Source organism: Strongylocentrotus purpuratus, unplaced genomic scaffold (genome assembly GCF_000002235.5).
Source record: "Strongylocentrotus purpuratus isolate Spur 01 unplaced genomic scaffold, Spur_5.0 spur5_contig_840, whole genome shotgun sequence".
In the NCBI taxonomy this organism is placed as follows: Eukaryota; Metazoa; Echinodermata; class Echinoidea; order Camarodonta; family Strongylocentrotidae; genus Strongylocentrotus; species Strongylocentrotus purpuratus.
Window position 1 is genome coordinate 73,551 of NW_022145547.1, and position 144,179 is coordinate 217,729.

A 144,179-nucleotide genomic window follows, 5' to 3' on the forward strand; every position below is an offset into this window, starting at 1 on the left:
ATCATCACAACCATCTTATATATATGTATACCATCATTGCTAAGTAAAACAAAATTGTATAAAAAAACACAAACCACCGATACCGGGAGATTTGACTCCTCTGATAACAAATCTAAGGAAAGTAGATTGTAAGTAGACGTGCAGAAATGATATAAACATTTTACTTAGTAATCCAGTAATGGGCCTTATAATATGTTGACATCTACATTGTATTCGCAAGGGCGTCGATCGACCATTTTGAAAAAGTGTACAGATTGTTTACCAAATTTTCAAGGCAAACAAAAATCCACAATCTAATTATCCTTATTCATTCGCAGGCTAAGGTTAAGGAAATCATTCCGCCGATATTCATTTTGAATGTGAGTTGTCAACAAAAAATTGAATGTGAAGTCTACGCGTAGCCCTCCTTCAAAATTGCATTTATTCTATGGTTAAATGATATCAGCTCTGATTTTGGAACCAACACATTAAAATTCAAATCCCTTCCGCAGCACTGATATATATGTTGGCGAGACATTAATCTACATATGCCGCACTCCACCCGGGTGAGGTAAAACGGTATACCTAGCATGAATTAATTCCTTATTAAAATGGAATGGCAAAGAATGCGAATGTTCCAGATATGAGTGCTATACAAGACTCCACTGTTATTACTTTTATCATTATCAATATTGTTATTATTATCATCATTATCATTATTATTATTTTCATCATCATTATTATTAATTTTAGTATCATTATTAAGCTGTTGTATCCCATACGTATTACCTCAGCCCCACCCCCTTTCACAGAAAATCATTTAATTTGATGCTCAAAATAAATTGGTCGTCTTGTCATATCTTTTATTTTACGCAAGCGCATGTAAACCAACTTGATCATTTAATTAGATTTGCCTAAAGTAATTTCATAACCTTTTTTCAAGACTTTTGTTTATTCTACGTTTGTTTTGACTACTTAGCTTCCTTTGGATCTCACTTCGTACGTCATTTAGATACACATTTATTGTATGAGAAATTCGTAACAGCAAAGTCCTGCGAACATTTTGTGTCATGAATCTGAGACATAATTTAGCTGGATGTATATGAAATGGAAAATAAGGTACTGCTTTCAGAATAATCTGTGGTCTCCTACTTTTAAAAGTATGGTAAACATGTTTGCGATATTTATAGGCACCCCTAAAAAAAGGGGTAGTGCTACAGATATGTGCAATTTTTTCTTCACCTTTTTGATGGTCATTATGGTTTTCATGTTGCCAATTCGTCTTCTCTGGTCATAATCTGAAAATTGTATTTGCAACTGTAAATTACAGCTTACCGAAATGTGTCGAATAAATTGTACAATCACATATTTTCAATTGTATCTATATTCATTTATGCACAGTGTGTTATATGTTGATGTATAAACTAGCTGGATCATGGTTTAAATTTACGTGCGTGTATGTTCGTGTAAGGATGAGGGTGTGGGTGACATGTTGGTGCATGTATTTATGTGATGATAAAGGACCTACAATAAATTCGTCCCTATTTTTTCACGAAGTGACCGTAGTGAGGAAACTCGTAATGCAAAGTGAATGCGATTTTCATTCACTACCGTCACTTCGTAAAAATATGGACGAATTGTACATTATTTCAATGAATACGATAAAATCACACAATGAAAAAAGAGAACACCTTTATTGAAATTTTGTGTACATGTAATTTCATATTTATGGGTTTGTTTTTAAATCGCGTAGGTGGGGCTCGGTCTTTGTTATAATCATAAAGTGAAGGCATGTACGTAAACATTTCCTAATTATAATTTATTCGGATAATTCGGGAAAATTCTTCATTCAAACGACATTAGGCTGTTTTCGCAACCGGCCTTGTCCAACGCTAATCTTAGCGAGGGGGGAGGGGGTCGCACTGAGAGCAAAAAAAGTTCGCGAAGCGTCCATCCCTTCGACGGTATTCAGCCGAATTAGCGTCGGGAGTCGAGCTAGTACGGGGTGGCGTGATCAGCCAATCAGAGCGCTTGTTAACTGTGACGGACTGTGACAGATGGGCGGTACGACTTTTCTGACGTCACGCAAGCGCGGAAAGTCGCGCGTATTCAGAGTTGCGAAACTACAAATTAGATCGCGACGGTAGCCATAATACGGAGACGGTTACATCTCATTTAAATAACCCGTAGTCAGCACGAGACGCTGTTGGGGGTGGGGGGACACAAATCTGGAATGTGGACTTGAGAGGTGTAGAGATGTCGCGTGGTCTAGTGGATTCGTCACCTATCTGTGGATTACATGGTTCGCGGTTCAAGTCCCGCAGAGCCCCTTCTGACACCTCTGATAAATGCCTCTATCGAAATCTCGTAGGTTCCCCTTTTTCCTTCGATAAGTGCCAATTTTCCTTTGTAAAAAGGGCCCCATTACATCCTCACAACTGCCCCAATTCATCTCAGGTGATTGCCCATTTCCAGGTACAAGAAGGCTTAGTGCCCTATACCATCTCTGATAAGTGTTCCTTCACCTGTTATGAGGGCCTCTTTTCCTTTTGTATGCCCTCTTTTAATTTGTATAAGTGTTCTTTTTTCATCTCAGATAAGTGCTCTTATTCAAATTGTAAAGGTATGCCATTTAACCCTGTAATAAGTGCCCTTTTTATTTTGACACGTGCCCCTTATCCTGTCTAATTATCGCCATTTACTTTTTGAGAATTGCACCTTTTTCTTTGTAATAGGTGCCCTTGTTCTGTCCTCATAAGTACCTTTCTCGGCATCTCTGCTGACCGCCCCTTATCAGATGCGAGAGTAGTCCACGTCCTGGACGATTTTTATTGATGCGCAACCCCCTCACATAACCAACAGATGGCTCAGTCATATCTTACCGCGCTCATTCACTTACCCCAGTGATGTGGGAGTACGACTATCAAGCGTGTGCGTATGTGTATGCGTATGTGTGTGTGTGTGTGTGTGTGTGTGCTATGGGATGTGCACTCAACCAGATGAAAGCAAAATCGTGCACAACAGTCCAGGGGGTGGACTAGTGCAGGAGGTGCCATATTTCCATCTCAGATAATTCACCCGTTACTTTGACCGCCCTTTTTTCTTTTCTAATAAGTGTCCTTTTTCTTTGGATATGTGCCCCTTTTTACATTCATCATAAAATGTGCACCTAATTAAAAACGGCTAAGAACACCTTTTCTTTAATTTCACTCGAATTTGATATAACTATGTTTTTTTTTTGTATGAAAGATCTTGTTTTTGTTGGCCACCCCTCCCCACCTTTAAAGACGCCCCGCTGCCCCTGACTGAAAAGACGGAAGTTCAGGAATTCTCTCCTTCCGACTGGTATTGAGATTACCAACTGACAGTACTAATATGAAAATGAAAGGGATATATTTTACCTCAACTGAATACAATGGTGTCAGAGCATACAACTAAACAGCTTTGACTTTACTAAACAGGCTCTCTCACACCCTCAATTCAATTTCAACGTAGTATTGACTTTACAATCTTTACAAAAATACCAATTGATTTTTCATTCAAAAGATATCTGCGTTATTTCTAACATTATATTTCGAGTACATATAACTGATATGTAAGATGAAAATATATGAGGAAATAGCTGTAACGGTGATCCAAGTAATTTCCATCGCCATTTTTTATTGGCATTGCAAAAATATTTGGAATTTAATGTTAATATTTGGTGTAAATAGGATCTATAAATATATAATTTAAAAAATGCCAACAAAATGAACAGTTTGACTTTCTTGTATATATATATATATAATTAGCTGAAATGACCTAATTTGCATATTTGATGAATATTCATAATTATTTTTTTTCTTCAAAAAATATATATTTCCATACCTGTCTGATATACATTGGTTTCATTGATGTGTTCGGTTTTGATTTGATTACATATGCGCATATTAATTAGACGGACTTAGTTATTTTCACAACTTTTTCATATCTGCAGATTCGCAAAAATGGCAAAATCACTTTCTTTTTTGTATTTTTTTACCACAAAAATGATATTTTAGTGTATGATAATTTAATTTATTATTTGTGTCCGAGAAAGTGATGAATTAAGTTGTCAACTTTGTCGAATTTGCCATTTTTGCCAATTTGACCATTTCTGGCAGGTTTTTCGGTAATTTTGCGATATTCAAGAAATGGTAAAAAATCACAACCCATTGACAGATTTCATTTTTTTTTTTTTTTTAAGTTTTCATAAAGCTTGATCATTTGCAATCATCAAAAAACATGTGTTTGTCTTACTTATTTTTGGTGTGCTATACCTACTACTACTACTTTATTATTATAATAAATATTCTTATTATTAACATCATTATTATTATTATTATTTTCTTTTGGATAATTGTGATTATCGTTCATCAACATCGTCGTCATCACTATGATTATTTACCTCCACAGTGCATTCAGGAAAACACACGGAAAACAAATAATTAAACTGAGAAGTTATTCTTTCGCTTACAAATAGGCTTTCTGTCTTTGGAAGAGATCAATCAAATTATTTTATTGCCAAACATGGAAGCATGAACATGGAAAGAAACGGTTACTTCTATTCTAAAATAAGACAGGGTGATATAGCAAATTTGTTATTTGAAACTAAAAGTAGAAGAGTCATGTCAATAATCCCAGGAAACAAAACGGGAGATTCCAAGCTTGTTGAAGGTCATTTAAGCGCGAGACACGTCCTCAACGTTTAATTCACATCCAGTCTATGTTCATTTTGAAATACAATGATAAATACGCATGATTATTTAATCCACTTTCTCTTTCTTTTTCTTTCTTTTTTTTTCTTTTTCTTATTTTTAGCCGCCCACACCCCACAGTGCATTTAGGAAAATACAAAGAAAAAAAATTAAACCGAGAATTCGCTTACAAATAGGCTTTCCGTCTTTCATTGCAGATTATGGAAGCATGAACATGGACGGAAACGTTTAATTTTATTTAAAAATAAGATGATGTAGCAAAAAAAAATTGAAACTGAAAGAGGAAAGTTATTGTCAACAAGCCCAGAAAACGAAACAGAAGGTTCCAAGTTTGATTGAGGTCATTTCAGCGCGAGACACGGCAACGTTCATTTCTCTTCCAGTCTATGTTCATGAACATACATTTTGAAATACAATCATAAATGAATAGCATCTGTTACTAACATCAACTCCCATCAATTTTTTGATTTAACATGAAATTCGCCTCCGAGAAGACAGTGTTCGTTACTATCATCATTGCAGCCATCGCGTCTTTAAAAGGGGGTAAGTATACTTAGACATATATTCATGGTCATCATTAAAAATCACCACATTTTTGTTCTGTTTAAATTTGTTTTGTGTACTTTGCTTAATACTTGTAAAATATTATTCAAGAACGATTAAATAGCTTCAGGGTACTTTTAAAAGACAGAACGAATACCATGTTACAAACATTAAAGGTACTATGTCCCATTTGCAGGCCAAAAGAAAAAAAAGGTTAAATTCCAACGGCATTTGAAAGATAATACTAATTTAGAACTTCCCTAAAAAAAAGGGGGGGGCTTGAAAATGTCTTTAAGTGGTAAAATAACGACTAATAGTTGTCGAATCGACTTAAGTGACACCAATACAGTAAGTAATAGTCTGGTTTTTAGACCATTGTACCGAATGGTCGTACGTTTTGTGCTGCGCAAAGATTCAATCAGTTTAATGTTGGCCTTTACAAGAAGTGGGATACTGATGTAGACAAATGCTCATGTACCCTTTACAGCTCATTTTATGTATGTTATTACCAAAGAAGAAAAAAGCCAGTCAGTCACTCAATAGTGTCTGACAGTGTAGTCTAGCAAGTAAACGGGTTTCCTTGCATAATTTGAATATTAAGACACTGCTAACAGATAGGACATACATGACATACAGCCTTTTCACACACAGCTAAAATTCATTGTATTTACAGATGATTAGTATAAACGTGTTTAACTCAACAGTTTTAAACATGTTTATAGAAAATTTTCCCCGTGTGAACATCGTTTATACGATGTTGGGATAGATACGAAGTCGCGATTCATACGCCCATAAAAGCAGGCTGCAGATACGAAGTTCGTATCTAGAGAGCTTGACATTTTGTGTGTGAACGGTTTTTTGTCAGTGTTTAAACGTGTTTAAACTGGATGGAGCGAGCGCTCTGTTTGATATGACCTGACCTTCAATGCGCAATGGCACTACTGCGCATTTTAAGAGCATTAGTTAATCACAAAACGATTAACGATCGCAACGAAATTTCTGTGTGTGAATGATATCGTATATACAGGTGATTAGTTTAAAGCCCTTTAAACTAATCATGTTTATAGAATTTTAGCTGTGTCTGAAAAGGCTGATATTCATAATTCCTGCAAAGTTCTGCATAAATTAATTTGATGTTGGCTGCAAAAGGGACATAGAATCTTTAATGTATCCACTGTTACGCGCATATGTTTTCTAAATTCTCAGTTGAATTATCTTTATTCATCTTGGGAAACGGAGGTGCTGGTGACGCTGCAGCACCCTCCCTCATTTTGATTTGTTTCGGGGGGGGTGCACCTCAACCCATGCATAGGATGGTGCTGGGGCACTTCTGCAGGGGGAGCTGTCTACTAAGTTTGAAGTGAAAGGGCACCCAGAAATGTAAAGACCTTATTTTTCTGAAAAGCCACCCTTCAGCGCCCTGTTTAAAAAGGGGAAAAGATCACTTACAATTTGACCTACCTTGGGGTGTTGTTAACTATATGCGCTATTTCAACGTTCCGCTGTGTCAGGTATTACCATACGAATGCTCGGAGGAAGCAGCCGCCTTATAATTTCGAAACTGTCACTTTCATATCATAATACAGTAACAAGTCAGACATCCTCTCCTGAATGGCACCGACTGGATGACGCAGTCTATCTAGTGGATAACATCACCCTAGAAGGGTACGATCAGGCGCAGGATCTCTGTCAAGGTTACGGAGCGAATCTAGCAAGGGTTGACTCAGACGACATCCAGGTATTAAATCGATTCAAATAATGGTCAGATGTTAATCACACTTACTTTCTCAGCTTGTAACGTGATATATATACAGCTATACGTTATGGCTAAGTTCTGTTTAAATGTGTTATCATCCACCATTGCTCTTGAAGCGTTACTTTCTGACGTAGCAACACGTAAGGGTGATAATTATAGTAAAAAGAATGAATGCAAAGTGAACGATGCGCTGATAATAATCGTCGGTTATGTGGTGCATGCGATGTTTATTACACACGAGGATCGCGCAATATGGATTGCGTCAATACCTACGCTAATACTATTAGTAATACTAATACTATTAGTAGGCTCTATTAGTAATAGAGCCTACGAAGGCAATTAGTGTATGGGCGAGTAATATAATGCAATCTGTGCACGATTTACTTCTTGAACGTCACTCTCACAGCAATGACACATCGTGTCTAAGGGGTAATATTCATTTGATAGGAAAATGTCCGATTCTTTTAAAAAAATATTCTAAATCATTGCACATATAAAGTTGTGTACGATTCTTCATTTGAGTGATGCCAAGTATAAAGAGATGTGGAGAATGTTTCACTTAGATTGAATAGTTTCTCAGTCCATAGAACTTTTCTTTGTGATTCTTCCGCTGGATAATTGGTTTTAGGAATGAGAAGTGTGTCGTATATTTAATATTTTTCAACACCAATGCAGGTTTTCTTGACGACTTTCCTCACTCCGGTCTTAAAAGATACGCGGTGCTTTTGGATTGGTTGCAATGACAGAGAGGTCGAAGATCATTTCAGATGGCTTGACGGCACACCAGTGATGTAAGCACTATAATCACGATATCGACAATAAAATAAGTGCATTTCTTTGATTAATCTCGTAGGACTTATTCATGTTGTTTGACAGTTATTAGTCATTTGAAGTTGGATCTCCATGCATAGCGATGAAGTTTGTCAGAAGTTTGTCAGAATTTATGAGTATGCACGTTTCTATAATCTCATATCCCAATTAAAATACCAGCAAACACAAAATGTTTGAAAGATGTTCTTAACACTTTCCAATGTCGTTAAAACGATTATGATTGTATGGTTATTTATGTCCTGTAAACGATTATTTAACCGGCATTACACAGTAAAAACGCTGCTTAAAAAAGTGATGTTCACTTACAGTTGTACACTATCTTAAACAACAGTTGAACAAATTGTAAACAATGTTGCTCGAAACGAAAGTAATTTTGTTAAACATTCGCTGTTTAAAATTTAATGACTGCTTTATTTACTATACGAGAGCTTTTAGACAGTGTTGTTTACATATGACGTCATGTGTCACGTGCCAGTAAAGTGCGCGTTGGCTAAAAGATTTGTTTCAAATCATGGCCAACCAAGCTGTAGACGTGTCGTGGATGAGTGGAAACGTCGCCGGACTGTCGATCACAAGGTCCACGGTTCGAGTCCCGCCGCGGAACTAATGTCCTATGGCAGCCTAGCATAGCTGGGTAATGTTGGAGCGCCTTGAGGACCTTGCAAGGTCGATACGTGCGCTATATAAGAATCCAATATTATTATTATTATTTAACAACAGCTCCTTTTTAAACAACTTTCTTTAAACAACCCAGTTGGTGTAAACAACCCCCACTGAACAACAGCTCCTTTTTAAACAACTTTCATTAAACAACCCAGTTGGTGTAAACAACCCCCACTGAACAACAGCTCCGTTTTAAACAACCGTCTTTAAACAACACCAGTTGTTTAAATTGTGATTTTAAACAAGTTGTTCAAAATGTTGATCAACTAAGTGTTTAAACTTTAAACAACTCGAGTTGCTTAACATTTTAAACAACTCTTAGATCAGGTCACCCGTTAATCAACAGTTGTTTAAACTTTTAAACAACATGTTCACTAAATTTTTAACTGTGTACATTCAATTAGGATTGGATAGTCTAAAATCCCATTTATAGTATATGCTCACCTTCAAGTCTGGTTATTTTATTGCTATTGCAATTGTCATGCATTTTATTTTCCTTTGTTTTGTATTAGATATGATGGTTGGGCGCCAAATGAACCAAACAATAGAGGTGGAGATCAAAATTGTGCTTGCCTCTGGTCGAACATAAAGACTGACAGACATGGACGTTGGGACGATGCCAACTGTTCACTAAACAGAAACTTCATTTGCCAGAAAGTAATTTGTGAGTGAGATCACATCTATCAATATGCTTATGTGTTTTCAAATGTCACTCTAGTCTTGCACACAAGGCGGCATTAATTTTACTTGATGTAATAACGAATGCATTTTATCATCTTATCATTTTTATCCGCGTTCTTCTATCTTTGTCATGTAAAGAACTGTCTTGTCTCGTTTTCATCCCTGTTGGCACCCCCTTTCCCCCTACTTGGTAGTTCCTTTTGTAGTTACGGACTTAAGTATCATTTGAGGTGTTCACATTTTTACAAGCATTGCTTTATAGAACAATTTGTTTTTAATGTTTATAATTGATTTATAATGTTTTGTTGGAAACATAAATGAATTGAAATTGAAAAATTCGCTGTCATTGTACCCAGATTGGGATGGGGCTCTTGCACTTGATTTATTTGTTTATTTCCCTTGGTTTTTTTTTCATAACATAAAGGTAATTTACACATAAACGAGTTATTAACATGACAGCTTTATCATTTCCAGCATTACCAGAGCTGCAAATAGGCCCAACAGTCGGAGAAATCAGCTCGTCATCAGTCACTGTCTTCTGGAGCTCTTGGATACCTTGCCTGGATCCTGGCGATGGACCTGTTGTTGGATACCTTATCTATCAGCAAACCATGGGAGAGGAATGGATAGAGGTTGATAGAATTGACTCAGGTGTGGGAGAGGGCAATCTTCAACGAATAATGGAGTTTGTATTGACCGAGTTGAAACCAGGAACAAAATACAATATCAGTGTGTCTGCCGTCATACAAGGTCCCGGCGGAGAAGGACCAAGAAGTCCACTTGTGACTATTACGACTCCTACCCTCGGTGAGTGGTGATAGGACCAATTGAGGATGATTTTGTATACGGATGTAAACAGAAACATCCAACCAACAGCTAAAAATGCATTGGTCTTAGCCTCAATAGCCTTTGAGTTGGTTGGTGGATTTGGCGGTCGGTCCTGTGTCCTATTTACATTATCCATTAATCTTATCCAGACTCTTACCCAGTTACCCTTACACTATTTGCCCTACAACAGGTGAACTGTCGGACCAAAATAGATCCTTTTCACTGGATGATTTTTCTGCTGTCTTTGATTTGTACGGTAATATTTCCTTCAAACCAAATCTCATCATATTTAAACTGATTAAGTGATTTAGTACAATTAAAGATAAAGATCAGCATGCGATTGCATTGTGAAAAAACGTTGTGGAAACGATCAGAAAAGGTTGATAATCTAGCATTTAAGTATTGGTGTGTACTGAAAGGTTCTGGAATCATCAAAATGATAAGAAATTTGGCCCAGTCTTGGTAAAGTTACGAGCACTATACACAGAAAGAGGTTTATGGGACTACGCACACATGCGCGCCCGTGCGTAATATCTATCACGTCCAAATAGATAAACTAATTTACCAAATATATCAATAAGTAGGCGGCTTCTCTGCAAAACTTGTATCATCACGTATTAGTAAAAACATATTCTTTCACATGATTGGTAATAAGAGCTACCAATTTCATTTTTTGAGAGGTGGCGTTTCCAAAACTGGTCTTTACCTTTAATGTAAGTAGTAAATAACAACATACATAATGTATATGCATGGATATTATCCGAAATACCTATTTAAGAATGTAACGTATTTGTAACTTTAATAAGTCAATTTAAAATAGGCCGTAAGAGATGTGATTACAGATTTGTTTTTATTTTTAGTAGTTTTTTTTTTGTTGGTTTCTTTGCTAGTGTTTTTTTTTTCTCTCATAACATATAGGTACTTTACGTATATTAACTTGATAGCTTTATCATTTTCCAGCTTTACCAGAGCTGCCATCCGGCCCAACAGTCGGAGAAATCAGCTCGTCATCAGTCACTGTCTTCTGGAGCTCTTGGATACCTTGCCTGGATCCTGGCGATGGACCTGTTGTTGGTTACCTTATCTATCAGCAAACCATGGGAGAGGAATGGATAGAGGTTGATAGAATTGACTCAGGTGTGGGAGAGGGCAATCTTCAACGAATAATGGAGTTTGTATTGACCGAGTTGAAACCAGGAACAAAATACAATATCAGTGTGTCTGCCGTCATACAAGGTCCCGGCGGAGAAGGACCAAGAAGTCCACTTGTGACTATTACGACTCCTACCCTCGGTGAGTGGTGATAGGACCAATTGAGGATGATTTTGTATACGGATGTAAACAGAAACATCCAACCAACAGCTAAAAATGCATTGGTCTTAGCCTCAATAGCCTTTGAGTTGGTTGGTGGATTTGGCGGTCGGTCCTGTGTCCTATTTACATTATCCATTAATCTTATCGAGACTCTTACCCAGTTACCCTTACGCTATTGGCCCTACAACAGGTGAAATATCGGACCAAAATAGATCCTTTTCACCGGATGCTTTTTCTGCTGTCTTTGATTTTTACGGTAATATTTCCTTCAAACTAATTCTCATCATATTTAAACTGATTAAGTGATTTAGTACAATTAAAGATAAAGATCAGCATGCGATTGCATTGTGAAAAAACGTTGTGGAAACGATCAGAAAAGGTTGATCATCTAGCATTTAAGTATTGGTGTGTATTGAAAGGTTCTGGAATCATCAAAATGATAAGAAATTTGGCCCAGTCTTGGTAAAGTTACGAGCACTATACACAGAAAGAGGTTTATGGGACTACGCACACATGCGCGCCCGTGCGTAATATCTATCACGTCCAAATAGATAAACTAATTTACCAAATATATCAATAAGTAGGCGGCTTCTCTGCAAAACTTGTATCATCACGTATTAGTAAAAACATATTCTTTCACATGCATATTGCTCCGATTGTCTCATTTTCGCTCGCGTGAACATTGCCAGCACAAACCACTGACCTCTACCTCCGGAACGGATCATCGCCCATTCCCATTCACTATACGTTACGTACTAAAAGGCTGTATTGTCTGACCGTTCATGAATATTCATGTTTTTGCTAAACTCGGCAAAATGTTTGTTTTTACTAAATGGAAAAATTACGGTGGGGGTTTGGATGAAATGGACATAATGAAATAGGCAGAAGTGATCTATGATAATTCATGCTTTTTATGTTTCGTGTGCTCGACCTTTAATCTTCAAATCGCTTGGTAAACTGAGTCCAAAGTTAGACTTGTTTCACATGTGTATTATAGGCAATGACGAGCTTGCAACCTATTTTGAAAAATTACGGTGGGTGAACTTTCAAAAGTCAATGAGACATCAGGGCTCCAATGAAAGAGCTAGTGATAACGTACGTCGGGGTGGATGTGCTTTTCGTTTGAACAAAAAATGAATTTTTAACGATTTTTTAAAAAAAACGTCCATAGGCTAACATGTTAGGCTGCTGATTCCGATCATGCTCTGACGATAGGGGGCGTCGTGAAATGAGACTAAACGGAGCCATATGATTGGTAATAAGAGCTACCAATTTCATTTTTTGAGAGGTGGCGTTTCCAAAACTGGTCTTTACCTTTAATGTAAGTAGTAAATAACAACAAACATAATGTATATGCATGGATATTATCCGAAATACCTATTTAAGAATGTAACGTATTTGTAACTTTAATAAGTCAATTTAAAATAGGCCGTAAGAGATGTGATTACAGACTTGTTTTTATTTTTAGTAGTTTTTTTTTGTTGGTTTCTTTGCTAGTGTTTTTTTTTTTCTCTCATAACATATAGGTACTTTACGTATATTAACTTGATAGCTTTATCATTTTCCAGCTTTACCAGAGCTGCCATCCGGCCCAACAGTCGGAGAAATCAGCTCGTCATCAGTCACTGTCTTTTGGAGCTCTTGGATACCTTGCCTGGACTCCGGCGACAGGCCAGTTGTTGGCTATCTTATCTATCAGCAAATCATGGAAGAGGAATGGCTAGTGGCTGGTAGTATCGACTCGGGTGTGGGAGAGGGCGATCTTCAACGAATAATGGAGTTTGTATTGACCGAGTTGAAACCAGGAACAGAATACAATATCAGTGTGTCTGCCGTCATACAAGGTCCCGGCGGAGAAGGACCAAGAAGTCCACTTGTGACTGTTACGACTCCTACCCTCGGTGAGTGGTGATTGGACCAATATTGATGATGATTTCGGTTACGGATGTAAACAGAAACATTCAACCAACAGCTAAAAACGCATAAGTCATAGCCTCAATAGTCCTATATAATTATGTCGGTTGGTGGATTTGGCAGTCGGACCCGCGTCCATTTGACATTAACCATTAATATTATCCCGACTCTTACCCTTACGCTATTGCCCCTACACCCCCCCCCCCCCCAACTGCACTGAGCGAGGAGCCGGAGTGGAGAGGCGGGCTGGTGGTACTTTTTAATAATTTCGTCGAGTAAAAATGCCGAATCCTTATTGACTACGATGTCGCAATGCTCCTACAGTTACCCTCGCCCTAATGACAATCATGGAATTTCCCTTAATCATTGTACAGAACTTCTTACTCTGGTCCAAGCACTACCATACATACCAATTATGCGCAGCCTAGGGCCAAGGGGACCAAAGGGACGTAGGGCCAGTGATATCAAAATATCAAATGTCTGGATAAACATTATTTTATAGCATTCTTTGTAGTAGCAATAGGTCTCTTCTGCAATTAGCAATGAACTGACAAATCTTGGTGATCAACGCTTATCTTTTCACTGTTGCAGACAGTCAGTACCTGAGGAAGACTAGTGCTGTTTGGATTGTTTTATTCGTGATATCATTCTTGGGGATCATCATACTTGCTTTTGCCTTGGCGATTGTATGGTAAGAATAAATGTTTTTTTAATTTTTCGCATAAGAGTTGCCCTTTTCGATTACCCCTGGACAATCGTCCCCTGAAAAATACCCCCCCCCCCCTCCCCAGGAAAATAATACCCTGGCAATCTACCCCCTCCCCCTCTCCCCCGAGGACAATTACCCTCCAGAAAATTGCCTTCCGGAAAATTACCTCCTGAAAAATTACCCCCATGGACAATTGTCCCCGTGGACGATACCCCCCCCCCGAGGGCAATTACCCCCCCCCCCCTCCCCTTTAATACTATTCTCTCTATATATAGGACAAATACGTCCCCCAAGGATATCCAACGACAATCAACCCCGAGGAAAAATACATCCTCTGAAAGGGGAAACCCCCCCCCCCCCCGGTTTATTAAAGGGGAATTCCACCCTGATAATAAGTTGTTTTTAATGAAGCCAGAATAAAACAAAATAGAGGGGTAATTCTCCTAAATAGTTTATACAACAAAGCTGCATTCGATCTAATCCTCTTGAACAACCTGCATTGCAAAAATGCATTTTTAGGTGAAGGATACAAACAAATCATCTTAATCTCATCATGCTTATCAGTAACATGAATATCTGCATATTTAATTATGAGGTAAACCATTCTTGTATTCCCTCAAAAACCTTGAAATGCGAATTTTCTTTTACCTCTGTCTTTACACTTATATTATAGTATTTGAAAATTCCGAATATGATATTAATAGTGATGGTAATAATGCTGGTAATGACGAGGATGATGATGATGATAATGATAATGATGATCAACAACTATTTCTGTCTGTCATTTCTAAATCGACCATGCAGCAAGCGGAAGCAGAAAAAGGCAGACCTGTCTCGTTTACGTGTTGTCCAAGAAGGAGCAGGCGATTCACAGAGCCCTCATTACGAGCTGCCTCAACCGAGTGCAGTCAGGCAACATGCCTACCAAGGCCTAAAAGGAACGGGGATCAGCAACATCCAAGAAGGGGTTTACGATGACATCGCTGATCCAGAGAAATTGGAATACGTATATATGTCATCTGGAGTTGGAAAGTAGTTATTCAATTTTCACATGAGGCGTCATGTATTGACCCCGGACTGCGTCAACGACACGCGTGACCTTTGACACGCAATAAGTGACATCGCACAAGGAATGGATGTAGAGCTAGTATCACATTGGGCTGCAACAGCTTGCAACTTGTTTCAGACGCAACATTTAGAGAAAATACTAGAATTAGCAACAATTTCACTTGGAAACGCACTAAATTGGTACGTACGACACATTTGTGTATGTCACACGAACTCCAGACAACATTTGGGTACAAAATTTGGCTGGAGTTCGCAAACTGTATGCTTTAAATATAGTTTAAAGTACATTGTCGCTCATATAGTTTGATTATTTTTGTTTTACCCCCAATTTATGGAATTATTTTAAAAATAATTTAAAAATAATAGATCTAGAGAATAGTATACATTCTCAGATTTTATTGAACAATAATTTGACAATGTGTGTTTTGCGTGACTCCTAAAGCATGTGTTTGCTACTATGCTTATTAACTAGGAGACCTACGCCCTTAAGTCATAAATGACAGTAATGAGGATTAATGCCCCACAAAAAGGGCACTAATATAGCACATCGACACGGTTTTGATCCTGGGGCCTCACACTTACGAGGCCATTGCTTTGTCACTGAACCATGGCTGTACGCATCGGGGGCTAGGGTAGGGGACAGTTTCCATAAATAAAAAAACACAAAGAAAATGCAATACATTTTTAATAATTTATTACATTTTATCCAAGTTTCCAACATAAACAAATCCTCTGTGTGCCCATTTCTTGAGCCATAATGCATGGCCGTCCAGAGGATTTTTTTATGTTGGGGACCGGTGTAAAATGCAATAAATTATTGAAAATTTATTGCATTTTCTGTGTTTTTTTTATATTTATGGAAACTGCCCCCTACCCTAGCCCCCGATGCGTACAGTAATGGTTCAGTGAAAAAGCAATGGCCTCATAACTGTGATGCCCCATGATCAAAACCGTGCTATATTAGTGCCCTTTTGTGGGGCATTAATCCTCATTACTATCATTTATGACTTAAGGGCGTAGGTCTCCTAGTTAATAAGCATAGTAGCAAACACATGCTTTAGGAGTCACGCAAAACACACATTGTCAAATTATTGTTCAATAAAATCTGAGAATGTATACTATTCTCTAGATCTATTATTTTTAAATTATTTTTAAAATAATTCCATAAATTGGGGTAAAACAAATATATTCCAACTTTATGAGCGACAGTGTACATTGTATTGTGTGTGTGTGTGTAAGTAAGTATGGCTGAGTGTGTTTGCAAGATATTTGTAAGTGTTTTGTAATAAGTATGAATATACATATATCTCTTTTTTTGTTTTGCTTGTTATAGTATGTTTTCATTATATCTGTATATAATTGTGTGTTAATGGGCCCCTTTTACAAGCTCTGCTTCTCAGGGGTCCATAGCCTGTCATCATGGTAAAATTGTACAAGTTCCAGTGTCATTGTAAGTTGTTTTTAATGATTGGCTGAATAAATTGAAATTGAAATAAACTGCATTTCCATAATTTTATTAAACGAATTTATTTCACTGGCTGCCTGCCGTAGCAACAAACAACAAACTCCGTTTTGTTGACGATCAGCCATGCATTACGTCTTTCGTCTTCTTTGTTGTTAGGGCAGACAGCCAGTGGAACGGATTCGTTTAATACAATTATGGAAATACAAGCATTACTTTAAAGGAGTCACACCAAGAAGCAAAAGTGTATTGAATTGATGCAAAATTCATATCATTGTGAAGGGGAAGCCTTACTGATCAAATACAACAAATTTCCTCTTCAAAATATATTTGGGGCCCGCAGAAATCAACTTTCAAATATGTTAGTTTTGAGATCCAGATTTACTGCCTTCAGCAGTCCTTCGTATGACGTCACTATTGTGACGTCACACCCTGGACACGGTTGTCTAGCTGCAGACTAATACACGCGCGACTCCGGTATGCGAGCGGTATGCGAGTATGCGAGCTGTTTGTCCAGGGTGTGACGTCACTATTCAGAGCTCGCTACGCTCGTGTGTTTGGCTTACGTTCGGGGGCGCTTGGGGGTCTAAGAAGGGTCTTGAAAAATTGCATTTTACGCCTTTCCATGATATCTATATGATTTCTCAGCAAATAATTCGTGTTTTTCAAGAGAAAATCTTTCCATCCATATGTAATTTGTTCTAATTATCAGTTGTTAGTAATTTTTTTTTTTTTTTTCCTGATTGAGGTGTCATATAAAAGGGCAGAAGTCTTCGAAATTCAGATACCGTTCGCCAAATGACTTTTTGGTACCCTTTCTTTAAATTGTTTTTAATCAGTCATGCGTGAAATATGCATCATATGAGTTGCATCAAATGAAAGAGGATCTAAGCTTTACAAAATATGTGTCATTTATTAATCATAATTGTGATTAAGTTATGATAGAAAATGGATAATTCTCGGTTTCGTTTCTCTGGGACGCACTGTATATTCATTCATGCACAGAGTGTTATAAGTGGATGTATAAACTAGATGCGTCATGTATCTCCCCCCTCCCCCTCCTTGCCCGGCTGCTATCGACTCAAGCATTCATGCTTATGATAGTTGGCCTCTGCATTTATCCTGATTCTTTGACTTGCGTCCATACTTTCAAGTTTTCAATTATATGTAAGCATTTTGGGGGGTATATTTCATTCGTTACTTTTTATGTAATTAAATTATATTACATGTTACTTGAATATTTTGTATTTGACTTTTCGATTAATGCAGAAACATCTGAAGAAAAAAAAATGTATCAAGGTCTAAATTAACGTGTGCGTGTGTGTGTGTGAGTGTGAATGTGATATATTTTTAGGAGTTAGGATGTTAGGTATGCGGTTAGATGTATGGGTGGGTGCTGTTCTGTGAATGGAGTATTTGTATAGTGTTCTATATGATGAGTAGATAAGTGTTGTGTTTGGTGTAATGGGAGTGTCTTGGGTGTGGTCTTGTGAGTGAGGATGATTGGCTGGAGTTCCAGTGTGCGCTTGTGAATCCGTGTATGTTTTGTAAGGTGCGAGTGAACGTGAATGTTTACGGGGGGGGGTTAAGTAGTAGAAGGGGTGGAGGGATGTCGTGCTTATGGTGCATTGTATACAAATATGAATAATTTTTTAAAGTTCGTTTTTCATGAATAATGGTAATTAAGTTCAGTATGTGATTATTAACTATTACACAAATTTAGTGATTTCATTCCATTATTCTCCTACTTTGCTCACTGTTTTGTGAATAATTTATTAATGTTATGAAAACGAAATGGAGATGTGTATTTGTAAGGAATTATTTACATTTATTTTTATGAAATGATTTATTTTAATTGAAATCTCATAATAAAAAAATTGAAGAAAAAAAAAGTGTGTGTAATTTTTGTACATGTAGTTATATCGTTATGTTCTTTTTATCGGTAGGTGGGACGCGGCCTTTGTTAGGCCTAAACAATGTTGTTGTATTGCCCTTTAAGTTCCATAACAAGGGTCGGTCGGTCTGAAATGTTTGTTATCCCTTCTTTTTCTTAACTTTTTTTTCTCCCTGTTTGGGCTGATATTTTCCAGTTTTTTATTGCGGTATACTTCCGAGGGCTCTACCCCCTAGCCCCCACTAATTAAGGGCCCTAAGACGGGCACCTGAATGCTCATCTGTCCATACTTAAATGCCTTAAACCCTTGAGCTTCATGGGGCTCAGCCCCCTGGATCCACGCCAATTATTGAACCGCCATTGTCAAAAATACGGTATCTAATTATGCTTATATGACTGTAATTTAATGCCAAAAACCCCTGAGCTCCCAAAGCCCCTGGACCCGCGCCAATTAATGCTCCACTCGCTTCGCTACCTGATCGTTAATACTCCACTTTGAATAAAACGTTTCGCGGGGCCTGCTTGTAACATGTAAGAGTGATGGTGTTGCAGATTTTTCTTATTGCTCATTACGCCACTGCCCCTGAAAGGTGAGCCGCCTGGAATATCCCCCCCCCCCCCCAAAAAAAAGGCCTTAAACTGCTTCCGGCAAGCCTGGGTGTCGCCGTGGTCTAGTGTATACGTCACCGGACTGAGGATTACATAGTTGGCGGTTCGAGTCTCGATGCGGCACTAATGTCCCTTGACAAAACATTCATCTACATTTGCAACACTCGACGAAGGTGAGGAAAATGGGTACCTGGCAGGAATTCCTTGAAACGCTAGATAAGAGCACAATTATGGCAGCCGTACTAAGCGGGAGCAGTATTGTGGAGCCTCAGGAGTGTCAAGTCTGACATACATGAGCGCTACACAAGAACCCACTAGTAGTAGTTGGTTGCTCCCAGATACCCCCCCCCCCCCAAAAAAAAAAATAATAATAATAATAATAATAATAATAATAATAATAATAATAATAATAATAATAAATAAATAAATAAATAAATAAATAATAATAATAATAATAATAATAATAATAATAATAATAATAATAATAATAAAAAAATTATAAAAAAAATAATTATAACAAAAAATAAATAAAAAAATAATAATAATAATAATAAATAAATAAATATTTCTGGATTTTCCATATATAAGATAGTATCACGTTGGTGAATTTCGAACAATGTAACTGTAGAAATTGCTCTATTATGTAAAACTCTGCATCCACGACGTAACAGATAATCCCAACCTCTATTGTCTTCACTAATAGTTATACATAATTTCCAATGCCAATAAAATAAAGTCATGGCATGGCTACGCCATATTATAGTCTACTTTAAAAACATGAGCTAACTCTTTCCTGTATCTTCAATACTAAAAAGACGGAAGTACAGAAATCCTCTCCTTCCGACTTGTATCAATATTACCTAACTGACAGTACTAATATGAAAATGAAAGGCCGGAATATCTTTCACCTCGACTGAATACAACGGTGTTAGAAGCGTAAACCAACAAACTTTGATATTACTTTGTCAATTCAATTCAATTTCAACATATTGACTTTTCAATTCCTACAAAAATACCAATTTATTTAATATAGCTATGTATTCATGTTTATTTATAAGACCTCTGTTTTATTACTAACATTATATTTCGAGTAAATAAAACTGATATATAAGATGAAATATGACCTCTTTTTTAAATCGAAACTGAACTTTTTAGCTGGTCTTTTGTAAGCATACCCTTTTTTCTTGTCGATTACAGTTCAAATTTAGAATAGGGTAAGAAGAACCATAAAATCCTCACCTTATTTGTCATATATGCGAAGAATATTGCAGGTTTTCAAATACAGATTTCGCTGACAAGTATGAAATCGAACCTGACACTGAGAAAATCTTTCAAATATTTACAAACATTGGTCATTTAAAATGTCATAAGCCATAGACCTTACATAAACATAAACAAACACAAGCAAAACCATACTGAAAGGAACTCAGTAGTAAACAGAAACAAAATTACATCAGCTATTAGAGGATTTGTACATGTATGTACCATGATATCTGCTTGTCATGATGCACTATTTTACATCCCGCGGACTACAATATGAATATGATAATCAAAGGTATCTGAAGTAACTGTAAACATGAGCGTTAGTAGTAGACAACAATTGTTAATATCTTACTCCTAGGATGATGTTGATGTCTTACCCATTTTATTTTAATCCATTCATTTATTAATTAATTATTTATCTGTTTACCAATTTCTTCTTTTCATTATATTTTTGTTAATATTATTAGTAGTAGTAATTTAATATGTTGTAGTATTATTGTTATTATTACATGTATTATTACTACTACTACGATCATTATTTTAGTTAGTATTAATATCATTATTATCATCATTATTACTGTTATTATTATTGTAAGTATTGTTTTTGTTATTGCTTTTGGTATCATTCATCAACATCGCCGTTATCATTATGATTATTTTCTTCCAATGTGCATTCAGGAAAACAAACAGAAAACAAATAATTAAACTCAGAAGTTAGTCTTTTGCTCACAAGTAGGCTCTCCGTCTTCCAAAGACATAAATTAAATTATTATATGGAAACATGAACATGGAAAGACACGGTTACTTTTATTCTAAAATAAAACAGGGTGATGTAGCAAACTGAAGGAGGAAAATCAATGTCAACAAGTCCAGGAAACAAAACGGAAGGTATCAAGTTTGTTTTAGGTCATTGCAGCGCGAGACACGTCAACGATCATTTCGCTTTCTGTCTATGTACACACATTTTGAAATTCAATCATAAATGAATAGCTTCTGACATCAACTCGCATCCATTTTTTGATTTAAAATGAAGTTCAGCTCCGAGGAGACATTGTTCGTTACTATCATCATTGCAGCCATCGTGTCTTTACAAGGGGGTAAGAATATACTTTTTTACTATTATATATTTCTGTTCTGTTTTTTTTTGTGTGTGTGCTTTACTTATTACTTGTGAAATATTATTCAAGAACGATTGAATATTTACAGGTTACTTTTAAAGGACAGACCGAATACCATGTTACAAACTTTAAAGTATTCACTGCTACGCGCATATGTTTTTTTTAATTCTTAGTTTAATTGACCTTTATTCATCTTGGGAACCGGGGGTGCTGGGGACGCTGCAGCACCCCCCCCCCCCCCCCTTATTTTGTTTGTTTCAGGGGTGGACTTATCCCCTGCATTAGATGGTGCTGGGGTGAAAGGGCACCCAGAAATGTAAAGACCTCATTTTTACTAGTGAAAATCCACCCTTCAGCGCCCTGTTAAAAAGGGGAAATCACTTCCAGTTCATCCTACCATGGGGTGCTGTTTAATAACTATATGTGCTGTTTCAATGTCCTGCTGCGTCAGGTATTACATGCAGCCGCCTTATGATTTCGAAACTGTCACTATCATATCATTATACAGTAACAAGTCAGTCAGAATGGCACCGACTGGATGACGCAGTCTATCTAGTGGACAGCATCACCCGATTAGACTACGATCAGGCGCAGGCTCTCTGTCAAGGTTACGGAGCGAATCTAGCAAGGGTTGACTCAGACGAGATCCAGGTATAAACACGATTCAAAACGATTTCTGAAGTAGCAACATAATTATGAGGGTGATACTTTTAGTAAAAAAAAGAGTGAATGCAAAATGAACGGCGCTGTGATAATAATTGCCTTGTTCCAGGCGCATGTGATAAAATCTATTACAGTCATGAGGATTGCGCATTACCTACGCTAAGAGAGCATACGAAGGCAGTTAATGTAAGGGTAGCCTTTTGTCAAGGCCTCTTGACTCTGGCTGTTTTCCACCTCAATCAGCGGCTGAGATGAGTCTAGAGAGCCGGGGTGAACGCGCGATCGAGTAGCGTTAGCCGCGAGGCCTTTTGAATTCTGTTTTTTCTGCTCTGCATGAATTATTCATGACTTGGATTTATTTACCAATTAGAATGGCCATCTCCCAGTTTATTTCGTTCGTGATTCGTTCATTTCAAAACATGAAAGAAATGGTAAAAGACGTAAACTAGATTTGCTTATGAGATGAACATATAAATGATTAATACAAAATATCACATCCAAATCTACTTTACATGCAAAATTACAATAAAATAGAAAACATTTGATGACTTGAGCTAACAATTGTAAGTGAGATAATTGGACTTTCCTTGTATACAAAATGAACCAGTCCAACTCGTTTTGTTCAATTTTATAGGTATTCTATAAGTTTACTGTGAACGTGATGGATAATATATGCCGACGTCACGCGATACGTTCGCTGATTGGACGCTACAATTTCGGTAGAGAACTCCAGTTGGAAGCAAGGGTTAACAAAATAAATCCAAACCAGATTACTATAGGCCTCTTGGGTGAAGCCACTCGCTCTGGCGTTCACTTGGGTTTTCGCGATTAGCCTCTTTTTAGTAGCTCGGCGTCTATCAGACATGAAGCCTTGTGTAAAGGCTAGTGTAAGGGCGAGTAATATAATACTATCTGTGTACGATTTACTTCTTGAACGTCACTCGCACAGGAAACCCAAACCCTGCGCTAGTCACAGATACAGCTTTCAGTCAACAATGACGCCTCATGTCCAAGGGTTAATATTCATTCAATATTTAAAAAAATGTCCGATTCCTAAAAAAAAAAAAAAAAAAAAAAAAAAAATTGCACATGTGTACCATTTTACATTCGAGTGATGCCACGCATAGAAGATCTCGAGAATGTTTCACTTTTGTTAAATAGTTTCTATTCAATATCATGTTACGATCAGGCCATATAACTTTTCTTGGTGATTATTTTGGTTTTAGGAATGGGAAGTGAGTCGTATGTTTTGTATTTTTCAATATCAATGCAGGCTTTCTTGACGAGTTTCATCACTCCGCCTTTAAGAGATACGCGGTGCTTTTGGATTGGTTGCAATGACAGAGAGGTCGAAGGTCAATTCAGATGGCTTGACAGCACACCAGTGATGTAAGTACTATAATCACGACATCGACAGTAAAATGAGTGCATTTCTTTGATTAATCTTGTAGGAAAAATTCATGTCATTTGACTGTTAGCCTATTAGTATTTTGACTTTTGATATCCATGTGGGGCGATGAAGTTTGTCAGAATTTATGAGGAATCCACGTTTCTAGTTAACGGTTATGATTCCCTGGTTATTTATGTCATATAACCGAATATTTAACCAGCATTAGTCTTTTAGGAGTGACTAGTCTGCAATACCATCAGGGGCGTAAATCCGTACCGAGGAGTGGGGGGATGATCGGCGATAGCCATCACATACTAGCACGAGCACACGCCCAATTTACGCAAGCGCGCGCGATCGCGCACGCACAAACACACAACACACACATACACACACACATTAGGGGGTATGAGCGATAGGCCTACCGCGCGAAAAGCTAAGACGTTTGATTTAATTATTATAGAAAGAAGACGATTCGTTGCACCGTTTTCGACTCTTAATAAGCCCTATTTATCTGAATTTAATTTCCCCCTCTCGCACGAAGCGCGGAAGCCTTGACGTTTCCTTAAATTATTAGAGAAAGCAGACGATTCGATGTACTCTTAATAAGCCTTATTTATCTGAATTCAGTTTCCCCCTCTCGCGCGAAGCGCGTAAGCCTTGACGTTTCCTTAAATTATTTGAGAAAGCAGACGATTGGGTGTACTGTTCTCGACTCTTAATCCTTGTTTGAATTCAGTTTCCCCCTTCCCGCGCGAAGCGCGAAAAGCTTAGACGTTTGATTTAATAGTTATAGAAAGAAGACGATTCGTTGCACCGCTTTCGACTCTTATTAAGCCCTATTTATCTGAATTCAATTCAATTTATTCAATATAAACAACAAATTAATTCATTCATAGACCTACACAAACATCATGCATTGCAGCCCTGCAGCGGGAAAAATTGTTCTGCATTGCTAGCGCGAGACGAGCATGCATGCGGTGCAATATGCAGAAGACTGCGTGGCCGGCCTTGAACCCACAACTATATGATTGCATTACGCTGACCTTACCGATTAAGCCAACGATGGGTTGATGAAGTGATTCTGCATGATTTCTATACCCCTATCACTCACCCTAACGGTTACGTCATTGCTAATGACGTAACATATCAGCCAATCAGATGACCGGAAATATTAGCATTGGCAAACCTGTTTGGGAAAACAAAATTAGCAGCCGGGGCGCGGCCCAACGCATTTTGTGTATATAGTGGGATTCTTATTATTCTGAAGTTTACGAAGTGCTTGTTCGCGCACGTCGCGCAACAATTCTTAATGATAGTGACATACTGTATACGTGTAGGCTATACAGTTATACATACATACAAAAAATAACTAATTTCTCATGCATTATGCTGAAATTGAAACAATCACAGTTTTTTTTTTCTTCTTCTTCTTCTTCCTTTTTTTTTCTCTCTTTTTTGTTGTTGAAATATCAGGGGGGGGGGATGATTGTACAGGCCATCCCCCCTACTTCAAGTCAGGGGGGTTGCCGCCCCCCCCCCCCGGGATTTACGCCCCTGAATACCATTAATAGTATCTGCTCACATTGGCAAGCCGGGGTATTTCATTGTTATTGCAATTGTCATGTATTTGATTGTTCTTTGTTTTATATTAGATATGATGGTTGGGCCCAAGGTCAACCAGATAATAGGGGTCGAGATCAAAATTGTGCTTGCCTCTGGTCGAGCAGAAGTAATGACAAACATGGACAATGGGACGATGACCGCTGTACAGTAGACAGAAACATGATTTGCCAGAAAGGAATTTGTGAGTCAAATTACATTTATCAATTTGCTTATGTGTCTTCAAATGTCACTCTAGTCTTATGTCCATTGCACACAAGGCGTCATCAATCAATTCATGCCTGATGCAAGACCGCATCAACGAATGGGGTGCTGTCTCTGAAGCGCAGTGTGGGGATGGCGCATAGGGAATGGCGTCGTACCGCGTCGTACAAAGAAAATCAACGAAATGAACATAGCAGCTGCACGACACATGTGGGGCAAACCTAATTTACTAACTTGGATTAGCGCAGTAACTGATGCAATCAAAATTACGCCTCCTACACAATGAGCATTACATTTGAAATAATTGTTTAATAAACAAATTTATGTAGTTACTGTGAGATATGATGCTAGATTTGGTTTGTTATTGTTTCTTTCTTGTATCTCATTCTAAAGATAATTTCCGACTCATGATCCCTCGAACCAATCCCGGTTTCGCTTATGTCTACTGCGCAGCCGACGCCGAAATCGAAGGAGAAACACTGTCTCCAGATGACGTCAAGGTATCCATCGGTCAAACTCTTTCGTCATCGAGACCGATTTCCTTCTCATCGACGAGTCTTGACGGTGAATTCCGTAATAATAGTTTCCTCCTTTACAACGTGACCGAAGGCGACCAAATCTTCTGCTACGCTGGTGAACTGCCGGACCAAAATAGATCCTTTTCACTGGCTACGCTTTCTGCTATCTTTGATTTTTACGGTAAAATTTAGTTCAAACCAGAACTCACCATATTTAAGCTGATTCTACGCGATATTGTATATTAGCTGCCTTTGCTTCTTTCTTTTTTTTTTTTTTTTTTTGTTCCTTTATTTCTGAATAGAAGTACTAGTAAGTAGTAGTAGTCTAAATAGAAAGGAGGTAACGGCCAAATGAGGCGGGCGGGACGAGATACTCGTAAGTTTTGTAAGGTCTAGTCTACTTGACCTAGTAAGCAAATAATTACCGTGGGTGAAGGTGATGGGACAATCCAGTATCACTTAAAGGGCCAATGACATCGAAAAAGAAGTGTATTCTTGTTGGTGTGCAGTCCTGCATACATCTCATATTTTGATATGTAAACTTCTGAATTTGTTTCATAGATTTTTAAATATGTTTTTAAATATTTGTTTTCAAACTTGCTAAGCTCCACCCCAAAAACCTCCAGATTTCATTCCCCTTGTGACATCATCTGTCAGTCATCAATGAGCTAACTTGAGAAAGTGGCATGTAACTTTGCCAAAGGTGACCACATGTTACAATACCACAACAAAAGCAACATATAAGTTGCTATGTCAGACATGTCAGACTAAACTAATATTCTAGAATAGACAATGGTATGTAATTTCTCCCAGCTTAGCACACGTTCATAATAGAATTGCATGCTTCCATACATAATTATGTACAATACATCATCATTGCCTTTGTCTTCCTGGTGATGATACAGCATGTCTGACATAGCAACTTGTATGTTGCTACTGTATTACGTATTGTAACAGGTGGTCAACGTCGGCAAAAATACCTATCACTTTCTCAAGTTAGCTCATTGATGACTGACAGACAGATGATGGCACAAGGGGAATGAAATCTGGAGGTATTTGGGGTGAAGCTTAGCAAGTTTGAAAAACAAATATTTAAAAAAATATTTAAAAATCTATGAAACAAATTCAGAAGTTTACTTATCAAAATATGAGATGTATGCAGGACTGCACACCAACAGGAATACACTTGTTTTTCGATGTCATGGGCCCTGTAATTCCGAGGCGATCTAGATGTACGTGTAGTTATCATTCCAAGGCGAAGCTGAGGAAAGATAGCGTATGTAATTTACATTTAGATCGCCGAGGAAGTGATCCTGTCTTTTTACTGATAGTTTGCCATCGCCTGAAACCAAAAGGTGATTTATGTTTTAATATATTCCACATCGGAAACATTTCACTGGTAGGGTCTACGAGAAAGACAATCTAAATGTTTTGTTTACCTGGGATAGTGTTCGGCCTAGTTCTAACATTACTACTACTAGTAGTACTTCTACAAAAAGTATAGTATTACTACTAGTAGGCCTAGTTGCAGTGGCGTACGCAGGATTTTTTCAAGGAGGGGGTTTTAAAATCGGGCCCAAAATTTCGCAACGACTCAGCTTTATTATTTTGCTCCCGAAAATTTTAATCCAAAAAAAAATCGCAACGACTCAGCCAGCCGAAAAGTCGCTCAGTAGGGCGGGGGGGGGGGGGGGGGGGGGGGGGGGGGGTAAACGGATACTTTTTTTTTTTTGGTCTCGAAATTTGAAAATTTGACATTTTGTTCCGTTGGGGGGGGGGGTAAGGTCACCTTTTTTAGGTCAGCCATTGGCATAATTCTTTTTTCTTTTCTTTTTTCAATAAAAAATAAAAAAATCAACAAGGGGGGGGGGGTCACAAAAAACATACATAAAACATATACATAACAAAAACTCAAGGGGGGGGGTTACCCCCCCCCCCCCCCCCTGCGTACGCGCATGAGTAGTTGTGCTAGATTCTAACTGTTAGATTCTATTTTCTGTGCGATGGCATGAAGCTCCCTAGGTTTGATCTACTTACCAACAATGCTATTCCAATTGACTTCTTCCTACATTTTAGAGCAACAAGTCATCAATTAACAGCTAGCAGTACTTACGTACGTGTATACACGCAACGAATAAAATTCAATTTGTAATTCGCGCCACATCACCGCGGTGGACGTGGTCGCCTGCATGCGTTGAAGATAGTACACAGTGTTAAACGAACTTTTCTTCTCCCTTCAATGATGGACGAAACTATGTTTCATCACGTGTTTGACTTTTGACCAATCGTAGAGCAAGATTCTTAGTATGCTGAATTAGTAAATAACAACATACATAATGTATATGCATGGATATTATCCGAAATACCTATTTAAGAATGCAACGTATTTGGAACTTCATTAAGTCTATTTCAAATAGGCCCTACAAGGGTTTTGGGACACCTACCACCTGGACATCCACCCGGATAACAAACCCCAGCCAACTACCCCCTAGGGCACCCCTAGGCTCTTAGATGACTACCCCCCCCCCTGACAACCATCCTAGGGGGTAGTTGTCTGGGGGTAGTTGTCCTGGGGGTAGTTGTCCGGATATAGTTGTCCTAGGGGTAGTCGTCCTAGAGGGTGGTTGTCCTAGGGGGTAGTTGACTGGGGGTGGTTATCCGGGGTGGATGTCGGCCAGGGGGAGGTGTCCGGAAACGCCTAAAAGATGTGATAATATCTCTTTTTATTGTTTCATTTGTTAGTTTCTTTGCTGGTGTTATTTTTCTTCATAACAAATAGGTACTTTACACATAGAATCAGCTATTAACTTGATAGCTTTATCATTTCCAGCTTTGCCAGAGCTACCATCCGGCCCAACAGTCGGAGAGATCAGCTCGTCATCAGTCACTGTCTTCTGGAGCTCTTGGATACCTTGCCTGGATCCTGGCGATGGACCTATTGTTGGTTACCTTATCTATCAGCAAACCATGGAAGAGGAACAATGGACAGTGGCTGGTAGAATCGATTCGGGTGTGGGAGAGGGCGATCTTCAACGAATAATGGAGTTTGTATTGACTGAGTTGGAACCAGGAACAGAATACAATATCAGTGTGTCTGCCGTCAGAGAAGGTCCCGGCGGAGAAGGACCAAGAAGTCCACTTGTGGCTGTTACGACTGCTTCCCTCGGTGAGTGGTGATTAGACCAATATTGATGATGATTTCGTATACTGATGTAAACAGAAACATCCAACCATCAGCTAAACACGCATTAGTCATGGCCTCAATAGTCCTATGTCTGTTTGTTGATTTGGCGGTCAATCCTGCGTTCAGTTATTGATCTTATCCCGACTCTTACCCCCCCCCCCCCCCCACTCAGTGTTATTTAGGGTACGCATATGCATGTTCCCTCCTTTTGAAAACACTCCCCTAAGTCCGGTGTGTAAAGTCAATACGGGCCGGATTTTTGTGTACTACGAGCCGGACTTTGGTACGTGAAAAGCACCCCTTTACCGGACATTTTGGGAACACGCATGGTATCCCTCCGTTCAGGGAGTGGGGGCCGGGCTCTTATCGCCCGTACAACCGACCGACCCGCACTCCCTTGCGCCTGGATAGGGAGGCGGGCTGGTGGGATTTTAAAGTAATTTTGTCGAGTTAAAGTGCCGGATCCTTCACTGATTATTGACTACGATGTAACAATGCTCCTACAGTGTTACCCTCGCCCTTATGACAATCATGGATGTGTCCTTATCATTTAACGAACTTCTTAATGTGGCCCAAGCACTATGTGCAGCCTATGATCTTTGACCAAGGGAACCAAAAGAACGAAGGGACAGTGATATCAAAATATGAAATGTCTCTATAACAATATTTGTTGCAGCAATAGGTCTATTCTGCAATTAGCAATAAACTGATGAATCTTGGCGATTTACGCTTATCTTTTCAATTTTGCAGAGAGTCAACGCCTGAGGAAGACTAATGCTGCTTGGATGGTTTTATTCGTGATATCATTCTTGGGGATCATCATACTTGCTATTGCCATAGTGATTTTATGGTAAGAATAAAAAACATTTTAATTTCTCGCATAATAGTAATGCCCTTTTCGAGAAAAAAAATTAAAGGCAGGACGTGGATTTGCAATATCTACATAGTTTTGTAATTGTCTAATTCCTAACTTTAACTGGTTTATACAACAGAGCTGTCTCCAATCCATTCCTCATGTAGCCTACAGTCTGCATTGCAAAAAGACATTTTTAGCTAAAAGAGTTACAAAAACCATGTCAGTCTCATCATGTTTATCATAAACATTATCTGCATATACACCTGTATCTTTACACTAATAGTATTTGATGATTTGCCGACTATATTGATGATAATAATGATGATGATGGAGATGATGTTTGGGAATATGGGGACGATGATGTTTGGGAAGATGGAGATGAAGAAGATAATGATGATGATGATGATGATGTTTGGGAAGATGGAGATGAAGATGATGATGATGGGGAAGTAGAGATGACGACAATAGTGATTATCCACTATTTCTGTCCGTTTTTTCTAAATCGACCACCAGCAAGCGGAAGCAGAAGAAGGAAGACCTGTCTCGTTTACGTGCTGCCCCATCAGCAGGCGACCCAAAGAGCCCTCATTACGAGCTGCCTCAACCGAGTGTAGTCAGGCCACCTGCCTACCAGGACCTCAAAAGAACGGGGATCAGCAACATCAAAGAAGAGGTTTACGCTGACATCATTGATCCAGAGAAACCGGAATACGTCAATAGTCCATCTGGAGTACAAAAGTAATCACTTAAGACTGCGTCGACGACACCGTGGTATTTGACGTGCAATGAAGTGACATCGTACGAGGTGTGGATGAAAGTTGGTTTATTACTGGACTGCAAAAGGTCACGACTTGTTGGAGACACATAATTTCGAGGAAGAAAAAAAAAATCCGCGAATAAGCGACAATTTCAGGTGGAATATACCCTGAATTTTCGCCTGGATTCACATAAATGTCTTGCTGAGTTGTTTATTAAACCCAATTTAGTCACAAAGTGTCGTAGTTCTGTCGCAATTTTGTCGCGCTCACTCGGGTTCGCGCCTATCTCGAACACGGAATTTTCGAGAAGGGTTCTAGACGGGCTCGAGACTCCCGTTTACGACCCTTAGGCTGCTTTGAGAGAATTTTTGTTCGCACGATTTTAATTTTAATGCTCAAAATTCCAGGGACACGAAAGCGAGGCACTGCAACTAACGCGAATATATTGAGAAGCCACGCGATTGTTTCCAGACGGTTAGGAAACTCCCTCGCGAATGCCGTTTCCAATTTGTCGCCAACTATCGCAGCCCAGTGAGATTGACGCTGAAGTTAATAATAGCAATTATATACCTCACTTTAGAAATCCACTATTGACCGGTTTGGGCATTTTACGTATATGCGTGCAATCTCAATGGGAAGGATTTTACATGATCGTGCTATCACCCCTCGGGACGCCTCGGGGCGATAGCACGATCACGTATTCAAGTATTCAAGTATTCAATTTATTTTACATCACTTTAAAAACACATCAAAAGATATACAAACAAATCATAAATTAAAACAATATAAATATATACAAAAAACAACAACATTCATTTACATTGTACTGATGAAAGAAGGATGAAGGGTGGAGGATGTGAGGGATCAACAAAGGCCATTGGCCTGTCAAGGTTGATCCCCTATATTCCCACCCTTCAAAAGAAATACATTATACAAAATATAAAAAATAAAAACAATCAGACAAACAGATAATATAACATAGCATAATCACATAAATCACATGTAACCTCTCCTTGAGCGTATAAAAACATCTATGTCTCTCATAGCAGTCATTATTACTATAATATTTCATTGATCTGCCTGCACATTCGCTAAATGCTTTCACAGGCTTGATCAGCTTAGAATACGAAGCGGATAGCTGGGGGGGGGGGGGGGGACATGCACCCCTACCTTCCCGGGAGTTTATTTATTTTTATTTTTTTTTTTAACTTTATTTAATTATCGACGTGATCTATTTGAGAGTGATTTTTAAAAAAAATCTCATCTAGGCTAAATATTTTGGTAACCAGGTTGATTTTGGTATACAATCAAAAATCAAATTTTTTCTCGCTCGCAAGCTTTAGAAATGAGGTTATAAACGAGGACGTGTCAATTTTTGTGCTAATGTAGGTATGGTCAAGGGAGGAATAGAAACGTAAAGCCTTTTGGTCTGCATGTCCCCACCTACCCCCTGGAATCTGGATATCCCGAATACCCCCATTTATCCAAACCCCCCCCCCCCCTCGCCTACCCCGCCTCTCTCTCTCTCTCTCTCTCTCTTTCCTCATCTCTCTCTCTCTCTCTCTCCGTATCTCTTGTTTTCTTCCTCTTTACTTTTGTCTCTCCCTCCTTCCTTCCTTCCCTCTTCGTATCTCCACTAACCCCCTCTCTTAAAGGTTTTACTCTATTGAAACCATGCAATGCACTATTCTATGTAAACATTTGGTGTATGTATCATGCAATAACATGTGACAATATGTAATACCTTGTATTATTATGACATTCGTACTATAATTCGCATACGTAGGTATAACTTTGTAATGATAGTGTTTTAAAAAGTTAATTAAACTAGTTTGGTAAATAATTGTGTTGCTTTTGCCTTCAAAAGAGGTCGTTTCAGCCCGTTCTGTTGCTCAAACATTATACCAATAGATTAATGAATACAAAAGTAAAATGTGTACATTGCCATCATCATCATCATCATCATCATCATCATCATCATCGTCACCACCATCATTACCAACATCTTACATACATATGTATATTGCTAAGTAAAAACACCGATACCGAGACATTTAAATCCTCTGATAACAACATCTGATTGACATTTTATTTACTAATCCATGTAATATTTTTGCAAATGGGCCTTATAATATGTTGACATCTACATTGTATTCCCAAGGGCACCGATCGACCATGTTTTGAAAAGGTGTACGGATTATAGACAAAAATCTACAATCTTATTCATTTGCAGACTAAGGTTGAGAAAATCATACCGCCGACAATAATTTTGAATACTAGTTGTCAACTCAAAAAAGAATAAGGAGTTTATGCATAGCCTCCTTGAAAATTGCATTTATTCTACGGTTAGATAATATCAGTTCGGATTTTCATACTAACACATTAAAATTAATTGTTGCTCAAGAGTCGAAAGTATAGTTAGGATTAATAAATACAGAGATGATCGTACGTAAACACGAAATTGTTACCACTTATTATATCGACATGAATAATCGATATCTCCACCTCTATTTGAATTCAAATGTAAACGTAAATCTAACTTAAATTAAATCTAATGAAATATTCCACTATTTCAAACAAACTCACTGATTAAGTTTCAAAAACCGTTGATTCACTCTAGAATCCAAACATGGTAAACCATGTATAGTAATGGCAAGAGTAACAATAAGAAAGAAATAGGGGCGATCTCCCTTTTGAAAATAGAGACGCCTAATCAACTGTTTTCTTGAATTTCGCTGTGTACAAGTAGAAAGAGTAGCACTGTACGATAATACAGATCATGACTTAGGAAAATTGAACAAATTGACACCTTCATTAAGTCATTACTCTTTTGATGTAGAAAACCTTTTTTAGGGGAAGGCTAACCAAAACTGAACATGGGCTTTAACCTTAGTGCAATTACAAGTTAGCGTACGAAAAGATCCTCTAAAAAATCGCGTTCGAAACATTCAAAATCAATTTGCATTGGAAAGCCACGCTTTATCGTCTTCACAAAAAAATTAAGCATTTTGGTCAAAGGGATAAAAAGAAACTTTTATATTACTTTCACCCCCCCCCCCAAAAAAAAAAGCACAAAATAAAACAAGGAAGATTAAAACAAGTTAAAACAAAGCAGAATTATGTATGTATTTCAGAAAGTTATTACGATAATCATTCTTAATATTGTCATTTCACGTAAAAACTGAGACGGTAGATCGAAAAATTGTGGACCAATAAATGGCTGTTGGAATTCAAAAGTATGACGCTGAGTAATTATTTGATTTCATCATCTTAAATTCCAACATATCTGTTATTGCTCAGTGCTTCAGCCGCCTTATTATGTAGGCCTACTCTACAATCATTCGTAATTGATATTGAATATTTGAGTTTCAAATATTTCTATATTGCCTTTTACTCATGACAAGTTGGCAACCATTATAACAACCAAACAGTACTGAACCTTTAATTGCACTTATTGAAAAACAACCGTCAAAGATACTGACACCTTCGCTGGAGCATCATTTTTAGAAGTACGCCGCATCGCCCGCAGTAGGGGAATGTCTTGCTGTCTTTGCGTGGGATCAGCCAACAGCATGGACAACGAATCCGGTACTTCTTGTATCTAGAAACAAAAACAACAAGAACGTCAACGACATGTAAGCCCTTCTGCACTACTTATACCTACTTGCTCCCTCTATAGGCAACAATGCCTAAGCGGCGACCGTTGGTCCCCCATGGTCCCTTTTTTCTTATGTAATTGAGAGCTGATTTTATGAGATAACCACCTGTCAGTAACCATGCAGGGAGGTCTAATCCCTCCTAGCCAAACTAGTGCAGATAGGCTTTAAGGCAAACTTCTTTGTGTTACCATGACTTCGTTGAGCGCTGCCTAAACAATTAAAACTCATGTCAAACTGTAATTTACTAGTGGTAAAGTTAAGAGAGGTCAAATCCGCTTAAGTTTTATCATGCTTATCGAATTTCCTCATATTAACATTTCAAGAAAATAATTTGATACCTATTAAAATTGTCAGTACTTGACTTATCAATGCATGTAAACGTAATTTTGTCAGAACAAGTCGCAACCGTTATTACAGGGTGGGGTTGCACGGGGGTACGGGGTGAGGTTGCACGGGGGTACGGGGTGGGGTTGCATGGGGTACGGGGTGGAGTTGCACGGGGTACGGGGTGGAGTTGCACGGGGGTACGGGGTGGAGTTGCACGGGGGTACGGGGTGGGGTTGCACTGGGGTACGGGGTGGAGTTGCACTGGGGTACGGGGTGGAGTTGCGCGGGGGTACGGGGTGGAGTTGCACGGGGGTACGGGGTGGGGTTGCACGGGGGTACGGGGTGGAGTTGGACGGGGGTACGGGGTGGAGTTGCACGGGGGTACGGGGTGGAGTTGCACGGGGGTACGGGGTGGGGTTGCACGGGGGTACGGGGTGGAGTTGCACGGGGGTACGGGGTGGGGTTGCACGGGGGTACGGGGTGGGGTTGCACGGGGGCACCTGACCAAGTATAATAGGGACTTTTAGATTTGCACAACGACAACGTGGATTGCTACGATCGACGTCCTTTTAATGCACTGCCTTGAATGGACGTCACACGTATCAGTCCACGCAAATCTAAAAGTCACTAATCTTGCGGCCAAAGCCATTTTGGACAGATTCAAATGAGGGCATTTTCTTGAAAAGGTCAAAATAACTTACCTAATCCCACATGCATTACAGAGTGGTGTCCCGTCTTCAGCATCTCTCCATAATGGAGTACGTGTTGTTTTACAAGACTCGCAAGTTTTTCCTGAAAGACCAATAATTCAAATTATCGTTTCGACATATTCAATACATCTTGTTGAAACGGGTAAATTATCGTTTCGACATATTCGATACATCTTGTTGAAACGGATTAATTCTAGCCACTAAGCTTATCCCGACATAGCGAGATACATGGAATTAAAAATGAAAGCTAATCTAGGCCTAAATCGCAAAAAAAGGGGTTTTAGTTTATAAATGGAAATGGGGTATCGGCTTGCTACTCATACATCTAACATGTAGGCATACACAAAAATATATTATTGTGTTTTTTGTGTTTGCTTTTGTTTTAAAGGCACACTGTCCTACTTGTAGCTACTTGCTCCCTCTATATAGAAAACTTCCCAAATTGGTGCCTGTTGGTCCCCATGATCCTCTTTTTCTTATGTTAAATGAGAGCTGAGTTAATGAGATAGACACCTGTCACAGTGACCTCGTTGGCTCGCTGTGTGGTCTAATCCCTTATAGCTGCAGTAGTAACGCCTACCTTTAATGATTATCGTTAATAAGTTTGATTTTATTTCTCACATACCATGAGCCTTTAACGGGTCCGGTATCGTATGTGGCGGCAATCTACCAGAATGACGTCCAACTTTAGCGGCAGTGTTGGGTGGCTGACTCAATGACGTAACAAAAAGAAGTGGCAACACTCTCTTCTTGTTCGATACCGATTTGAAGGCTTTCGATCTCATCCTTCCAAGTCCGGTATCACTATCAGTTTCAGATGAGCTCGAGTCGGACAGGGTGCGGCCTCCAGTTTGTGAGTTGCCATGGAAATAGAATCCCCGATGAAGTACCCTTCGCCATCCTGTCATGGAGCGCTTTGTCAACATACGACGATAGCGACGAATGCTGAAGAAACAACAAAAAAGTCCACATAATTGTCTCTTTAATACACGAAAACATATGTACCAGGGGACTAACGAGACCATGTGGTTATCACATTAAAAAAAGATAACATTGACGAGAGGATCATGATGTTTAGGGGAAAAATATTATATTTCCAGCGAGACAGATAACCCCGATTTCAATAGAGCGGTTTACTAACATACATTGTATTCAAATTTATGGATGTTTCCTTCCTGGGGACCTAGTGACGAGGGCTTCCATTAATACATACATTAATTGTTGCTATGTCTGGCAAGCCTGGGGTAAGCTTTCAGGTTATCAACAACAAACTTTGTTATGCTAGTAAACCGGTCTATTAATTGTTCTCTTATGTAGGCCTACTATATGTTTAAAATTTGACGCATGTGATCGTCAATGACTCAATAGTTAATTTTTTTATCAGATGTAAAATCTATTTGGAGTATGCTCGTTTGCCTTAGCAACTTTCAACAAATCAAGGCGAAATTTATTCAGAATACAATATCATTGTGTATCGGTGCTTGTCATTTCCGAAAGCCTTTTGATATCCACCCTCATGAATGTTTCATGACTCTAGTCTGGAATTTCAGCTGGGATGCACAACGGTATTTTTTTGTTCCGAATTATTTTCTAATACACACTATTGTGGCGTTTGTTTGTAAAAAAAAAAAGGTGTACACTCTAAAAATAAAATCAGTATAATTTGATTTTCGTAATTTTTTTCAAACAAATTTGACATCCTCCATTTCTAAAAGGCTCAAACTTCAGTATGATATTAGCATAACATTTTTCAATATTCAGCGTTAAAAGGAGTATTATTTTCTCCCCCTTTTAACACCTTAGTACCTTTAAAAAGCTAACTAAAAATACCTATTGCCGATTATTTTTGCATAAGCCTAAGCCTATTGCGTAAAGAATTAAAAAAAAAATCTGTATATGTGTTTCAATGAACCACTTGGCTGTAATAAAAAGAAATACAAAATAATAACAAAATTGACACCGTCTTCAATCATCATAAATGAGAGAAATAAATAAAAAATAATTTAGTAAGGATACGCATAGAAATTGATTAAGAGCAAACCTAAGTTGTGACTTGATCGTGAGCCTTGCTTCCTGTTTTCCATGTGAAATGGCAGTCTCCATGGAGAATGTAACTCCTTTAAATTTGGGATCATTTCTCTTTGGACTTCTCCTCGGTCGGCTGGTCTTCCTCCGTCTCGCTCTCGAGCTCTCCGACGGCGATGAATCCGATGACGAGGACGATGAGGTAGTCGAGGACGTGGTTGAAACGGCGGACAAAGTCGTCGATGGTATCAGAGGAGTTTGAGTGTCATCATCGTCGTCGTCATAAGAATTTGGCGGGATTGGGAGGGCATTTATGTTGTTACATCTCTGTCCCCAGAATTTATTTCGTCTGTGTAAGAACACATTCGCAAAGGGATTAAGCTTTTATGTCATGTCAAAGGAAATATTCACATAGACTCATGTGCCACTGGGATGTTGAATTATCAATCTTCCTATGGAAATAACATTTTCAAAATGTGTACCTTCTCTACACTATGAGTTATATCAAAAGGACATCAAATAATATGATAATCGCGCCACCGAGTGGCTTATTTAGCGGATTGCTTTCAATTTTGTCTACATGCGCTGTTGACGCCAAAAGCAAACTGTTCGTATAATATAGAGCTATAATAATCATCAACATCGTCGTCATCTTCATCATCATCATCGAAGTACTTTTTGATAAAAATTTAATTTGGCTAAGAGACTATATATAATTAAAATATTCACTTATATATTTAAACTTTCAAAAAACACCAAATGGTCGGTATCTTCTATTATTTGATGTGGAATTTTAACTTTGTCTGTACACACAACAATATATTTTTTTTTAATTTCATGTTGTCAATTTGTTGATTGTCAAGTTTTATAAAGTCGATCAATTCAACTCACGTCGTGAATTTATCACGTGTTTTGTCGTCTGCTGTCTTGCCTTGCATAGCAGCGGCTTCCGATTGGGCTGTGTTTCTCGACCCGGCGAAACCATCCCTCGAAGATTCGTGTTCGAATTTCGGAAAGAATTCCCTGTAGCGCTGAAAATCAGCCGCTGAGAAGCGATGATAGAACTTGTAAGCCATTTTTTCTTGGAAATCGATCTGATCGCATTAATACTTTGTCCCGATTTTGACCATGGCAGATCACTAAAACAATTGTGCTAACACTATTGTAGGTGTGTCAAAGGGAATAGTCGCTGTAATAAGTACACACCCTTTGGAGGGTGATCATCATTTGGTATCCGAATCAACATCTAATCAGGATGTCTCAACGTCTGAGGCTTTTCATAGGGACGGATTCTGGCATGCTTTATTCAAATTACCATTGTGATGGTGATGAATTCATCATTTGGTTCAGTCAAAACCTCTGCAAAGTATTGTGTCTGCCCATTTTACTGAATGTAAGAATGTCAAAGCCTTGAACACCTGTGCTTGAAAAGAAAAAGGAAGTTGATAGGTATTTTTTTTAAGAAGAAGAAGAGAAAGAGGGAGAGAGAGAGAGAAACAGAGAGAGCGAGAGAGAGAAGGAGAAGGAGAGAGAGAGAGAGCCAGGTGGGAGAGAAAAACAATACTTTACACTTTTGATCGTTAAGAACTCAAAATATTACTCGTGTCGGCATGATCTTTGCAGATTGAAAGAAATCAAATGTATTGGAAATAATTTTGATGTCAATTCTTCAAATAATATTATGTTATTAATGCCCTGAATAGAATATATCATTTCAACTTTAAAACATGTATCGCAGCTGAAGTAGGTCTAGGCGCGTTTTACCAAAATATACCAATTTATGGATATTTATTTCCTGGGGACCTAGTGAGGTATTCTATTAACCTGTCATTACTGAATGAACTATAATACTTGGAATCCATTCAGCATATAATATTTGTTGCTATGTCGGGCAAATCTCGAGCAAGCATTCAGGTTTTCAAGAACGACCCTTTGTTTAAAAAGTATGCAATGAATCTAAATATTTTAGTTAACCGGTCTGTTCCCGAGCAACTTTCGTAAACAAGTCACGAATTATTATTGACAGTTCAGTTGATAGCAAAAGGTTCTCGAAAATCACACATGGTATTATGTTGTGATCTAGTTACTAATACTTACGACTTATGGGGCCTTGATTTATCAAATGCATTATTTTGAAATAGCATAAGGTTTACTCCAAATAATTTGACATCCGTCAATTAAACATTTCGTCTAATACGAACTTTTGAGTTGTGAACGATTACACGTATCTATCGTGACGATGGTGGTGATGGTGGTGTTGGCAGTAGCGTTAGTTCTGATGGCTGATGATGGTGATGATGATTATAATGAGGTTGGTGGTGGTGGCGTTGTCTTGGTCCGGGTGCGGACTGGCTCTTGGGATTTTTTAATTATTATTATTATTATTATTTTTTTTTTTATTTATTTTTTTTTTTTGGGGGGGGGGAGGGGGTTCGCAAAGGGCGGCTCAATATTTTGGCTTTAGATCCTATCTATTTGTGGTGTGGGCACGGTCGATTTGTATCGCAACGGTCGATTGGGCTGCTCACATCTACATTTCCCAACTGAATTTCAGTCCCAGTCCACCCTTTATGGTGATGGTGGTAATAATGATGATGATGATGATGATGATGGTGATGTTTGTTATAATTTCGAAAACTGTTGGGGGGCAGAGATGCAGCCCCTGGCTGTCTCACATCATAATCCTATGCTACTTTGTCTGCATAGCAACACTGTTTGTAAACACCCTGCCTTCACTATGAATATGACTGACAAAGAAAGCGGACAAAATATACAGTTCCTCAGGTAGACAAAGGAACATCCCTTCACTGCTATTATGTAAAAATGTGTAGAACAGGTGAATATGCATGTGGCACCTGTTCTACACATTTTTACATAATAGCAGTGAAGGGATGTTCCTTTATCTACCTGAGGAACTGTATATTTTGTCCGCTTTCTTTGTCAGTCATGTTCATAGTGCTTCTGGCTGTTGAAATGCAATAAAAATGAATAGCAGGTGAATGGAATAATTTATCTGCCGACACAATGGGTAGAAACACACTCTCATTTGAATACATTGAATTGAATGAAATAGTGGCGTTGCTTTATTAGCATTTAAGAAAAACATCTTTTCTCGAATGAGAGGTGGGATGTGACGTAAGTGGACATAACAGGTGGACGGAATGGCACGTGGAAGAAACATGCAAGAAGATGAATATATTAGTAAGTGGGGCATCCCAGACTCCTAGTAGACCGACATCTCGTAAGAATGATAAAACAAAGAAATCCATAAGGACAGATAGACCAAGGAGATGTCAACAACAACAAAGTAGGAAAATACATAGGATATATGGAAAACGATATATAAGGAAAGATAAAAAAAAAAAAAAAGAGAATGGAGATACCTATATAGGCAAGTACAAGAAAAAAGAAGAAGATAGACATAGAAATGGATAAAACAGGACAGGAATGTAACCCACTATCATTTTAATTATTGCTTGCATTTTCATAATCACCACAGTTACTAGTCATCATCATCATCACCATCATCGTCATCACCAATTTAAGTTATCACCAGCATTAACAAAATCATCTTCACAATTAGCAATACCATCATCTTAATCATCATCCTCAACACCACCACCACTATCATCATCATCATCTTCATCACCCCCACCACCATCATCATAAGTATCATCATCACCACCAACACTTCCGCCATAATCATCATCACCACCACCACCACCACCACTATCATCATAATCCTCTTCACCCCCGCCACCACCTCCATCATCATCATCATCATCATCATCATCATCACCACCACCACCACCACCATCATAATCCTCATCAACCCGCCACCATCATCATAATCCTCATCACCCCGCCACCACCACCTCCATCATCATCATCACCATCACCATCACCACCACCACCACCACCATCATAATCCTCATCACCCCGCCACCACCTCCATCGTCATCGTCATCTTAATCATCATCACCACCACCACCACCATCATCATAATAATCCTCTTCACCCCCGCCACCACCTCCATCATCATCACCACCACCATCACCACCATGACCACCACCACCATCATCATAATCCTCATCACCCCTGCCACCACCTCCATCAGCATTGTCATCTTAATCATCACCACCACCACCACCACCACCATGACCATAATCCTCATCATCCCCGCCACCACCTCCATCGTCATCATCACCATCACCACCACCACTATCATCATAATCCTCATCTCGCCCGCCACCACCTCCATCATCATTATCATCATCTTAATCATCAACATCATCATAATCATCATCACCACCACCACCACATTATCTGAATTTTCGCCAGTCATATATGGCCATGGTAACACAGTTCTCATACTACACATCCATTCCCACCAAATACAAGAAAGCACAACAATTCAGATTATTTTACATTTGAAAATATTCCTTTGCGTCTTTAATTCCTCTTCTCAATACTGATATGCACACTTCCATACGCATCAAGTTCAGAAAAGAAAGTTACAAGGATAGACTTACAAGCAATACAAGTAAATAGACCCATAAATAAGGGCATGGTTGTATGGGCAGTTACACCAGACAGCTCATAGAGATTCGTCCGATCAAGCCATTTTGTTTTCTCTACACTCTACATGACATTTTGAGCAATTTCTTTCATTTAATGCATATAATTGCCACTATTAATGAATTCTATCCAATGAATATCATGTAATAGCATTCAAGTCCTGATCCAGAGGGTGTCAATGTACTCAGAAAAGCATGCTATGTTTCTATGTAACTAAACAGCACTCCTAAAATCTTATTCCATTCAATTGCTCTGGATGCTAAAAACTGATAATGTGCATAAGAATGACCATAAACACCCTGTTTTCACCAGTTATTTGATTTGTGCATCTTTTACTACAGGTCGGTACTGAAAATCAGGTTTCCTGATAAAAGACTGATTCCTGGGGGGGGGGGGATGTTATGCAATCTCTGATACCCTATCCATAGTAGGAATGATATTTGGTATGAGGTTGTCCAAAAAGTTGAGATGGGAAGCTCACTTGTCTCCACTTTATGACTCAAATTCAACTCGCTTAGGGTGAATAAAATTCTCATAAGAATGATCGACTACGGTAATTGAATTAAAATCAGAGCTCCTCAAAGAATTCGACAATGCGGCAACGATTTAATCAGCAAGAGAATTGTTGAAGAGTCTGTAGTTTCATAGTTTACTTTATATAAATCAGTAGAAGGTAAAGAAAGACTTTTTTTTAATGTCACCTCTTCAAATTTTACGAAATCCTAGAAATCCTAGAATATTTGTGTGTAATCTCAATTTTCACCGGTAACTCATTAGTAGCTACAGCATGCACCTAGGTTAGACACTTTTTTAAATTGCGACAAGAGAAATATGTTGTCTCATTCAATTAGATTCGGCATTATCAATAAAATAAACTCATAATTACTGTCATCATTACGAATGATGTTTCACATAAGTATAACCAGTAACATTGCTAGTCCTTTAGTTAATGTCATGTTAGGCTAGCTAAAAAATTATCTTCCTAAAATATGCATATATAATACATATGCATTAGAAGGAAAATAGTCTACATTAAAAATGAAAGCTCATTTACATGAGGTATAAATGGACATTTGCTTTCAAAATCAAGGGACATTTCAGAATAAAGACGTTTTCCATGCCGTTCATAGAATAATATTTTTCATATTTAGCTCAAGCACTTTGATGACAATATAAAGCAAGTACATAAAATTAGCATTTTTCTACATAATGAAAGTGATTTGTATTTGACATTTAAACATGACACCTTTGAAATAAAATATACAAAACTATATACATGAGTTCATAAATAGTAATAAAAAACATTTACACAGTGTACCAGATTTTGACAAAGATATTTACCTATTCACAGCATACATACATCTGTAGCTAGCATTATATAAAAGGCAACTCATTTACTCAAATATCATGTTATTGTTCATGATAATTCCTAGACACATAATGGATTGCCCATCTCTCCTTCCATGCATGTTAGTGATATCTACAAGCCCCAAAAGATACAGACAGGCATCAATAAATTTCATACCATGTTTGAATATTTTTTTCACAGATATATTTCATTATATTTCATTTCTTGTATAACTCTACTTGCACCATTTCACCTGAATCATGAAGGAGCCAGAAGTGAATTCAAATAGACGTTTATTCAAAATGGTTAGTTCAGGGCTTGTCTGTTGCAAGGTCCATAGCCAAATTTCATTCTTTATTTTAGAAAAAAGGTAACATTGAATACCATGTATTTATACCAAAAATCCAGGTAGTATATAATTGCCATAAATGCATGATTTAATTGAAAATATATTTCTTAATGCAAACATAATAAATACATCCATGTGACACATTTCAGCTCCAGCTTCAAGTGAATAACATCAAACATTCTCTGTTAAAATATGTGTCAATGGATACTAAGTGACCTTTATGTTCCATCATTGTTTTGAGGGAACGAATCATTTAACTCTTTCAATGCAATACATGGTTTAAACAGCCCAGATTTTTATATTGATCTAACATTGGGACTAAGGAAAGCTTGTCTTTCTCCTGGAAATCAAATTTTTAAAAAGTTCCAGAATTGCAAACTTTTACATCATGGAGAACCATTTGTATCAAATTGAATGATGACAGAAATGATGATACAAACCATTAAAAAAAAAGAGATATACAAATTTGGTAAACTTGGTAGCACTGGTTAAAACATATAAAAACAATAATAGTACGTATGTAACCTGCACTAAAGCCATCCATAGTAAAAGAACGAAGCAGTCTAAAAGATGAACCATGTGTAAATAAATACCAATAAATATTAATAACAAGTGGCTCCAGTACCATCACTAGTAGCTGAGGCACTAAAAAAACAAGAAAATAGGACAGATACACAAAAAAATGACAAATAAATGCACAGCCTTGAGGTATAATTTCAGCTTAAATACAGTCAATATTTAAATATCACATACAGTTACAACATAAGATATAAATATATATTTAGTTTTTTCACCAAAGAAATAGTATGACAGCATCTTGCTCAGATTTAATTTGATAATGCCTTGGCAGGAGGGGTGTGATGTGAGATTTTCATCAATCTTATATTTTGATTTAAAACAAAAAGTTTGGAAGTATTGTAATTACATAAATACTATTAATGAATGTTTTTCTTAACTCCACACACTGTCTGAAAGAGAAATATTGGGGTACATAATTAAGGTCTGAGAACAAAGAATAATAATTACTAATCACTAACGATGTACAAATCCCTGATAATGCCAATCAGTGTATCACATTCTGTAACCTTTTACTTTGATATTGCTGAAATTGTAGTCATTTAGTGTGCTGGAACAAATGGGAAAGTTGTCTGCCACTACACCACAGAGAAATTACTGATTCAGCCAATTTGAAGAGTCCATATCTATAGTGGTTGCAACTTTTAAAAAATCATAACTTTCTCATTTGTTGTCCTATTTCATTCAATTTCATCAGTATGCTTCTCTAATGGTTCTACTTTCTACTAGAGTAGCTTGCTTGCATTCCCTTTAAAGCCAGTCTCTACTAGTTTGGCCAGGGGGATTAGACCTCCCTGCAAGGTCACTGATAGATAGTTATTTCATTAAATCAGCTCTCAATTAATATAAGAAAAAGAGGATCATGGGGACCAACAGGCACCGCTTAGGCATTGTTTGCTATATAGAGGGCCCAAGTAGCTATAAGTAGTGCAGTGGAGCTTAAAATGGATGAGCTGTTGTTGGTTATCTGTAAGCTCTTATAACTCTTTGAAACAATAGCATACAGGTGTATAGATGTTGTACATTAAACTTTTTTGAAATAAAAGCTTTCCAAATATCATTATTCTAATAAATGAATAGACTACTAGCTTTGCATGAGGTTTAGATAAATAAAATGAATGTTTTTTTGAGAATGAGGTCAGGTTGGCATCCCTATAATCTGTGTGTGACTATTTTTAGAGTTGACCCTGTAACAACCTAAACAGAGCATTAACCTAAACATTTTCTTCACAGAAAAAGGATGAGTTTATATAAAAAGCATATTTGGCAAATTTTCCAGTCACTTTACTGAGTTCATGATTCTAATAAACCTTGGCATACGGCTAGCTAAAGTAGCAAATCAACAAATATAAAGATATAACATTTTGGCAAAATAAACACATTACGGGGCACCATGAGTCAATCCGTAAAATCAGGAATTTTGCACCTTTTAAAAAAATAGGAAACTTTTCTGGCCGACAAATCAGTTTTAGTCCGTCAAGATTCTTGGTATGAATACGTAATCAAACATTTTAATGAATTTTTTTTTTTAATTCTTGATGATAGTGAAGCCTGAATGATTTCATATAGAGAGAATGGCCTGTACTGTTTAGAAATGTTGCTTTGTAAACCTAATTTTGCGAAAAAGAAAATTAAACCTTCTTATTAATACTCCATGTAGGCGTCATAAAAGTCCATTGACAACTCTGTTTCTACTCTGTTAAAAAATTAAACAATCATAAATGAAATTACAGTCATTTATATTCTGTATTATAATGAAAAATCAAATTGAAAATAAAATGTGAGAATAACTACCACATTAGTTTTAAAAGCTCTATATACAATTTGGCAAATCAAATCAAACAAGATTTATTCATACTTTTCTTGGTTGAAGAAAACTGATGAGAAAAACTGAGTTCATTTTTTGGCAAATGTGAATCACACCTGGAAACCGACAAAGTTAGAAAAGCTTTGAGGGTTTTAAGAAGTTGATTGTTAGTACATCCACACCAATAATCTAGTCTACGTCTATGAATATATTTTCTGGTGTGCTTTTAGAAGGAATTCGGCAGCTTAGATTTCCTGCTCTCTCTATCAGATCACTCCCTTACATGATGACTAACTGGAATTTCTCTGTAGCAATGTTACAGTGGATTATAAACATGATTTTTATAGGATTTTGGTTTAAATATGCATGTACAAATTTTCAATTGCAAAATATTTTTTTTACAAACTGTTAGACCTACAAAATTTATAGGGAAAAGGGACATTCCCTTGTTAGAGCATTTAAGAAATTCAGTTCTAGATAGATGTATAAACCAAGATAATTCAATGATAATTATATGCTTTACTTTTCAAGTTTTTTGAGTGGTCAGAAATACGTGGTGTATATATCAATTGATTTTTCTGAATAGTTATCCACAAAAAAATGATAATCTATGACCAGACATTACATCGCGAATACTTCTTAGGGGGTTTGAATCGTTATCAATGCTCACTTGAAAAGGATCTATGTTGATCACAAGCAAATGATCAAATTCAATAAATAAATTGTAAAATTATGAAGTATAACTGAATCCTTTCAATACAGTGCATAGTTTGAATACCTGACTTGTATCTACATGATATAGCATACTGAGGGGGAATACTCGGTTGAAAACAAGTACAAAATGAAGGACGGAGTTGCAAAGTTTAATATAAGCATAGGATAATATTCTTTGGTTTTGCCTTTGCTTAAGTACATCATGAAGCCACAAGGAAGCAAATATCAGCTCTATTTACCTACAAGTATGCTAGTGCATTCACACAAATATACATTTTTAAATTTCTTTGTCGTTAGAAAAACTACTTGCAGAACTTATTTTCTAGCCTTCACACATTGCAATATAGAGACAATTCTAGACCAAAGCATTACGAGAGAGTTACAATTACTGTGTATTCCAGTACAACTTTATACAAGTGCATATATCATAAAGAGACAACATAAGTGGTTATTATACAGCGGTTTGTTCCACCTTTTCTGATTTACCATGTCCTGTTGATCTTGTATGATGTGATGAGCTAGAGGTCTCCGACATGGCTTTGTCAGCGAGACCCATTTTGGGTTGAGAGTGTCTGCTGCCCCCCGACGACCCGTGACTTTTCTTGCCCTCGGAGCTGCAGTGCGTTTGCGGAGAGTACAGCCCGCTGTACTGGGGGTTAAAGTTCGCGGCGGGGTTGCCGTATATGTTACCGTTTTGCGTGTGCATAGGTACAGTGTCTAATGCTCGGAGGCGTGTGGAGATGACCTTGAAAGGAGGTCTCCTAGCAGGTATTTCACTCCAGCATTCTGTCATGAGTGCATAGATGTACTGAGGGCAACCGCTAGGGCTGGGCAGGATGTGACGGGTTCGGATCATCTCTATCACCTCATTATTGTTATAACCATAGAACGGTTGCAAGCCGTACGAGTAAATCTCCCATAACACCACACCAAAGGACCAGATATCGCTCTCCACCGTGAAGCGACCGAACATGATAGCTTCCGGAGACATCCAGCGGATTGGCAGAACGGCCTGCGAGGGCATCCTATAGTAATCCCCTGAATAAATATCCCTTGCCAGACCAAAATCAGTGATCTTAATCTGATGGTGCTCGCCAACCATGCAGTTCCTAGCAGCAAGGTCCCTATGGACAAAATGCCTGCTAGAGAGATAATCCATGCCAGATACGATCTGGATGGCGATGTTCAAGAAATCTGAGGCATCCAAGGAGGACTGGGTGTCGTCGTCTCCGCTCCCGAAGCCAACGTCTGAATTAGGAGAGTGCCTGACTAGGAATTCATGCAGATCACCATGAGGTAAGAACTCAAACAACATACAGTTGGGCTTCTCCTTGGTGCAGACCCCTAAGAGAGTGATGATGTTGGGATGGTTGAGGGACGCCATCACACTGGTCTCGTTACGATAGTCCTGCTGAAGGGCGGGGCTCGCTTCCTTGTCCAATGTCTTGATGACGATGGATGTACAGCTGTACTGGTTGTTTAGACCCATCAGCTCTCCTCGCCATACCTTGCCAAACGTGCCATCCCCAAGGGCCTCGCTGAACTTGATGGCTGCCAATGGAATCTCCTTTACCTGATGACAGACAGAAATGAGACAAAACAATGTAATATATATAAGAAAAGGAGAGGACAAACAGACATGCAAGAACTTATCTAACTGCACTGTCTCTATCCAAGTTAAAGCCACTCAAATGAATATACATGTATCTAAACATAGAATTTCATCTGATTTGGAAAAATCAATGATTAAACTAAAAACGAGGCCCATACAGATTCATCCAAAAATATATTTGAACTAGTGTCTGAACATCTTTCCGGCATTAGGGTGACATGTATGTATTCATTTGAGTAGCATGGCAAGTGTTAAAAAATTCAAAGATGCATATTCCAGCGTAAAGCCAGTATTTCAATATCTTTTTGAGTTTAATGTATGCTATGTACTGTGCCAGTCTAGTACATGTAATTTCATAATTCATATAGGGATACAGGCAGTTAACATCAACAGTCTCAAACATATTGCCTGAACTGACCTGTAGTTTCTGTTGTAGGGCCACCACCTCACTAGGCCTGGTCCTGCTAGCCACGCCCCCATAGCGCTGAGACTTGGTCTGTCTCCAACAGAAGCACACGCACCCACAGATGAGGAGGATGACAACGATGACCGTTACCGCGGGAACAATGATGTAGAGGATAGTGGGTCTGCTGACCACTCCACTTCCAGTCAGCTCATCTAAGGAGGATAACAAAAATCAAAAGAAGGTGGTGGTTAAAAAAAAATGAACAAACAAAAACATTGATAATGATAATAATAATAACAATATATGAGATTAGTAAGGCGCCGAATGCACTTAAAATCAAATGCTCAAAGTGCACTTGTGAAGAAAGAAAAAAGAGATCACATTAGAGCATCTGTATTATAAAAAAAAGTAAAGTAGAACACACACAAAAAAACAGAATAATTCTTGGAAAAGAAATATAATACAGTTTAATTAAATTACCAGCATAATCCACTAGAACATTGCTCACACATTCAGTATGGTCCTGTTTCCTCATAAAATGATAAGCTCAAAATATCTTTGGAAATCCATTGTGTAAAGATAAACAATTTATGGGGGGAAAGTGTTCTTTTTTTTTGGAAGGGGGGGGGGGGCCTGCTGGTAAGAATTTGTTGTACCTCACAATTGTTTGGCATCTCACAACTGTAAATGAAACTTTTAGAGAAACTGTGGTTTTCTATTTAAAGTGCAACAGGTTTAATATTCTTGGAACAACTTATTATCCCTTTCGTTTAAAATTAGCTTGAATGTTTTCAGAGGACAGCATACATGTATAGGCTTGGATTATCTGTTTATGAGCCTACTTTCAATTTCAAGAAGAAGAAAAAGAAATGTTCTTGACTGTTTTTGATACTTTATTAGAATAGGAGTGTTAAAAACTGCCAATTGCGCTTTCAGGGTTAAATAAAGAAAACTTTTTCATCCATATCATTATGGTCCTAAGTAATAAGATATCAGATCAAAGGAATTCTTGCAGGTAGAAATCAGTTCAGAGGTCAAGGGTCACTGAAGTTGACCTTTGACGTTTCATTTTGCTCAACATCCAAACCAGCTGATGGTTGCCTTATGAATCAGAATTCCTAGAAGCATACACATCTTTCAAATGTTCATCAGCTGAAATCAAAGCCCCTCTGCCCACCGGTCCCCTACCGGTGATCAGATTTAGGCTTGATTAACATTACCTCTGTGGTCTGTGCTCTATATCTTGAAAGATATAGGCCAACAGTCACAAAGGAGATTTCTTTTAGGCAGTTTAGCAAAATGTAATGGCACGAAAACAGAAGCGTCTTTTCATGCAACTCCATTTCTCTAAGCTACCTTAACCCAAGGTCTAAATCGTGATTAAAACCTCCACATGGACTAAATTAAGTGTATTAACACAAAATGCATAGCTGGCCCATTGGACATGAGGACATTTAAGTACTGTGCCTACAGTGTATGTATGTTTCATCCAGGGTTGAAGTTGGGATACATACAGCATCATTAACAAGGATTATACAAAAAAAAGGACTGGTCCTAACTCTGTTCCCTGTGGGATGCCGCATGATACCACCATAAAATTTAAAAAGTAACAAAATAAATAGAAGGAAAAATGAAGGGACTTTGATTTATGTTATGTATTTGACCATGGAGCGATTGTCATTGAAGCATTTGTCATTATTGCACAATTCCCAAGCCATTCTTTGATTGAAAGGAATGGATGGATGGATGTGAGAGTGTGCATTACACATTGACAGTTTGATGGGTAGCAAGGGTATTTACAAACCCTGATGAGCTCAAGAAAAGAACATCTAGTTTGGCCTTGGCCTTATTTCCTACCTCTCCTGAGAGTTCAACCTGAAGCATTTTTAATGGAGGGGCCCAATTATCATGAAACCAAAACATTTTTTGTTTGTAAAGCATTTCAATATGAAGAAATACGACTGTTTTTATAACTATTGAATCTATACCTGACATCCTCAAATAAATCTCATAATTCTTAATAAAAATGTCATAAATCTCAATAAAGATTGCACTGTAAAGTTACAAGATTTTCATGAATTGTAAAATAATGGAAAGAAAGACACCTGGTGCTATTCAGATTTATGAACCAATTGATGTTTTTGAACTAACTCGCTTTTTGGATACATGTTCATCATGTACATACTGTATGTCTAGAACAATTCTGTTTTTAATGATTACTTTATAAAGTAATTTTAATATCTGAGGTACAATTTTTCTTCATAATGACAGACCGAAACTCACTAGATTCACCAGCGAGTAGAGTGATAAGGGCAAAACATTATTTCAAAATTGTTGTCATTAGACGTAAATGGTGTCTAGGGTGGATAACTATCAGGTCAATCAAATACCTTGGCCCCGTCTTACAAACAGTTGCGAATTGATATCAATCAATCAATAACCACTTACAAAAGACATAGGAAACTGCAAACATGCGATTGATTGGAGGACTGATTGATTTGGATGAATCACAACTCTTTATCAGACGGGGCCCTGATCAATTTTCATGATAATGGTGTAGCTTTTTTCAAAACACACTAGATTTAACAATGAGAAAAGCGACCAGTGAAGAAGAAAAAAAAAGATTAACTAAAATGTCTTTGTCATTTGAGGCAAATTGTGGAAGCTGAGAGATCAGAGTTCAAACATGTCATCTCTACCAAACGAGCTGAATCTAATTGACCATAAATTCATATTCCCCTCGAGGGCCTGGACCCAATTCCTTCACAGGAATCTTCACATAGAAGAACAGTATTGCGTACATCCTAGCACATAGTAGTCTTGCGCATATGTACGACAGTGTGTTTTCAGATACGCAAGAGGTTGCGCACCGCAATACACGGCAGGATGTCAAAAGGGTGAATAGCAATGGGAACGTTCTTTTATCAAGCAATGTCAGAACAACATCAGAATAGTTTCCAGAGAGTTTGGTATGTTACTGTCCCTGAATAAACATCAATATTTCAAACTTGATCTCATATTTCCCAGGCCTTTTACAAACATCTGTAAATGCTTTATACAAATTATGGTTTTAGGGTGTGTGGGTGGCTTTAATTTTTCTTCTTACAATGGACAAAAAGAGATGAAACCCTTTGAAATCAGAGAAACGTCTTGATCATAATATACGACTTTGTCATATCACGCCACAGCAGACGTTTTGTGTCTTCCCACATGAGTTCACCAAAGCATCATCAAGTTCTATGCAAGCAATCACTCTTACAGCTGAGATATTTGATTTCTTTGGCAATTACAGAAGAGACTTTTAAATAGTTATTGCATGTCAACCTTTTTGAGACAATATTTTATATTTCATTTGGTATGCATTGAAAACAGTTTGTTAGAATTGCAGTTCCCCTCCACATTTTCAATTCACCTTTATCATTCTTTCAAGTATGCTGTACTGCAATGTTACTATTATTCTAATATATACTGTATGTTACACAGGCCTTCTATGCCTGCGCCGGTTCAATTAATTAAGATTAGTAAACACGGAGATCCATTAAAATACATAAGTCTGAAACATATATTTTGTGCCAATGATTCCAAAGAGGTATTTATTAATATTCAGTGTCAAAGGTACACCGATAATAAATTCCCAGTGTGACAACTGGCATTTTCTATTTCAAACAAACAATTCTTACAAAATAGCTTACATGCAAAGCTTTACAATGTGTTGTACAAGTACACAATAAATGATAGAGAAGGAGAAAAATATCAAGGAATAGAAGAAAAGAATATATGTTCATATAAAGTACAAATAATAAACATGAGTCGTCATTCAATATAGTACTCAATACATCTACCAGGCGGAGAGCGTTGCCTGAACAACTGACAGCAGTCCCAACTCTTGTCCCGAGGGAAATGGAAGTGGAATCATGGTGGAACAATGGTGGAACCATGGTTGAACTCTTATGGGACTCTTCTTCTTTGGCCACCTGTTCGGCCAGAAACTTCACTAGCTCTGCCTTGAATCTTGAATCTTGAATTTGTTGCACCCAAAAAGCTACGTTGACAGCTGTCCAGGGTGGAGTAATAGTGGTAGTGTGTGAGTGTGTTATGCGTGCAAGTAAAAGAAGCCAGACATTGTGCAGAAGAAGACATGTAAACTGGAGAGTACGAAGAAGTAGGGTGCATCTGGTGAGAACATTAATGTCGGCTTCATGGCTTCCCTCCCTACAGGGCCCTGGTGGGCATGCCCATCATGGCTATGATGGACGGGACTGCGGAGGTCTGAAAACCAGCAATCGAGCTAGATGTTACAGCTACTGCTGGGAGTCTGTTCCATATGGGAATAACTCGGGGGAAAAAACTGTACTTATAGCAGTCCACTCTGCAGGGAAGCTGGTGAAAAATAAATGGGTGTGTGGTGTGTCCACGTAGCTCTCTCTGGTGCAAGACTGGGTGAATACCAGTTCTTGTGGATTTTGAAGAACATTCCACACTGGGCAAAGATTCTTCGTTGTTCAAGAGTATTCCAGGCCAGTAGAGAAATCATGTCTGAGACGCTCGATGTCCTTCTAAAGTCTTGGGTGACAAAACGTGCAGCTTGCCTCTGGATTCCTTCCAGCAAGTTGGTATTACGCCGTTTATGTGGATTCCATGCACATGAGGAGTATTCAAGTTGAGGCCGAACTAGGGTCTTGTAGGCGGTTTCCCTCACTTTCTTGCTGCAGGAGCCGAGATTTCTCCTCAAGATGCCCATGGTTCTGGATGCCTTAGAGTCAGACATCTTTAAAAAGATTATAAAGCTAAACTATACAAAAACAGGGTAAACAAAATAGTTTAAGATATTGAGGTGATTAAATGTACCATTTAAAACACCAATCAGGATTTATAGAAGACAAAAATAATTAAATGATGAGAATATTGAAATAACAAAATATGAGAAATCACGCATGATGAAAATTGAAACCCCCATTTGCCTTTCACTACTCCTAGAGCTAACAATGTAATCCCCCTGCCGAGACCTTGACGGGGTGATAGAGAGGGATAGAGAGATAAGCATGATAGAGGGAGAGAGGAAGAGAGAAAGAGTGCTAATTTTCACAATTAAAATTGTTGTTTATCGCCAATTCTGGGTCATTTTGCTGCGTTCGAACTTTCATTTTGGTTTTCATCTAAATTATTAGTGACTTTTGGACATGAAAATATCTTAAAACAAGTAAAATATTTTTTCCTACTTCTCATTTCCTTTCAGGCCGAGCCCCAGTAAGAGTTTGTTTACACTAGTATTACGTAAGATGATGAAGAGTCCAGCTGCAATCCCATATCATAATCTCTCACGCAGAGCCTCAAGGCTCTGTCCACGTTTTTAACGAGAGAAACAAAATTGGGGTTGTGAGACCCTACCAGATTTACATTGGTGCCTGTGTTATAGTAGTAGCTCTCTCAAAGTTTTAACGAGAGAAACAAAATTGGGGTTCTGATACCCCACCAGATTTACATTGATTCCTGTGTTATAGTGGTGGGGTATAGTTTTAACGATAGCCTTTCGTAATGGATAACAACTGAGCTGGACAAGCTACCCCTTTATTTACTGTTAGCGCCTGTCAGTAGTAGGGCTGCTACTGATTTGACCTGAACAACAGCAACGAAATTGATTAGGTCACACTTCAATTATTAAGACCACTTTCAATTACACGCTATGTCCAACTTAGTGTTTTACAAGTTGTGGCAATAAAAAACAAATATCATACATAGAATATTGTTAATCTCTTCCAAGCAAAGAGAGAGTAAGAGAACCTAGTACTCAATTAAAAGCAATTTTAAAAATGTATTATCTAATCAGAATTTTCCTTTCGGAAAAACAACAATAATTTTCTAAGAAAATTTAACATCCGGGCAGTGCCTCTATTTGTTACACAGGCGTTTTATGCCTGCGCCGGTTCAATTAATCAAGATTATTAAACACAGAGATCCATTAAAATACATAAGTCTGAAACATATATTTTATGCAAATGCTTCCAAAGGTACACCAATAATAAATTCCCAGTGTGACAACTGGCATTTTCGATTTCAAACAAACAATTCTTACAAAACAGCTTGCATGCAAAGCTTTACAATGTGTTGTACAGGTATACAATAAATGATAGAGAAGGAGAAAAATAAACTACACTGTACCGTAGAAAAAATATCAATGAATAGAAGAAAAGAATATATGTTCACGTAAAGTACAAATGATAAACATGAGTCGTCATTCAATATAGTCCTAAGTACATCGACCAGGCGGAGAGCGTTGCCTGGACAACGGACAGCAGTCCCAAGGAAAATGGAACCATGGTGGAACCATGGTGGAACTCTGTTAAGATATAAAATGAAGGCAGGTCTTAAAAAGCTGCAACATAGTTAACTTCTGGGGGAAGTTAAATTACACGTCTATCTGCCTTGATGCCTAAACTTGCTCTCAACAAGAAAGCCAATCTTCCTGCAAACCAGGCAAACAAACCCACCATTCCCTATCCCCAAAACAAAGGAGTACCAGCAAATGTATCCACTGGTCATTCATGATTTATGTACTCTCCGAATTTAGGAGGGGTCTGGGTTTAAAGAGATGCTTTATTGATTTCAAACTTGACTGAATTTGGTATCATTGCAATCGAAAAATTACACTGAGTAAAATCATTACATTTGTGTAACTTGTACATTCGAGCGAAATTCATAAAAACTTGATTGAACTTGACGAAAAATCAATCCACTCAACGCCCCGAAAACATCGTAAGTCAGCAGATTTTTGAAGTGACGACACAATATGAACAGCGGGCCGCTCAGCTGAAATGATTGACGACGGTGCGAGATGCAGTTTGCGTGCTATTCACATGGGTACCGTACCCATTTATACCTAACGCTGTTTACCTTCATCAAAATCCCCTGGAAATATATATGGATATGGACGAAAACATACTTGATTTTAGTTTTGAGGAGATAGAAGAAGGCTCCTCCATGGCATGGTTTTGGTTCTTAATCTGACTTTAGTCTAGATAAATGGTATATAACTTCCAAAAAGGGAGTGAATATCGTCAATGTATATGTAGCGTTCAAGTTTCCCGTAGCTAGTAGCTGTCCGTGCGTACTCTGTGTGTCGAACGTACGTAGTATGCGTGCATCTAGCGCAGCTTGCTAGCCAGCCTAGCCCGTAGCCCGGCGCTCGAGCTAGCCGTGAATCGCAAACCGGACTGATCTGTTTCTCTCGGTTTATCAGGTCCTACGACTTAATTTATCAAAAATGTAAATTAATCAGTCTAATCACACATTTTTGTAATGAATATCTGGACAATTCTATGTAAATTTGTCGCCTACTTTACTCCAAAAGAGTCGTTAGGTCAGCATGCAAAATGTCCTTTGCCTTCCCAGACCATATCTGAAAATTGCAATGGGTATCCAACATTGTCCCGAATGTGTGATGTAGGTTGTTCATATTGTGACATCATCGTTTCGCATGTAAAATAACGCCGTCAATTCACTTTGTGAGTTGGTTCAGGAAAGGGTAACAAAATTGCATTTAATTTATTCCTCATAACAGTGAGGGCTTCAAATGTACTTTGCTCATTTTGTAAATGTTTTCAGCAATCTGTAGAGGTGTAATTTGCCCATTTTCCACATTTCAATGAACCATCTCTTTAAGACATAAGCAAGGCCTGTACAATAGGGGTCTCTTTAGGCCTGTCTTCACTATCTCGAGATTGCCAAATATCCAGCTATTTGAACTATCCCAATCGCAAACTATCCAGCTAATTTGCGTCTTCCTCAGACCGAAGTAGCAATTAGCGGGATATTTGGTCGGGATTGTCGTCCCAAGATATATTGGGACAGTTTGCAAAATATCCCACTATTTGGCAAAAAATCCAGCTATTTGTCCGGTGCGTCTTCACCAGACCGAAGATTCGCAATATGCGCTAACGCTGAGCAAAATATCTCGAGCTAATTTCTCAAGGTTGAGTTTCAAGTTTCGAGGTCGAATCTCGAGCTGATGAGGACGCGATTTGTAACTTCATAATTATTTCCCAAATCAGAAAAAGCGGGCTATTTGGCAATCTCGAGATGATGAAGACGCGCCTATTGTTCCCATCTTTGTTTCACCAGTGGCATATACCAGAGAGGTGGTCTGTACATAAACAAAGTGACAATTCAAAGAGGGGTTCAACAATTCAAAGAGGGGCTCAACAATTTAAATAGGAGTTCAACAATTTAAGTTGATATTCATAGGAGATCTCTAAATAGGAAGATATTCATATCTACAGAAAGCTTATAAGCCATAAAATGACCTTGAATTACGTTCAAACAATATAACACTTCCGTAAAAGCGAAATTTGGGTGAAAACGTCACCCTATTCTCTGGGACAAATTCGCCCTATTTTCATCAGAATCGGCCTTAAGCTGTGACGCCGGAAAAGGGAGGCGTGGCTTGTGGGCCACTTCCGGGTCGCTGTGTCGTGCAGTAAGCCTGCATATATGGGGATTTGGGAGTCGGTGATTTTTACCACAATTGCACAATGAAGTTTCACTTTGACATATGCAGACAAAGAATTTACCTCTTCCACTATGGAAAAAACAGTTAATGGTGATTAAATTATTATTATGAATAAAATAAAATTCAAACTAATCGAAGAATATTTCATGGATATAGATTTGCTGAAAAAATAGAGCGATTCTGCTGTTGTTACGATTCATCCGCGAGAAGTGCGGGTCTTGGCAGCCGCAATAGCTATACCCCTGATTGAACGTCCCGGTAGTCGTAGTATCGCTGGCTGATTTACATTACCTGCGCCCACATCAAAACAAACGTAAACGTACATTCGCTTGGCGTTCGCGTACGATCTACTATTTACTATCGAGATCAATTATTTTGCTAGGATTTGTGGCTAAATTTATTCATTACAATTAATTGTATACTTCGAAGTCCATTAAAATGCTGTTTTGTACAAATTCTTCATTCATGTCGAAATTTCAGCCATAATTCTAGTGCAACATCGTGTATGTAGAAAACTTCGAATTTAGCGCGAATGACGGAACTACTTTCACAATAACACTGCACTGCACACACAGTAATCATTTGCATTTCGCGATAGACGAAACCCTTACAAAACTAAACCAAACCAAAACAAAACAGAGAGAAATACACTACCGTATTTGCCGGCGTAAAGCCCGCAGTATTTTTGGAAGAGAAAATATCAAATAGTTGGGGTGCGGCCTTTACGGCGAAAGAGTAAAAAAAAATTTAAAAAAGAAAGTCAAAACCAGCACGAATGTGCACATATGGGACTACGAACGGTAAAATAACTATACCACTATGGTACAGGACATTTCCACACATCTTACCGACAATTTTATCTTTCATTGTTGACATGAAGACAAAAATAAACGTCCTAATACAACATTTGCCGATAGATCTTGATCTAAGTTCGTGCCAATGCATTGCAAAAGTAAAGGAAGGGACCGTTTAACAGAGCTGCTGCGAACATCCATCCGAAGTCGCCATTTTGTTATCCATTTCATGCAGTTTCGCATTACACTGTACATTGTGGTAGGGGTATATATCGGACACCAAATCTGCCTGCGATCACTTTTTTAGCTAAACTTCCGGTAAATTATAAGAATATTGATGAATTTGGTATCAGTTTGTAAAAAAAAAAGAGTGTTTTCAAGAAAATTATGATTATTTTGTTTTGTCCGTTTGTCGTTTCCCCCCCCCCCTTTTTTTTTTTTTTTTCCTCTTTGAAATGTCAAAGTTGGGGTGCGGCCTATGCGGCGGTGCGACCTTATCGCCGGCAAATACGGTATTCTATGTAACTATAGTTTTCTTCTGAAAATGGAGAAGAAACATTATTCACTGTTATGTCTCAGGAAATTCCACCTCAGAACATGATTCTACTAAAGGTAATTTTGTTTTGAAACACAGCTAGGTTGGTTTTTCATACTACTATATCGTACTAACAGCACAGCTGGCAAGCTAAAGCCGGTGAAAAAATTAAGTTGTAAACAGTTATTTTACGGATATTGTCACTTTTTCAATGCCAATAATTACATGAATATTGACATAAGAATATGTTTCAGGACGGGAGAGGACAACTGTATGTCAGATATTGATCATTCAGGCAATATTAAATCGTTTTGAGAGAGTGGAACTGACATCCACTCTAATCTATGAACATTTGCATGTAGATCGCAGTTAATGTAGTCTCTGTAGCAGCGTGAAGCATATCCCGGTTCTGACGTCACGCACAAAGCCACTTCCCTTAGCCGATTTCATAGGTCCGGAGAGAGTCAATTTAGTGAAATTTGATTTTTATAAAACACTAAATTGCCCACTTTCATGGCATGTTAGCTGCATAAATTGCTTTAAAGAGAAGGTTGAGTTCTGGGAAGAGGTGAAAAATAATTTGTGAGCGTTACCATTCTTATTATGCAAGTGTGGAAGAACATCAGATAAGACATGTTCCCTGAAAAGCATGGCTCTTCAAATGCCTTCATATTCTAAATATGTCATGAAACATCGTAAAAATCCAGGGTAGGATTTTTACGCCACGTGTTCGTGTAGTCCCATATACATCTTTCTGTGTACAGTGTTTGTAACTTTACCAAGACTTGGCCAAATTTCTTGTCATTTTGATGATTCCAGAACCTTGCAATACACACAAATTATTATATGCTAGATGATCAACCTTTTCTGGTCGATTCCACACCGTTTCTTTCACAATGCAATCGCATGACCAGGACTCAACTTCATCTTTAATAACTCATTCAATAATAAAATAAACTATATTTAATTGATTTTATTTCCTATAAGTATCAACTTTAAAGTAATATAAGCTTACTCAAAAATAGAATATAGATTTACTCAAAAATAGAATATACGTTGTTAATAAACAGGGTCTGAAATATATAATTGGACTTGTTCATTTATGTCATTTTATGTTTTTGCTAATATTTGTGATACTTTTTTAATGGAATGTGGAAAACAAAACTTGAAATAGAATTCATATTAGTTGAAAGATGGCAAGACAATAAGAAATCTGTGCTGCTGTAATTGCTTTAATTTCTCCTAAAGTAGAATATTAAACATGTTTTTGAGTCATTTTTATTATTCCATAGTGTGATCCATCATCCCAATGTATTAGCGTACAAAAGAGTACCCGGTACACTTACATGTATCTGTTGATATATTTGCGTTATTCTTAGTTTATCATAAGGAAACCTTGTACATTTGCATCATGAATATATTCGTTGAAATTTTAAGAAGGGAGAAATCTTATTATTCATATTAAATACATCAATGTCCTTTTGTAACACTGAATCATTGTCTCCAGAAACCCATTCTCCAAGTTATCATGGTGGAAGATCATTAGCAGGGAAGAAAGTAACTACCCTACTTAGACGAGTCGCCATGGTTTCAGTCACGTTTAGGAGGATGAGATAGAAAAGAAATCTTGAGGCATATCGATCATGATATCTCTAGGATTTCAGCCAAGGACATTGCCGCAATTATCATGGCTTTAGTGATGCAGTTTCCATGGTAACACCGTATGATGATGCCCCACTTATGTAGATTTCCACAAAAGGGAGGATACTGATTATGTAACAAACAATCTCCCATATCTCTTCCTATCCATAGTCCATCTTGAGTTTAATACTGACTAACATAGCTCTGGTACAATGCAAGTACATTTCATATTTTTGTCTTTTAAACAGTTGATACCGCAAATACAAATAGACACTTTCTTTGCATTCGGATAAAACTGATAAATCAATTAAGCAGTAAGCCTTACTCACTGAATGTATTGAAATCATGTCAAGTCAGGTGAAATGTCCACCATGACAAAACACATGTACCGGTAATGATGAAAAAAATGCAAGATAGATACAACAAAGATACAACAAAGTAAAAAGGGTGTGATATCTGCTTTTACAATGTTTGCTCTGGGTTCAATTTCATCTAAGAGGTTGCCATATTGCTAACTGTTATGAATGGGTTAATAGTAGTCCTAGGATTAGGTGTAGTGTATAGTATGATGGTCCAGAGTTGCAGTTAGGAAAGTGTGACCGGTTAAGGACGTTCCCTGTAATGTGTGTGCGTCACTTAGCTGCACAGTATGTATTTACTATATATGCACAATACCAGGAACTTCAAGCATTGTAGATGGTGAATACCTAACCAGCTGGCCCTGAGCAGCTAAGGTGAGCACGAAAATAACACTGACAGCCAAGCAATTACCAATAGAGCATATCGTATGCTGAGTCACAGAAGGCTGTTAACTGATACAATTATTATTATTTTATTATTGTTTTATTTGGCAAATCAAGTCACATAAATACAACAACATAACAAACACGAATTGAGACAAAATCAATAGAAAACATATATAAATATTGCAATAGCAGGTGCATCCGGTCAAACTGCCCGAATATGGAAAAAGTTAACCGCAGACTTTCCTCCCCACACCTGACCAGATGCACCAGATAGTGATTGAAATAAAGCTTTAAAAAGAAAAGAAAGATGAGGAGAAGGGGGGAAAATAGGAGAAAAGGGAGAAGAAAAAAAGAAGCTACACCGTGGTTTCTCTGAGTAGATGATGTATTTTACAATCATTTCCTTACCACATCTGGGAATGTCACACTTCTCTGCCCTGACGTCCGGGTTGGTCGTGAAGCACCAGGGTTTGTCCAGACCGTTGCCAGGGTTACGGCAGAAGTTATGACCTCCAGCGAGTTCTCGGTAGTGAGAAGGCCACAGGGCATGCTCATGAGGCTGATAGAAGGAGAAGTAGAAAGTGGTAAGGTGTAATGACCTAAAAGATAAAAAACCACTAACAACTACCTTTTAAAACGGTTAACATGTAGTTTGGACTGTTAGTAAAATGTTGTAGGTTGTGTTAATTTCCTTCTTTCTTGTTTCCCTTTGAGTGGAATGTTGTTTGGATCAAGGGAACAATTTTCTTGGTGAGTCAATTCCAATCAATTGATTTACAGTTTGCTAAGAATGCCTTTTTGCTTTAACCTTTACATTTTTAACATATATTATCAAAAGATGAAACAGCACCTTCAAATCTATAAACAATATGTACAAGAAGTAACAGGAAAAGTTGGTTTAATTTCTTTCTTTCACTACTAAACTGAGCACTTCGACAAGATTTGTGACTCATGGCGTACAGAGAATTTAAGCTTTAAATCTGATCGTGTACCTCTTGCTTATCCCACGACTGACAGGCAAATCCTGATTTGGTTGTGTTGATTCTGCCTCGGTAATCTTCTCCTGTATCGTTGTAACACTTGTGATCTAATAAACAAGAGAGGGATGGAGAAAAATGTTTAATTAAACTAGAGAGAGGAGGGATGAAAAGGGAGAGGAAAAGAGAGAGGGAGGGGGACATGGAGGGTGTGAGTATTCGTGAGTGGGAGTGAGAGAGAGTGAGAGACAGAGACAGAGACAGAGAGAGGAGAGAGTGAGAGACAGAGAGAGGGGAGAGAGAGGAAAGAGAGAAAGAGAAAGAGAGGTGAAAGAGGGGAAGAAGGTGAGAGAGATAAAGAGAAAAAGAAAGAAAGAAAGTGAGAAAAATAGAGACAGAAAGAGAGAGCAAAAGAGAGAGAGAGAGAGAGAAATGAAGAAAGAGAGATATAGGCACAATATAACACAGAAAGCAACAGAATGAGGCTTAAACATGAAAACTGAGACAGGTAAAGCCAGACTGAGTGAGATCGTCTTAGTGAGTTATACAGAGAGGCAGGAAGCGGAGGGTAATTGGACACATAGAAAGTGAAAGATGAAACAGATACAGTCTAAGGAATATGCCAGATGAATAATGAGATACTACACGCAGAACACCCAAGGATTTTGAAGAATAGACATGTGTAGATAGAGTGTAGATTAAATAGGTAAAATTAATCATTTATGAATACACTGTTTCCCACAAAGTTGGAATATATTTTCTTACCTCTTTTAATAATAATGTGATTGTGAGAAAAATGGTTTATTCTTGATAGATAAAGTTAATATCTTCACATATTGAACAATCTCTTTGACTCTTTAGATTGATCAATTCAGTTACGAGGAGACATGTAACCTTTATCTAACAAGAATAAACTATACTGTCACAATGATGTCATGAAAAGAGGTAGGAAAAAATCATTCCAACTTTATTGGCAACAGTCATGTATGTGTACATGAATGAGAGGAGTATAGAAACAGACAAGGATGAAGAGATAGACAAAGAGAAAACATGAAGTGTGGAGAGACATCAAAAGTATAGGTTCATGCATGGTACAAAACACAATTAGAATTACACTAAAGGTATCACACTTTACAATGCATAAATCTATTATCTAATTCAAGAAGAAGAAAAAAAAAAGCTTTTCTCCATCAAGAAAATGTGGTTAAATTGGCCTACAACATTTAACAAGTCAATATAAGGAGCCATATTGGAATACGGGACTATTCTTTTGGACTTTGACGCATATCAACTTACAGAGTTCTTGGTGCAGTGTTGAACTTATTGAACTTATGGTGGTTTTAATTTAAACGCAAGATAAACAAATCAACCAGGTTCCTAATGGGAAATTAATTGTGGTATTAGCCAAACAATAGTCACCCTTTGGTCATCAGTGGGAGGTTGTTTGCTTTAGTTTCTAAGATGGCAAACATCATCAGTCCCACTATATGTAAATCTATGTCAGTGAGGCAGGTGAAGTTTGCACAGTGTCTCTGTACTGACCTAGTGTCAATACTGAGAACAAGTATTGCTCTACATGGACTTGACAAGGTCAATTAGGACTGGTACTTGAAAGAGAGATCTGATGCTAGTGATGAATCATAATAATAACTGAATAAACGCAATGACAGCTTCTAACATCAAAGTGGTTAAACATGTAAAATGAATCTATGCTCCCATTTCAATTGATCTATATGCCATTGAACCGAAAAGGAGACTGTTAGTTAAAGAATAAAAATAATAATAAAAAAAAGTGCTTATAAAGAGCTTCCCACCAAAGTCTCTAAACAACTTGAGGGAGAGATCTACTGAAATTTCTTGGTACCAATTTTTTTTTTTAAATTAGACTTGACAGAATTTTTGTTCTCACCATGCTCACTTATAACAACATTTCCTTCAGCGAAGACACTGAATCTAAACATGGCATACATGCAGAGTAACAGAATTAAAATAAATTACGATACCTGTGACTGCGGCGACATCTGGTAGGCCCACACGTATGCAGTTAGCGTTTGCATTGGTACCGATAGCTGGTAACCTCGAGCAATCCGGTAAGATCACATTGGGCATCTCCTTGGCGATCTGGTACTCCGTCTTGCAGATATCCTGCTCCAGGATCTCACACTCGTCCCTGCAAAGCTCCCTCCCGCGAGGCTCCTGCCTCGTCTCGTCGCAGAACGGGAACGCGAAGAAGCAGAGGGACGGGATGGCGTACTGCTGACACTGCGGGCTGAGGTCACGGGCCATCAGCAGGAAGGCTTGGGTCAGACGCTCATCGATGAGCTTCTGAGCTTGGAAGTCGGTCACGTAGATGGAGTGGTTGCTGATGAAGTTGGAGCATGTCATCCCTCGATATGGCTGACAGTAACCTTGGGATGGACTAGAGAGGGGGTGATAATAAAAGATGTAACAATAAAGGATAGTTTCGTAGTATCACTAAACTAGAAAAAAATTCTTTTTAACAACACTTATTGTACAACAATCAGTGGTTTTAGAGTCATGTTGCTACATGTATACGATAATCAAAGCTTTCATTACATTTTTGTTGTCCTTTTAATTTAACAGCCCTGGGTTGTGATAGGCATCAGCAAAAAAAATGCCTTGTCTAAATAAGGATTCAAATTCTCAATGTTTTGATTTGAAAATCAAGTTAATGAACCATGATGATGATGGGTGAGATTCAAAGCATTATTAAAAACAGTTCACCAAACCTTCATTTCTGTAATAATCATAAATTATCTCTACTGAAAATTTAAATGTTATAACTGCATTTAATGAATTGGCAGTATATCAATGGATAAATGAGCATGGTTTGAACATAGAAATTAAAAACTGTTCTATTCTAGACCAGACTTCAGTCATTACTACAATGTTAACTAAATAAAACAATCAAATCACTTACATAGCAGCTACAGGCCGAGTAGTTTCGCTTGCTGTAGATTTAGGAAAAAAGAAAAGAAAAGAATCATTTTAGATTACAGGTAGAAAGAAAAGTATTATTTCTCTAAAACATTTCCATTACATTTCTTCAATAATTTATACCTTCCACAAATCTGGACATTGATTTTAGTTGAGTGTGCATACAAACCGAGGTAAAGTGTAAGCATGGACATACATGTACATATGAACTACAAGTATGTACTTTCCCTTGAAAAAATTTATACTGTATTTGCAGTTATACAATGAAACTTAATTAACACTCAAATTCAATTTTCAAATAAGCAGTATTGAAAGTGATTGGAAAAAAGTAGTATTCAGCCTTTCTTCATCATTTCTATTTATTCCTTCTGCATTACCATTGTGCATTCAAAGCATATCACAGTGCAAGTTCATTTGCGCCTGATAAGGCTTCTGGAGTTCTTTAAATGCACTGTTAAACAGTTTCCCCAATCTTAATTCAATCTCTTCACCACACATTTCAGGCAGTGGGAAAAATAAACATTCCAGGTAATCTACCCTCAAAATCAGATTACAATATTTTTCACAGTTTTTCTGATCAATCTGCGGTTATTCTATTACTTCCTTTTATGGAGCAAACTTATTTCTTCGTTGGTAAACGGCTCACAAGGATTATTGGTGTGCAAACACGAAGGGACGGATCCAGTTACATCCAACTCAAATACATTAAGGTCTCAAAAAGGTGTTATTTGCATGGTTAAAATGTTTGTATTCTGAACATGGTACAAAAAGCCATGGAAATTTGGACAAACAGAGGCTGCCCCCGTGTACGAGGGGTAGAGGAGCTGAATGCTGAAGTGACTACAAAGTGGACGGTACTAAAGATCCTTTACCTCTGTGTTCACATTGATGCATACATGGTGTACCTTTGGGAAGCTATTGTGATAGAATTACAAAATAATAAGAGAATTTACAATTGTACAGCACATGAACGCTACTCAAAGCATAGTCACAGGGCCAAGTACCGTAAAATCAAAAACTACTGTGTGCAAGAAGCTTTCGTGAATTAATTGCATTCTCCAGATCCATGAAAGTTTCATACCATGAAATTAATCAATTTCAACTTTCAAGACTAGATGTTTTTTAAAGCTATCTAATCTATGTAAGTTTCTTGCAGCAAAGACTAGCTACTTAAAATTCATAGGTACTTGCATGTGAAGGTGCTATCAGAGCCTAGCATTTGATTGTATGTAAAGCCACTGCTATCTATTATTAAAAAATGTAAATCACAGGTATTAGAGACGAGACAACTAGGAAAGGGAAACTCCCTTGGATAAGCTGACAATGTCTCTATTAACAGTGTGCTATCTCAGTAATACACAGCAGTCTCACCATGCAGTATTATTATACTGTCATTTCCTTTTAATATTCATTAAATGCACCAATAGGAAGGAGATAACATGCAGTTATTAGGAGTAGCACATCAGTGTACATTGTATTCTCAATTTAAAACTATGTATATCACATTTCAATGGTCATAACAAAGAGAAAGATTGTAATTCATTTATGAGATGGCAAATGAAGACCGATGTGAACAGTAAGGGAAAAGAGTATGCAATGAAACAGCCATATGTATGCACACAGTGGAAACAATGAAAGGCAATTGAAAGTAAGGAACATGGAACACTTATATACATGTATGAATGCAGTTGAAACACTGATTTGAGGGCAAAGACTGTATAGTTGAAACACTGTGTGTTACAGTTTATAGGGTATCAACGTGTGCTGATTGTGGGAAGATTTTCTAATAGGGTACACCATATGAAGCATCCATGTATGAACACAACAGAAACACTGATCAGAGTGTAAGGTGCATGGAGCACCTGTATATGAACGCAGTTAAGACACTGCATGTTACAGGGTATCAATGTATGAAGAAGGTTTTCTCAGGGTATAGCTTAAAGAGCACCCATATATGAACAGATTTGAAACGCTGATCTGAGGTCAAACATATGGAACACCCATGTATGAACAGCTTTGTAATGTTGATCTGAGGGTGAAGCGTATATGGAGCATCTACGTATGAACAGGGTAAAAAACACTGATCTGAATTAAAGCTTGAGGAGCACCCATGTATGAACAGGACAGAGACACTGATCTGAATTAAAGCTCGAGGAGCACCCAATGTATGAACACGGCAGAAATGCTGATCTGAGGTAAAGCGTATAGAGCATCTACGTATGAAGAGGGTTGAAACACCGATCTGAATTAAAGCTCGAGGGGCACCCATGTATGAACAGGGCAGAAACGCTGATCTGAGGTAAAGCGTATAGAGCATCTACGTATGAAGAGGGTTGAAACACCGATCTGAATTAAAGCTCGAGGGGCACCCATGTATGAACAGGGCAGAAACGCTGATCTGAGGTAAAGCATATAGAGCATCTACGTATGAAGAGGGTTGAAACACCGATCTGAATTAAAGCTTGAGAGGCAACCATGTATGAACAGGGCAGAAACGCTGATCTGAGGTAAAGCGTATGTTATGAAGCACCTTCTCAACCTTCTCTGTCAATTGACTCAGCTGTCACCGTATTGACTCATCTCGCCTGCCAATCGCTATGAATACTTGAGCAAATACAACCATTTCTCAAACCCAATTCTGCGGCTACCGGTTTTTCTAGAAATATTCAGATGCCAGCTCCAAACACTCTCTCTTTCCGCTTCTACTTGATAGAAATTCTTGAGTTCGATTTGGAAGTTCTAGTTTTCCTTCCACAATCTTACAAAATTACAAATATGTTTAAAACACATTCTACAGACTTAAATGAATGTAGGGAAATAAAAGGATTGAATCTGAATATTGCATTCAGGGCAGGAATGTTTTCAAACAGATAACTTGATCAGATTTATCTCTTCAAAGAATCAAAACTGTAAATTTTCTCCTATTGCTATATTTTTCTAACTATAGTAAAAAGTTTTTAACATGACTGACTTGTAAGGAAATGCAGTGATTTCAAACTATGTTACCAATCCACAAATTATAACAACTATTTTCCTTTCATTATATTATCTGGCATTAAATGTCATACTGGAAGATAAAGAAAAAGGACTACAAAGAATGATGATGTTTGATCCCTTTCTGCTCTTGGATCAGATATATTATACCAGGCTCTGTAAAGGGCAAAATTCCAGGATGATTATGAACATTTTCAACATAAGCGAGAGTACACGCAGAGGTCAATCTATTTTATGTTTGCCCTTTACTGTGGACTCACCATTTATTATTTTTAAGACACCATACAGAGAAAGTCATATTCCCTCATCCACGTATAGGCTATTAGTGAAATGCGATATGCTTGTCCATAATTTATCGCAGTCTTGAGCAAAATTGTGTGTTCGAGCGCACGATGCCGCATGCACGTCTGTTCCTTTGTGAAGCTGTGCATTAAGAGAGCGATTATTTGCAGAAAAGTGTGATATTGCTCGGTTTGTATTTGACGAGTTCAAAAGGGTCACCGGCTAAATATTTGCCCACGTCGGAGCTCCAACTGCCAAATTTTCTTCTCCAATCCTTTCTAAAATAAATGGTGGAGAGGGAAATATGATGGAAAGTTTGTCTCTAAATGATAATATGACAGGATGGATTTGCAATCTGTCAAATTAAAGTGTAGTAGTCCCACATATTGACGAATTGGATCCCTCTATATTGCATACGTATAAGCTCTGATTATACTTTCAAAGCGCGTAGAAACAAATGACATGGACTTGTACCCAAGAAAGGGTACCTCATTGAACAATTCTGTTGTTCCTTATCATTCCATATACAAAGGAAAGGAAAAGGAATTTATGCTTTGAACCCAGCAAATGTCAAGTTCTCATATTTTCTTAATCTCCATTTTATATATACAATGTATCTGTACATCATCACCAAAATATACAAATAGAATGCTTGCCAAAGAACTGCCCAGTATATGAATTACTAATGTACGCAAGCTCAATTCTGACTTCCACAAAAAAATTCATTGTTAAAAAGCTAGTGCAAAAGCATTTGTATCTCAGCATTTTGGGGGGACAGAAGCAGCATAAATTTTAATACTTTTTGTGAAGTGATATTTGGCGGAACCTCTAATCCTTTACTTACCAATCCTAGCAAAGAGGATACCCATTGTAGATCTCACTCCAGCCCTGTTCTCTGCCACGCACTTGTAGTACCCTGTATCGGTGGTGTCTACGTTCCTGATGCTGAGTTTTGAACCCCATTCATACTCCTTGGTTGTTATCCTCCGGTCTCTCCGCTCCTCTGTGAGTAGGGCGTCGTTCTTATACCACTTGTAGTGGGGCGTGGGATCGCCGATGATGCGACACCTCAGCGTAGCTTTGTCACCGGTGTGGAGTTCGGTCTCGTTGTTCATAGGTCTTTCCATGATGATGAAATAACGAGCTCTGTCATCGTTAATAAAATTTAAATCAGATAAATATATTAATTGACAATAATTCACAGAGCTGATTTATACTCAAATAATTTCATATTCCATGAACTTCAATATACATGAAGGACTATACAGGTTAATTCTCATTGGAATTATTAGTGCATTTAAATTAAACAGACCTCTACAAAGTAGACTAGTAATTTGATAAAAACTATAAATATATAAAAGGCATGTGGTAATAAAAAATGATAACCTTGTCCATACAATAAGTATTATTACAGGGTTGCCAACTTTTTGTAACTGTTAAATCTTGTTGAACAGTTCAGCTTTGATTAATGGGTGGGAAATGTACAGCTTGTGAATAACTTTGCAGATGAACCTGTAACAGCTACTTGCATAATATGATACATGATTGCATCTTATGTTGTTGTATACATGTATATTGGATCAACAACTGACAAATCTTTTATATACTTACGTTGGCACTCCAAACGGGGTGATTGTGGCAACTACAGAAATTAAGAAAAAAAGTGAAATAAGACAAATTATGCCAATATAAAATCATTTCAAGAAATATCCATCAGTCATTAGGAGTAACCCAATAGTATATTTGTAAAGCGCTTAGAGACGTTTGTATTAAGCGCTATATAAAAATTAAATATTATTATTATTATTATTCAGTACTAGTAGCATATAACAATTATTGTGATTTATTATTGGTAACAAGTTTTTATGACACAGGGCCCAGATGCACATGTACATGTAGATAAATATGAGCATCTCTGTATACCTCACTCAATTTGAGCATTGTTTCTTCTCCACTGTCAAGAAGCATGCCATTTACGGCTGTTAAAGCATAAGAGTCATGCTAGAATCTCCTTGACCATGATGAACGGTGTACAGTTACATTTTTTTCTATGCCACTGATCTCAGATTTGGATCAAACGTGAAATGGGTGAAATGGGAGAGACTACCTTGAGGCACATAGCGCACCTCTTAATGCATCAAGATGGCGGAAATAAGAAAGACTGCTTGTTTTTCTCATATATCATTCCAAATCAATACAGCCCCAAGATTGGGATGAGTTTAGAGAGATGCATAATTGCGGATTTTAAGTTCTAAATCACTATCTCAAGCTGTTTATCTAAAGAAAAGCAACCTTTTAGTGGAAATTGAGTGGATATCAGATGATAAATATTACATGGCTGCCATTGATACATATCTCCTACACAGATCAGTAATGGCATTAAGAATGGAATCAGTATGCTGTAATGAATACAGAATAGACATGCAATTGAAGGTATACTAAATTTAAAATGCACCAGATAACCTCATATAACCATGGTTACTAGGGTATGTAAAATACTGGCCTACATCTACATGTACACACCTGTCAGAAATTATATTCAGTTCTTTTATCAATTAAATATTATCCCAAATATTGAAATGAATACTTTATTTATGCTTTTTTTGCTATCCATATACTCATGAATTCTATCACAATAATAAATTTAATACAAAATTTTTCCTCATATCCCTCTCATAATTGAATTTGTTATTCTACAGTGTAAGATTGTTGTCTAAAGAATAAAATCAATAATACCAATATAACTTTTTATAATTGATAGATAATTTCTTAATCTATCTCTGCTCTCTGTCTACATCACTAGTAGTAATGGGATCTTGAGTGATATAAAATACTGGATATGTATGTCAAACAAGAATTATAACATCCCTTATGTGTTATTAAGAGTAATCCACCTTGATTTGCCCACTATAGTAATATGAAATAAATTTAATAGGCCATTTTTGCAATGTAACCAAATTTCTGCATATGGCTTTGTGAGGCGCCTCGATAACAATGATTTCATTCACCTGTTACAAATAAATGTATCTCAATAGTCAGATTTCAAATTGCATACATGAGTTGTTGCTAGGTAGGACAAACATCATGGCTTGCCCTACCTAACTAAATGTAATATTTGCAATTTGTATTCGGACTATTGAAATACAATAATTTGTAATGGGTGAATAAAATAATTTTTATCGAGGCACTCAAGCATAAATTTGGTTACATTACAAAAATGGTCTATCAATTACCTCCACTTTCTGACATGCCCATTCTGAGGCATGAATTCTCAGAGTTGGCGCCGGCAACTGCGCCGGGCAGCGGCAAATCTGTGCAAATTGGCAACATATCGACGAGCCCCAGCTCCGGCTGAGCGTCCACATAGTCCACCAGGGAGGAGCAGATCTCTGTGGTTAGCAGACGACACTCGTCATAGCACATCCTATGGACGGCCAAGCGAGGGCGCTCTCTGCAGAGTGGGAAGGCTGTCAGGCACATGGATGGCTTGAGGTACTTGGTGCAGCGTTGGTTGAGTGTGATCGGTAGATCGTTGTTGATCTGTTGAATGGCAGCACCTAGAGCAGCCTCGATGTCTGCTTGGGTTTGTCCAGCCGGGATGTAGACCTGACTGTTAGCTATGTGCGGACTGCATACGCTGCCTCTGTAGGGCTCACACTGAGGCTCATCCACACTCATCTCATCTAAGTAATCACTGCAAAAATAAAATAAAAATAAATATCATCATAATGACATCAGCCATGACAAAACGTAGGGTATAAGTCCAAGGTATTTGGTCCTTTTGTGTTCCACTCATTCATTACGGGATAGCAAGGGGTACTGAACAGAATCAACATATAAAAGCAACATTATCCTGATTATTTCATCTGGTCCAAGCTTTAGTAGGGCCATAAAATTGACAAAATCCTAAATAAATGCTAAATGATGTGATGTAGTCAGTAATATCAGGGGGAAATAACTTGGACTAACTTTAAAATTAAAAAACTTCAGCAAAGTCCACTTTCATAAACGGCACCATTTAATATTTTCTTTGTTCAAAACTGATCTACAACGTCATTATCACTTGACGAGATGCTGGAGTTCACATTCTCACCTTATCTCTATAAGCCATACATCAAGTGTTATTTCAAGAGGAAAATAGCAACATGAACGGCAACGCTGATTTGATTTCATCCTGTGATCTATTTCCTTGAAATGCCCTCCTCTTAAAACAGGAAGTCCTTACACATGAAAAGTTCAAGCGACAGTCAAGTCAGATAAAACGTGAAAATGTGCATCGGAGGTGCATTCCCATTATCCACCCATGAGAGAAGAGGGAAGTGGTATTTATTAGGTCGTCACATCACTCCGGTGTGCTTGGCTAACTCGTCTTCTTCCCGCTCCAGTTACACTCCCTCTATCAGGGGGCCATGAATAGATAATATCTCTCAAAGATGATCAAGTCATTCCCTCCCAACGCTCGGCACGCATTCATCCAGTCTGTGTTCTCTCATTTTAAAGCTTACTTGGTAAACTGGGGCAGATTAAAGATGGGTATCGTCTTCTAAGTCTTTATGATTGACCATAAGCTGCTTAATCTCAATAACCAACCCATTTCAGGCCATATCTGTTTTTGCTTTAGGGCGACCAGTAAGGAGCATAATATTGAAATGTTGTGATGTACACCATCCTAGATTGAAAAGGTCATAGTATTGCCTCTTGCATACAAGAAATTCTTTATAAAACCCATCCTTTGTGTTTCATGTTAGTCTCTCCATAAAAACTGCTAAAGGAACCTATTCAACAATAAACAGATAACAGAAAAAGTGAATTTAAGGGAAAGGGAAAGGGAAAGACAAATGAATGAAATTCATATCATCGTATCTACAACTCAGTTTCAAGATTTTAAAAAACTTTTGAATTTTTTATGTTGCCCCAATAGGAATGGCACAACAGGACACTTATCTTGCTGTTAATAAATCTGTGAGGATTCATACAAGCTTGGCAAAACAACATCAGGATCATTCAGCATGTACATGTAATGACATCTACTGATCTACTGAAGATATTAAGTCATTTTCCAAATCATTTCAATGGTTTGAGATTTAAACAAACGAATTTGACTTTCTCTGTGTCTGGCTAGTCTGACAATATATATTAAGTTCCTGCATTCACATTTGTAATAATGTCTTTGCATAAAATGTATACAAAGACTGTGTAGGCTTCCCCAATAAAAATTTGAATATATGAATGACAGCTCTCTACGATATCACTGATGGGGTGTGAAGCATTGCTCTGGAGGGCTACATGTATTACTTGAAACACTTATTTCATGCAAATCAGCAACATATGGGGAGCATTGAGAATACACTTGAAGGGAAATTGACCCTTTCTTAACAGCATGTTTCAACAACAACCATTGACATCCTGCACTCAATCTAAATATAGACAGCGATAATGCACCACGCTTTACAAATAGTTTCCTGGAACTCAAATGTCTGTAGAGGCTCAGGGAGGATGGAAATCAAAGTCATGGAAATCAAAGTCATATAAACATCTCTCCGAAAAATACAGATGATTACAGGGTGATACAGGCATGGTAAAACAAGCTGAAATAGATTGCTAAATTCCTCATACAAAATATGAAAACAACATGCGTAAGACCAATATCTGATAGGTGCTTATCTAACTAAAAAGTTAACAAGGCATGGACAGGGCCAAAGAAATGAAGTTTTAATAGTTTCGAGTCTAAATGCCCTTTAAATTAAATACAATTTTAATGTCATCTAGGAAACAGAAGGGTGTTGATACTATGTATTTAGTATAAACCCACTTCTAGGTCTATGTAGACAGTTATCATAATGCAGTGTACACTTGAAAGTCATGGTAGGACACATGAAAACAAATGTTGAAGGATGATCAAAAAAAAAAAGTGAAAATGTTGGGGGAAAAGGTGAGAATATACAATTCCAGAGAGAGAAAAGAGGAAGAGCTTAAAGGATAAATTACTAAGTATATCATTAACTTGGTATAAAAAGAGTGTACTGTGTTCTATGAAATATGCAGGAGGGTTATAGAATTAAAGACTACAGAATATCCAAGAATATGTGACTGAGATAGAGATAGAAAAAAGTGAGATATGTACAAAAAGATGGTTTCAGGAATGTACAAATTGCCGACAAGGAAACTCAAGAAAGTGTGGCGGTCTTTCTTGAAGGAGAGCGAGTTGCTAGCCAAGTGGAATTACATCAAGAATTCATAGGTTTGATCACCGGCACTGCCCCATCAATGTCATAAATGATTCATGAAACCCTACTCCCAAGATAGCCACCAATCAATACATTCTAGACACGGGAGACGGAATGGAGATGATCGAACGACTCATCTCCCAAAACGCGGTTTGGCAGGAACCGCTGAGATCCCCAAATCCTTGTTTGATACAAAAGTGATAATCGATTCGTGCACGGGACATCTTGAGCCCAGCCTCCATCGTGACGTATGCCAAGATTGCCTGTATGACTGGAATATGAAGAGTGTGAGATATTACTAGCAAAGGAAATATGACAAGGAAGATGTGATAGAGACAGAGCACATGATAAAGGGGGAGAATCTTCAACCCCCCCCCCCCCTATTCTCACCCCATACCCAGAAGAAAACTATCAAAGAGAAATGCTATTAAATATGAGAACGAGTGGGGGCTAGTTAAACTCTAATAAATGAATTATATATCTCTATATGATTATGATAGTAACATGATAATGATGATGATGATGACGATTATAATGATGACGATGATGATGATGAAGATGAAGATGATGACGACGATGATGATGTTGATGGCGGTGATGATGATAATGATGATAAAAATGAAGAAGGTGACTGTTATGATTATGATCCTGGTAAAAGTGTTGATGATGATGATGAATCACGTTGATGCTGTATATTTATGAGGAAAAAATTTATGAGGAAGGCAATTATGATGATCATGATCATAAATATGTAGTGACAAATCAAGGAAAAGAATAGTGGGAGCCCATTTCATGATGAACAAGGGTCCACAGTGAGAAAAGTTTTTACAACCAACAAAAGTGTGGGAGTTAGCTTCAACTTCAACTCTCAAGGAACGAGCATAAGATGCCGTAGGACAAATTGCACATGATCATTAGACCTTTCTCCCAGCCCACGCAGCAAAGTGCTATCACGATTGCGGAAGACAACCTCAATATTTGTACGTGCATGCGCATGCAAGTAAATGAAGTCTAAATAGACGTGGCAAATAAGGAGAAAGCGAGTCTAATTGCCTTAAACAACAGATGCCCACAAGACCTCATGCCCCTGACCGCTTGAAGACGATCTTCAAATGGAGGAGACAGAATCGGGCGACAACGGAAGAATGTCTTATTAGGTTCCAGAGTCCAGGCAAACATGATGAAGCTTGGCAAGGTACGTCGCAATTGATGAATCCCCTGTCTTGTGACAAATGGAAAACCTACACGCAAAGTTTGGGTTCCGGGGGAGGGGTCCTCAGAAAAGAGAGAAAATGGGCAAAGAAGTTCACTGTACTAGCTGTTTATTGGCTGGAGTATTACATAGTGTATAAATGTGAAGTGATCATGGTTTTGTAATGTCACTCTAGCCGGTTACTGCATACCTTCATGTATAGGTAGCTCCTCTGTGAGGTTCAGTTATAATGGGGACGGAAAGAGCCAACCACACTTGGCGAGAAGGAAAAAAGATGCGGTAGGGAGATGGCAAAGAGAAAGAAGGCAGAATTTAGTTTGGTAGACGAAGAAAAAGTTATTGAAGTATTGAAAGAGGAGGGAAAATTACTATGGATGTAAAATACAACCATAGTCTATATAAAATCTTTAAAAATACACTTTCTCAATTGTGTTGATGTATCTGTCACATAAAACTAATACTTCTTACAAAATCAGTGTGTTTTATCAATAAACCCTGTATTTGTGTCACAACTTCTCATGAGTACCAGCTTGACAAAGCCCATATTTTGCGCACCATTGCCCCAGACTTGACAAAGAGGGAAAATCAAATTCTTGTGTCAGAACAAGTTCAAGTAGCTATCACGTATCTTCCATGTATCCACCTGTTCTCATATATCTTCTTCACTACTGCAGGAAGCATGTTTATGGTAACACAATATTGGTGAAACCCTCCCCCTGTTCCAGCATCCATTTCTCTGTGATGATCATGATTACAATTATGCTGAAATATACAAAAAATGTGTGACTTAATGTAGTATCTAATTTATTATTTAGTATTTTTTATGTATTGAGTGTGGCAGGAAGACTATGACAATTAATGATACACTATGAACAAAATATGAAGAAAAAAAATTGAAATCAAATGTATGGATCTTCCTTTGCAATGTGGATTATTACTTGATATGTGAAAAATAAATTATAAAGTGGGAAACAACCTCTCATCAATGAAGCCAATCCATTTCTATCCAAGGAGGTGGGCAAAAATATGCAAGCAAATATAACAAATTGATAAAGAAAAGTATAATAAGGAAAAGCGAACATGATAACTTGATGTTAACTGAGACAACAGATTGAATGAGGGGGGGGGGGGGGTTATAAAGAAGAACAAGACAAAGACATAACAGAAGATGTCTATCTTTCACACACATCCCAATGACAGGCATCTGTGTGTTCTACACATATAATGTATGTGTATCAATCCTCCACAGGTATACTCTCTGGGTAGACTCCCAAGCAACAGCTTTTAGCTGAGCTGTCTTGTCCAAGGAGCAGTAACCTTAGCACCTCGGCCGTAGCTACTTTAGCATTCATTATGACTTATGCAACACGTGAATCATCCCTCTTCACCTTGCTACAAGATGATGGGAGGCTAACTGTCAATCAGAAGCCTATGATAATAAGGCATGTTGAGAGACAGAAGGGTGTTAACTCTGTGTTGAGGTATGTGAGTTAAGGTCCTTCTGGGTCCAAACAGACGAATTATCATTTGTTGAAAGCCAGAAGGTTGTTAAATCAGTGTTGACGTATACGTATTAAAGGTAATACAAAGTTTTGGTATGGGGTCATGAATTTGGTTCAAATTAACATATTGGAAGCATATACGATCCTACAATATTCAGTGATCGTTTTCGCGGTCGAAACACTTTATGTTGAATTGCTCCCTCTCAAGGTCAAGATATTAATTAAGCTATAAAACAATGTTTTTTGACTAAAATCGACCGATTAGCTATTCTTGTTTGGAAATTATATCACAACTACATACTCTGAGATTTTCATGGTCGCAGCTACAATTGTACGGCCGTAGGAGCTATTTAAAATTAATCAACATTTACCGGGAGTACCGGTAAATCTTTATATTCAATTTTTCTCGAAAGCAGAAGTGTTTTAGGGGCTAACATTTCTGGTATTTTTAATACATCCACAGGGGCATCCAAGTATATCAAAATTGTAAAGAATCACTATCAACCCATTTTTCAAAATGTCCCAAAACTTTGTAATACCTTTAAGGTCCTTCTGGTTCCAAACAGACAATTTCATCTTTAAGAGCCTGAAGGGCATTAATAACCCAGTCACACCCAAAAGATCAACGTCAGACCCACTAAAGACAGAACAAACAAAACATCATGTAACCCCAAATGCTGAAAATTGGTCAGTTTGGCACCTTTGGTAAATTCATATACTCTCTTGCTTTTCCCTAATTAATCTTAAATTTCATCAACCTGAAAAATCACTTCCAAATCCTTCAACCCCCCCCCCCCCTTTCTTCCTCTCTCTCTCTCTCTCTCTCTCTCTCTCTCTTTGTACGTGCATGCTTCCCTCTCACATCCACATCCCGGCCCTTGCTTCCACTCTTCCTCTCCCTCCCTCTCTCTACCACTCGCATCACCCACCGCTTCAAGATGGAGCAGGTGGCATGATTTCATGGTAATTGGCAGATCTGGGTCTTACTTTAGAACAAAGATGCTGCCCCAAATTGGAAGAACAAAATTAGGCCAATACCAGTGATTCAAGAAAGGGGGTCATCATAATGGTGCTATGAAAACTGGATCACAAAAGACATCAACAGAACAAACAGGAAACGTCCCTTGATTTCAGCTGCCCTGAGTATTATTCCATTTATTTCATTTGAGATCATTAAAGATCAAAGGGCTACAGACCCAGTGAGGATTGGGATAATGGGGAAACAGAAAAAAGAGTGAGAGAAGGGGGAGATTAGAGAGAAAATTTTAATCAATGACCATTAATCAGAATCAATATGGATGTTGGACGTGACATCATCCCCCTACCCCCCCCCCCCCCCCCCCCCCCCACTCACTTCAATATTTTATGTTTGGACATTTTGAATTCTTATAGGCTGTCACCATATAGATAGACAAAAATGATGACCAATATAACATTAATGTGAATCGAAAAACCCAACAGACAGACAAATAGACAAACAAACACAACAGTCAACTTACCTGACACTACTCTCACTGTATGTAGGTGAATCTGTAAATTTATAGACAAGTCAGAAGACAGAGGGGTGAAACAAAAGAGAGAGAGAGAGAGAGAGAGAGAGGGGTGGTAGAGAGGGGGAGAATAAAGGAAAGGAAAAAGAAAGAGAGTAATAATTAATATTGTATTAAAAAGATTTTTGTTTTTTTCTTCAATAAAATAAAGCTAACAGTAAAGAAATATAATTCAATATGAATAAACTGACAACTTAGTTCTGAGATGGGAACTTGCAATAATAATACTAGTAGCCCCAAGGCAAGTCCAGTACTCAGAATTCTCTGCAGGTATTCAGGAGCCCCAGGCCCCAGGTCAGTCTGTGTAAGACCACTCTACTGGTCAAGGTAGTGACCATTCAACATGACCATGGACATGGATCACCTAAATAATAACAATGGTTCTGCTCGCATCATCACATGTGATTTCTTTCTCCGATAGTTCCTACAAAAACTGAGCATACAACATCAACGGAGCAGCCAATGCTGGGGGAGGGGGTGGCACATGCTCTGAACAACTTCTTGCTATTTTCCCCCATCAATTTACACAAAATATACATATTACTCACATTGTCTAACAAAATGTACAATTAACTATTCTGCAAAATACTTCACTGTGGAGTCTTCTGATACATTCATGAATTGATAGACAGTAAAGACAGCACTTTCCTTTCCTTGACATCCTTTCTACAAGTATATATTAATAACATTTTTAAAAACTAAGGATTATCATCAATTTACTCTTGTCAGAGTCTTTGTCTCTGTGCCTCAAGAGATACGGAACATCTGCGATCCATCTTCACCCTAACTCCTCCACAAGACATACATTAGCTGCATTTACAAGTTGCAACCAAAACTTGTTGATTTTTTTCTCATTCCGGTGTTTCGCCGATAGTTGCTACCGGCGAAACACAGGAAGGAGAGAAAAATCGATATCGAAAGATCCACCTCTGGAGTGTAGTTTTTTTTTAAACGCCTGCCAAAGCTTCATCAATTTTTGCAGTGTAAATGCAAACTTTGGAAGGATACCGATTTTAGCTCTCCTCGCTTCTGTGCTACCGCATGCAGGGCACTGATGTGTGTCGCATGTGCCCTTCTCAGTTCTCACCAAAAAATTGGTATGAGCAAACTTCAACGTTTTTTTTAATGGGTTTTCCCACTTGTGTAAATCATAGTTTTACAAAAATTGATGATTTTTCAAAATGGTGTTTGGGATGTGTAAATGGGCCTATTATTTAAACCTTCAAATTCAGGACAATTTTCTTGTAATTTACTCTTGTAATTTCCAGTCAGGGTATATTACTTAATTAATCAGATACCGGTATATGCACTTTGGAGAGCAGTTCTAACATTCTGGATCAGAACGAGTCCATTAAAAACTAAGGGTACCATATTTCTGAAAATGACTAAAGATGTTCATGATTGAACTGAAAACACCCCAAACCAACCATGATTCTTTCAAAGTTATCATGTGGAAATCATCTCATATGACAGCACCAAAGAGGGATGGAAACAGGAAGCAATTCATGCAGAAAAGGGTTGTCCTCAAGACTAAGGTCAAAGGTTGAGTATCTAAAGGTCATCTCTACACTAGGAGTGGGTGAGGACATATTTATCATACGCTGACATTGCCAGTTGACTGGTAATCTAGGCAAAGGTTTGAGGATGATAAAAAGGGAAAGTATGTATTTAAAAGAGGCTGATTCTCACTGACTCCATGCAAGGTTCTGCTGACAAAATCTCTTCTAAAGTGAAGTTCACATGACAGTCCATTAAGTTAACTTTAAGTTCATGTTTTGTTTTAAACTTCAAAGTTATCTTGTACTTAATAGGGACTATGTGGACGCACTCATGATTATGAAAATTTAAGTATAATTAAAGTTAAAGAATCACGAGCTATCTTATGATTAGCGTAATAAATACGAGCAGCAAGAAGTCCCCACTCAAAGTTATTAGCCATGCGGTCCGGACGCAATTAACTTCAATATTATGCCAGCTTGTAGTTATAATGACCGATTGCCAAGCTCGTAGTTTAAAACTTTGACTGCTTGTTGTTTCGCTTCCTTGTGACCCTGTCGTTGTTAGTGGATTGCTGTTTTATAACTTAAAATTCGCAAACTTAAAGTTTAAAACTTGATGGCCCGTATATACATAGCTTTAAGTAAACTGACAATGGTTGAAAGGTGCTTTGATCTACATAATCTATCTGACACATATACTTGAAGAAAGTGTGATGGAAATCTTTGTGACCTCATATTCTCTACCAATTTTGAATTTAATGTTAAAAAATATGGACATAAATGGCTGTAATTACCGGCACAAAAGTTCCATTTTGTAATGATGCACTTATGCCACAACCTTAATCAACCGAAATAGCAAATTTTCGCAGCCCTCATTTCTATTTTTGTTGGAATAACTCTCAGAATATAGCATTCTACTTCTTTTTTTTTTTTTTAACTTTTTTTTTTATTTATCTCAATTATTAGCGGCAAAATTCAATCACAAAAGTCAAGATGTAATATCAAATCGGTCCAGCTCCCTTGAAGAAAAAAATATAATCCTTTCAAGGTCAAAATGGAGCTCCAATGTCAGGTTCAATGAATAGGCAATCACTCTTTGTGTGGTCCTAAACATTACGAGAGGGAAATGTTCCCCTATAGCTGCCAGATGGCCCTAAACTAAAGACAGGGCATCACAATGCCAAATATCTGCTAGAATTGTTTCTACGGAGACTAACCCATCCCACGTCTATGAGGAATTCAGTCTACATTCTGGGATTAGATAGCAACATAAACTGAAGCCCACATGCAAAATAGCATGCATTCTTTCTGACTGAATAATTTCCACTGGAGTGATAACAAAAACTTGTTAATTTCGTTGCCAAACACAGAAACTTGGTTTACCATATGGAATTGTAAAGGCAAGCAGAGGATAAAATTGTCCAATCAGATATTAATCAATTTGCATGTGATCCCTGCATAACTTGATGATTTCTTGATCTGTTTGGCATACACATGTAGGTGGTAGGCCTCTATCTACTAGTAGGCCTAATTACATGAACCTTTCATTCAACATTTAGCCTTTGTCGGTGGGTTTTTTAATCAGAAATAGGCCTAGGTACATTATCTGCTCCTGAATAAAACTGCTATTAAAAAGCCAAATACACAAAAATTACTTTTAAAAACATCCTCTTTTTGTTCCAAAGGGTCAATAACTCAAAATCCTATGAGGGTCGAGATTAAGGTTACCCCTCAAGTCTTTCCATACCCTGGGGGTTAACATTTCTTCATCCTAATACACAATGTTCATGGCTGGCAGGAACATGTGGAGATAATCCTTGCGATAAAGTCGAACACCTTCATGAAAGGCTTGCCTCTTTGATTGAGAAAATACCAGAAATCCTACGACCACAATCCATCTAAAGCTTCAATTCAGAACTCCAAAGTCATCACACCCTTTTACCACAAATCCTACCGACCAACTCCGCACCCCTAGACTGACCTGGGCATACCAGGTATAGAATATGGAGAGGAAGGGGGTGGAAGGAGGGGAAAGGGGGTGGAAGGAGGGGAATGGGGATAATATAGCATCATTCTTTGTGTTCAGGCAAGAAAGACGTATGCAGACATATTCAACCTCCAACAAGATGTCTATATTTCAGGGTTCAAAATTAGCTGTTGCTTTGGATGCTAATCAGCTGTTGCTCCGATGCCAATGACCACCTAAAATACTACCAAGCGATCCAACAGTCCTGCTTGTGTTGCCTGACAGGCAACTTTACAAATTTCACTGTTGTTATTAGCTCATGAATAAATTAAAATTCACTGCAAATGACTACCAAAAGGGAATCTTAGCAGGCAACTGTCTGGGATTTCCCGCTGGTTACCAAATAAAAAGTTGAATGAGAGCCCTGTATGGGGGATGGAGGGGGATGGAGGGAGTTGGAGGGGGGGGGGGGGCTCCACCCCTTTACCCACAGTGTCTGTACCCCTGAGCAATGTTAGTATGTTTCAAACTGATAAGAGACTGATCATAATCAATGAATTTCTTCTCTTTCTCCCCATGACCTCATGTGCTACTCTTTCAATTGGCTACATCAAGTTCCAGATGTTGCTACAGAGTATGGCCGCTAGAGAGGGAGGTACCTTACCCTTCATTTAGACTCCCACAATTCAATGTATAGATATAGGATAAGAAGTTCAATTTTTCTGTTGTTTCAAGGAACGTTGATATAGCAAAACGTCCGTTTAAGCAGCGTTTCAAACAAAAACTTAAAAAAGTATCAGCACGTACCTCACTCTAGTCCGAACGTCATAACGTACAAAAACGTATAGCTGGGCGGGGCTTATCGTGCACTGATGATTGGTCAACTGCCATGTGAATTTATCTCTTCAATGCTAGTTTCATACAATTCTTTAGACGATGTTGTATTCTAGTCTGTACACTCCTTCTGCTAATACTGCTATACAACAATTCTTTACACGACGTTTCTTTAGACGAGTTTGGTATAACTTTCCTTTAGTGTGAACGGATTAAGAGAGAGGTAACTCAGTAGGGAGATCAGTCCTAGCTGGAGGCGTGTGGTTGAATGCAAAAGTCACTGTTCCCACTTTACATTATCCACTCAAAAATGCATCAAAACCCAAAATTAATTTAAACATTTGGCACATGGAAATCAAAGTCAATACTACATGAATATATTTTTCCAAAGCTTTCAGGAATACTGCTTACCGTTTACCAGTAGTGTATCTTGTGAATCTGTAAAGATTACCAGGAAGCATTTCCGAAGTTGTAATTTGTGTAACTACTTACTCACTGTACTAGCTCAAAAACTTGATTTTCTAAATTTGAATAGTTCTGATAAATTCTGTTAAAATCCATAGGGAATCATTACAAGAAACAGATTTGTACATGTTTCAAACTTTCAATACTAATTCAAATTTTTCAAAACGGGATGTCACAAATTTCAGAGTTGTCGATGTGGAAAATCAACAGGAACATTTTAACACAAATACATGTACCCCACTGCCTCTAGCACAGCATGTAGAGTTTATAGTGGTCAGCAAATGCTACAAAATCAGAAGCTGGTATAGGGCCTCACCAACCACAAAACCTCTCAGCTTTAATCAATACACAGTTTTTTTCTGCAATTTTTAATCTTTAAGAAGTTTTAATACTGCAAGTACTACATACATATGCAAACTATTCAAAAATTTATATTTCCCATTGTGAAACTCCTCAATTGTTATTAGGGCACAGAGATCTTCTGAAATTTTGAAGATATACGTGCAAATGCTACAAATGTCTATGTTCTATTTTCCTGAATAATAGTTTCTTGCTGATAACGAATCAGCAATGCAGATGTGTATCATGTGAACACATTCTGTGGTACTCTCAGGAGCAGGTAAAATGTCTGGTAGGGTCGTGACCTGCCATCAAACCCAGGGATTTATCAGGTTTGATCTGCCTACAGCTCCGGATTAAAATGGTACAACACAAGGCATTGGCGACACCAAACGCACACAAACAATATCTAATCTTGCTGCATTTAACTTCCATTTTCCACATTTTGACTTTGGTGTATTACAATTTATTATAAAAGAAGCAGTCAACTGTATTCAAGGCATATTTAGATACAGATGTTGCTTTATAGAGTGCTGCATAGTGCATAGGCCTAAATTATATGTCTATTAGTAATAACACCGTGAGATTCAAGTATTAGTAGAATTCTTATTGCTACATAGGAAACCTATATCTATTTTCATAATTAGGTCTACTATTTTCTTGACTTTTTACCCTCTCACAAAATAATTCTATAATGCGCAAATAATAAAAATTAAGATGAAAAATAAAAAATCCTCTCTCAATTGGAAGACAAGTAATATACTTCACAAAGGCATATAAATATGTTTAATTTCTTCAACTTTTGGCAACAATGTGGTTTGGAAAAGGTCTTCTAACTTCTAAGCTTGATCTTACTTTAAATTTTACATGATTTAATGGGGCACCCATACATATTAAATTAGAAAAAATAATTTAAAAGTCATAATTTACATAAAAGCTGCATATACACTGCAATTTAAACAATTTTTTAAATGTTGTTTTTCTTTACATTCTGCATTCTGTCGGGAGTTTCTACGCAAACTGTTGCTAAGCATAAACATGACAAAAAACCCATATCTGGAGTGTTTCTGTTTTTAATGCTGGCAGAAATTTATTCTTTTTTTACAGTGTTAATGCTAGCTCTCGAAACCCCAGTGAATAATCCTTCCGGGTTTTGGTCATCTGACCCCATTTGCTTCCCTGCGTATGCACGCAACTCACAAAAAAAAGACTTATTAAAGATAAACTTTAGTACTGGTAATGTGATTGCATTGTGAAAGAAAAGGTGTGGAAAGGATCAGAAACAGTTGATCATGTAGCATGTAAGTATTGGTGTGCACTGCAAGGTTCTGGACTCATCAAAATCATAATAAATTTGACCGAGTCTTGGTAAAGTAACAAGCACTCACATATAAAGCTATATATGGGACAACACACATGGTGTCGGGCTAGTACTACCTTGATTTCCTTGTCTTTCTATGCTCATTACTCAGCCAGTATACATTTTCTTCCAAAATTGTTTGGCACATGTCATTTATTTGTAATCTTGAACATTCAGTGTAAGTTTCGTTTGATTCTGTGAGAATTAATTATTTTTTTTTACCGGTACTGGAGTTTATCTTTAAACACTGATGGTTTCTCATGGGTTTTTCCAGCAGTGTAAATGGCAGTAAAAAAAACAGATTTTGATAATGGTTTTAGGGCTATGTAAACAGGCCTAATGAATGCAGCAGACAGTGCTCCACCCCTACTAATGCTTCATTTATGGATTCATTCTGTATGAGTAGTGTGGATGTTTCATTTTTGCATGACTCTATCAAATTAAATTAAACTGAAATATACGCCTTTAACATTTATCTCTGACTTCTAATTGTGACAAAAAACCTCTCCCTAGGCTAGAGACATTTCAGAGAGACAGAGGAGTCAGAGAGTCAGACTTGTTCTTGTCTGCCAAAGATATAAATTGAATCCAGAGACTAATTAGAAACAAAATATTTAGACAGATGCCTGCCCATCCCTGGGTCTGTGTTGAAGGCTAAGTGTAAACAATGCATCCAGTAATGGCAGTGTGTGAACCTGGTTTACACTGAATCCAAAATGAGCAGAGATAACCCGAACGCAGCGTTTCGTGAAAGGAGACAAAGCGTAGTCAAGAACAGACATAAATATGTACCCCAATATGATTATGAGGTTTGTAGTAAAACAATTTTTACACAATATGATGAATGCCATTTGGTAACAGTTATAAAAATCAATTAGTTGAACACATGGTGAAGACATTAAATTCAAATCTACTTGAACCTAAAACAAAAATTGGATTGGATTTTGGCAAAAAAACAAACAAACAAAAACCAATAAACCAGCAAACAAGCAAAAGAGAGAGAATAAAATTGCCCATACCTAGTGATTTCAAATGACCTTTTCACTGTATTTTCCAGTTTCTCACTGCGTAATTATGAAGATCTAAAATGAAGTTAAAAAAGATAGCTCCTAAAGGCATTGTGACAATAATTTTAGCCATTTGTCTCTTTGTAAACAGCCTTTATGATTCTTGAGAGTAAAATGTGTAGGTCCGGTATAAATATAGGGAGTGGGAACTCACCCTGCCGTGGCTGAAACAAACAGATACACAGCAGGGTGACTGACCCAAGGATATAAACTTGACTGGGGCTTTGTTTACACGGAGGATCAGATGAAAAATGAGATCATCAATTCACAGTTACTGCAGGGGTATACATTAGCAACAGACATTTGCTTACTTTCTAGCCCAGTCAAAAATAGACTGTAGTCTAGCACCCCACGCCTTACCTCCCTTTCTCTCTTTGCCACTTCAAAAATGTAGCCTGTAGCCTACATTACGAATGTCGGTGTATGGCTGACATCTGTGGTTCTTTTGGACATTTACTGACATTTACACAAAGATTTTGTTTGTGATGTGAGCAAAAAGGGTATTTAACTTCCGTCTGGCTCTAGTCTTGGTAAATGATTTACCGGTATTGCAAATGAATAGAATAATTGAAGTGAAAATCTGATAGATAAAGATGGATATTTCAAATACTAAGGCTAAGGTTAAGGCTCCCAATTGAGGATTTCAATGTTTTCTGCTCTTATATCACAAGGATTTTAGAATAAAAACAAGGAACACGACCGACATTTGAAAATGGTTTCTGTGAATGTAAAGTCAAAATTCCTTCATCCTTCTCTTAATTCTTTTGACATTGAGCGGTAAATTATCATAAATTTGATGGAAATCATGCTGAAAATATGTTCACAGTTCCACCCGCAACCACAAATCCCCAGACAGGTACTCCAGGAAAAGAGTTGTAATCATAATTTGAACCTTTCAAAACATTGCTCTGTTTAAACCCAACATTTCCAATCAAACTGTAATCTAGACAATCTGAACCACATGTGTTAGTTCTTGGTTTTATTGCAGAGAGGCGAACTCCAGCAAATGGCTAGGTGTTGAGATATAAGAAGCTCACAGTCACAGGTGAGTTAAAACTTTCCTCTACCTCTGATACTGCAATCTATCACCCCCTTACCCTCCCCTTACCGATACCAGTATGTACATTCCTGATCGCTTTTATTTGGGCTTTCAACTACTTGCAAAATACACCATCGAAGAAGAAAAAAAGGGAGTTATTTCAAGGAAATCTGTATCAGAATTATGGAGGATATGTTATGAAATACAGCAAACCAATATAAATTAAGTCAAGAATATCTGGATCAACATATGTATGGCAAATTATAGATCAGTTCTGGTCATGTGATTGCATTGTGAAAGAAACATTGTGGAATCAATCAGAAAGACATTTTCAAGCCCCCCTTATTTTAGGGAAGTTCTTAATTAGTATTATCTTTCAAATGCCGTTGGGCCTGCAAAAAGTACCCTGTAATTTCAAGTCAGTAGTTTTCTCTGTTACAAAAAATACCTGCATACAATACATGAGCAAGTGACTGCAAAAGAATATATAAACAGAGAATTATTTGTGCTTTGAAAAGCTCAATGGGAACCCTGGAAAGTCACAAACAGCTCTAGTGAAAACCAATAAAACACATTTAAAATCCCTGCCAGGCAATCCCAATTTATAATGGCAAATCCCAAATGAGCTCCCTTTAACAAAAAATATATATTGACAATGCACTACAAGCAACCTCCCAGAATACATTCATAGTTCCCAGCAATTTTTTCCTCCTATTTTTGCCCGGAGAGCCAGCAGGATGAAAGAAAACAACAAGTACAGTATAAGGTGTTTTGATTGGGGCTTAGAACCAGTCTCCCCCATTCCCCTTTGTACACAGATACAGTTACAGTTTCTCTTGCCTCAGCCCGGGAGTAGTTCTTAGGCTGCGTTCATAGGTTTTTTTTAAGCTAGAACCATGAACATTGGGCACAGGATCAGGTTCTACAAATATAGACCAATCATTCAATGAGAGTTGTAACATCATTTAAACATGTTTGAAAAACAGAACTGCTCTCATAATTTTGGAAAAATGAATTTAAAAACACATCTTTTCCTGTGACCTCATGTATATAATTCTACAACTGACGAACCCCATGAATCACAAGAATAAAACTACCCGGTATGTATCAAATGGAATGTTTTTCAAAAGCCTATTTCTGGGCGGAGAACAAAATCTGAACGCAGCCCTCTATTGGAGCCTTTTGGGTCAGAGTTCCTCTTTGAATGTACAAAGAATATCCCCAGTGCTCCATTTAATTCCTTGTAAAATTTGTCAATAGGATTAGCCTGCAAGATGTAGGTTATAGAACACTCTGAAGAATACAGCTTTCAAGTACTTCCAGAAATCTGTTTGCATTCTATATCAATGTGTGTACCCTTAGCAAGAATGTGTTAGATTCTTGAGTTTTAGTTTACCATGTTTGGGTCATGAAGTGAAATAACTTTCCGTTTGTTTGAGGTGAAGATTGACAAAAGCAGAGAAAATGCAAATAGGGAAACTGTTTAATTGCATTCTTTCAGCAGTTGGAATGTTCTGCAACAAACAACTTAATTTTGTGATGGAAATGATTATTTTAGCAGAGAGGAAATAATGGTATAACACATCCATTTAATGGAAATCTAAACACAATTTCGTCATTTCAACTACCGGTATTCAATTCCACTTTTATATCAATTATAGAGGAATCAAGTTGCTCTATTACTTACATGTATGTTTCGCTACAGGTTTCATACGTGAACAAAATGATAAGGCCTACATTCAAACATGTATGCGACTGTCACATAACAACTCTGCATACAAACAGGCAATTTTAGTTTTAAAGAATACGGGGGTCTTACCAGTCTTGACCAGTAGTGTACCCTAACCCCTGTTAGGTTATGCACTGTCCATCAGCAGTGCCAGGGAAGTGTTTAAATTCTTAAAATTAATTTCAATGATCTTTACTTACTTGCATTCAGAGTGATCGATCCCTGCACCGACTTGGTCCCGTTATCATTCGCAGCTATGCACTTGTACGATCCCGTATCCAGCGTACCAACATTATTAATCGTTAGCGTTGATCCGCCCTTAAACTCCCTGACAACGTTCCTCCCGATGTCGTCCCTGATGATGGCATCGTTCCGATACCACCAGTAAGTGGGTTTGGGATACCCTCGTATCCTGCAGTTGAGAGTGACAGAATCTCCCGGTATCACCGTCTCGTTGTTCATGGGCGCATCGATGGCGATATATGGGGTACCAGGAGGGGGCGTGGTACTGAAAGATACAATAATATCAAAACTTGATTACTTGCCAAAGAAATAATGATAACAATAATTCAAAATATATATATATATATATATTTTTCTTTTTTTATTATACAAATGTTCAAATATATTGCTGCATTCTATATAACTGAAGTAAGAATAAAATGCTGTATTCTTCCTATAGCCAAGATACCAATACTCAGTCTTTTATCTTTACCTTGGGAGATAGAGATGAGAACATAATCACTTATACGTATAAGGGGAAATGGGCAACACATAATTTGGAATCTCTTTGATAACAATTCACATATAAGAATTAATACAAAATGATAACTGTAATACCTAAACTTTTATGAACAAGCAGTTTTTGTCACGAAACTTAAAAGTTTAACTGTAGAAGATCATTTGTTTGGAGATAGTGGGCTCACGAGCATCCCAAATGACTAGATAGAATTACAGATTACGATGCTTGATACAATAAAACATGTCTTCATGTTATTCTGGAAACATAAATAACCCTTCATTTGTCTGACTGCGGCCAGAGCCATGAGGTTTCATAGACTCTGCAAGAGGCCTCATCTAAAAATCATTTATGATTCTCTAGTGTCTGATTTCATAATGGAAGCTACATTCAGGTTCAGACGGTACCATCGTAGTTATAAACTTTGAGTTTCCGAAACCTCAAAGTCATAAACAATGATTCACTAACCACGACGAGGGTTCACACAGGACTGAAACAACAAGTATTCAAAGTTAACTACAAGCTAGGGAAAGCATTCATTTCAACTAAAAGCTGCCAATATAACGTCAAAGTTAACTGTGTCCACACGGCACATAACTTTAAGTAAGGACCCCCCCCCCCTCCTCCTTGCTTCAGGTAGTTATCTCTCTGTCGTGGTTATAAACGTCAAGTTAACTTTAAATATGACGAGTGCGTCTACACGGTCCCTAACTATGAGATGACTTTGAAGTTTACAACCACAACTTTAACTTCATATTGACGGTCTGTCGTGTGAACCTGACTTATGATGAATAAATGAGTATGTCAGTATGATGCTCCTCAGTGTATTTAAACAAAATGGTCTGTCATGTGAACCTGACATATGATGAATAAATGAGTATGTCAGTATGATGTTCCTCAGTGGAATTAAACAGAATGGGAATGATAAGAGATGTCTGATCTACATTAGCGAGGCCACCCAAGTTAGATAAAGACCAAACAACAAACATAAATTTCATTGACAAGAAATGTTTCATTGGAGAGTTTTTTTAAATAGGCAACTGCACAAAATGCTAATGTGCACTCTCTCTTTCTCTCTCTCTCTCTTCCTCCCTCAAATGGCCGGGTGATCAACAAGGGTGACTGGCAGTACAAAAGAGTATTAGTATTCTTAATTCTGAAGAGTATGCAGACATACAATCAAATTCAAAATCTAGGTCAAACGCAGATATACATCACAGTCACCTAAATTCATACCAGTAACCATATTTATAGAGCTAAAGCATAGGCTAAATCCTAATGTAATGCTAATTCCTGAGCTTAATAGGCTTTTCACATTTTCACATTTGACCATTCCCCCAGAACCACGCTGGTCATTTAATTATGGACGATGCACAAGTGATAATTTCTAAATCAGATTTTCCTCTCCATCTCCATCCTCCACCTTCCCCCCTCCCTGGGCCTCTGGGGCGCAACGGCAGCTACAATAGGGTCTCGGTGGACACCCTTTGTCCCTGAGACACACTCACACCATGGCTATAACGCCAACTACATGAAAAATGATATCCAAGAGTAAATGTCGGTAGGGCGATTGGGACAGTGGGGTGAATATGAAGCGTGGAGCGGTCTATAAGCGGTAAATAGCGATGGCCGCTATCGTGGCAAAACGCCCAGAGGGGCCCAGTTCCAGATTCTATGAAGGAAGTTTGGGATTTTGCAAACCTGCAGGATAAGTAAAGATAAGATTCCAGCTTTGGCTTGGCCGAAATGGTCTATCGATTTCATCCATTGCAGAGGATTTCCTTCTATATACCTCGCTTTTTATTTCATTTTCTTCGGTAAAATCCAGGAGTTACATCCATATTCATTAGATTGGGGGCTGGAGGCTAAAACCAATAACCTTTAACTTCACTGCAGGTTTTCTCTCTGAAGCTGTGTATTGAAGTACACATGGACATATTACGGATGAAAATAATTCTTGCATGCACCATACTAGCCCCATACTAGCCCATGGGAAACAGTAACCTTGTGCATAATATTTGAGGCCCATGGTGTATAGATGAATCTACGACAGTCTTCTTCATCATTTGTAATACTGTGATTAAAAGGAGAACATGGGAATAATTCCATTAATCACAAAGTATTTCAGGGCTGTACATATCAAACAACAGTGGTAAAAATAATGATATTTTAATCTCTATTATCATGCTAACACCAGCTCACCAAGTGAACAGCCTCTCTCATCATTGGAGTTTTAATCATGTTTTTTAGCAATTTTATCATAAAATTAAGCATTAACTGTTTAATTTCTACTCTGAGATGAAAATAAGATTCCATAAATCATCAAATCATAATGAAAGAGTGGCATAGTTCCATTAACCTACTAACTACTAAATTATCTTACTCCCAGAGGCTTGATACATAGGAACAAAATGGTTCCAGTAGCCAATTGATTATTTTTTTTTCTTAATCCACAAGTTACTATTACAAGTTTTGTATGTTATATTTCAAATTACCCTTCAAAGTTTAATCAATTTTTTTTTTAAATATACACCATGTCTACATTACTGTGTTTAATACGTACAGTACTACATATGTAGTAGTGTAGAAGTTCAACCAATTTGTCATACTACACCGGATAGGAGAAAAATGCAGGGACAATGACGTCACGGCAAATAATTTAATTAGGAATTTGATCATATACAAAATGATTATTTACAAAGATGTTCACCCAAAAAACAAACAAAAAGTTTATTATCTTTCCTACATAAATTATTCAATATTATGTGCATTCTCTCACTTTCAAATCAGTCCCTCAAGTAAAGCAAAAGTAAGAAATCTTTCATTTTCTAGTTGTGAAAATTTGCCAGACAATTATCATATAATCTCCTGCTATCACCTCGTGTCTTTAAAAAGAGAAATATTGTGCCATGGTACCAACATCAAATTAGTATCACAACAAAAACTTGAACAGGGTAGAAGGAGAGAAGAAGGAGATAAAGGCAGAGATAGAGAAAAGGGGATAAGAAAGATAACGATAATATAGCGCCAAATCCACTCAGTGGAGTGCTAAAGGCGCATGATACAGAGACATGATCTCAGATACAGAGACAGACAGACAGATGAACATGCCAGAATCTAATCTATCTCTATGAATCTGTCTCCTCATTTCAACCTCTTTACTTCAGATAAATGACAGGGATATCAGATCTTTGTGAGCAAGCAGAGATGGAAGATCTCGCATGGCACATTTTCACTTCCAAATCTCAATCAAAGCTTAGATCTAACATATTACCTGTGCTTGCATACAGTTCACTGTCTTCTACAAAATGGTGATGGCATAAATTATCTTATCCCAAGGAGATACTCTTAAAATATGACCAGGGATTAGCTTTGTAGCCTGTAAGATCTCTTTTGGGCTACTAAATATCCATGAGTAATTTGCTTTAATATTTATAAATAATGCAAGTACCGGTAATTTCACTTCAATTTCTAAACATGATTTACATGAGTAGAAGCTGTGGTGTGTGCACTGGATAGAAAGCCTATCCAAGATTATTGTTACCTCTTTATTCATTGTTGTATAACAAATATTATCAAACTGGATTTTACTGAGAATGTTCAACTAACTTCCACTATGATATTTTTAGATAGCCATTCAGAAAGAGAGCAAAATTTGACTCTTATTCTGAAATTGGACTGATATATTATCCTCAATTACTTACCTATCTGAAAGCACATGAGGATAGAATGTGTGGACTAGTAAGAGATGGGCAATAATCCATCGATAGATTCCTGTAATCTCCATGGTAGAGTCCAGTCAGTTCAACAGTTTGACAGGCTCAACAGATTTTCATTTACATCAACCCCACAAACAATGCTAGCTCGGATGCTGAAACGTGTATGTCCGGCAACCTCCAGACGTCCAACTGAAGACTTGCAAGTAAAAGTGCTTTCCTCTCCGTCAGTCTGAGGACTGGGTTATTCAAAATGAAGATGTCTGGCTGAGGGTAGATGGAGATGTCAAACTCGGACAAGATTCAAAGTCTTGACATTCGGCTTGAGCAGCCAGGTGGCCAGTTAGGATAATTTTTCCTTCAAATACAATAGAGCAAACACGAGATGCGGTTACTGCACTTAGAAGAGGGTTTAGACTCTCTCTTTTTCCAGACAAGACCAGCTGCCCCTGACAGCGACATTTGACAGAATTCAAGATGAAAAGTTCCCCACAAAGGGCAGGATGGGAGCAGGAAAGTTCATTCCAATAAACATAAACTTATTTTCCAAAGTTCCAGAATAGCATCATGTCCGACTCTAAAGAGGCCTACATGAAGCGAATGTAGTTCCTGCAAACTGATATGAAATGTAAGATTGTTTATAACTGTCAGGTCCAATTTGAATCAGTTTTGTCCTTTGTAATCACAATATGAAGAAATGTTGCCTGATGTCACAATCTCACATTAGATCACACAGCTCATCATCATCACTATCATCTGCAGTACGGAAGACACAGTCGCAAGATGCGGTCGTTTTTCACCGGCGGCTTGATTCAAAGTGACACGTCTCTTGATAAACCCAGGTTTGACTGACAGATAGATTCAGCATAACTCCACAGCAGAAAGTATTCCATGGATGTCATTTGTGAGGGAGATAACTGGCATTGAGGCCCATCAACAATGTATATATGTTCTACCACGACTCAACACAGATAACAGGTAATATTCTATCAATTTGTCACAAGAAGACGATAAGAGACTGCCCTGTCCACTCTCTGCAGTACACTCTCTAATAACTAACTGACTGCAGAGACGATGTACCTACGCTGTATAAAGGTTGGTGATACAGTACACTGTTCCTGCAACGCTCCTTAGGCTAATACCATTGCAGCATCTTTTGTTTGGAGACCGGGTCTTAAAAGGAACTCATGACAATTCAATCAACGAATAGAGCCTTGAGTTGAAAGTACAGCAATAAAGAAAGAGATAGAAAGAGAGAAAGAGAGAGCTAGAGAGAGCAAGGGAGAGAAAGCAGGGGTTATAAAAATGTTTTGTCTCGTCACAAAGTTGAGAAAAGTGATTCAGGAAATTTGAGTGAAGATGTTATCAAGCTATTCAAGTGCCTGTCCGTAGCTATTCAGCTCTAGTGGTTCCTCAATAGAGGAGCATTCCAGATGGCTTACAATTCGGCTGCACAAACAAGGATCCAGTCTTTTACATTTCTCATAAAAGCTTTGTAGCTTGGTAACCGAGAGATGAACGTATGCTCTTTGTGATCACATTCATGAAGAATTAAAACCTCTTGTGTTAGTGGGCTTTTAGTAAAACCCTGCTACAAAACCCAGAAGGAAAAAGATTGGACACGATTCGATCCAGAGAAAATGTATCCAATACCGACCGCGGCAAGTTTGTGTGTAACTACATATCCAAGCACTGGAGGAAGACAATGAGAGTTTCTCAAACAGGGTCCTTCCTTCCCTCCTCTCCAGACAGGGTGTAAACAGTCACTTAGTTTACAAAGCACAGGTGAAAAACACTTGAAGAAGAGGATCAAAGCTGCGGCATAATCAATGCATAAAAGATAGCTTTACCCCTTGTAAGGAGCATCTAGGCTAAAGCGAAGCTGAGTGCTTCAAGCCCCTTTCAGGACGGCTTAGCGCTGGGTTTCCACCCCTGCGAGTCTAATGACCTCTGAGGGTTTGGCACACAAATGTGCTGGGAGCGGTAGAGGGTTGGGCTTGGAGTAGAAGAAAAGAGAGATTAGAACACTGGCGAGAGAGAAAGGAGGGCAACTCGCTCAAAGGAACCGCCCACTACTAAAACAGACAGCCAACTTCCACCATGTTGTTTCCATCATCTCAAAGAAAAATTAGAAAAAGAATGCTGGGAGGAAAAACACTTCTTATCCTTCAGCACATTTCCAAGGCTGGCTTGCGATACTTTCATTCCATGTTTAAAATTATTGAGTGAATTGGTTAGATTCTTCCTGATGAAAACATAGTTTGCCCGCCCGCTCTATGCTGCTGTCTAGACATGCTAAAAGCAAGCCATCATTCTACAACTAGTGTGGGATAAGTTGATGAAATCATACAAAAGTAATGTAATGGATCCAGCACAGTACCATCATTAGGCTAGGCCCAACCCTCAACAATGGGGCGGACTCCAAAGTTAGCCCATCAAAAAAGAGAAGGGCTTCGCTGACTAATTAGATGGGGTAAAGAGCCGCCAATGGAAGTCCCTTCCGGCAATGCCACTCATAATAGATATTATGACGGATGGAATTGACGCCTCCAGAAGAAAAATGAGATAAACAAATGCCTGGACTCCAACCCGAGCGGGATGGCATCCCACACAGGAGACTGACACTCTGATTATTGTTACTAGAAGGATGTTGAACTTACTCCAAAGCACCCAAAATCGGAAAACATCTAATGCATCATGGGTTTTGTTTCATACATACCCCCTCCCCCCTTAAAAATAAAGATTTGTACCATATGAAAACTTTCTCAACTCACTGTCATTGCGAGACAGTCAAGTCCATGTTTTTCATTCACATTCTCATGAACAACCAGTAAACAATTTGGAAAGATTGAATATTAAGGGTGGATCAAATGTAATAACATATTGAGAAATTATAAAATCATACAGCAAGTTTTAGAATACTAATCAATGAAAGATGATGCAAACTATATTAAAGCCTTGGTATATATGCTACTGAAAGACATAACTGGTTTATGGTAAAAACTTTTGAAAGTGTGAGAGCACATGTATGTCAGCAAGCCAGACCACACTGGCACAGAAAGATAGGGAGGAATAGGAGGAGGGGGAGGGATGGAGGAGGGTGGAGGGATGGAGGAGAGGTGAATCTGGCCTTAGAACCACTGACCGTGCAAACTGAAGTTTCTTTAACATTGACCTAGGGGTGTGGAAGGGGTGATTGAGCAGGGGCTATAACCTTACCCCCACTCTGTTGTCATTACTCCGGTAGAGGATTCCTCATCCATCCTGGGACTAGGCTAATCATTGAACAACCAAACAGGTTGATGTCCCAAGGGGGAACCGCTCTGCATTTTTGTCTGAAAATCTATCTTCATGTTGATCTTAATGAAGCAGATGATATTTCATAAAGCAATAAATCAAGCCTGCATGGGTCAGTTATCACAATATCTCACAACTAACTTTGAAATATGGTATATCTTGGTATAATATAGTCTGTCTTCATACTAAATCATGAATCTGTCAATAGAATATATTTTAAATTCATCTATCTTTATTGCAGGTCCGAATATACTTGTAGGCTATGCCATTTCAATAACTCACATGTAGATCGAGTGATGGAGTGAGGGTTTTCTTCATTCATGACACTTTGAACTGGACTTGATTGTAAAAGCCAGTATGATACGCTATCATGTACGACCGGAATCATAAGAATAATAAAATTGATCATTTGGGGCTATATGAGATGATATTGCCCAAGTATGCAATAGTAAGATGAGCATAATCCAGGAATCTCATATGCCTCTAAAAGCCAGTCAATATCAATATGTCAAGATATAATATGACATTGTCATCATCATCTGGATTTGACTGATGGTTAGTGTAGAGTGTTTACAATGTTCACACACCATGACAACAGAGTAGACAAGAAGACTGGACCACAGCTGTCATGTGACAGCACAAGATGCCGTGATTGGGTGTTCCCAGACGGTGAGATCCATGACAAGGATGGCTACATGACATGAGCATTTTGGTGTCGGGCAAAGAGATAAATGGAAGACAAAGGATGCCATCGGATCGATGTCTCATTAATATTCTGAATGTGCAGTTTTATTAACTGCATAATGTTTCTTTTCAGTCTGATCTCATGATAAAACTTCTTTCGAAAGCAATGAAGTTGATAATCAATATTCAAGTACCAAGAGAAATTACAATGATATTTCTTTACAGAAACTTTTACTGGTTCATTATAGAGAAATTGGTTAGGAAATAAATAATAGGACAACAATAAGGTATTTCAACACGTTCATGTTCCTCTAATACTTGTATAAATTGTTAGATATATCAATTTTTCTCGATTTTTAAATATTTTTAATAAAGGTAATATTAATTCATTCAAAATATTTGATAAAACATCATCAAACCATAGTCGGTTTTGATCTCAAAATTTGTGGTTCTAACTATATGAATTTTTTTCTCAATGTCTATGGCTTCAATCTCACAAAAACACAATATTAAGAAAAGAAATAATGATTCATTAGATTATTAACTCTGTTTGTACTATGGTATAAGAGCTAAAGCCCTTTTGGCTCCAAACAGACAATATTTTAATCAGATTAAACCATATTTTTGCTCATCTTCCTTCAATCTGCTAATGGCTACCTCCTTTAAAGAGGCGTCTTTAACAATGAGAGACAAATGACAGGAATAGAGAGAAATGAATAAGGAGGACATCTAGGAAGAAAACCATGCGAGGACGGACAAATAACCCATCTTCAATCATGCATGTCGTATAATGAACTCTCTTTCCCCTATCGCCTTGGGCTCCCCGGTTTAGATTTCACATTCTCATACCTCTTAACATTCAGGCATGCTGATTTCTTGCTCAAGTTCACTCAAGAAAGCACCTTAAAGGTACTATGAAACATTTTTTGAGAGGAAATGAGAGGAGTTGAATCATAGATGGGTATGAATCTCTTATTAAATATATGACAAATGTAATGGAAAGCTTTCATGGTAGAAATATAGTTTCCCGCATATTTTTTATTGATTTAGAAAATTTGCCAAGTAAATGAAGATGAAGTAGGATAACATAGTATAGTGGAGCTTCTAAACCATTGCTTTTTATTTGGAGGGGGTTGCAAAAATAATTCAGTCTTGTTGTTTTGTTTACCTTACTGCCAATATTACTTTAGGAATAATTCGTTACATTCATTTAATTTTTAATATAAGTGGAATAGATAATAAATCTAAACCATGTACATGTACAACTAGTAATGTTCTCTATCTCATAGTACGCAGAGCTCCCTGAATATAAAATGTAGCAAGTTGGTATGATAATGTGACCCACATAATGTATGTTAAACATTCTTCATGAAACGCAATACAAAACCTGACAGATGCAAAGGCAGGTGCAGTGTGAACACTGTATTGGATCTGGTTTATAATCAACAAAGTGTGCAGAGTGACATGGTACACATTCTAAACTGAGTCTGAAGCAATGGACAGGCTGCAGGGGGGGACTCCTGAGGGAGCGCAAAAAACCCTTCTATAGAGGGGGGGGGGGGGGGGACGACTCCCACGGCATACACGGATATCATTTTGCAGCACCCACTGTATTTTCTGGTTAACATGAGACAAGGTGTGTGTAGGGACATGGTAAAACATATTCACAAGTATCAACCTTGAAACTTGAAAAAGAACCTGATACAGTAAAGGATCCTGTGGGGATAGGAGGTGTGCCAGGCAACCCTCATTTTCAAGGGAGAGGGGCAACTCTCCCTGCATGCAGGCACAACATTTGCAGTGCTAGCACCCCCTTTTTTCTGGAACCACTAGTGTAGAGGGGCATGATACAAGATCTCCACTTTTAAACTCTATGAGAACAGAATGCAGATGGGTGAATACAGGGCTCCAAAGTGAGGGCCGCACTGGACACAGGAGGTGCTCATGTAACCCTTATTTATGTCCTGGTTTTGCAGGTAACCCTTCTAGTCCAAAATCTAGGAAGGGACTGGAGATAGGCAAACACTAGAAGGACATGGTGGAAATATCATCAGTTTGGAGCCAAAAGGTCTCATACACATACTGTACAGATTTTACATCCTTATGGCTCCAAATCAACAGACACTATACAGTACTTGGCTGGATGTACGGATGAGATCCTCAAGTATGCATTGATCAGCACCACCACCGGTCAGTTAATAAGGAGAAGCGGTCGTTGCCCCGGCCAGCCTGCTGCTTGAGAGTCCGGTTAACGATTTGACACGTCCATCTCCCACCATTACGCATCCCAATTACCACCACCATCAACCCCCGTGCGACAGCCCAATAATTGGGTCATGAACGGCACAATCTACCCCCTACGGCCGATTGTCAAATATGATCATCGACTCAACGGAGCGCACAGCTTCATCTCCAGATGATGGACTGTAGCTAACTCAAAGACATCACACACCTACAACCTTGTCTGCATGTCTTCAATTTAATTTATCACAGGGTGACACTAAAATAAAACTGTTCCATTCCTTGTCATAGTTTGGAACTGATTATTTAGACTCACATTTTACTTTTCCCCATCCCTGCTTATTTACAACTCTACAATATTTTCTCTGTGCACTTTCCATCTAATATATATCACATCAACATATTGTGTGTTTGGAGTAGGAACAGCATTAACTTTGGGTAATAGTATATGAGTTAATGCCCTTCTGGCTCCAATCAGATGATATTGTCTATAAGGAATCAGAAATGAAATACTTTGACACAGAGATAACGCCTTTCAGGCTCTGAGTAGAGTATCTATCTTTGAAGTGATTTATAATCTCTGCTTTAATTTATCCGTAAAGAATATTTGTAGGGAATCAGTTATTCTACCTTCATTAACTATTTAAGTCTGTTAGTATTCAAAGCACAAATATCAATTTCATAAATGAAGTATGTGCTATAAGAAATAGTTCTACTGTATGCCATTCTGTTATATGTCTGGTTCTGTTCTACTTAGTATATATATATATATATATATTTACTTTATTATTTTATTTTCACCCTCACCCTTCTCTTCTCCTCTCCTCTCCTCTCCTCTCCTCTCCTCTCCTCTCCTCTCCTCTCCTCTCCTCTCCTCTCCTCTCCTCTCCTCTCCTCTCCTCTCCTCTCCTCTTCTCTTCTCTTCTCTTCTCTTCTCTTCTCTTCTCTTCTCTTCTCTTCTCTTCTCTTCTCTTCTCTTCTCTTCTCTTCTCTTCTCTTCTCTTCTCTTCTCTTCTCTTCTCTTCTCTTCTCTTCTCTTCTCTTCTCTTCTTGTCTAGTGACATCATCAAACATTAGATGGTCCTTTATATTCATGAATTGCATCCTTTACTGAACAACCTACATGGTTCAATAATTGCATTTAAGGCTAGTTACAAAGAGAGTCAGATTTGAAAGCATTTCATTGATTATTAAACCTGTACCATTAACAATCTATATTTGTCCTAACAAATATCAATAAGCTACTTGGACCCTCCCCCTAATTCTCAGACACAAAGGGACCAAAAGCATGGTTTTAAATGTTCTAATGCTATTAGGGATTTAAGATCCAATTTGTGATTCTAAATCTCTTGATCTTGTAGACATAATGCCTACAAGCCCTTAGTTTCTATTCCATTAAATGTGAATTACTGCATACACATGGCATTAACATTCTACACATACATACATGTACATGTACCAAACTTTTCAGCCTGAATGAGATTCAGATGAAATCTTTATTTTCTTTTCCTCTTTCTTTCTCTATATGAACTGTATAAAGTTAGTACCTATTAAAGATGAAATCATTGAAACGACATTTATAATTAAGTGGAATTACATGTAATTCATTACTCATCAGTTTTTTTTTTTTAATTATAGAAAGTATCAAACTAACATTTTGATGATTCTTACCTTAATCATTATTCAGCTACAATATATAAGTATGAGAACATCAATTCACGTGAACCACATTTTTAAAACAACTTTTTTGAAATCTCTATTCATGTGCAAAATACCCAACAGATTAATGTACATTAAGATGACAAAAGCATGTATTGATTTTGCAAATTGGGAGCAAAGAGCTAATTGTAATCAATACATTGCAATTTAGAATACCAAATGCCAATTTGCTATGTCATCAAACACCCTCTTGCCAATTATTCTCAGCTCCTTGTAGAATTAGCATGGAAAATGTTTACAAATCAAATATAAGGATCCAAATATGCATGTACAAAATGAAGTTTGTAAAGTGCTTTGGAGATTAAGGAGAGTTCAGGAAAAAAGAGACAAGGGGGGAAAGAGAGATCGAGGGGGATAGGGAAGGAAAGAGAGAGAAGAGAGAAAGAGAGAGGGTGAGAGGGGGCAAGAGGGAAAGTGGGATACATGTAGGGAAAGAGAGAGTGAGAGAAGACGAGAGGTGGACAGAAAAGGAGAGGGAGAAAGAGAGAGAAAGAAAGAAGGAGAAAAGATAAAAAGAAAGACAAAAAGGCCGGAAACAGACACAGAGATCAAGACACACATACATGTACATGTACATGACATACATAAACGAAAAGGGACTACAATCAAATAAGAGAAAGGAGCATATTACATGTACATGTAATTATTAACCATGACTAACCACAATCTTTAAAGACAAAACCCTTTACAAAAATTCCCTCCAATCTGTGCCAATTATAACCCAATACATTACCATCTACTCAAGATCAGTGTCTGTACAACTTGACCTCCCCATTGTAATCAGGATACTAAGGCTGGAGGCTACACTTAACCAGTACCCCTCAAGACTCTTTACTATGTAATCAAAGTGAAAGCAAGAATCAGGCTATCCGACATCTAACTAAAAAGAGCAAATATTGAGATAATGATGAGGGAGGTGAGATGGGAAAGCTGCTTTGAGGCAAGCCAGGGCGCTTAAATAAAAAGGATTCTTGTCTCTTGTTATTGTATTTTAACCAAAAGGATAAAATCAACCTTCAAAACTTGGTTTAAAGTCCAAAAAGGATTGTATCAATAAAAATTAACAAGAGAGAGCTAAACAATCCCTCCTTTGCTAACTTTTCTATGCCTTCCTAAGCTTTCAGCAATTTACTGACTTTTAACAATTTTTCCATTAGTTGCATACTTTATGTAAACTTGGTGGCAGACAAACTAAAATTGAATTATTGTCTCCCTCAGCAAATAGTTTCTTGCTGTTCTATTACAAACCTTATTACCTGTTACTTAATTGCAAATCATACATGAAAATCTTCCATCTTCAGATTCAGCAGGTTAAGTGATCATTGTCATAGTAATCGTGCATTGATCAGTAAATTCCAAAAAAATGAAGGGTACATCAAATTCAGGCTAATAGGTGAGGGGCGGGGGATGCACAACCTTTTTTTCTGCAATATGTGACAGGTTTCAAATGCAGTGTGATTTTTTTTGTTGGTCTAAAAATAAGTTTTGAGCAAGATGAATTTCTGCGCCAGCTGTTCCTTCAAAGGCTTCATGAAACCGAGGTTAGAGAGGTGGAAGAACATGAGGTCAGAGGTCACACGAGCCATGACAAATACGGTTGACTACTGAGAGGGGTGATGGAAAAAAATGATGCAGGTTTGCAACATGTTTACCAAAATAGTTTGATTGCGCTTAAAATATCATATAACTCGCTAAGTGGTATAACATAAGTACTTTAAAAGAACAATAGGACACTGTATCTTCTGGCTGATGAGGGGTACATTATACAATGAATAAATAATATCTTTTAATGTAATTTATACATGGCATTAATGTAATTTATAGATGGAATAAACAACATTTTTATGGAATGTCTCAACTTTGGCACCATCATTGGGGTCTTGATGGCATAGGAATGCCCCAGTCTCTGTATATCGTTCTGCACGTCTTTAACTTTTGTACTTTCTCCATATTTCAAAAAATGTTGTAATCAATACATGTTTGTACCCAAGGAATGGTTAGAATGTCATGATGATTTAATAAAAGATGGGATTTTCAAGAAAGTATGAAGGGCATTACATGATATAATATCAATTTCTTTATGTTAATCATACAGACTTGTTGCAAGGCAGTCTCCTTGGCTGAATATTACTTTTACCATAAACTTTTAGAATCATTTAAAGTCCAAGTTAGGTGTCTATTTTGTATCCCATATGCCATAAAAATTATATGAACATGAAATTGAGATTGAGAGTATTCCTTGGCTTTTTAAATAGCTGGTCCTATCTCTGTAAAAAGAGCTATCAACTTCATAAAGTTATGATGTTATTACTGTCAATTTTGAGAAGTCATGATGCAGCTGGATAAAACAAAAAGTTGATATATATTTGATATTCACTGTGCAGTCAAATATTCAACTGCTGGGTGAGGTTTCATTTTCTTCAAATTCATGAAATTCCATGAAGACAATTGATCATGGTCCTGACACGCATCTGTCACTCCAGACTGGTACCTGATCCCTTCTCATGCTACCCTTGGCCCTTGACTCATTAGTCAGGGTGTCATGAGATATGATATGTGTCTTGGGGGCTAGGAATGGTTCTTGGTAGGAGAAAGAAAAGCTTTACCACCTGAGCTGTTATCACCAATGATAACAATCAATAAAGTACAGCAATGACTGATCAGAGAATACAGGTTTTCATTCATATTGTCAAGTTAGTTTATAAATGTCATATAATCATAAAAATAATGAGAACGATGATGATATCAGATCCTTATACTGTTCTCATATCTGCCAAAATGGTACTCAAAGTACTGACATATATTCTGACGGCCCAAACTCCATTTAAAGAACTCCTAGTGCTTTTGAATAGTTAAAGAATAACAATACAAATGAAAAAAGTCCCTGATCTATGCTAGGTTATCATTAAAATTCAAACAGCATTCTAGGTATTCCTTCTACTAGGTACTAGTGCCACATCTACCCCTGGGTCAAGAGAGGCAACTGTAGATGAAATAGCTGACTTTAAAGTATAAATACCTTCATACCTGCAGGCAAGGACGACAACTTCCCAGTTCTGAAAATCAACACCATTTAGTGTCCCACATACCAATTTAGTAGATGAAACAACTATCATGATGGTCCATTGACACTGTTCATAGCAAATCATATAAACAGTCATCGATCACACTTCGTACCCCATTGAGATCATGGAAATCTGCCTCTATATTCATAAACTTTTGCTAGGGTTTTGAAAGCCTAGCAATGTGTCAGGTTTAATCAACTTGAGCCAAGACAAGTATCATAGAAGGCAAGATCATGACATTGGACCTATTGGTTAATTGGAATTTAATTGCTCTGTGAACTGAGCGCTATCGAGAGAGTGCATGATGGACGTGTGAGGCAGGAAAGGTGAAGAGAAACATTCAAGACACCTAATGCCTCTGGAATGGTGAGAGAAACAGCATTCAATAATAATATTCAGGGTTTATAGCTAGCACATAATATATCAACAATCTCTCTAAAGCAATTTACAGATATACTTGTTGGTAATGACTATCACCAAGTTTCTAAATACGACAACATAAAAAGTAAATATTTAAACAAATCAATGGAGGGCTTGAGGTGACAAAGAAGAAGACAAAGAGAAAAGCAGACAGATTGACAGAGCACAGAATAGAAGAGAGAAAGAGAGAAATCAAGACACAAATTAAGGTAGAGAAAAAGAAGGAACAAATGAAATGAGGAAAGAAAATGATAAAAGAATAGTTGACTGTTACTGCATAAAACATGGAGAGAGAGAGAGAGAGAAAAGAAGTGGAGGAAAAAAAAGAAGGAACAAATGAAATGAGGAAAAAAATGATAAAGAAAAGTTGACTGTTACTGCATAAAACATGGAAGAGAGAAAAGAAGTGGAGAACAAAAAAAGAATTTGAGAAAGAAAAAAAGTGGGGAAAGAAGAAATACAGATGAACAGGAAGGAAAAGGGAAATAATGAAAATGAGATGGAAAGGAAATGTGAAAGAAAATTACTGTTTTAAAAGTGCCCCTGCTAAAGTTCTTACGCTGGGCACAAAATGGAAAGAAAGAGAATGGATATGGAAGACAAAAATTAGAAATTGTAGCTTAGCTTACCCTAGGATTTGCAGTATTTCTAGTGTCTGTCTGGTGGTTGAGGGAGGTACTGGATTAGATGTAGAATAGACCGTAGGAGAACAGGATGCTAAAATGAACAACAATAAAACACGAATACATTAGTTAGATTTTAATGCAAATAAACACTTGGTAAAGTATTAATATACGGGTATAAATCTTTATTCCCACAAGCTCACAACGATTGGAACTATATACAGGAATGTTCTATTTCCATTTGTCTGTACATTATGAAATCATTATATTTTGCCTCAAAATATTACCATTTCACTGACTTCATAAAACAACAACAAAATTATTGTATTTATATTGAGCTGGTGAAGTTGTGATTGAGCACATCTGATCAATTTAAACTTTATACTTAAGCCTGACTTAAAATGTATGGGACACAATAGTCATGCCAATTTTTACATTTAATTAAGCACACTAATAAGGGTTTCATTCTCACATATTCGGCATGATTACTAAACACTTTCCAATACAAAATTAGCTCTCCTTATTATTCAAAAGATCTAATTATCAAAGTAGATCCCCAATTCCTATTTGAGGAGCTGAAGAAATCATATTATATCAACCAATTAAGAGGCTCCAATCTGTGCAAAGCATCATTAATGTATTTCATATAACATGATGGCATCGCAGGTCTGAAGTGCATTGACTGGAGATAACCAAACCCTGACGGGAAAAAACACAAGCAAAAATGAGGGAGCAGCATGCAGTTGTCATGATTGGCTCCCAAATTGACAATGACAGCAGCTCATATTATCCCCCAATACTTTACATTAGGCTTGAATTACAAGCAAAGCACCAGTAATTTGGGCACCATAATGGAAAGCATTTATCCCCCCTTCTGCCTGCATGCGGAGGTAATTGATAAAACTGAAGCGCATCCACGCCACATTCATTCATGTGATGTAGCAAACGTGCCGACTCATTCTCCTCTCTAATATTTAGGGCAGTTTTTGCTACGTTTTTCCAATTTGGGGGTGGCTCACCTCGCTTCAGTAGTTAAAAGAAGGGGATAAATATTGTGGTCTATACAGCCTAATCCAGAGATAACTCCTCCAGCATTCTACCATTGAATTTCTGGGATGGGAAAGATCAGACGATTCATACCAATTTGGAACTAAAATGATGGTTTCCGGTTCATCGCACAGTAGAATGTGTCAAAACAATTACTGCTTGAATTGCATTTCCACTTCCTATGAAGGAAACAATCAAGGTTCACAGTCTGTGCATCATTTCAATGAATTACTGGGAAAAAGATAGATTATTCTAAAGCAGAATAATTTTCAATTAAAATATTGACTTCAAAAATAATATTTCCTTGCTAATAGAAAGGTAAATAAACTCCCATTTTGAGGCAATCTGCATTATTTCAATAAATTACTGGGAAAAGATAGATTATTCTAAAGCAGAATATTTTTCAATTAAAATATCTACTTCAAAAAAAATATTTCCTTGCTAATAGAAAGGTAAACAAATTACTATTTTGAGGCAAGAGTGAACCTCTGGAGGTACCGGTATTCCTCTTATTCTACAAATGTTATTTAAACAGATTCTTTATTATAATCAAAGATTGAATTGCATTGAATATTACTTCATCATATTTTGCCTTTATTTCATATTTTATCACAAGATTCCATAAGTTTGCCTTTATATAGCATCAAGATGATATTTAAGCTGCCGCTGTTTTAAGGCACTATGAAACTGTTTTACATAAATCTATTCGAACTGCTTTGAAAAGATTAACAAACTTAAAGGTAATGAATGTCAGCAAGTTTTCCGAAAGAGATATTGACTTCTCTTTTGTTTTCTTTGCTTCAGGTGAGATGATAAATTGCGCAAACATAAAACAGGAATGTAGGCTAATAATCTACAAATTTAATTTTCAGAGCAATATTTCTCCTCGCGTTAGTTTTTCTCGATATCGCATTTCATAACAATTTTGATTGATCTTTCATCACAGCCTCAAATAGGGAAAAAAAGAAAGAAGGAAAAGCAAAAAAAGTACCATTAATGTCAAACAAATCTCTCTACCACAGAGACGCCCCACAAAGATTCTTCTGCTGCACACTCATAACATACAAATCATACTATAGGCCTGTCCTCATCAGCTAGAGATTGCCAAACAACCCCCTATTTTAACTATCCCGATCGCAAATTATCTAGCTAATTTGCGTCTTCATTAGCCCGCAGTTGCAATTAGCTGGATATTTGGTCGAGATAACCATACCAAGATATCTTGGGCTAGTTTGCAAAATATCCCACAATTTGTCTGGTGCGGCTTCACCAGCCCGAAGACTCGCACTATGCTGAGTGCAACATCAAGTTTCTAGGAGTTTCTAGTTTCTGAAGACGTGATTTGTAACTTCTGGCTTATTTCCCAAATCAGAAATAGCGGGCTGATGAAGACATACCTCATGGCATGCTACCTTTGACACAGTGAGCTGTGCACAATCTAAATCGTCTGTTGAGAGCAAAAAAGACATTAAATCTTTGTCAAGTCTGATGAGTTAAAGCCTTATTGGTTCCCAGCACACACGATAGTAATAAAGTTAAATACACACTTCAATTTTATGAACAATGCAGAGTCTAAAATGCTGAATTAACCCATGCAATACCTCATGATTTTCTTCAGACACATATCTCTATAGGTTTTTGTATAATATCAATGTAACGCAAGTATCCCGAGAGTTACCAAATTCTGCCGCGAGCATGACAATATATGACATCATGCCTTTAAGCCGGCATTCTGTCATTCTGTCTTCAGGATTTTCATGACTTGTTACAACCAAAACAAAAATAAATGATAAAACCACACTTTCATACAAGGGAAGATGAAGCGAGCGGTCAGCACTTCGGGCGGGTAAAACTGGCCATAAACCTAGCTCAGGGGGCATAAAACTGGTTTTATGGGTCGGTGCGATAAGAATGTACATGTTGGAAGGTAGGGAGAGACATGAACTTGGAGTCATTACGATATCAGATTTATGGGTGCTAAAACTTGATGGCTGAATGGGAGGAATAAATCCCTGTCATTGAATCAACTCACAAAGACAGAACTGATCTTAAAGGTAAGAACTCAACAATATCCAGTCACATTGTGATTATGTTTAAAGCTCTGAAATAACTAGTTTCCTATTTAACGTTATATAAAGAAGAAAGCTAGTTTTATAACAGGAAAAAAAAAATTCAAAAAAATTTGGGGGCTACTTTTCAAGCTTGCTTGCACGAGAGTAGCACTCTTCAATTTGTTTTGCATTGAACTCTATGCAAATTTGGGGAGCTGTTTTATGACTTTCGGGGGCTCTTTTGGGTATTTTGGGGGCTCCTTTGCCCGAGCGCCCATGTATTTGTTTTCCTGTTTTATAATGAGTGCATGTTTGTTGTATATATCAGTAGTACATTGTGTGAATGAAACATCCCTGAAGAAATCAAAACTGACTTGAGCAAAATACTCTAAAACAGGCCTGCGTTTGTTCAGTCTAGTCAACAGGCAGCCAAAAAAGTTTGTTGTTGTTGTTTAGTTTCCAAAGGGCTTGTGCTTACAAAATAGCTTGATACCTTCTGCCAAGTGAAGGTCTATACAACTTTAAAGTCTTCAGGAAAACAACATCGCAGATCTAGAAATCATACCGATTTTGTCAGCAGCAAGGACCCTTTGCCACTAAAGCCAAAATCTTAAGATGGCACTCACTTCCTGTTATCTGAGAAAAGGCAGAAAGGAGATCTTTTTCTCCAGATTAAAAGCTAGAGGATAAGCTTCAAAGGGGTCTGAGCACCAATTAAGGACATACCTCATAAAACCTAATGAGGCAAAACTTCATTTATTCAATGCACCATTGAAGCCTAGCCAACCATTTTACAGCTTACCTAATCTAGACTTTGAATGCTTACCTCAATCAGGTGACAGGTACATGTGAACTTTAAAGCCAAGGGTTTCAAGTGAAATTTGATTTAAAATGTGTTGTTGAGTGAAACGAAGCCAAGATAAAGAGGTGTTACCTCCGAAAGTCCTGCATACCATCATTAAAAGTGCTAGGAAACACTGAGTCACAATGCGGATATGAAGAAGGGATCTTAGGATGCACTCATCTCAACCCTGTTTCATAAAAATCTTATCCACAACAAGACACAATAATGGAGATGAGCTACTGAAATTATTGCTGATAACTAATTTTGTTATTGAATTTTTGGAACTTGTATTAACTGATAACAAGTTTTATGAAACAGGAATGTTTTTTCTATGACTTTCTTGGAGGAGGATAGGTATGAATGGATTGCTAATTACATAAGAGTGGATTGGATTAGAAGCAGTAGAAACATTTCAATCCATGAGAATGCTTTTAAGAGAGATTGCCCATTCCTCTGAGAAACCATACAAAATATAATAAATCCCATTATAGATTAATGCAACCTCTACAGTCTAAGTTTTCAAACATACAAGAGGTGCACATTTCAATATACAAATAGAAAATGCCTATTTTAAAAGATCATCTTTTTTAATATAAAAATGTAAGTGTGAAGTTGTTGTTGAAGTAATAGTAGAAGTAGTAGTAGCAGCTGCATAGGCAGTGGACTTTTCAATCCTCTTTTCTTTTGGCTGGACTGCAAGAAATCTGAAATATCTGGAGATTCATTTACTATTGAACATCTGCATTTGAAAGCACCCCCTCTTTGATTGTGAAGTGAGTAGTTCTTTACTTTAGGTATTGTACGAACACACTAAGTCGATAAGAAGCTTTTTAGTTTCTGCACGTTTGCATGTCAAATGCTACTGACAGTCAAACAAATAAGGTACATGTAAGCCTTCAATGCAACAAACATACATCCATTATACATGCAGAAAGCCGAATAAGATTTGCCCACTAATGGGTATCACTAAACCCTCTCCATCTGAAAGGCATAGAAGGCGTCTCTTGTATTTATCATTTCATAGTGTCCCTAAGCACACCTCAAAGCTATCAGGTCATTAGTGTCTCATCCTCTACACCTCTTTCATACTTACAACCTATTTGGGTTGAGTGGAGTCTCAACCCCTACTTGGTGAACATCCTAAAATGATTAATATTATGGGCATCCAAATATATTCAGTGCCTTTCAGCTTTTAAATTGTAGAAGTAAAGAGGGGTCCTCCTTTACTTGTATTGTACTTTAAGCATGAAAACATATACCTACTGATTAATAGCAATATGAAAGAAAAATGTTAGTGCATCAGTAGAGTGCCTACTTCTTGGTCTACAGCTGACCCATCAATGCCTTAAGTATGAAGGTGGTAAATTCACTCCCGATGTCTGCTTCTTAAGATTTAGCAATAACATCATGAAGAAGGCATAAATATGATAATTTTTTTCTCCAAAATGAGGAATCTTAACAAGTAAGTGTGTGTGTGTGTATGTACTTTCCATCTCAATCATATCTTTCTTTTCCTCTATCTTGTCATAAATACACTACAATGGGCTATTTTAGGTAATTTTATTGATAAGTCCTGGCTTTGAAATGTATGCGCTAACCAACAAGTGATTTTCTTTTTAATGCTGAATCTGACATTTTACTTTTGGAAGCTGTCAGCTTTCTGAGTTAACATAGAAATGACAGTACATGAGGCAAAGAATAGACCATAGAGTTAAAATGGCTATTATCTCTTGTGCAAAGCATACCTCTCTTCTAAAATCAGCTTTATACCTGTACTGGCACACATCCACAATTAATGTTCAATTTGCTATCAAATCGCTGACTTCTGCATGGCGTTTTTCTTGAACAACAGAATATATTTCTTTGATTTTCATCAGGCTGAGTGAATCTGTCCTCTTATCATAAGCTTGAGAAGCTTTCCCTGGCCGTCATTTCCTCTTCATTAGGTGAGCGTCTTGCTTCTTACTCTTCCTGACGTCACGACTGCCCTCAAACAGTCAAACCCTCACACATCAACCTCTTTTTAGCATTTCTTCAAGTACTTGTGGAAATAACTAACAAAATTGAATAATAATGGACCCTTTTTTTTCTTCTTCTGTTGAATCAAAGAAAACGGACTGCATGCACATCAATGTTTGTTTTCGAGCTCTATGTTTACACGTGGAATGTAGACTTTGAGACGAGTCTGATGGAAATGGATCCAGCGATCACCTCTGCCTTGGGGTGCCTCTGTGAGTGTCTCAACCATTCTGATGCATTTTCATCCATGATTTCCATGTTCACATCGCAGTGTTAATCCTTGCTAGCATTATAGATCTAACACCAAATCAATGTTAGATCTTATATCTTGTATCTACCTTGGTATGTTTGCAGTCCAAGGGGGTATTTCACAAAGATCTAAGTCGACCTTAATTCTAAGTTGGACTAAAACATTATGGAAAGCCATTTGTAGACTTTAAATAAAATATATTCAAAAGCAAAAAATTGAAGTGTTTTAGACTGTTCATAAATTCCACACCGAGAACATGAAATCTTCTTAATAAAAGAAAATATGAAAGATTTGAATCAACATCTTATGCCTTAGGTTAAAAAAACTTTTACTGAATATTTTCAAAGATGCTAACGGCTTTCCATAATTGTTAAGTCCAACTTTGAGATAAGTTCAACTTAGGATCTTTGTGAAACACCCCCAGAACTTAATAGCAAGAAAATTTGCCAGAATACAAACCACATTACTTTTACCATTGTTTTCTAGACAGACATGTATTGAAAATTCAAACCACAGAATATCCCCACGCTATTAGCATGTCCTGGAAACAGACTGACCCGACAAGGGGCAGCAGGGGTACAAGTACAAGGAAATATTCCTCTTAAAATATCCCATCTCTCAATCTCTGATGCAATGTTGCTGCACAACGTTTGTTAAAAGCTGGAAAATACCAATTTCATTATCGAACAACAGGACCTGTTTTCTTAAGGCTACTCCTGGGAAATTATCATTTTCGTGAAATTTTTATTAATTCAAATGATTTTGAAAGCTATAATTTTGTAAGGGTTTCCCATGATGCAAGGCTATAGGTTATTAATACTTCAAATGGCCAAATCACAATCCATTTCTTACTTTCAGAAACATTTCTGTGAATTTTGCAACTTGGTATACTATTAAAAAAATCTTTTATTTTCTTCGATCGAAATACTTCACTACTATTGAAGAATATCATCTGTTCAGAGCCAGAAGGGTGTATATATGTTAAAGTATATGAGATAATGCCCTTCTGCTTCCCAACATAGGGTATGTACTGAATTGTTATCTTCTGAAGATGGTAACTCACCCACATTAACACTACACATACCACATTTTGCACAATGCTGTTAATTCTATGAATCAATTGAGGTAAAATTCTGCATTTGATTTAGTTTAATGACAAAAAAACATATTTCCATGCTCCCAGGCTGCCACAAAGAACTACATGTTTTTGGGGGTTTTTTTTAATAGGTATTTTCAAACAATCTTACATTAGCACTACCGACAGCATATAACTCTAAATACCATGTAATTCAATATACATTTGTTTAATCATCTTTCTTTTACGTTTTTTATTTCCATTATTGTTATTATTGAAATATCAATGTAATGAAATAAATTAGGACCATTGCCATCACTTTGAGACTTGAGAGAGATAAATCACATTTCTGTATAAATTATCTTCACATGTATTGCTGCACAATAGTCATGTTAGTTTTGCTTTTCCATATCCCCACACATGCAAATGTATGTTGTTGGAGCAGACAAAACAAGTCGGGCCTGAGTTTTCTTGCGGGTAACTTGACACATGGCAATTTCCATTCAGTCTGCCCTGCTCTGACACACAATATTCCCCATGGTCCACCAAGGCATGTCTGCTCCTCGTAGGCCGCATTTTACTCAACCCAAATATGGCAAATGGTAGTCAAGATCTTGACAAAGACGGTTCCATCTTTGCGCCCTGCTTTTGATAATTGCATGTTTAAATGCATTTTAAGCAATCTGATGAGATTTACCATGACAATAGCTCGGGCATCTATTTTTATCTCCTACTTTTTCTCCCTTACATCCATTTCTTCACCCTCATTCTTGGTCTACTCCTACGCATCTCTCTTTCCTCTTCACCACCCTTGTTTTTGTTCTAAAATATAAATAATATGCTGTTCTGCATGGCTTTTTCGTTATTTCTCATTATCACTCAGCATCTTTCGCATCCTGAATGAGCTGATTCCACATAATTCTGTTTAACTACAAGAACCTTTGCTAATAACTCTGCTGCTCTTCACTTGACTTTTCTCAGAAATCAGAGGTCTATAGGTTATCGGTGTCCATGATTGTTTGGTGTCTATGATCCTCCTGCTACCCCCCCCCCCCATCCTCATCATCCCCCCCCCCCTTGCTTGCTTCCTCCCGTTATATTTCTGTGTTCTCCTCCCACTTTCAGTTCCCCTCTCTGTTGCCATCCAACCTCCTCTCCCATCATCATCATCATCATCATCCTCATCATCACCACCCCTCCCTCCCTCCCAATGATACTTCTCCCACAACCAGATGGGTACAGGGGACAACAGATGCGCTCTCTATTTGGGCTCTCCAATGTAACCATGGCCGTACTGGACCATGGTAATGATTTAAATTGGAGACAGAAGACGACAGACAAGATACCGGAGGACATCCAGGCTTCTAGGAGGAGCTACTTGTTTACATTCCCCCGTCTTGATTTGTAAATGCACATGTCCTATCAATCTATTTGCGCAACAAATTACTTCAGCCAATGCAATACATCACATGCATGAACTCAACCAGTCAGGGCGAAAATATTTGACCTCTTTTTTCTTGTTTTTTTGGTGCTCCCTCTGTCATTTTATTATAAGCAGTTCTAACTTGTGCCTCAAAGGGGGTAAGGAGTCATTGTTAGAAGATTCACAATGTGTGCACCATCTCCACTCCTGTAGGTGTTCTGACCATCATATAGTCACTATGAGAGCAAACAAAAATTTAAATACTAGGATCGTTTTCTCTCCTGGGTCGAGAGGCATATCTAGATTAATGTCCTTCCAAGGGACTTCAGTACCATGCCGAGGCTTGAACCTATTATCCTCCCATCTTGAGTCAAGGGTTAAAACCCCTTGGCTACAAGTGCAAGAATAATAATTCTATATACAATGCCTTTCTTTAAAAATTTCTCTAAGAAATCACATTACATAACTAAAAGATAAATCATTACAGTTTGATGACATCATTCTAGTTCCCCCTCTACTCCCCCCCCCCCCCCCCCCCCCCCCCCCCCGAAGTGTAGGAAGGCTTAAAGCATGAACATATTGAATGCATTTATGGATTCATTTACCATGGAGCTGCTTGGGTTAATACCAAGCTTAATTCACATCGATGCAAGCTTGCTGCTTGTCTCCTAGTTGTATACATTAGGCAAGCAGCGAAGATTCCTGGCTCTTGACAGATAGATACTGCCACTGGCCAGTATCCATAGACAAGGAGGGTGCCTCGGCTTGAACAAATCATGACCTCATTTCATTTTGATGATTTCTCCAAACATGAGAAGGGTCCTTGTAGCATTCACAAAGCTAAGAATCAGATCAAGTTTGCTCGGAATAAGATTCGATCAGGTTGAAGTTCTGTTTCTTTCACTTCTTAATCACACAAGTGATATGTATCATGGAGAGTTATGTTACATAACATGTTCTGGTAGGGGTAGACAAGCCACTCATCAAGTTTTATACCAAAGTGAACAGACTTATTTTGTCATATTATTATGTATGTTATTATTTATATGGTTTTATGTTTTAAAAACGCTATGGGGTCAGTTTGGAGTCAGTTTAGCCGTGTGAACAAGGTAGTGTTTCAATGCAAAATCAGAAGTCAATGTCAAACGACTCAAGGAGCGATAGCTACCTCCTATCACCCGCCCCCCCCCCCCCTTCCCTCAAACAACAAACGCATCACTGGTCTAGGCAGTCAGGACTACAAGGTAAAGGTTTAACAAGAGTAAAGTCAAGGCATGGAGAAAGAGGAGGAGTAACCTGATCATTTGCTCATCCCACATCGATCCCATCAGGGAATGAGCCAGGCAGGGCAAACCTTTGTTCAAGCACCGGTAGAGAAGACACACTGCCCTGAACAGACGGGCGACTGGGCTATACTGGATGGGGAGGTACTAGCTAGGAGGGAGGAGATGGAAGACATTTTGAAGCCTTGTTCCGGATTCAAAGACAAGCCTTTCTGGGAAGTAGACCGAAGCAATTGGTGCATATTTCAAATTACTGTGATGTCTACTGTTCCAGATTTCATAGCATCAATGATAATGGTTATGATTAGGGTTGCAATTTGGCTTTAAGCTAGTAGTTTTGGGCTTAGGGTAAGGATTAGGTATAGGATTGACTAGACATGCAAATTTGAATTGTTGATACCTTATGGCCTACATATGGGCAATAAGGGAACAAATGATTTATTCACCTCCCCTGTTTTACCGACTAGACTTCAAATTCATGCTCTAAACAACATCTTCATCAAATTGGCAATATGGTAAAAGTTGTTTCCAGCTCATCAAATTTTGCCTCACAAAAAGCTGTAAGAATGTTAACCCATTTACTACTGATTTCTCATTCATTCCATAGGCTTCATACAGGGGCTACTATATTCCAGAAAGCAATGAGTTAAATATAAAATGAGCATCAATCAATCGAATGGATCATCAAACCACGCTAAACATGTGCACTGCTGAACCTTCCCGCTGGCAGTGGCACAAATATATAAGAATGCCCAATTTCAAGACCAACATTTTCACTTATTTCCTTTTCACCTGGCATCAAACTCTCCCCGACACTGTTCTAGATCCAACACCTTGTGTTTTTGGTGAGAGAAATTGGGGTAATTTCCTCCAATTCAATGCCCCAAATTGCCTCATGAAAAATCAATAGTCCCCCTGTCAAATCAATAATTTACACAAACTAGGAAACATGACCACACAGAGACACAGTCCCTGTTCGAAGAGTAGAGTAGAGAGAATGGTCTCAAGATCCCCCCAGGACTGCCTCATCACATATCACCTAAAAGCTAGACCCATTTTCAACTAATCTTATCACCTTGACATTTCGCCCAAATCTGATATTTTCACACTTGACAACCAAACATGTTCAGTAGAGTGTCTACTGTCCTTTCAAGCTCCAGTAAAGCTAAACGAATCGTACTTTCATCTCAAAGAAGAAACAGTATCAATGTAAGATCTCTCAGCTGCATGTACTTCGTATGTCTATGACTTGTCTTGCAGGAAGATTTCAGGACATTTATACGATTGTAGCACTATAAATGCTGTCTGCAAATATAGCTGTGCACTCAATTCCTTACACTACTCGATTTTGTTAGATCAAATCTAGACAAAAGTTTCCATAACCCTGAAGCCTGAACCTTACCCCAAAAGCAAGCTACAGCCAATTAAAAGTACTTTCCCACATTTTGGATGAAAAACAAATAATAAAAACAACAGAGCATACGTTTAGATTTGTTGGATTCTGGAGAGATGTTTTATGGTTATGTATCTAGCTAAGGAACATTTTCTCTGAGGCATTTGTTATTTCAACTGCTTCATGTCATGGCACAGAAACATTCTGCAGAGTACTATCACCTTCCATAACAAACTTGTTCAATATTTACAAGTTCAGGGCAGATCACCTAAAGAATAACCATCAAAAATGGTTTACAACGAACCACATGTATTACACCAATTGTTTAGCTATGGGCCTACATGTACTAGGGCTGGGAAAATAACATCTGCTCAATGCCGGAAGGGAATTAACTTGATCATTATTTTAACATGAGGTAACCCTAGTCGTTTTTCACATGTGAACAATTTACTTTGGGGCTATATTTTTGATATATTTTGATGGTATTCCATAGAAGACTCAATTATTCTTCTTTTACATTCTTATGGGGGGATGGAAAATAGACTTAAAACATATTTTAGGCTAAAGATTTGGAACAAAGATAGATGAAAATATATTCAGAGTTGAACGTAATCAAATAACATATTTTCGGTGCTGTTTTCCACTTTTTTCTGATTACTTTTCGACCATTTTATTTTGACAAGGGAATGTCCTTCTGGCTTCTAAACAGACAATATGAAGATGTGACAGTAATACCTACAAACTCCAGATGAACGATAATTCTCACCTTCGCTTTTGTATTTGACTGATTTTTCCCCAGGGGCTCATCAGCTCTCAAATAGGTCAATGGCCTTTAATAATTCATGATGAATCCGGTGCACCTTGAGAATTAGCAGTTGGAAAAATGATTGTGCCATCACCAGTCAACCTTGTTACGTGCCCTTGGTGACATCATAATCAGACATTAACACCTGCAAATGCCTTGGTTACCAAATAATGTATCTAGGTTTATTATGATGAAGTCTGAACCTGTCTGACAAACTCATGAACTAGAAAATTTACAAACATGCTAACAAGTACCTGGTGGGATGGGAACGTCTTTGTGGATAGATCAAGGAGTTAAAATTTATAACTCTTTGAATAGATTAGCCTGTGCGCACTTGTAAACTGGGATGCTTCCCAGAGGAGTGGAGAATGTCATGTGTAGAATCCTAATATTTACTGTAAAGCACTGTGGTCGGATTTATGTACATGTACGTTGTAACTGGTAAGGTGCTATATAAGAAACAGTTATTTTGATCATTAATGAATTTCATGGTATACAAAAAAAATGATATATATATGTAAATGTTTATGATAGAACATTTTATTCATAAGATTTGTTAATCGAATGGTTCAATATTCTACAGGTTTTAATTCTGAATATAAAAAAGGAAACCTATCAAATATCCAGATTTCTGAACCCTTCATCATTTTTGGAATCACAAACCATGTTTTAAGTTCTTATTAAACTAGTATGTTTATATGACCAAGCTTTCTTATATTAAGTCGATTTGTTAATAAAGGTATTTAATATCTACACATACACACCAATATCGATAGGTGTGCACTTTCAGGCAGCTGACTTCCAATAAAGTCAAGGCTTGCGCTTCGTACAGAAGAGCACAGCATATTAAAATGAAATAAGAAGTATTGATGTTCCTCATATATGCAATATCAAGGGGGCATGCTTTATCAAATGACTGGACGAGGTGTTCCCTCGTGCAATTTACACATACCTGAAGAATTGGAACATTCTGTGTTGAACAAACATCACAAAAATTAACCTCTCTACACGTGTTTGCCGCAAGATGTATTCATTTGTAACGCTTGTGTATGTTTTTCCTTTCATTGTGCCCCCACTACAGCCCCGCTGGCAAAACATTCAGTCTTTCAAAATTGGTTTTCATTCGATTTCTCTGAGCGAGCGGGATCTCTATTCACGAAGGGAAAATAATGTGCCATAAATTTCCATCCCGCACAAAAGGCGGAAGAAAGGATAAGAGTGGACAAACAGACTGACAGCCCAGCACCTCCCTAGACTCCACAAACATACTTTTTGTCGACGATTCGGTTGTTATTTCTTTACAAATTACTTATATTTCTGGGATAGTCACTGTAGCTTACATTTGAAGAAAGACCATTCTTTCCTATCCCTGGGCCCCAAAACTCAAGGTTGACCCATTTATGTCATTTTATTGTCCCGATATGAATGAAGCCTCAGCTCTCATTGTTGTGTGCAGGATTTGATTTCATGTTAAATGTTCATTCAGTCTCTACATATTCATATTAAAAATATATATGTTTTCCACTTTATTTGTAAAAACTGCTTCATCCGGACTATAATATTGGCTGAACTCTAAAATCATTTCTTTTATCACCATTCAAATGGGCAAAAAATAATAGAAAATGTTTTGAAAAGTAATTTACTCCAGGAAATATTCCTGAGTTCAACACTATAACAGTTCCACCAAGCCTATTAAAAGAATTAAATCTACCATTTAAAACAAAATTACTTGTTAAACATTTAGATATTATTAAAAAACACTCAGTTATGATTATTTTTTCAAGCATATCTTCCCATTAGAGTATTTGGTCTGACGATTGGATGGATCATAGAGAAGAAAAGAAAACTTGACTTTTCATTTCACTCAAGATTTTACATGAATAATTTAGGAGAAAAATATTGAAAATTGAATTTTGCGCAAAGAAAATAGAGCACAACTCACAAATTGAATTTTCAATCAAATATGAGTACACTTCTTTACTAGGGTAATTGATGAGCAGTTTGTAAAGAATAAGACAATTTAATGATGGCCCCTGGGCATACACTCAGTCTCAACATATAATGCATTCATTTATGAATAATACAATACAGAATGATGACACAAACACAATTACAAGTATTCGTGTACATGTGCTATTGCATTGTTAACAGAATTATCATTGTGAACAGAAGGAACCATACACTCAATGAGTAATAGGTTATTGAACACACTAAATCCATCACCATGATTAATGGCTGGTTTATACCATGCTAATGGAACAATTATATCTGTGGGGGATATTAATTTTCTGATGGCTTCAGTTGAACGGTTTGCTTGCATCATTAAGTTGTACAAAGAATATACTTTGTTGCAGCACACTTATATCAGTATTACTGGCTCCAGAATTGATATAGAATAATGGATAGGCAGCGATGTGTGCAAAATGGATGTAATCCGAGAGGCAATTTGATATGAAGTTGATGGATGATTGTTAAGTCAGGTTGTACAAAATATCAATGCGTTTTGTCGGTAAAAAGGTGCACTTCAAAAGATCGAATAAGGAGAACTATACATTTTAATCTTATGCTCAGCAACGAGGTAAGAAAATTGTACTTTTACACTGTGATATGACTAATGTATGTCTACTTTAGAAGTATTCCACACATAATTATTCGCAAATTTACAACAAAACAGAAGGTTGGTAATTTTGTTCTAACAAATCAATCAAAACCACTTGATTTCTTTTTAAAATCCTGATTTAATCATCGTTTTGAATCAGTATTGCTCTATTTTGGGCCAACCCTGACAAACAGGTTCTGATATTCAGATAAAGAAAAATATTTGAAGGACCCGACACACTGTATATGTAGATGAAGTATCCATTATCAAATGCTTACTTGGGGGGGGGGGTGACTGTGTTCTTAGTACAATGATTGAGAGACATTATATTCTTGTAATGTACCTTAACTGGATAAAAATGTCAATTTTCAGTGTTTCATAAAACAGAAACTCTTTCTGATTTCAAGGTATTTGTATACAACAAAAAAATCCTCAGTAAAAAACAATATACATATAAAAAGATATTGATCCAACTATTGCTACAATTAGTGAAATATTCTTTTCTCATACCTCCTGTACAGGGTGTACATGGCCCTGACCAAGATATATTCCTCAAATTATTCTTTATTTTGCCTATAGATCTATATAACCATCTATTGTAGTGAAGGTCCGTGATATAAGAAAGATATTTGATTTTCTAGCAAGGGTTAGTGTTTCCCTTTAACATGCTCCTGGTGCAAGCCAGGAACTCTAAAGAGGTGATGTTTGTTTGATGGATAACCAGTCCATCATCACATGGGACCAGATGAGGAGCGGGGCTGGTGGGGTCAGTAGGGGGCGGGGCTGGTGGGGTCAGTAGAAAGGGGGGTGGGGGGGTTCTACCCCTACTCATCTCATGGTATTTTGAAAGTTTGGTTCTTGTCACAGACCACAGAGAAGATAGTCCTGAGTTCATTAGAGAGAAAGGATGGGCGCTTCAAACCCTATACCACACCACAGTGTCCTAAGACTAGCCTTTCAACATGTACTGTATCAGATGAGAGAAATGGAATTGATTGGGCGGGGCGAGGGGCACTTCAACCCCCATCCCACACCTGGTTCTGATCTATAGATCAGATGAGAGAGTGGGTTGGTTGGGGGGGGGTATGGTTAGGTTTATTCCCCCCCCCCCAACCCACAGTATTCTTAAAGCCCGGTCATTATTATAAGGCTTCATTTGGGAGGGGGAAAGGAGGGGGGAAAGGGGGGGACTTCCAACTCCTCCCTCCCCAAACCAGGGAAATCTCAACAGACAATATTACCTTAACCCTGTAGATGCAGGTTTATTTTCCATTAATTCCAATCCGAGATACTTTAGACTTTGTATTCAATTCTCGCTACCCCAAATAGCGATTCTGCCGAGATCCGGGGAAAATCCTGAAAACGCGCATTGCATTATGGGATAGCTTTTCGACATTACAGCTTCCTGTGCAGGCGCTATATTACTAGGCGCGATAGCGCAAACGTAAAACGCCGTCGCCACACAACGTGTTTGCACCTAATATGTCGTCTGCTCGGTCTTGTTTTTTTTTCGCAAATATTTCAACGTTTATTTGAACATTTCATTCGTTGTTTTTTGCGTCTTTTGACATCAGTGACGATGGTTTTCTTTTGTGAGGCTGCACAGTGCTGGGCTCATGATTCCAAGCGTAAGAACCCTGAAAAATGGGGGTTGATGAAGGCCGTGACTTGGGTGAAATTTCCCAGTTCGTGATCACAACCCTCTCTTTCACGGTAGAGTTTAACGGCCTTTTGTGCTAAAGTCACTAATTCTGCCCGAAGCTTTCCATTGCATGGTATTCCTCTGTCCGTTAAGATTTTTTTAAGTTCCGAAACTGTTTTTTTATCCATTTTGTGGTCGACGAGAAATACATGAACTGAGTGTTGTCTCTACACTGTTTACTGTATCGTCTGCTCGTGATTGTGACGCTGGTCGCTACATGCACAATTTTAAGACAATTTTTTTTTTTTTACTTTTAGATTAACAGAAAAAAAACATGAATAAAAATAAAATCTTTCCTGTAAACTATTTTTTGCTTTTTATTGTATATTCAAATTGAATAAAAACAAACTAAATTTAATGCATATATTATAATCTGTACAAATTACACTGATTGGCATCGATTTTAGCGTGCGTGAAAACTCTGCACAGCGAACACAGGCGCTAGCGCCAGCGGGATGGGACTCTATACCGGAAGTTGTAGTGACGACCCGAGAGAGTGAAAATTACCTCGTCTCGCGAATTTCGAGATTTTCGTACCTATTTAGGGTAGCGAGAATTGGTTAATGGTTAGCCCTTCCATCATCACCATAGACCAGTTGAACAGAGACTTTGGAAGGGGGTTGATTAGAGGTAGAGTTGGTGGCTTTGAACCCCACCCTGACATAAAAATATCCTTTAAAGATGGTCCTCATTCTCAACTAGTTGGTGAGGGGAATGTTTCAATCCCCATTCATTCCACTGTAACCTTTAAGAGTAGCCCTTACATCATCACCATAGACCAGATGAGCGGAGACTAAATTGAGATGGGAGTGATTAAAGGTACAGTTGCTGGCTCCCAACCCCACTCCCTCATCATTATAATCTCAAAGATGGAATGGGGGTTGCAAGGTGGATATCTCTAGTACTATCTCTGACCCCACGCCCCCCCCCCCCCCCCCATTTAAAGTTCTCATCCAAAATCTGACAAAATTCCATGCTTCTCTCACACTCTGCATCATAGCACTTGCATCATATCAATGGTATTAATTTTAAGTTTGTCAGTTTGTTAACAATGATCTGGAATTCGACTATTCACAGATGATAATTCCCAAACTCTGTATTCACTTCTCCTTTTAATAGTAATTGTATATTAATTATTTGAATACTTGGAGAATGTCAATAATTTATTTGTAACTTACTTACTTGTATACTGAAGATTATCCAAAATTGTTCAATTAAATAAATTTGAATTTGAATTCACTGAATGTGCTTAGGGCCACTTCTAAGTGTATACATGTAGTTAACTGAATTGATGCAGCTTAAAAGTCACAGTGCTACAAAATTCTTCTAAATTATAGTTCACTACTGTTTCATGTCTTCTTCAAACCAGGTACTTCAATAATGCAGTGTTCTATTTTTGCTCACCATAGCTTTAAGTGGCCAGGTTGATTTGAGGTCAGACCTGACTTCCTGTCCCAGAGTCTGGCGTCCAGAGCTGATGATGCCATCAATCAGTGTACGCTCAAATCAAATTTTGAATGGAAGTATTCCGTTAATGAGATGCAAATTCTAACACAAGATGTGGAATTCCACCATCTCCCACTCAAGACCATCCAGGTACATCAGAAACTAATGATGGGGGTGTGGAATAGTCAATGCAGCATGTCAATCATAAATGGATGTACAAAATGAGCAGAGGTGGAATATGTCTAAACACATATAAATAAGCTTCTTCTGGCTTTAAGCAGATGATATCATTCTTCTTTCTTTTTTCCTCATTCTCGTTGATAATTTGCCTTTTTACAACCAAAATTGGCACAAGTTAGAATGAGCAGTACCAGTACAAATCTACAATGACAAGGCAAATTTTATTGACGTTATAAAGAATGTCAAATGTTTCAGACCTTTCACGTGTAAAGCAATTCGTGCACATATATCTGGATTATATCATTATAAATCTTTGATATTTTCTCTAGCAACCGATTGATTTGATACAGCGAAGTAGAAGCTACACAACCCTATGTCTCGCTTTGTAACAAATCACAATTGATCTTTGATATTTTCTCTAGCAACCGATTACAGCAAAATAGAAGCTACACAACCCTATGTCTCGCTTTATTACAAATCACAAGTGAAATGTAATAAAAATGTATGCTAATAAAGTGCACGATCTCGGAGCTACAAGACGAGACTGCATGAGGATAGTGAATAGAGTCGATAGGAGGAGGAGGAGTCCCCCTTTAAAGTCTCGGACTGAGCATAGTCATCATCACTTGGTGATTGAGGATGACAGCGAGATGCTGAAATTAGAGACAAGGAATCGGGAGGATGATTTCACTTGATTCCTCCCCCAAACCAACCAACTAGACTCATGCAAGACTCAACTACAGTTTTATTTATCCTCCTCATCAAGAAAAGTGTTGTTTTTATGTTGCTACTTCAACAAAAATACCCCCTTCCACATGTTTATCTTTATTTTATTATAAATATAATTATTTGTCCAGGAACAATGTTTAAATCTTTCTATTTGACTTTACAAATTTAGCATTTTGTGGAGTAAGAATTCTGGAAAAACCTGGTAAACAAACTAGTCCACCAATTTCATCACTTGCATGAGCTCACTCTCAATCTTCAAATTAAAACCAGTCTGTGCATCGGAATGTCTTATCCCATGAAAAAGACACCTCTCTTTCTCCCTGCCCCCCCCCCCCCCCAACCAACCATCTCCGTCCTCCTTTCTGTTCTATTCCTTGTTTTTTCCCCCTTTTCAATCTCTCTCCTAATCCCTCATCTTTCCTTATATTTTGTAATGATCATACCCTTCAATTCTCTTTCATTCTCTCTCCATATTTCCTTTTTCTACAATATCCATTTCCTTCCCATGAAACATTTACAAGAGACCTGGCTTTTAATAGAATACAAACCCAGCTGCAAACCTATGCAGGTTATGTCAAGAAGGTCTATAAAACTCATTGATCGAAGGATTAAACATACTCCATGCTTTAGTTGTTTCGTCGGTCGAAATTCACTTCAACCGCACCTCTTCTGAGAGAACTCCACTGGTTGCCAGTCCGTCAAAGAATCTCATTCAAAATATTGTTAATCGTCTATAAATCATTGAGCGGTCAAGCCCCTAATTACATCAAAGAATTACTTCAACTCAAAGTCCAGTCACACAGTCGTAGCCTGCGCAGTTCCACAGATAAATTACTGCTTCAGATTCCCCATGGCAAAACTAAAGTAACTCTTGGGGACCGTGCTTTTGCTATTGCCGCCCCCAAATTATGGAATAGCTTGCCAATAGAAATAAGAAGCACTCCATCTCTCAATGTTTTTAAATCCAATTTAAAAACTTATTTGTTCAACTGAGTGATCTTATTTTGTAGAATTTAGTAAAAAGGAGCTCTTAACCAGCGCAGCTGAATATATTTTGTATAAAAGCTGCGCTATATAAATCTATTATTATTATTATTATTATTATTCAAATATCGAACAGACCAATTCTGAATTTCGGCACCTTTATTGGTATAACAGTATATTAATCTTGGAAAATTCAATACATCTTGTCCTGAAGCTTGAAGAAAAGATACAGATTCAAATCAGGGCTTTCTTTGAGAATGCATCTCAAGATCGCATCTTAAGATTAAGATTCTCAAAGAAGGAGGGTCAGAGGGAGCAAAACTTTGAACTAAATCTTGCTTTTGAGAATCGATGAAAGCTGCACACGTGTTTGCTTGCAGTTGCATAGAGCTCAACTCATTCTACGATGGGATAAAATCAAGGTGCCATTTTTTCCCACAGAGATTACATCTTAACTTGGAGCCTTTAAAGACTGCGTGTGGGATGGATGGGGATTAACGCTTTTGGTGATGACAGATAATTGTTCAGACCTTTAAACTATTACTATTGTAAGCAATATATTTTGCAGATTACTTCCAATGCAAACTTAAATTCAACAGTTAGCACTGACTGAGGTTATAGTAGTATTCTTCCACAATGCATACCGGTACAAGATTATGAGCATTAACTTCTGTCAGCTTGAAATAAAAGCAAAATAGGATGAAATTTAAAATTGAATAAACAATTGAGTACATTTACATTAAAGTGAAAGTGTAATGTAAAGACGCAAAACCATTTTCTTTTTTAAAATCGTTTCCACTTCAATCTAGAATTGCATTCTCAAACTGAGCATGAATGATTTACAATATAATATAGATACTTTATTCTCCATGCAAGCTTAACCTTTAGCACCTTGAGCTACAAATCTTGCCCCCAAAATAAACTTTCTGCCCTACACACATGTATCAGGTTGAGGAGCATCTTGATTTTTTCTTTTTGAAACAGACACAGAGACATGTGCTAGAACCTTCTTATCATATCTGATTTCATGGCAAATTCAACAGTGAGATAAGACATAAACTTGAAAATTTGGTAATCTGGCTTTATTAAAGACAATTCATTCAGATTGTTGTTTATTATGCTTTTGGTAAGGAATGGGTTGGTGCTAGATGTTTGTAGGAACATGATGATTTCTTGAGTACCATTACTCCTAGTCAGAATGTTTGGTATCCAATCAACCAGTTTGTCAGATGCCAATCTCAAGGCAAAGCCTCATTCATCCTGCTATGATTGCTTCGTGATCCAATGTGTCATAATCATGAAGAGGTTCTTCTTTCCCTCACTTTCACCCCTCACCTCCTCTTGCCTACTCTCCATTCTCCTTCCTCTCTCTTATAACACATTTTTGTTGTTTCCCTCATAAACATATCGCAGAGAGTGTGATTATTCAAAAAATTAATGCAAGGAAATTTATCTTTAAATACAGAATTCATCAAAAGAATGTACTTTTAAAAAAGTGTTAAGATCATTTTAAACCTGTATCATAATCTTTAATTCCAAGTCAAGACATTCCTGCAGGGCTCTCTATGCATGTCACTTCTCCAACATGTTTTTTCTTTTTCTTCCAACATTCAAAATGGCCAATCCAACCAGGGAGACATGTTCTATTTTGATGCGTAACAGCAGAACATCTCCTGTCTCCTCATAGTGTTTGTCATGTGACAGCACCGATTGAAATCCTCATCAATTCCTTTCTGATTACATCTGTGATTCAGCACTGCAGTCTCTTCAAGAAGAGGACTACCAAACATTTCTACCTCTCAAGAATCCACTTCTCTACTGACAATTTCTTGTCATGTTCTTGTAGCAGTGTGTATTATTCTCTTTTTTCCATCACCATCACACAAAATAAGAAAAAAGGTTTCCTCACATTCACTTGTAACTCTTATCCTACAACTCATAATCAAATATTGAATCATATTTAGCCCGCCCCCTTTGCACCTTCTTGTATTTGACATTAAATTACACATAGATCTATGAGACTCACATCAAATGTTATTTAAAAATTTGCTGCAATTGGAATAACATGTCATCCAGAATAGCTAGTCTAAATGAATAATATGTTAAATGCTGCTTGTAAGTGTCGGCTTGCATGGTGATGTAGATATACAGTAGGCTTGAGGGTGCACCATGTGAGAGAGAGGGAGGATTGAGGAGTCCTGAAAAAGGACTCTGACTCTGTAATCTTTCTTGAGGGTTTGTTAGTCCTGAAAAGGACTGTTGGTATAGTCTTGAATGCCACTTCTATATTATATTATACAATATATTATATGAATAATATGTTGTTCTTGTATAGCTTATTATTAGCATTATTATGTGATTCCACAGGACTTTGAATATTATCACCACAGCTTCAGACCTTCAGCCAAACGTCAATGCAGGTATGAACAGACTGGTATCAAATTAAAAATGAAAACAGGTCTCAAACTCTCAAGTTTTTCCAATCCAATAATATCTAATAATTCTGATATTCAAATACCACACTGTTGATTCATTTAGCCTTAGTTAATTCTTATATGTTATGTAAGTATAGTGTATCATAAAACAATTATATATCAGCATTAGATGTTAACATGTTGAGTTTAAGTATATGTTAGGGATCATAGTTGATATACATTATAAGCAACCTCAACAGAAAAAAATTATGTCAGGACAGTGTTTTCAGGGAATTGGTATATTTTGCAACATGAATGAAAAAATTACATTTAAAGGAATATCATTAAAAAACTTTTGAAAAAATATGTGAAAAAAAAACAATCAGGCCAAATATTGAGAGAAATTCCATGGATGTTGAAGATATTTGTGAATTTGTTAGGAAGTACATGTACCTCTTAGTTTATGATGCTAAATACTATTGAGGGCTATTTTTTCTTTGGTATGTACATTGTTTGTATATGACATTAGTATAAATGAACATGAAGTTTGTTTTGTTTTACCCTTTCTGACAGTTGACTTGACCTTTTATTTTCATAATTCCATGGATGCACCTGCTTACTGTCTACACCAAATCCATAAACAATTCAAATACTTTCATGACCCTGTCAAAATGTTAAATACTGTAGTACTCATAAAAGGGCTTCTAAATACACATGTATATATATTTTCAAAATTAGTAAACTAGGTGTGTAAACAAACATGGCAAAAATCTCTGAGTGTATACAGCTAAATTGTAAGTTTGGACTCGTCTACGGGGCATTAATAATCTGCTCATTTTTCACATATAAACCGAATGGAGAGTAATCAGGCAGGAGCCTGCGATAGGGATGATTTCCAATAAAGTGTTGATCAATCTCGCCGCCTCCGATATGGAATGAAATGAAAGCTTTGATCAAATTCTTCGCACTTCATCAGTTGCTGTTAGGCTCTCCCTCGAAGCCTTTGGATTCTGGTTCATTCCTTGTGCCGTTTGGCATAAAATGTGATTATCTGTGATAAAAGTGCAAGAATTCAAGGTGCTTTAGCTGAAAACTTATCGCAAACCATGCAGGGGTCTATCTAAATGTAGGAAAGTAAAGGAAAATAGTATGTTATTGACTACTCAGTACTAGTAAAAAATAAGAAAACAACAAACACGTACATCACTAATATAATGTACATGCCTTAGGATTTTTAGGTGTGATTTGCCTACATGCATGCATTAAGTCTTACTAACAAACGCAAGAATCATTTTTACATCAGAAATTGCCACAAGAATCATCTTTGCATCAAAAATTGTCTCCTTCTTGACTCCTCTTTGACTCAAGTACTCTATACTAAGATATTGACTGTGTTTTGCAAATAAAACTTAAATAAAAAGCTTTTTTCGGAGCATCTCAACAGAATTTTCCAATTTCCAATTAGGATATTGCTACTGACAAAAGAATCTTTGATTTGCTGATCATACTACATGTAAACAATTTACTGTCCTGTAGACAGGAGTCAAGAAGAATGATAGAATCAAGCCTAAAAGGAAAGTAATTTTTAATCTTTATTTGTAAAAATTCACCCACATTTCAGCTAAATATAACACAGCACAAAGGTCCATGTACAATTATTCCTTTAAAAAAAAACAAGGAAGGTATAGGGAGTTAGTCAGCGGCAAGTTCTTGGGCAGTGAACGTAGGATTGATGATGCTAGGTATACAGCGTAGAAGTGCTCATGATGCTCACACCCCAGCCAGCACACCATACAGACTTTATTAGACCTATCTATCTATCTATCTATCTGTCTGCTTTAGCCAAACGCTGTTCTAGTTTCTAGCTCTCTCCCCCTCATCGATGAATAGAAAGTGCTCAGAAGATAATCATGGGAACTGAGTGATCTGCCCGACAGGCCACGTTCACATTGTCACATTGAAGTAAAATATATGGCAGCTTAAGCATCAATCAATGTTCAGTTACTGGTTTAAATCATTATAAAGTAATCTAATGATTTAACTAAGTACATTCTTTCATCAAACATTGAATAAAGGAAAGAGAAATTTCCCCCTTTTTCAGGTCTTTGCAAAGATGTGAACACACCCAGGAACAATCTGCAATAATGACTGCACTCTTCTCTACACATTACTTTTCCCCAGCTTTTTTCCAGGATTTGAACACAGCCAGGAATGAGCTGCGACAGTGTCTGCACTCTCTGTCCATAACGCTTCAATTCTCTTCAACGTGACAACCATTCTTTATTGCTTGATTTTCTGCTTCTTCAAATGTTTGAAGTTCAATGCAAGAAGGAAAAAAAATACCATGGAGGGGTAGTCTTCTAGAGCAGCCCTCTTACCAAGTTCACTTTTAGGTCTAGAAAGACAAAAAAAAAATCAGTGTAAACATTTCCTACACCTTTGCTTGAAAGGGTTTTTGCAGCAAGCTACTAGATATCACTCTGGAAATTATCCTTTGAAAATGGAGTGATGAGAGGCCTTAAATAATCAATCTAGTGCATGTTGGTTAAGATTTCCTTTCCCATATCTGTGTTTGCATTAGCTACTGTACATTTATGTCAATCATGTATTTTCAATGAATACATTTTGTGCGACCCCTACATACTGTACATGTATATTTAAGATTTGCTATCGTGCAAACATAATATAGAGCCTGTCAGAATGGTGAAGTATGCATGATCAGGGTGTGATTTACACACAGACCGTCATAGCCCCCAAAAGAGTAAAAGAAGTAGTTTTGAAAAACTGGAATGGATTCCTTTCTTAATTAAAAAAAGAAGAAAAAGAAAAGAAAGATGTTCTCTTCCTCAATAGCAAAGAAATAGATTAATAGTGTACAATACATTACTAGTGTTTGAGGCATGGTACATGTTACCTACAAAGTTTAATACTGTGCATTGAATTCTTTTAATCTATCCATGACAAAAATGGGTTTCCTCAAGGGCAGTTCATGTATTTTTGATAAACATGTAAGGATTTGTTTTAGCCTTCACAAGCTAAATCACTCTTCTTCTCCCCTGCATGCCTTTTTTTGTCTTACTGGTTTGAGGGAAGAATGAGTCAGAATACCCTGCCTAAGATCCAGGGTATCATCTTACAGGGATAGCTTCTACGGCCTGTATTAAGAAGTCTAGGGAGGAACTAGAGCGAATCTAAATCTTGCCCAATATTCCTTCTCATTGTCTATCAGGTCACCTAGAAATAAAGGCCTCTCCAATGCTAAGTGCCTGTGGTGAGGATACTTTCCATTCAACTCTATCACCATTAACTCTACTTAGGTATGGTGAACTGCTACTAATCATCAAGGCTGTGCTTTGAATAGGGATGGTGGATGCACTGGGATAATTCACCAAGTTCCACATAGTTTGCATTTGTATCATACAGATTTTGCCTGAGAGTAAGAAGAGCGTTAAAGGTATACAATTTAATGCCCTTTTGGCTCCAAATATACCATTTTTCTGTAAGGTGAAAGTAACGTGTACACCTGTTCTGTATTTATTTTCTCATACAGATTAACCCGTTAACCACAAGAACTGGTTTTGTCCATGTATTAAGCATATGAGAATGACATAATGGAGAAGTCAGTGCATACATGTATCTTGTCTTGCAAAAGTGCATGATAATTATATTCAGAATTGATATATTCAATTACAAATCATAATATTATCCTAGATCATATCTATCCAAATGTGCATCAATGCGATTGGCAATCGATGTTGTATGGACATGGGCATTGAACAGAAATGTGTGCAGACTAATAAATTATCATTCTTGCATCAATGGCTACAGGGTTAAGTACAGCTACATGGATATATCTATGGGCCTTGTGAGAAGTGATACTAAAACCTTTCTATTTCCCTACTTCTTCCGCGATCTACTCAAAGACGAACAAAATCCCAATCTCGATTCACTTTGATCCATCATCTCCTATTCTAGCAATAACAAACAACAAACACGGCGCGACGGGACAAAGAAAACAGAATATTGAGAAGCTGGAGAAAAGCAATAGAAAGGTCTCTCCTCTCTCTCTCTTCTTCTATTACAGAGCGTCGGTCCTGGCTGTGTGTGATGGGAGGAACGAGAAGACACACTGCGATGGTTCGACGGAGGATCAATAGGGTGGAGGATTTCACCCTCTCGGTAGGACGAAGCGCAGATTGAATCTTGACACCACTGGATAATCAATAAAATGTAACTGGGTGTTACGAGATACCTCGTATGTGTGACACGCCAATAAGTCATGGATCGCCGGCGGTCCTTCCCTTTCTCCGATTGGATTGAGGAAGGCACAAGCTTCTTCAGGTGTGATACTCACTTTATCCTTATCCATTGGAAGCTAGTTCGTGAATGTGGGAGACTTGAATGGCAAGTGAAATCGTAGAATGAACATTGAGTGTTTTGCTTGCAACTCAAACCAATTATGAGCAAACATGTCACTTTTTATGATCACTATCGATGCAAAATGTAAATGAGCATGATTGCTTACAATGACATAACTAGTTGTATTTTCGGATTGACATGTTCAATGAAATGGACCTGTCAAATGGCCTTTACGGTAAAGTAACATGTTTCCATTACACCTGATTTACAGATACTGCAGGAAATCCATCCTTCATATCCTGGGAAAATGGTAAAAAAATGTAACAAATTCCTTCTACATGTATATATTTTATCAAAGCAAGAGATGACACAAGAAATTATTGATCCGCAGTAGATATTAACCCATGCAATTTCCATTTCCAAAAAAGAAGTGTACTAAATAAATGATATTCACAAATACTGAAATCATAAATTGTAATCTATAATAAAATGAACAACAAATGTCAGCAAATGTCAAATACTTCTGCTAGTCAGTGATCTAGAGTAGATAGTAACATATTGAAGAGTTATTACCAGGGGGAAATGTTTTTTTAATATGGGTACCAAAACTTTGTCTTTTGCTTACCATATTTCATTCCTGAATCATTGATTCTTTAATACACGTAGCTACAATGGTAAATGGTACAATGGTAAAAACTATTTCATTTCTGCCTTCAAGGTAGAACAAGGTGGAAAAACGTGATATTTAGGAAGGGAATCCATAAATACAAATGTCTAATTCTTGCATACTGCTGTGACCATTGATCAATAGACTTCTTCAATCAGTTCGTGAGGTATCATGATAATTTTGCAAATGATACAGTACACATAAAACAGAGAAAAATGCAATGAAACCAATGTGCCTCACTGTCAGTCATTACAATAGTAATTTCTATGCAAAAAGGGTCTGCAGTGCCCCAATGTCTTTGAGTTTTCAAGTCACACATGTGCATGTACGATCATGGACAAACAGAATGACCTGTCGGAACTTTGATGAGGAAATTCTAACCTTTGGTGACATACTTCAATGGTTATCTCTTCCTCAATCAAATCAGAGTTGGATCGTACAAATAGCGGAGGTCTTTTGATGTAGAGGTCTTACCCTTGGCTTTTTCTTGAAGTATCTCTGATATAGCATCAGTTGAAAGCCATAAGGGTTTTAACTCTGTGTACACTGTATGATGATATGCCCTTCTGGCTCTCAGCTAATAAGATTTAGATTCAGAAAAAGCTGTCTTCACCATGTTACATGCAACATGCGTTCCTACAATGTTGACCTACATGTACATGAATTTTTAACTACCTACAAGTTCAGCATTCATCCTTGAATGTAACATCTCATTAAATATATCATCTATCATTTATCCTCTTTGAGTCTCTCTCTCTCTCTCTCTCTCTCTCTGAAATTCTAATCCATTTTATTGTGTTTGAACTGTTAAACTATCTCTAAGCTATGATTTGCTATTACAGTTATAAAAATCAAATCCGAGAATGGGTCCATCGTTATAATAATACTAATTGTGGGTTGTTGTTTGGTACTCTTGTCTGTCAGACTTGACACTCCTGGCTCCTAATCCAGAATTATTACCCCCGCTTTAGCATGGCTGCCATTGTGGCACTCTAGCATTGCAAGGAAGTAATTCCTGCCAGGTACCCATTCACCCCACCTGGGTTGAGGGTGGCAAACATAGACTAGTGTCTTCCCAAAAGACATTAGTGCGTAACATAAAACGCAAACTATGTGATCCTGAGTGCTGTAACATAACAAGGACAGCTTAGGGACATCTTTACCAAATTATCCTCAGTTTAACATAATGGGATAAGATTTTCCCTAGAATTTAATAAGAAGATTTATTCCTTAAATACATGCATGTCTCTGATTATGGGTTAACAAGCAAAATCCTATCAATGAATTTAGTCGACATATACATGAGAGATATTGGAAGAGATTAACTGGCTGAGTGGGGTCAATCAAGATCGACCCATGTAACAAATCAGGAGCGATACAGTCACGGCAATGTTTTCACTGTCATAATTTGGGTCCGAATTATGAGGGAAGATCCATAAATTCATCAGGGAAGCGGCTGAACCTGCCATAAATTGACCGAGAGGAATGCAGGATGATGCTTGCCCCTGTTAAACTTGTTGACAGTTATATTTGTGATTTATGGATGATCATAAATGCATTGAACAAGAGCAGAGGATTCAAATACATACTACATATTGCAAGATACTCCTTGAAACTGGTTTCAATGCATTGCTTTACTTGTAGTCATCAGATTTAGAAGTAGAAGTACCATTCCTCACAGTAATGTTATCTACATGTATATCTCTTCTTTTTCATCACATCTATTTTGAAATTTTCGAGAGCTAAATCGGTTTCCAAATTCTTCTACGCTACCTTGTATTTATTCATTGCTTCACACCCCACCCCCACCCCCCACCCCCCCCCCTCTCTCTCTCTCTCTCTCTCTTTATTCAAATCCCATGTCCCAGGATATTTCTCTGGTTTCCCATTGCTTCACCGCATCCTCTTAACATCCTCAGGTAATGCTGCGCCCATCATTCCTAAATCCCAACGGATACCCCCAATACCTGCTTTACTCATCCATTTATCCAGCTTTCTAAATACAACACTCAACAGAGAGAGAAAGAGAAGGAGAAAAATGAAAATGATATTTCTTCTGTAGATGTATGAGTCATCGTTCAAAACGTACCTGATTTGTACGTTTTTTCATGAATTTTTCAGTCCGGGGATTTCGGTGAAAAAGAAGAAAGAGATCTTTGGTTTGGAATCTTTGGATAGAGAGGGAAGGAGGTGTGTACATTCCTTAGGGGTTTCTTCTCCCTATGCATAGATGTGTGTTCATATCGGGGCAGGTGGCTGGCCAAGTTAAATGTTTGTTTTTTAAAGACAATGGAGAAAAGACCCTCTGGCTCTCTCTCTCCATGGAGGAATTACAGCAGACAGACAAGTGAACCTTGCTTCCTGTGCACTTCTCATCTCAGCGTCTTCGGTGACTAAGAACAACCCTTGCATATAGAGCCAGCGGAAAAATTGATTTTTCCTTTCTAAGGAGGCAGCCATCAAAGGAGTATAATGCACTATCACCTACCTACATGTAAATTTGAAGTACATAATCCAAATTATCATCATACTCAGTTATATGTAGGCCTACAAGTTACAGACTGTTGAAGGAAAATTTAGAGTTAAAGATGAAGTTGAGTTCTGGTCATGCGATTGCATTGTGAAAGAAACGGTGTGGAATCGACCAGAAAAGGTTGATCATCTAACATATAAGAATTTGTGTGTATTGCAAGGTTCTAGAATCATCAAAATGATAAGAAATTTGGCCAAGTCTTGGTAAAGTTACAAACTCTGTACACAGAAAGGTGTATATGGGACTACACGAACACGTGGTGTAAAAATCCTACCCCCCGAGTTTTACGATGTTACTGACATATTTAGAATATAAAGGCATTTGAAGAGCCGCGCTTTTCAGGGAACATGTCCTATCTAATGATCTTCCACACTTGCATAATAAGAATTATTACGCTCACAAATTATTTTTCACCTCTTCCCACAACTCAACCTTCTCTTTAAGCCACTCCAAGATGCAATGATACATGTCGAAAAAATGTTATCTGCACGAAAGAATGTAAAGACTGACAGATGTAATGGCAAACTTTGGACTGAAAATGATTGATTAGAAGGATATGATGGAAGAATAATACTATCAATCACATGCATTAAATTCAGCAATGCTCAATTCAACTGTTCTGTTTCTCACTTCATCTATATTGAATATAATTTGCCGGGATCATGACAAGTATTTCCTACTAATAGAGAGGTTTAGGACAAGATGTATCAAAATGACATCCTAAAGTGAGAGTTTATATCTATTCAGGGATGTCGCAATGTTACTTTGCAATGTCTGACAATCCATTACATACTTTTGAACTGAATCTTGATTTGTCGGGATCATGACAAGTATTTCCGCCTAAATAGAGAGGTTTAGGACAAGATGTATTAAACTGATATCCTAAAATGAGAGTTCCTATCTATTCATGGATGTCACAATGTTACTTTGCAATGTCTGACAATCCATTACATACTTATGCAACAGAATCTTGATTTGTCGGGATCACGACAAGTATTTCCGCCAAATAGAGAGGTTTAGGTCAAGATGTATTAAAATGACATCCTTTGAGAGTTCCTACATGTATCTATTCATGGATGTCGCAATGTTACTTTGCAATGTCTGACAATCCATTACATACTTTTGCGACTGAATCTTGATTTGTCGGGATCATGACAAGTATTTCCTACTAATAGAGAGGTTTAGGTCAAGATGTATCAAAATGACATCTTTTGAGAGTTCCTATCTATTCATAATGTCACTTTGCAATGTCTGACATTCCATAACATACATGTACATGTACTTATGACTTGTTAATCCTCAAACAACCATGAAATGAATTTGTCCCACTCTATCCTTCCAATATCCCTGGATAAGAACTATCAGCAAACTGACAAGAAATGTTTCAGCGCAAAGTTTGAGAGAAATGTTTCGGCGCAAAGATTGAGAGCAATGCAAATTTCATTGGACTATTATGAGTATTGATTGAGACATGGTAGTAGTAGGGCATAAACCATAAAGAATTCTAGGGCAGGTGAACACCTTCCTGCCGGGCAAATAACAAACGAGGTATTGTCAATTAGATGTCATCATCACCTAGATTCAGAATTTCATGCAATAAACCATCTATTACACGCCGGCCCCTCCTCAGAGCCCAAATGGACGATCGCCACTGGAGTGCAAGAACATAAGGTAAACACAGAGCGAGGGCAGCAGCCAAAAAGCCTGCGGAGCTAGGAAAATATTGAAGTGAAGATGAGATGGCCTAATTGTCCCATTTATGACAGACAATCTGTCAAGATGACATCTTAAAGACACTAGTCCCATCCCAGGAGGCTTTAAGGACAATACTTAGAGGAGGGTCCTCACACATTATTTTGCTGGCTTTTTATATCGTCCTTGTTTTCACGAAGTGACGGTAGTGAGGAAAATCGTAACGCAAAGTGAATGCAATTTTTTTTCACTACCGTCACTTCGTGAAAACAGCGACGATATGTTGTATGCATCGCTGATGTTAACCTTTTATTTCTCCTGTGTCTTTGTATCTTCATGTGCATTGACTATGGAGCTCAAGCCTGCAATCATCACAAGAGAAATTTATTTTACTTTCAATTTGACCCCCCCCCCCCCCCTCTCTTCCAGAAGAAGCTATCATTTTATTCAAATGATAACAGCTAAAAATAAAATTCACTTTGAGGCCTAAGTTTCTCCTGAACTCTTTAAACTCAGTATGGTTTTTATGCCTTTAAATCAAATAATGATTATTGGAAGAGGTTAGGATTTTATTTCTTCTCCAATCATTCTGATAACTTGCAGCTTTGCAATGCCAATCTTGAATCCCTAAATGCTAAACCTAAGATGACTCAAACTAGGGTGTAAGAAAAATACGTGTTTAAAATTCTTTTTTTAAAGTCTGTATGTGATACCTTGATATCTATCTATTTTTACAATGTGAAAACAGTTACAAGAGGCCGAGTTATAATTCTTTAAACAATGAAGTGAAAGGGGACTGAAATAATATCCTGCTAAATCTCTTCCGGTCTCTAATTTATATTAACCAAATACCCTGACTATTGTATGCTGAGATGCAGAGTTGCAGGCACAAGGAAAGGGAAACTCACTTACTCTCTCGTCTCTCCTCTGCTCCTGCTAAACTTTATTTGCGATTGAGATTTGCTTTCCTTATTTGGTTCAGTAAGCCTAAGATGTATTCACTTTGAAATTGTGCAGGCATTCCCTTACATGAAACCCTCTGGCAGAGGGCCTATAATTGGCTATCTATGACTGCCACATCACCCCAATTTCCTAACTACAACTGAGTTATCATGCAGATAGTTTCCCGTCAAAATGAGGCTTTGTTTGGCCAGCTGCAGTCTCATCATATTTAATGTCACCCTCTTTCCCTAGATTTTAAACCATTCAAGAAATTCCTAGCTCTTTTGCAAATTCTGTTTCTTCAAACGCCTCCCAGACAATACTAGTCGTTGAGTTCAGACCTATTTCTTTACATATTTCCACCATCTCCTATTACACCATTATACATGATAAGAATAAACAAATGAATCATATCTTCTGCTAGTGTTATGATAATTTTGAATTTTCTACTGTGATGAAATTAATTTTATGACATTACTAATAGTCAATCATTCATGTTAAGATAGTTTAATAGATGGCAACAATGCTTTTTCAAAAGCAAGTCAAATTGTAAAGTGTGTATAGAAATTACCTTTCATAAGCTTTCCTTGGTAGATCTATGTAGATGTAGAAGATGTAGAAGTAGTAGACGTGGAAGTTGTAAATATTCAAATTTTGTGTTTTACATTTATTGTTCATATATATATATATATATATATATATATACAATTAGTTGAATTACTGACTGACTCACTGACTTATTGATTAATTAATCATTTTAAATGTGAATTGAAGAGAATAGATAATTATTTATCACTTCAAGGTTATTACATGGATATGATTTATTATTTCCTTACATATTGACAGATGAAACCTTTAAATGGGTATGCCAACCCTGGGTCTATCTGAAGTAGGATCTGAAGAGAGCACGATTTAGAAAGCAAGACATCTGTGTCATACGGCAAGATAAATAAATGAAGGATTGGGCAAGGGATCATGGCGACGGGTCCGGTGAAGCCCAAAGAAAGAACATTCAATTTCCGGACACACAGACCTAAGCCTTGATCGGTCTCACTCCCTGAGTGCTCCGAAAAGGGGCAAAGTTCCTTTTCACGGTTCCTTTATTTTCCTACCACGAATGTTCTTGTTTGTCTCTTCAATTTCAAAATTTCCTCTCCACTGATGTTGCATGAATATTAAAAACATTACTTATGTGAAACACACACACAAAAACAACTCTGTCATGTACCTGTAAAGCATTGCGAAGGATATGGATTGATTGATAGCCCTTCAACCAATTGGAAAATTGTTTTCTTCTATCTCTTTATAGTTTGTTTTGATTGAATTTATTTCTGAGCGAGTTACTCGATGTCGTTGTTGCAGTTGATTTCAAATAAATATCGATTGGAATGCGATCTAGAGTAATTACAACTGTTTATAAGATAGGCTCTGGAATACTCATGTAAAACCATAGAACATGGACACTGAAAGAAGAACCAAAAAACATGTTCACGTATTTACAGGCAGCTCTAAGTGAGATCAGCCTACAATCATTAAGCCCCAGTCCCATATAAAGCCGGACCAGCACGGACCAGCACGGACCACTCCGGACCATCCCGGACCATGGTCTGGGGTGATCCGGGATGGTCCGGGATGTTTTGTTCAAAAAAGTGTGATGCTTTTAAGCTACAGTCCCATATACGTCCCGGACCGTCCCGGACCATCCCGGACCCCATCCGGGGTGATCCGGGATTCGGTCCGTGTTGACACCGTGTTGGCACCGGGGTGGTCCTGGATGGTCTTGGATGGTCCTGGATGGTCCTGGATGGTCCTGGGCGGTCAATAACTCACTCCCAGACTGCCACGGATCAACACGGACCGCCCCGGCGCCACTACGGATGACCCCGGACCCAGCACGGTGGCTACACGGATCACCCCGGATCAAACTATTGTCCCGGACCGTCCCGGACCACCCCGGCAGTTTTTGACCGTCAAAAACATCCGGGGTCGACTCCCGGACCGCCCAGGACCATCCAGGACCATCCAGGACCATCCAGGACCACCCCGGTGCCAACACGGTGTCAACACGGACCGAATCCCGGATCACCCCGGATGGGGTCCGGGATGGTCCGGGACGTATATGGGACTGTAGCTTTACCAGGATTCTTTCAAATTCCATGCAATATGACACAAATAAAAAATCTACACATGGCTTCCTAATAGAGTCCCCACGGCTATCAACTCCAAATTAAAAGGTAATTTGTACAACCCCCTGCCTATAGATCCTGCTATCCTGGATGACCATTACAGGGTAAACTACTCCCTGGAAACAGCCAGAAAGGCATTAACTTGTATTTTGGCTCTTACAGCAGACGACTTCTCTTGAAATATTGAGAATTTTCAAGCTACTAAATTTCTTTTAGGATTCCTTGAACCTTCCTACCCCTAGCAGCTTTGTTTAGGCAAGGATAGTTTATCAATATGAGATAAATGTTTTAATCTCTATTTAGAAGCTATTCTTTTCCTACAAGTGTTTAAATGATATGACATGTAGTAAATCATTCAAGATCAACTAACCCCTGGACTATTCCACCCCCCCCCCCCCTGACCAAAAAAAAAGTTATCCCCCTTGGACAACAACCTCATGCCCTTAGAAAATTACCCCCCCCCCCCCCCCCCCCCCCCCCCCCCCCCCCCCCCCCCCCCACAGTACTACATGTATAAGTACCCTCTTATTGAAAAAAAAACTTCTATAATGTATCCTAACTGCCTGATGATAACTGGGCTTATCATTGTTCAGGATGGATGGATAGAGGGGGAGGCAGGGGAGATGGAAGGAAGGAGTTGATAGTCAGGAAGTAGCCTTATGCTCTGTCACATGCAAACCTACAATGTACATTTAAATGTAGACTCTCATTTTAAAAAAGCCATCAACAACGGATACACTGGTAAGTTTTCATCCTCCACAACCCATGAAACCCATGTATACACTTTAAAAGAAAATAGTGAGTTTGTTGGTTGACTACAGTTGTAACTCAAGACAGATTTACATGTACATGTACAGTGAGCTTTCATTCATATAATGTAACATTCTTCAGATCAATAGCTTGGATCATGTATGTCCAAACCTGCAAGTATTCCCATTAGAGGCCTTCCATTAAAATATCAAACACAATCAAAACCCACAAGCTTTTCAATAAAGCAGGGAGGTGCAGACAGTCTCCCGTCTCAATAGAAAGAAGAAGAGACAGTTTTATGGTACTTAAGGTCTTTTACCTTTGTGCAAAATATTGATTCTCCTCACTCTCCTTTCACTTCAATGACTCACCACGTTATTACTCCCCTCAGATGATGGTTAATACTCTGCATAACATGTCCTCAATAACGTTTTAACAATGTACAGAAATACATCTAGGAATAGAGTGATTATGAGGAGAGTCAATAACCTCATACAAGAACTCTTTTTTTCTTGGGGGGGATCAACAAGAATGAGCTGATGTTTTCCTTATCTTCTTACATTTATTATTGTGGTGAAAATACATTTATTTTTCATTAGGTGATTTAAACATTAAATCACATGTACTTGATCAATGTTTGGCACATGTATTCCTTCCCAGTTTAGGAATTTAGGAATCTGTACTTATCACATTGCCATCTTCAAACAGTAATGGAATTGAATGATGCAAGCAGCCAATTACTTCAGAAGAGTATGAAAATATTTGATGTTTTATTTTTTATTTTGAAACTCACACCTTCAGAAAACAAAATTATATTTTGTTTAAAGATTGGACTTGTGCGATCCATCTGTCAGTCATGTAATACATATTTTACTTTTGTATGCACTCGACATTATTCCATTACCATTTGCAATATTGGATCCCATTTCTCGATTGCCTCTTTCAAAATACTGCATGAAAAAAAGTCTGTACTTTGAAAATTTATTGAAGTGCAGATTAGTCTGTGACTATGTTTTAGCAAACTTAAAGTCAGCTATAAACAGCTTGTAATATATATTTTTCATTTTCAATACTGTGAAAAAATGGCAATGTAGGCCTAGATGTATCTATCTAATTCCTGTATGTCCATCAGATATATCCTCCTCTGGAAACCCTTCTGCTCTCTCTCTCTCTCTCTCCTAGGTATCTTGTTTTTATCCCCTCTATCCCTCTTTCTCACCTCACCCCTTCTCTTCCTCTCACCCCCTCTCTCTCTCCCTCTCTCTCTCTCTCTCTTTCTAGCGCTTAGAGACTTTGGATAGCTCTTAGAGACTTTGGTGGTAAGCGCTTTATAAGTAACGTTTTTATTATTATTATCATTATTTCTTTAACTCTCTTTCTCTCTCTTTCTCTTCTTTCACTCTCTTCTTTACCCCTTGCTCTCTACATAAATGTCGCTAGTAATCTATCCCTCTCTCTCTCTCTCTTTCTCTTCTTTAACTCTCTCTCTATATATACATCTCTATCTCTCCCAATTTCTCTCTTTCTCTCCATCCATCTCAATTTCTCTTCCTCACTCTTATCAAACATTGCTGGAATCCTTCTGTCAACATGAGTTCACCCCGACCATCCATTATGTGCTGAAGTAGAACGGAAGCTATGACTGTATGCGTTTGATTTCCTAATCAACCAATCCCCCATCAACGCTCATCTGGATCTAGCGCCAAGGCAAGAATACAAGGCCAGTTAGACAGGGACCAATGGCATTGTCACATGATCGAGACAATGAGGCGGGTGCGCTCCACTTGGAAATTAATGCAATTTTCAATTAAAAGTGGTGAGATCATCCGGTAGTAACAGTGGAATGGTGCCAGGATGACGATTCTTGAAATTATCGGGAATATTGTCCGAAGCAATTAAAGTAAACATGGATAGGCTCAGATGAGGAAAGATTTTGTCGTCGTGAGATGAAACTGGTGTGTCTGGTATACATGGATGCAGATGTATGTGAAGGCTGTTGTATCTCGAAAATGAAAGTTTTGATGGCCTAGAAATTTCCATATTTCAGTTCAAGAAGGTTTATTGAACAAGTTTTGTTCAAACATGAATGAATAGTACAGAGATAAAAGAGCTGATCCAATATTTCAAGAATACAAAGAAACCATATCTGTACAATGTGTATATCTTCGGCTGAGAGACAGAAGGAAGTTAACTACATGTACATGTTGACTATGTATGGGAAAAGATGGGTTAACTCCTTCTGGTTCTTAGTACATACTACATGTGTATTATGGTGTGACTGTTGTTGTTACATTTTTTAATGTAAAGAACATGATTGGAACAGACTATTACTAATGTATTCTAATGTATTACATTGTCTTCCAACTTAATGCAGATGGTTCAACTAAAAGTTACACTGTACGTGTGAAGAGAGCGGATGGCATCACGATCTTACTTCCCTGCCATGATGCGCACTGTAGATAAGGCACAATCTGGTAGCGCACACCACGCACATGTTTCACATTCTTGCGGCATCACACCAACTCATGTTTCATAATTAATGAGAATGGTTAATTGACTAAGTGGCATCCCAGTCATCATCAAGATTTGATGCAAATCTAATTGAAGGCTAGACAGCCATTAGCTGGTTGAGTCACGGCCTCACGGGATACCGGTTTAAAGGTCACCAAAGGTAACAGAATAATATTTTGTTCTGTGCGTTTTTTATTTCCATGCTGTCCTACTGGTATTTAACAGCCATTGTAAGTGATGAAATGATGAAATGATGAAATTGCACTCCAAATAGAGGTAAAAGAAATTATATGCAGACTAGGAGTCGATGCACTTGTGTATAACTTTGGTGCCCCTAGAATTTAGCTCTTTTAAGCTTGAACACTTTTCTTGCCCTTTAAAACCCTTTACAACGTATGAAGTGAAATTTTACCATCAAATTTTTGAGGCTCCCAACACTTTAGAGGGGCTTTAAGCTCTTTAACCATAAATCTTTTGAATGAGTCATACAGAACGTACTTCTTGGGAGATGATTTTTAATGTCTTGTAAAAGCATCCAATTTTTGTTGATTCATATTTTTCTTTTCTTTTTTAGGTGGGAGGGGAGTTTAGTCAATGTGAACAATGTTTGATTTCATGTCTAAGTTTTACCTTGTATATGTACATGTACTATTATATTCATACAGGATATTGAAGCCCTGAGTTTTCAAACATATTCAATTTTAAAAGCTGTCGAGTATCCCAAAATATGGCTTCCAAATCTTTCTGCCTTTTAGCTGTTCCTAATCCATTCCTATCATAATTCATTCTAAACGAATCATTTTGAATAAAAAAAGTTATACAGATCTGAAATGAATTGTACAAAAATTGGTTTCCATCAAATAATTTCAGTTCAGAAGAGTTGAAAAGATGCAACG

General features: G+C 37.7%; 3 protein-coding genes across 4 annotated transcripts; 1 reads left to right on the plus strand and 2 right to left on the minus strand.

The window, feature by feature from the left end:
* Positions 1 to 21,200: 21,200 nt before the first annotated feature.
* LOC105438950 lies at positions 21,201 to 31,308 on the plus strand. The gene is made up of 8 exons (XM_030988127.1): positions 21,201 to 21,347; positions 21,877 to 22,019; positions 23,305 to 23,420; positions 25,074 to 25,225; positions 25,639 to 25,944; positions 28,594 to 28,929; positions 29,698 to 29,797; positions 30,317 to 31,308. Exons 1-8 carry the CDS (start codon positions 21,278 to 21,280, stop codon positions 30,543 to 30,545), a joined length of 1,452 nt encoding a protein of 483 aa, XP_030843987.1. The 5' UTR covers positions 21,201 to 21,277; the 3' UTR covers positions 30,546 to 31,308.
* Positions 31,309 to 35,313: 4,005 nt separating this feature from the next.
* Positions 35,314 to 38,747, minus strand: LOC100892523 (the record flags this gene model as incomplete). Its single annotated transcript, XM_011665025.2, has 4 exons — positions 38,174 to 38,747; positions 37,299 to 37,631; positions 35,883 to 36,202; positions 35,314 to 35,339 (listed from the first exon to the last, which is right to left on the minus strand). Coding segments are annotated over exons 1-4 (864 nt in total), but the record flags the coding sequence as incomplete, so codon positions are not given.
* A 2,957-nt stretch (positions 38,748 to 41,704) lies between these two features.
* On the minus strand, positions 41,705 to 105,494 carry LOC587652 (inactive tyrosine-protein kinase transmembrane receptor ROR1). 2 transcript variants are annotated; one of them, XM_030988364.1, is made up of 12 exons: positions 105,406 to 105,494; positions 89,096 to 89,403; positions 78,547 to 78,577; positions 71,339 to 71,799; positions 69,717 to 69,747; positions 68,950 to 69,251; positions 64,813 to 64,843; positions 63,875 to 64,290; positions 61,887 to 61,981; positions 61,303 to 61,453; positions 48,685 to 48,884; positions 41,705 to 48,227 (listed from the first exon to the last, which is right to left on the minus strand). In XM_030988364.1, the coding sequence occupies exons 2-12, from the start codon at positions 89,355 to 89,357 to the stop codon at positions 47,106 to 47,108; spliced, it is 3,102 nt and encodes a 1,033-aa protein (XP_030844224.1). In that variant the 5' UTR covers positions 89,358 to 89,403; positions 105,406 to 105,494; the 3' UTR covers positions 41,705 to 47,105. The 2 variants fall into 2 exon arrangements, with proteins under 2 accessions (XP_030844224.1, XP_792459.2); XM_787366.5 differs by lacking the exon at positions 105,406 to 105,494 and adding an exon at positions 93,339 to 95,735.
* Between the last annotated feature and the right edge of the window lie 38,685 nt (positions 105,495 to 144,179).

Excerpts from the sequence above, each read along its gene's own strand:
- LOC587652 (XM_787366.5), bottom strand. The coding sequence starts at position 93,421 with ATGGAGATTACAGGAATCTATCGATGGATTATTGCCCATCTCTTACTA. Across the intron at positions 78,578-89,095 it reads ATCGATCACTCTGAATGCAA|ATTCACCTACATACAGTGAG; the intron begins GTAAGTAAAGAT and ends ATAAATTTACAG. Across the intron at positions 64,844-68,949 it reads TATCCTCTTTGCTAGGATTG|CAAGCGAAACTACTCGGCCT; the intron begins GTAAGTAAAGGA and ends CTAAATCTACAG.
- LOC105438950 (XM_030988127.1), top strand. The coding sequence starts at position 21,278 with ATGAAGTTCAGCTCCGAGGAGACATTGTTCGTTACTATCATCATTGCA. Across the intron at positions 23,421-25,073 it reads CTTGACAGCACACCAGTGAT|ATATGATGGTTGGGCCCAAG; the intron begins GTAAGTACTATA and ends GTTTTATATTAG. Across the intron at positions 29,798-30,316 it reads ATTGCCATAGTGATTTTATG|CAAGCGGAAGCAGAAGAAGG; the intron begins GTAAGAATAAAA and ends ATCGACCACCAG.